The sequence below is a fragment of the Xiphias gladius genome, chromosome 24, assembly GCF_016859285.1.
Source record: "Xiphias gladius isolate SHS-SW01 ecotype Sanya breed wild chromosome 24, ASM1685928v1, whole genome shotgun sequence".
In the NCBI taxonomy this organism is placed as follows: Eukaryota; Metazoa; Chordata; class Actinopteri; order Istiophoriformes; family Xiphiidae; genus Xiphias; species Xiphias gladius.
The window spans coordinates 20,114,274-20,236,169 of NC_053423.1; the positions used below are offsets into that span (position 1 = coordinate 20,114,274).

At 41.7% G+C, this 121,896-nt stretch overlaps 3 protein-coding genes, 1 long non-coding RNA gene and 4 other non-coding genes across 23 annotated transcripts; 1 reads left to right on the forward strand and 7 right to left on the reverse strand.

The window, feature by feature from the left end:
• The first annotated feature begins 9,441 nt into the window (after positions 1-9,441).
• Positions 9,442-11,103, forward strand: si:dkeyp-92c9.2 (uncharacterized protein LOC571482 homolog). The gene is made up of 2 exons (XM_040122755.1): positions 9,442-9,526; positions 9,905-11,103. Exon 2 carries the CDS (start codon positions 10,111-10,113, stop codon positions 11,101-11,103), a length of 993 nt encoding a protein of 330 aa, XP_039978689.1. The 5' UTR covers positions 9,442-9,526; positions 9,905-10,110.
• A 22,779-nt stretch (positions 11,104-33,882) lies between these two features.
• Positions 33,883-84,740, reverse strand: myo1g (myosin IG). 5 transcript variants are annotated; one of them, XM_040122240.1, is made up of 22 exons: positions 84,558-84,740; positions 81,754-81,962; positions 79,263-79,356; positions 78,842-79,007; positions 77,799-77,852; positions 77,450-77,545; positions 77,094-77,210; positions 76,733-76,939; positions 76,341-76,486; positions 76,117-76,231; positions 75,391-75,561; positions 74,064-74,134; positions 69,187-69,261; positions 68,904-69,036; positions 66,129-66,295; positions 65,189-65,396; positions 64,347-64,570; positions 63,346-63,490; positions 59,356-59,460; positions 58,510-58,623; positions 53,147-53,304; positions 33,883-35,519 (listed from the first exon to the last, which is right to left on the reverse strand). In XM_040122240.1, exons 1-22 carry the CDS (start codon positions 84,650-84,652, stop codon positions 35,357-35,359), a joined length of 3,033 nt encoding a protein of 1,010 aa, XP_039978174.1. In that variant the 5' UTR covers positions 84,653-84,740; the 3' UTR covers positions 33,883-35,356. The 5 variants fall into 5 exon arrangements, with proteins under 5 accessions (XP_039978174.1, XP_039978177.1, XP_039978175.1 ...); XM_040122241.1 differs by lacking the exon at positions 33,883-35,519 and adding an exon at positions 48,775-48,875; XM_040122242.1 differs by lacking the exons at positions 33,883-35,519; positions 53,147-53,304 and adding an exon at positions 53,907-54,018.
• Positions 84,741-88,288: 3,548 nt separating this feature from the next.
• Positions 88,289-93,452, reverse strand: si:dkey-154b15.1. Of its 2 annotated transcripts, none has more exons than XM_040121080.1 (3): positions 93,354-93,452; positions 92,454-92,705; positions 88,289-91,149 (listed from the first exon to the last, which is right to left on the reverse strand). In XM_040121080.1, exon 3 carries the CDS (start codon positions 91,147-91,149, stop codon positions 89,905-89,907), a length of 1,245 nt encoding a protein of 414 aa, XP_039977014.1. In that variant the 5' UTR covers positions 92,454-92,705; positions 93,354-93,452; the 3' UTR covers positions 88,289-89,904. The 2 variants fall into 2 exon arrangements, with proteins under 2 accessions (XP_039977014.1, XP_039977013.1); XM_040121079.1 differs by lacking the exon at positions 93,354-93,452 and adding an exon at positions 92,949-93,338.
• Positions 93,453-94,081: 629 nt separating this feature from the next.
• Positions 94,082-100,098, reverse strand: LOC120786937. Of its 11 annotated transcripts, none has more exons than XR_005706782.1 (9): positions 100,004-100,067; positions 99,668-99,768; positions 99,452-99,575; positions 98,921-99,014; positions 97,724-97,817; positions 96,515-96,608; positions 95,478-95,637; positions 94,939-95,015; positions 94,082-94,677 (listed from the first exon to the last, which is right to left on the reverse strand). It is a non-coding gene; the product is annotated as an uncharacterized LOC120786937 (long non-coding RNA). The 11 variants fall into 11 exon arrangements; XR_005706787.1 differs by having other exon boundaries at positions 99,728-99,768; positions 100,004-100,052; XR_005706783.1 differs by lacking the exon at positions 99,452-99,575 and having other exon boundaries at positions 100,009-100,098.
• Positions 95,826-95,960, reverse strand: LOC120786978. Its single transcript, XR_005706811.1, has one exon. It is a non-coding gene; the product is annotated as a small nucleolar RNA SNORA9 (small nucleolar RNA).
• On the reverse strand, positions 97,028-97,162 carry LOC120786976. The gene has a single exon (XR_005706809.1). It is a non-coding gene; the product is annotated as a small nucleolar RNA SNORA9 (small nucleolar RNA).
• On the reverse strand, positions 98,235-98,369 carry LOC120786975. The gene has a single exon (XR_005706808.1). It is a non-coding gene; the product is annotated as a small nucleolar RNA SNORA9 (small nucleolar RNA).
• On the reverse strand, positions 99,435-99,569 carry LOC120786979. Its single transcript, XR_005706812.1, has one exon. It is a non-coding gene; the product is annotated as a small nucleolar RNA SNORA9 (small nucleolar RNA).
• Positions 100,099-121,896: the final 21,798 nt, after the last annotated feature.

A 121,896-nucleotide genomic window follows, 5' to 3' on the forward strand; every position in this document is an offset into this window, starting at 1 on the left:
GTAGTGTGTGTCTTTGCTGCTGAAAGTCTGCCTTCTTCATCACAAACCCTGAATCTGAACCAAATCATACAGAGCAGGACATGTTTTGAAATTGACCCTGATTGTCCACTAGAGAGCGGTATCACCCTATGCATATGAGGCATTTTTGGGCCCCAATAGTAGACTGCAAGCTCTTTCATTCATTCAGAAAAAGAAACATCAAGTATGCAGAATTATATCGTTCACATGTATGTGCTTGAAAATAGAGTTTTGTACTCGTAATCTCAGTTTTCTGAGTGAGAACGTATAACTTTAAAGCTTGCATATTCTAAACATTTTAATTGTGATGTCTGGGCAATCAGCAAATTTTCAAGCGAGTCCTCATCCCTGCATTTCAACTAACGGACAATACACCGATCAGACAGTGGTGCAGGGTGTTGCTGACACATGTTTGAATGGTGAAACTGGTATCATGGCTTATCAATTCTATGTGGCTGTTTTCATAAGAAAATTGCAAATGTAAGTATTCAAAGCGAAAAGGTCACTGAACCCTTCACCAGTGTGGAAGAAGTGCTCAGATCTTTAACATAAGTAAAAGCAGCAAAACTCACTGTGTAACAATTCTCCTTTAACAAGTAAAATTCCTTCATTTAAAATGGAACTTCAGTAGATGTATCTAAGTACGCACAAGCAAAAACATTTATTGCAGAAATATGGCTTTATATATGTGGATATATGACTTTCAAACAAGAGAAATACTAATTATTACATTATTATTGCTGATATATTCGTGTGTGCAGCATTCTAATTATGTCTTTGGTCGAAGTAGAGCTTGTTTTACCTATTTTATATATTGTTGGGTCATTTAATCTATAGCTATGCAGCAAATTATATAAACTCATGTGTTTTTTAATGTAAAATCTTAATTTGCAAAGTAACTCCAGCTATCAGATCAATGTAGTGGAGTTAAAGCATAAAGTGGCATAAAATGAAAATACTCAAGTGAAGCACAAGAACCTCAAATGCACAGTACTTGAGTAAATGTACATAGTTACATTCAGCCACTGCTCCTAACCAACAAAGATTTAATCACTTCAGTCTCAGGAACTCCTTAAGGCTTGGTGGCATGTTACAATTACATGTTTAATGAGAAAAACAATTTAGGAAAGCAAAGACTCAGGCTGTTTCACAGTTTAATTAGGGACCTCCATCACGTCAGCAGTGGATAATAATTAAGGCCATGATCTGATGTTTAATAAAAGCCTGGTAAACTGGCCTGAAACATCATGTAATCCCAGTGTGTCATGTGTTGTCTTTCCCCTCTGTGTCATCTACTGCTCCATGCAGGTTTGTAAGAGGGAGATTAGAGAGCCTGGGCGAGTCAGACCGACAGATGTGTCATCAGGTGAACCTGTCTGAGTGCCACGGTAACCACAGCTGAGCTTTCTGTCCCTCCCTGCCCGTCTGTGCCCTCGTTCTGCAGCCCCCATTATTGTCTGTTCCCGCTCTCGCTCTCCTTTTCCTCACCATTTTTTCTCCTCCCTCTCTTCCCTCCTGTCTGTGTCCTCTTTTTACGCCTTTCACCCACTCCTTTTCTGTGAAGTCACTGGCCCCGTTTCTCTCATTCCGGATGTCTTGCTCTCATTTTGATGCTTTTTTTTAATGCTGTTCATCATTTTTGTTTTGATGTGGCTGCCTTTGTTTTTTTCTTCCTTTAAGAGCTGTGAATGGGATCCTTTCCAACCTAATGTGCCCATGCTGTTGCTGCACAAACTGACTGAACCCAAATCGCCTGAAAGTCAATTTGAGAAGATGCCAGTTGAGGCTGCAGCGCACAGGCGAGCTATCAGGTAATGAAGTCTTCAATTTAGGGGAAACAAAACAATTTAAGCTCCATTACAACGGCTAATGTATATTCAGAAATATGTTTAATGAAAACTGAAGCAAGCCATAATCACTCCAAGAAAAACTAAAATGAAACGTCAGAGGAAACAGTGCTCCTACAGAAAACTCAATTTAGGTCTCATTTCAGTGGATTCGTGCTGCTCTGTTTTCAAAAAAATAAAATAAAATCAGTGGGTGCGTGACAGAAGGGCACGGCGGATCCACTGTGTGTTTGGATCTGGATGAAAGTGTCTGTGATGAGAGCAGAAAAAATTACAGCTGCCGGGCTTCATTTGCAACGGAAGCCCTGGTGCAAAAAACAAACAAACAAACAAAGAAAAAACCACACTCACACACAAAAACAAAACAAAAAATAAAACAAAACAGAAAACAATTTCTTTTATCGACTTCACCAGTCATGCAAAATGTGGGACATGACAGTACAAATTGTAATTACGTAATGAAACTAGGTCAAACGACAGCAAATGATAGCAAAAAATATTTCTGACCCAAAATTAGAATTGTAAAACAAGTGCAAACAAGGGGAAATTTTGTGGCAAAAAACATCAGAAGCAATTTTTTATTTTAAAGCTAAAATGAACATTTAAGATTCTCAGACATGTATGAATGGTTTTTATATCAGTTGACTCAGTATAACAAATGGTTAGACATAGTTTTACTCCATTCATCCACATTTAATCTCAGGATTTTAAAAATAAAAAGTCAAAATGGGGATTAGGATGACACCAGCAGTCATTACAGGTCTGTGCTCGTGCTTCCTGCCTCCTGTCTGTTGCTCTAAAGTGGCGATATGCATGTGCATGTGTGTGTGTGTGTGTGTGTTTGTGTGTGTGTGTGTGCTGCAGGAGGAGAGGGGCGGGGGGAATGGGGGGGTCACGAGTGGACAACAACAGATCTTTTCATAGCCATCAGTGTATCCGGGTCAGCTGTGCAGGAGATGCTGAGGGTCCTGCAGCTGGTGGAGGGAGCGAGAGGGAAGGACAGCAGAGAAAATGAGGACGGAGAAGGAATAGTAGTGTGTGTGTGCGTGTGTGTGTGTGTGTGTCAGTGTGTGTGTGTGCGGGTGTTTGCTGAATGAGGAGATCTCCCCTATACAGCTCGACCATTAAATCATTCAGTTCTCACTGAGATAAAACCTAAACAGAGGGGAAAACAAAGATGGGTTTATGCCAGGAGAGGAACGCCTCTGCTTGTTGCGTCTGCATCTCGTTGACTCAGGCTAAAACTGTGTCTGCATGTCACTTGAGTAATCCACACATACTTTAACACCAGATATGTAAAATCACATGCATCTTCTTCAGGTTTAGGACAACTGTCTGGCAATTTTTTCGGTCTGATACAGGGGAGCTCAGTCGCGGAATAATTGCAACACAATCTTCATCCCTCTTAAACTGTTAATGTAGGTTTAGAGAGTATAAGTTTGTAAGTTGTATTTTTTCTAACAGTTTTTTCTACTGCTAGACACTATAATTTAATTAGCAATAGACATATTTCCTGTATTTATGTTGTGTTTATTTTATTGTTGTCAACTATAATTTATTGGTTGTTCTGTTTTGTTTTGTCTTTTTTCTTCTTTTTTCTGTTGTTCTATGTTTTTTCTATGTTGTGCCAGTGAGTTTTTACTCTTTATTCATACATTTTCATTTTCAGATGTTATTGTTTTCGTTGCTGTTGGTTTACTCCTTTAATGCATTATGTTTTTGGTTATTTGTGCAAATAAATAAACTAAACCTAAGGAGATGTTAGCACTGTCTAAAGGTCTCAATATTCTCCTGAATCACAGTCTGCTAACTGTCATGTTGGGGAAAGTCCAGATCCACCCTCTACTGTCTATTGTCAAGAAGAATTCATGTCCTCTCTTCATTAAGAAATCCTTCATCTCCCTGAACTCCAAAAATGAACTCATCTAACTGATTTTTACTGTTTTTTATTTTGTATTGTTAGGAATAGGAATAGTGCGACAGTTTTGGGACATTCGCTTATTATCATTCTTGCCGAGAGTTAGATGAGAAGATTGATACCGCTCTAATGTCTATGAAGTAAATATGAAGCTTAGCTTAGCTTAGCTTATTTTAGCTTAGCTTATCTTAGTTTAGCACGAAGACAGGCTACAGCCGATCCAAACGAAACAAAACCTCTAAATCTTGCTAATTAACTAACACGTTACATCTTGTTTGTTTTACCAAAACAAGTGTAAGAACAAAAAGTTAGCTGCTTCCCCTTGTTTCCAGTCAGTATGATAAGCTAAGCTAAGCTAACCGACTGCTACGAAATTTCTCATACAGATTTGACGGTGGTATCGACCGAAGGGGGGGTTGAATGTGGTTGTTCAGCGGGTGACGGGGCTGGTGGACGGAAAGAGCGGAGCTCTGTCTGTCTGGGGAGATTAAATAAAGGTTTCTCTCCTCTGGAGGATGACTCAATGATAAAAGCAATGGACAGCTGTCGGTTTGACAGCTAGTTTGAGAAGCTGCCAGACAAGCTTTTAGATTACATTCTCCAAGGTTATAAAGTGATTCATGGTCAATCAGGTGAGTGGCTTAAACCAAAAAGCTTCTAATAAAGAATCTCTGGAGAGGTGCTTTGTTCTGCTGTTGTATTCGGTATGTTGTAGCCTTGTAAACGAATAGCTAATTATTCTTTTAAGGTTTAGAAATGTCTTTTCTCTTCTCTTCTCTTCTTGAAGGGTGCGTCACGATAAAAATTTCTTTGGAAAGGCGGGATGAAAATGGCAGGTGTCTGGGCCTTTAGTAGTGCTGGATGAAGAACCGTATCTTGTCTCTGTCCTCCCTTCTTCGGACTGTCTCAGGGGCTTTCTGTCCTTCACACATCCTGAGCTGGAAGAAAACTCTGTATTACACATATTTGCACTATATGTGAGGTTTGACAGGCGTCAACACGGTCGGATTTATTTATTTATTTTATTTTTTTTACCACTTTCTTCATGAAAAGGCTGCTATCAGACCCAGTAAAAACCAGTTAGTGCACATGGGGGTATAGTTACAAACAGGTATCTGGTGCACATACTGTAGACCCTGATGTAAGAGACGTCAGACTATTTGACATTTCTAATGTAGGTCCGTCACCCAGGTCATGGTTTTCCGTAGGTGCTCTCATCCGAAGGGTTTCTTCAGGACGAGAGGCGAAACGTCCTCGCGAACTCCCAATGTATCTGTGCAGTGTTACGGGCTAGTAGGCCTGTTTACAACTGTAGAGGGATGACACAATGGTCCAGAGCTAAATTTACCGCAGTTGTTTATTTTTGGACGGGCCAAAGAAAAGACTACCCTGATTAACTTGCCTCTTAGAAGACAAGAAGGAACCAGCTCAAGAGGTTAAGTATGAGTTAGACCAGTCTCAGCTGGAGCCCGAATTAGACAGGAATTTAATTATTTTAAGTTGAAAGCAATTAGGGTGCTGTTATGAATTTGTGGTGCACTGAACAAGTACTGTGTTGTTGTATCTTTTTTTTATGTAGTTTTTAGGGATGTTTTTCTTTTGCTGAGCTTGTGATTTGCTGTTGTTTAATGTATATAGGAATGTGGTGGATAGTAACTAAATACTTTAACTCAAGTATTGTACTTATGTATAATTTTCAGGTACTTTACAATTTCCATTTTATGCCAATTTATACTTCTACTCCACTACATTTCAGAGGAAAATATTTTACTTTTTACTCCATTACATTTATTTGACAGCTGCAGTTAGTATTTACTTTACAGATTCAGATTTTAAGATTCAGATTTTGTAAGATTTTACATTTAAAAAAGCATGATAAACTCATAAATTTTTAGCGGTTAATAACTGCTCAGAAATGTTCTAATTATCTAATATTTCAGAACAAAATCAAACATTAGAGAAAATTTTACAGAAAAAAATGGATTTTTGTAGAACTTTTTCTTCTTTCCTCTCCCATTAATCATCTCAGAACCCCTCAGATTTAACATGTGGTCTTTATCAGGGGCCTGACCCCTGGACTGGGACCCACTGGATTAAAGTGTCTATATATAAAGCAGTTAAAACCGGCTCCACCTCGAGCAGCTACAACAGTAAAATGCTCCTTACACATTAATCAGTCAGAAATAAAATAATGTCAGATATAATAAAAAAAGTGATCTGCAGAACTTGTACTTTTAAGTACATTTCACTGGTAATACTTGAGTACTTTTACATTTACATAAGTAGGATTTTGAAAGCAGTACTTTTACTTATAATGGAGTATTTAACATCAGAATCACAATAGAGGGGATTTTCTTTAAATGAAAAAAAAACGTTGCTTCACTCTTCTTCTGCTCCTCTAACTTCTGTGTATACCTACTTTTTTGCTGTCTTATACACACTACTACCCTTCTTATCTCATTATTTTGTTTATTCTCTGGTTTCCAACAATTTCCCAACTCTAGGCAATTCCTGAGAAGCAACGTTATCTTCTGTTTACCCGGGGAAGTCTTTAGCATTGATGTCAAAGTGCCATGGAAGGCTTTGGAGTCTTTGGCATGGGGAATTCAAAAATTAAAGCAGTTTAATGTAATTATCAAGCAATAACCACCACTTTCTAATAAAGTACTCTTTATAAAGGGCTTATAAGTTATAAATAATGGTTTGATTGTATAATATGGCCAATAAATCATTTGCTAATGCTTTATGGAAACATTATATGCTACTAATAAGAACAACTTTGGGGTTGCCAGGTTGTTACTATCCATTTGACAGGTGTTTAGCTTTCTATTTGCTAATAATGCCATCATAAATGCTAGTAATGTATTAGTAAATGCACATGGATACCTCACTTTCTAATATGCCACCAAGTCTGCAGTTATAAACGTTGATAAGCCATTAATGAAGGCTTTTTAATCCATCAAATGTGCAGTTTTTAATGTTAGTAAGGTGTAAGTAAGCACTCAAAGGGATTTTTCAGCCTGGTAACCCAAAAATGGCACTTATTTATGGGTTATAACTGATCTATACAGCTTTATTAATTGATTTATTGCCAATAAAGCCACCAATTATAGCTTGTAAACACTCTCTAAAGGACATCTTATTAGAAAGTGCTACCAATAAATATAAATCTTTGGGCGTCACTGGTACCGAGACAACTTTGGTTTCACAACACATAGGCTTAATGACAAGTATAGCACGAGGTCAGGACCCTCGAGAATCTGTGCAAGACATGTGTATCAGTAACACATTGTCTACATCAGTAAATTGAACAACTATCACAATAAGTAACGGAGACCGAACCAAAGCTGCAATAGAAGGAGTGATGGTTTCATTGATATTTTATTCCTTTCAAGCGATGTATCTGATCCTCTTATACTCGACAGCTCAGGCAGCTCCATGACCTACAGGATGGACCCACGGAGACAGTTGCATAATAAGAACTGACCTGCCACCGCGTGAAGGAGGCTTACTCACTCTAGCCCATAGTAAACCCTCCCAGGTGTGGGTCACTCACTGGCATTTCATCATGGGCTGACAGTATTTCATTTTAAATTGAAAAACCTTAATTTGTCCCTAGGACAGGGTTGGGGTGGGGATGGGGGGGTGGGGGTGCATTCAGTTGATGGACATAGAATCAGTCAACATGAGGACAGAGAGGAGATGACAGACAAGGATTATTATGCCGAAGAGGACTGACACAGAGGGGTTAAAGCAAAACGGCCAGGATTTCAGGGAGGTATATGAAGACTTGGTACAGCTCAGTACCATAGAGTTACGGGGACGATGTGTCGTCCAACATTTGTGCCTTAATTGTCCTTTACATCAATATGAACCTTTAATTTTGCCTCCCTGTGCTTGACACTTATATTTTCAGGCTTCAGAGGGACTAGTGTACAGCTTCTTTCAAGTCATTATGGCTTTATTGGCCCACATACATTCTGCACCATTTGCAGTTTATGTAGCTGAGAGCATTTATTATACAACTCCATTCTTTTGCAGGTAAAGTGCTACTGCATGCAGAACTGGCAGAAAGATTTTTGCAAATTTTACTTATTAAACAACTAGTACTACTGCTGCCACTGCAATTCTACTACTACTACTACAAGTACTACCACTATTACTGACTTTACTGTAACTATACATTAACTCTGTACCACGTTACTCCTCCTCTCCAGTTGTATTATTATTTATTTATTACAGTTTTTATTTTCTCTTATTTTGAAGATCAGATTTTATTCATGACCTTAGTAACAGAAGTTGAGAACAACCTGACCACAAGGTCCATTTAGTAGCTGTTCTGGGGCTTTATATCATATCACATGATCATCATCGTCTTAATTTTCATCATCTCAGGACAGGTCCCAAAAAGTGACCAGAAATAAATGGAAGTTTGGCCTTCTACAGTTACATGACAACGTCATTCATGCTGATGGATTTGATGTGATATGATCGAAAGCTCTGGACCTGCTACTAAAAAGTCCTTATGGTGAGATTATTTCTGAACATCCCTTATTTATTTAGTTTTAACTGTCTTTTAATTTCATTTTTATTTTAATTTAATATAATTTATTTCATTATGTATTATTATTAAGCTATTATTTACCAGTTAAATTTAATTTTGTCTGATAAATTTGTTTTTTTTATTGTCCTTAATTTTATTTTTTGCATTATTTTTGAATTTTCCTTAATCTTATTTTACTGACATTATTTTATTTTAATTTACTGATATAATTTAATTTAATTTAACATTATTTGATTTGATTTTCCTTGAATTATTTTATTTTATTTTACATATTTTCCTCCTTAATTAAATTAAATGTTATTTTGTATTTTTAATTCTATTTTCCTTCCATTATTTAATTTTATTTATCTTTATATTTTATAATTATTTTATATTTTTTATTATTTTTTATGTTTTTTTTTTTAAATGACTACTACTACAGCTACCCATTGCACCCACTGGTAATGAGGTTTAGTAAAAAGTGTTATCTTTTGCCTACAGTTTACTGCAGTGTGTGTGTGTGTGTGTGTGTGTGTGTGTGTGTGTGTGTCAGGCGGCAGCTGAGCCCCGTTAGGAGGAGTCTGTGCCGGTGGGAGGCGGTGTGATGAGCCGCTCTGCGCGCTCACTGGCTGCTCAGCAGTTAACGTGTGAGAGCCCGTTCAGAGGTCCGACTGCCGGGACCGACCGCCGGTCAGTAGGCGACTGGAGCTCTCGGCGTGCGGAGGTGCCAGCGCTGGGTCCGGGCGAAGTCAGAGGAGACTTTCCGCGCGGATCTGTGTCGGCGAAGAGATGGAGTGCATCGAAAGGACTCAGACATTGTGAAAGTTGCATTTCGTTTCCGATCTCAGACATGGAGACGCCAATGAAAAGACAATTAACCACAATTAAGTCGCTCATCAGTCTCGCCCGGGTCTGAGGTGCAGCCGAGGATGTCACCTGCACCGCGCCCCGCGAGGACCGACGCGCTGTTCCAGGTTCGGCACCTTTGAGGAGGAGGTCGAAGTTTCCGCAGGAGTGACTTTCCGTCTAATTCTGCAGACGGGTCACCACCCTGCTCTCTGCCGTCGCCACTCGTCGGCTGTGGCCGCAGAAACAGTGCGTTCGTTGCGCTACTGGTTATTTTTGCGCCAGCGGGGACTGCGGCAAAAAAAAACAACCAAAAGGATAATAGCTCCGTACCCGAACGTCCTGTAAACACAGGTGAGCTTCAGAGGAGTAGATTAAATGTTGTTCTTGTGATGCCACAGCGTTTGCGTTTAAAACAGAAAGTAATGTCCGTTTGTAACCACGTAATATTTGTGCGCACTGTGCCGTATATTCACCACCTTGCCCCATGCCTTAGGTCATTAAGATGAAAGCTCTGTGCTTTTTATAGTTTCAAATCCAGGAATCTTCACGGTGTTCACCGAACGGGAGCTCAAAGATTAAGTTACACTGTTAATTGATGTCAGCCCCAAGATGCGCTTCACAGCATCTGGGCCCAAATGCCTTTAAAATGGGATTAGACGCCATTGTTTACGTTTATTTTACTGCCCATTTGTTAAAACGATCTCCCCCCTCTGTGTCTTAATTTTGCAGGTAATGTCTCCGCCACAGTCATTTAAACTGTGTATGCCATTCAGCTCACCTTGAAATGTCTGCACCGCTCACCCCTTCATGCTGTTTCCCTGGTGAGAGTTCACATCTTCTGGATATCAAGAAATAAAAGAGAGCGGGGGAAAAAAAACCCTTCTCTTCTCTACAACACCAGTAAGGCAGTCTAATCTCTGGAACCCTGACTCACCATGGGCACTGTACTATCACTGTCACCCGGCTCTCGAAAATCGGGCTACTATGACAACCGGCCGGGCTCGCTCAGCCACTACCCGAGCTTCAGCAGCCGCTCTCTCAACAGCCAGAAAGACCGCGGGCTGAAGAGGGGCCAGTCCATCTTCCTCCCAGCGCTCACGTGGAAGCGACTGGTGGCCTCTACGAAGAAGAAGGGCAACTCCAAGAAAGGGTCCGGCGGTCCGGTGGCCCTCGGGGACCCTCTCAACAACAACAACAACATCAACATCTACCAAAAGGACCCCGTGCTGCACCTCAACCGCGAGAATGTGAAGAAGTCGCTGTCGTGTGCCAACCTGTCAAGCTACGAGGGCCCAGCAGGACTGGGCCTGGGGCTTGGATATGGGCTGGGGATGGGTCAGGGGCACGGATATGGTTACAGCAAATCCCAGCAGCTCTCCTCTGTGAAAAAAGTCCCCCAGGGCACGGGGACTTCGTCTCCGAAGCGTGTCATCGTGCAGGCCTCCACCAGCGAGCTCCTGCGCTGCCTGGGGGAGTTCCTGTGTTGTCGCTGCTACCGCTTGAAGCATCTGTCTCCGGCCGACCCGGTGCTCTGGCTGCGAGCCGTGGACCGCTCGCTGCTGCTGCAGGGCTGGCAGGACCAGGCCTTCGTCACGCCGGCCAACGTGGTCTTCGTCTACATGCTGTGCCGAGACGTGGTGGACGGCGACGTGGTGGCGTCGGAGCACGAGCTGCAGGCCATCCTGCTCACCTGCCTCTACCTGTCCTACTCCTACATGGGCAACGAGATCTCGTACCCGCTCAAGCCCTTCCTGGTGGAGGCGGGTAAGGAGGCCTTCTGGGACCGCTGCCTCGCCATCATTGACGCCACCAGCTCCAAGATGCTGCGCATCAACGCAGACCCACACTTTTTCACACAAGTATTTGCTGAACTGAAGAGTGAGGGCGGCTGCGGCCCTCAGGACTATAGTCGGGTGCTGGATCGGTGAGAGGAGTTCTGAGCCCCCATTCCTGCTGACCGCATGCCTTTTTGTACACATCTACTTGCACACTGAAACACAAATTTATCTCATACAGATCTCCCTCCCGTCTTTCTGCCTCTGCTGCTCTGCAGAAGCAATGAAGGCCTATCTTGACAGTAGACTTACTTATTCATTCCATCTGTGTTTGTTGCCATCGTCTCTTCCATCCACAGATAGAAACTAGGAATTGAAACTTGTCCCCCCAAAGATTATCTCTGATAATTGGCACATAAACAGGGGCTTAGATTTCCTGTTTTTTTTTCCTCCTGGAATATCCACCTGAGTTCACATGACCCGAGGAGCCATTTGGTCCACCTGTCCTATCTTCCCCCCTGTGTGGCTGGTCCCAGTCGTCCCAGCTGCCCCTCTGGATCTGCTCAGCCAGGCTTCCCGGCGTCCTGACCTACCTACCTGAATGTCATCACTCAGCATGAACCCGTACTGCAAGACGTCATCATCGCTCACGAAACACCATCAAGGATTTTTTTTTCTCTGCTTATATAATACACATGCAAGTGGATTCAAGTAACATTTTCATCAGTCACAAAATAATCCACCTAGGCCAAGTCATCTTCCTGGACAATGCAAGGAGACATTTTGACGTCCACTGCTGGCGAAGACCAGAGTGCCAGCGGTGAAAAATGACTCAGACTGATGGGAACAGCTGAGAGGACTATGTTATGTCCTGCTGGTCCTGCTGTGCGCTGCGTAATCAGTAAAGCAAAACGAACAGGCAGTGTTTTGTGGAGCCTTTTGAGGGTTGTCTGGACTGAGGGGACAGTTGCTGTTTTTTTTGTTTTGTTTTTTCTTCTTCTTCTTCTTCTTTTTTATCTTTATTGCTCAAACCTGCCAGTGGACTCCTCTGTGTTTATGTCTTATTTTATCCGAGGAGAGTTGCCCGGTGGAACCGGGACACGGATTTACGCTTGACATGGTTTGTGTGAGTGTATGCATAGCTGTGTGTGTGTGTGTGTGTGTGTGTGTTTATGTGTGCGTAGGCATTGTGCAGTGGACAGCAGCCAGGGTCATCAGCTGTTTACCCCTTCCTTTGTTCCCTGCGTCTTGTTGACAGGGCACCCACAGCCGTGGTATTAATGAGATTAGCAGATTACTGAAGCCCCTCCCCGCTCTCAACCTCTGCCCCCCTCTTGTCCACTCGGCAGCCCTGCAGAGCTTCAGTAGTTAATCCAGGCCAGGCCGGACTGGGCTGGACTGTAAACACACACACGCACACACACACACACACACACACACACACACACACAGGTGCACAAATGCACTCACATTTAAATACCTTGTCGTGTGCGTTTTTATTCTCCCCGGTGCATGAATAAAACGCTGTGTGGCACACGTGTGCAGCTCGGGGTTTGCGGTGGAGGCGGAAAAGCTCTCGGAGCGGGATCCAGGCGGGAATGACAGATGAGCGCTGTTGTGGTTGAAGGGGTTTGTTTTTGTCGCTTCTGAATTTGTCCCAGTTTCTCATCAGTCACCTGCGCATCCTCATCTGCCATCAAGAGGCTTTCAGGGACAGGGAGTTTTTTTTTCTCTCCTGTCCCTCTCTCAACTCTTGTCTCTTGCCAAATTATTCCCTTGAATTGACACTTGTGCTCCAGTAGCGATCTCTATAATCTCTATTTCCCATGTGTTTTTATGCGCGTTTGTGCATGTCAGAGGTGAGTCATTATTACACCGAAAAATCAGTGGATTCTTTTAGAGGCAGATCAAATTAAATGCATTTTCAGCTGGGTTTATTTTATGTCCCTAGCCATGCAAAAGTTTAGTTTCCTGCTGCATGACGTCCCTGAGCAACCAAGTTTACAGTTCGTCTTTCAGTGCTGACTGCTCAGAAAGTGTTTCCGGTCGCAGAGAGTAGATAGAAAAATAGCAGAAAAGCACAAATTAGCTGCTCATTATGCATCAGAGGGGCTTTCAGTACATAAAAGGAAAATAAACGCTTAAACTACGAAAGGTATCTGCTGCAAATTATATATTTGAATTTAGATTTTCATTTGAATTTTTGCATTTTACATTATTTTCTTCCCGTTTTCCTAATTCGAACAGATCCCTTCACAAATTTTTTTGGGAAGGAGTTTGGGATAAAAAAAATTATGTGCTCTACCTACCGTATAGGACAGTGGTTCTCAACCTTTTTGAAATGTAACCCCTTAAAACGAAACAATATCTACTTGTGACAGGTTGCATATGTCGACCAGCTGTGGCCAGTTTAAAAAAAAAAAAGACTGATTTTGTCCTTGTCCCCTCAGTTGAATAAAAAATAAACAAGTAAAGACTGAAAGTTAGACAAAGGTCTGGCAGAAATAGGTTTTTTTTTTTTTTTGGGACTCCTTTTGAGGTCCTAACCCCTCGGAACCACAGGTTCAGGAATTGGGTTCAAGCCTAAAACATGGATGCTTGACATCCACCACCACGTGACAAAGCCTTAATTTTACGGTGTTCAAGCATCTGGAGGTTTTGTTGCTCCACCTCTCTCCTCCATGTGGCAGTCGCCCTTGTGCACTTTGCTGTGACGCTACAGTATAAACTCTCCCACAAGGTCATATGATAAACAAGCATCCCATAAGATCTGACCTCTACACACGTGCAAATTAACACACTGTGGTACACATACCCTCCTTGGGTAATCCAGTCCTAATCCTCCCACCCAATCAAATAGAGAGAGGGAGCGCGGGATGAAAACATGAGGAAATAAGTAAGCGGTTCAGGATCCGATGAGATTTGGTGTCACACTTCCCGTGCAGTTTTGGCCCCCAGCTCAGCCTTCAAATCCTGCTCTGACAACCCAGAGAGCTCAGAGACTGAGAGCTCAGCCCTGCTGCCTGTTCCGGCTCACCCGGCCGTATTGGAGTCAAGCGTGCCCCCGTGCCCTGCCCGCCTGAAGCATCTCCACCAGTCAACCAGAGAGGAGCGACGGCAGTGATTCACGCTCAGAGATTCGAGAACTGAAGCACTGCTGCTGCCTGCCTGTCTGTCTGGAGCTTTGCCTGGCAGCCATTTTGGGCTCATTGTTGCGGTAACTGCAGCTCGCGCTCTGTCCTGGCCCCGGCTTTAACAAGGACACTTGTGTCTTGAATCAAACCCCCCTCCCTCCAGCCAAACCCCATTTCTACACACACTCAGCTGTTGTTCCCTGCCTGTTTCATTAGATTTGACACCCCACACCCGCCAGCCATTGTCAGGACGAGGAAGGGCAGAATGGGACTGTTTGTTGGCATCGGGTTGGTTGTGTTTGCGTGTGAATGTGGGTCAAAGTTAAGGGCAACATCTGCTTTTGCCATCCGTCTCCTGTAGACCTGGACGTTAATTAAATCAGAAGAAACAGCACAGCATGCTCAAGTGATGCTGGTATTTACTCGTGCCCCGAAATCAATGACAAATAATCTGCTGCGGGTTTCCTTTCCTCTAATGAAACTCCGGCTCACATCTGGCTCATTCTTCATGCTCACTAGTGGCACAGACACAGAGGAACCATGCTAATTTAAGTCCAACTGAGCATTAAGACAATTTGTCAAATGTGACATAATTTGGTCTTGACCAAAAAGGCAGCTGTCTCCTCTTTCGGTACCTTCTGTCGACTCAGTCGGCGAGCTGGATCGTGTAGCCGTTCCCCCAATCATTTGACAGAGCGGAGCGGCTTCAAGGCCAATTAACTCGCATCGTAACCGGAGCTCTAAGTCTGTACATCCAATCAAACCCCTCGGCACGATTCCCGAGCTCTTATACATGACCGACGGCAAACAGACACATAATGCCTGTGACATCTCTGTGGGTCATTTATGACTCTTGCTACGTAGAAACTGACTCCAGATGCTTAAACAAGAATAAATATGACATTTAGTGCAAACTGGACCTCGCTCTGTGGATGGGAACTTCATTTGGGACTTTGGCAACTCTGCTTTACAGAATATATCAGATGGGCCTTAGACTGGGTTCTGGGTTTGTGTGAACAATGTGATAAAGATTTTAAGGATAAGCGTGGTGTTATATATATATATATATATATGTTCTTACTGTCAACTGTTCCAACACATCAGACTGTATTTTAGTATTTCTGCCCTGTCTGTGTATTCATCTGTTTCTAAAAAAAAAAAAAAAAAAACTAAGTACCTTCCTATAAAAGCTGGGCACTATAGTTTTTCTAGCAAACATTACTCAGACCGGAGTAAATGGTGAATCTCTTGGGGACTGTTTTCAGCTGCAGACCAATACACATTTGGTGCCCTGAGTAACTGTAGGGGCAGGATAGTGTATATAGGACAGCTTGAGGAAAAAATAAAAAAACCCTACAGTGCCCATATTCCATGTACTGAAGGAAACATGGTATGTAGTACAGCGGAGTGGCTCAATGATGGGTCTTTAATCGTTTCTGGAGAAAAAAACGGAGCTCTGTGACCCCAAACAATAAGAGAAGTAAGACTTTCGCTACGCAGACGATACTTGGTAGTAGAAAAAATATTTGTTGTTTTCGGTGTTTTCACGGGACTTGTTGACAGTAAGAGACACACAAATATATCACCAAACTTATCCTTGAAGTCGCCACAGCTCTATGAGTTGTGTTAAGTTACTTCAGTATGCTGCTTCTGCTGCTGTAGGTTAGACTGATGATGTAAATATGTGGGCGCGTAACAAAAAAGAGCTGTTAAGAATGAAAAAATGAACAAAAAAGAAATAGTCTTGCTGTGTAGTAGCATGCATGCCGACCAAGTAGTTTAGAAACGTTTCTTTTTTTTTTGTTTTGTTTTGTTTGTTTTTTTACCTCTGCTTATGTTTGATTTTTATATGTGACGTTTTAAATGAAAGATTATTTCTTCGGTAACTTAAAACTGGAATCTCATTGGAGTGTTTCTTTCTCTGGAAACACAATGTCAACAGTATTAAATCCTCTTTTGACTGCAGGTGTAGGTACGGTCATTATGGTGTTCTGTTCATGCGTAGAAACAATAGAGACAAGAAAAAAAAAAATCGACTCATTTTCTCAAGCTTGGTCCTGAAATAGCAAAGCATGTGAAACAGAATTATAACTCAGCATCCTTAATTTTAAACTCAGCTGTCTCATGCCTGACTTTATTTATTACTTTGCTAAGTTAGATTTAGTCAGTTGGATGTTTTTTCAAACCTGAGCTGAGCCTGCTTGGTAGCAGAACTCGTAAAGAAAGCATCATTTACTGCAACAGGAATCTCACTACCCTCACAGAGTACAGTAAACATATAGAAGATGATCACGTTAGGGCCCATCAATAGCTTTTTTCATCAATGCACCAGCTGGCAACACAAAGGCGGCCATTGTACATGTAGCATTTGTTGCAGGCGGCTCCAGCTCAGCCTGCATCCTAACTGACTGTAGCTTCACCTCTGATTTAAAAAAAAACAAACAAACAAACAAAAAAAAACACTTCGCAGCTTCACATCCATCACAACACCTCACCTGTGTATTGTCAACACTGGACAGATGTTAATTCAGAGATAAATATATAGCCGTCTATTGTCCGTTCCCTCGTCCTCCACCGCCGCGGCTCGGGTCCCCCTGAGTTTCCATGGTTACCCTCCTCAGCCATCGTCGTTACTGTCACACCAAAAGGAAGCGGCGCGTCGCCTCGAGTGACTTCTGTAAAGCCACTGAGGTGTGAGCGTAACTCTCAAAGCAAAATACTGTTGATGGGGAAAACTTGAAGAAAAACAAATGTGACTGTTTCATTCTTTCATGTTTTTGTTTGTTTTGTTTCATTTTTCATGATGATGACGTTTACTATGTTGATTATTTAATAAAGAACTGAGCTGTCATCCAAACCTGGTGTTTTTTTTCTCTTTCCATACATATGCAGCGTGTCACACATCTGCGAGGCTCACACACTTAACCGAAACTGCCTTTGTTCTCTCCACGTTACGTGCGATATACTCTCCACCTGCAATCCAGCTAACTTAATGCTGCCAGTAAATTCTTGTGGGACATAAAAAAAAGCTTAGCGCACAGCTACACAAAAGCCCTGCGCTGCAGATGGCCTTTTGGCTTCCTGGCAGCGGGGGCTGCGCCCCATCTGAGTACGTCTCTGCATTCAATCACCACCCTCTCTGCCACAACCAGAAGGTGGAAATGCTGTGATGCAGCCTCTGCTCAGCAAGAGTCTCCACCCTGTGTGAAGTGAAAATGTGTGAAGCCTGGAACCATGAAAGGACAAAAGCGCTGCAGAGTTCAGGGTGCTTTGTTCTGTGAGCGCACATGAGTTTAAAATGTGAAACGAAGAGAGGAAATGGTTTAATGTGCAGATTTAGTAGCAGTGGTCAGCAGAGCGTCTTCCTCCGACTGCCTTTCTCTGCCACTGTGTGTTATCACTGAACTACACCATCACATTTATGCATGTTTCCTGCAGTCTCACAGTTTCAGAATCATGATTCTCAAAACATAGTGTGAAATTCTCAAACACATAGTTCCGTCCATGCATCTTTTCTTGCTTTTAAATGTAATTTTATTGCGTAGGTACGACAAACAGAAGAAGCACATCTTCAAACGATCCAGTGATGCATTTGCTTATTCTCCGTGATTAAAACGGACTTCACTGCTTTTCTAATTAACTGTACTACTCTCAGACTTATGACTAGTTCACTGTAAGTTTTTTTTTTGGGGGGGGGGTCACTAACAGAGGTAAAATGTACACATCTATAAATTTGAACAGGTGCTAAATAAGAGCAGTTGATAGAAAAAAAAATGCCAAAAGTTAAACACACACTGGGGAGATAAGAAAAATTAGCACATGCATTCACACTCACTCATCACCACTATAACCATCAGAGAGGGACAACATGCTGCAGGTACAGATGGGAAGATGTGAAGTATACTATGCAGCAGTTCAGTCAGAGGGAGAGGTGCAGTAAAGAAAGGGACAACTGCACCTTGGCAAAACATTTTTATGTATTGGGAGTGTAAATCTCAGAAGTGAGGTATATAATGTGGACAAGCGGGGACATTTTGACAATAATTATTCATTTACATGTATTTGTTGACAGACTTGTTTACAGTTCAGTGTTCATGTTTGTCCAATTTCATTTGTACTTTAAAATAATTTTACTCTAACTTATTTACTGCGATCAGAGACACAAAGTGAGCAGAAACAATGAGAAACCTTTCACCATCCACTTTTGATGGATACCATCCAGTTGCCTGCAGAGGATTTGTCTTCACTGTTGGATAAGAATTAAAATACAGATAAATGTTAGTGAATTACTGTGGCACAGTTTCTTTTGTCATTTATTCGCTTTGTTGAGAGTTGATACCACTCTAATGTCTCTAAGGTCAATGGGAAAGTATAGCCGGCAGCTGGTTAGCTTAGCTTAGCACAAAGACTGGAAACAGAGGGAAACAGCAAGCCTGGCTCTGTCCACAGGTAACATGTTATATCTTGTTTGTTTGATCCCAACACAAAACGAAAAGCGAAAATGAGAAGTTCTGGTTGTTTGGTGGGATATGTGCCGGACTATTTCTTGGCCACGACCACTGGAGACTCTGCAGGTTACCTGACATCTGCCTCAGGCACCCCCTTGTGAAACAATGAATTGTTGCTTTTACAATTTGGTTTTTGTACAGATTAAACAAATGAGATGTAATTTGTTAATTTAAGAGCTTGGGAGGTGGTAGTAGGCAGATTTTGTTACTTTTAAAAAGAGCCGGGCAAGCTGTTTCGCCGTTTCCACTCTTTATGCTAAGCTAAGCTAACCAGCTGCTTACCGTAGCTTCATAATTACTGTAGAGACTTGAGAGTGGCATCGACTCTCTGTAAAAAAAAAAAAGCAGAAAATGTGCTTTAGCAAATTAGATAAACTGTAATACGTGCATTCACACAGCTGCTAATATTCTGCACATGAATAATCTGACATAGCACAAGTCAGTAAACTACCGAAATAAAGCTACAATAGAAATGCAGAGTTTTTGTAACATATATTTATGAGAGCTTTTATCATGTAACAGATATCCGCCATAAAACTAAGACTCAAAAATGACTTTTCAGTCAAAGCAGCTTACTTGTCGAGGCACGATGCGTCTGTCTGGTCTCTCTGTCTGATGGTATTGGAAAATGATTATTTAAATGCCATTTATAATCTGTTCTAATGCTGGACTGAGAAGGCAGAGGGGGAAAAAACCATATGCCGCTGGTCAGAGCTGGGGTCAGGGGCTGAGGCTGGGGACACCTCAGAGGGCAGAGGGGTGAGGGAGGTGAGGCCGGGATGCAAAAAAAAAAAAGGAGAGCAAGAGAACAGATGAATTGAGATGGAGGAATCGCTGCAGATGGCTGCCACAGCCTGACTGGGTCCTTTCCAGCTTTCTCCTGTCCTCTGAGGACACAAATCACCCAGCTCTCTGCCTCCCAGTGTCACTCTTCTATAGCGGTTCTCTGTGTTCCCAGTGGCTTTCTGAAGGCCTCGGCTGCTGCTCGCTGGCTTTTATCAGCCCTCTGGGATCCGACGTGCTCCAAAAACCCCTCTGTCAATGCCGCCTATGGATGTTACCCAGAGACATTATCGATTCAAGCTGCTTTTATAAAAGTAGTACCACTTTTCAAGTTCAAGCTCACCACAAATTACTGCTCATGTCAGCTTTAAATTTTTGAAAAGTTATTTGAAAAAAAATACTTCAATAAAATGCAACAACATTTGGCAGCACAAGACTGAACAATCTTTGACGTTTAACAGAGATTGTCCAAACACAGTAACAATTCTAGGCACAGCAGATCTGTCAAGCTTTGGATTTCAGGTGACTGATAGTCAACTAAAAAAGATTTTAGGAGGGTGGAGTTTTTTTTCACCTTTCTGAACCCAAAACACAAGAGCAAAAGTGTAAGAAGTGGCTTAAATTGTGTTATGTCCAGCCAACTGGTGGTTAATCTAGTGTTATCTCGTTACCAAGCAGTACACTTTGAGCTGACAACCGTTTTTAAACCAAAATTAGCGCAGGTTTTACATGCAGGTTCTTTTAACACAGGTAAACCCGCTAAAAAAAGGTGCTTGACTCCTTTCCCATTGCCAGTAGACAGGTTTGCCTTTTTTGTTTGGTTTTTTGTTTTTGTGTTTTTTTGTGCTGTTACACGTTCGACGTCACAAACGTGCCGGAAAACAGGGTTAGTCGACAGCAGAAGGCAGCATGGAGGCCAGTGACTCTGTTACGGCAGTTACTTTTTTACATCTTGTACTTCAGTTTCTTCAAACTCAACGCGTGCAGTGTTGCATACGAAGAACAAAATCTCCCGGTGCATGTTGTTCCCATAGACTGTAAAAAAACAATAAATGTTCCTGGCTACTTCTGCGCCAATGTCCGTAACTTTGACGCGCGTCATGGCATCGCACCAGAAAGGGGGCGAAAATGAGCTTGTCTTGCCGAGTGTCATGCTTCCATCGCTGCCGATCGAAGCTGGAGCCGCTAAACACCAGTGACTACTGCAGCGTCATTTGACCCGGGAATGAACGCAGATTGTACACTTTCTCACTCAAGACAAAAGCCAGATGTTGTTGGGTTTTTTTGTCAAGTGTGAAAGGGACTTTAGTTACATTAGTTTGTACATGTTGTGTTTTTTAAAAATGGGGCCCGACACATGTTTTTACAATGTCATAGTAGTTTGTCTACAGACATTTTCATTATTTAGAAATAAAGCAGCTTGATAGACACCTGAAAAATGTACTGTTTAGTGTTGTTAATTTTTTTTTTTTTTTTAAACCATTCGCCATCTTTGATAGACATCTGTCCGCTCTGGCAGCAAATATGATACATATTCCAGTGACAAACTGGAATAGAAATGTTAACGTTAAACAAGGCTACACACAAAGTTAGCTCCACAGATGGAGAGAAATGACCCGTGTGTGTCCAAAAACAACCAACAGCACGGGTTAAAAGCGCAGAAGCCCCCCCCCCGAACACTCACTCATTTGTTATTATATTTGTAATATAACTGTGATAGGTTTAACTTGACGGCAGTAATAAATCTTTCTTCAAGATATACCAGATGCCCAAAAATGCCAGATGTGCTACATTAATGGAAAAAAATTAGGAGATGACTGCAGCGTGAACAGGCAGAGCTTCACTCCTGCCCAAGTGCATCAGTACGGGATTTAATCAGTATTATTGATCAGCCAAGCAGGAGCATGAAAAAAGACTGATCACCTATTTAATTTTTCCATTTGGAAAATTATATCCATGACAACGTGACACATTTTCCATCCATAGCCATCAGCCTGCTCCTCTATCAGCTGCCGCCGATTCAAGGTCAAAGGCAGAGCCTCCGCAGTTGAAGTAACAGTGTCAGCTGTCTTATGGTAAAACTGGTGTTTATTCCTGCAGTTTCAGCGCCATAACATCCAGAGCTGTGACCAGACCGCTGCAGCTAACGGGTCATTCTGCTCTGAGCTGACACACAGGTTTCATTCACGAGATAAATGAACATTTTTCCACTCATTACTTTTGTTATTCCTGCTGTTTTAGACACATGAAAAAAAAAACATTTCACATCGATCTCCTCGTAAGGTTTCAATTCGGTGAAGTTTACGCGACAGCAAGTTCAGAGCTCTGCATCGTTACCCCAGATAGCATAGATTTCCCTAACACATCGATTAATTGTCATCTAAAAGCCTTTTGTTTTGTAAAGTTAAAACATGTAGGAGTATGAGTATGTCAGCTAAGCAGCTAAACAGGGTTATGTTACATTTTTCCTTATCGTACTTATGATACTAGGACTAACTAGCTCTACACTGCAATACCAGAACAATGTTGTTTCTTTATTGCCACGCTTTAACCTCAGTATTTTGGCACAATATCATGAACGAAGCCATCAAGGGCGTTTTTAAAACCCCTTTTACAAGATTATTGTTTTAAAATAAACCAGCTGGAGACACCGTGTTCAACGAACCCACAGAGCTAAAGTTAGGTTAAAAAAAAAATCTGTTGCTGGCAGATAAAAATGTTTTTATCATTTCAGTCATCAGTGGCTGTATAGAAATAAGAAAACTGCTTTTGACGCTCTCTGTCTGAAATCAAGGACCCATTGTCTCAAAAACTACTACAAATTTCAATGGCAAATCTGCCAACATTATCTTTGTAAACTGCAAGAGGAGAGGAGCTTAGCAAACAGCCAATTCTCAAACTACCCCAATCACCACTGTGACCTACATTTGCATTTTTTGAAATACAAATATAATTACTTAATCTGAGAGTCTGGCACAGTTTCAACCATCAAAGTTGAGTATAAGAGATTCCCTTTCACCATCATGTGAGAAATAACGACCCTGTACTGCAGCAGAGCTTGAAAGGGAATAATATCATTTGATATCAGGGTCAGTTTTTGCTGTGAGATTCTTTATAGATCACGGTACATTTTGGGACCTTGGAGTGCAGTAAGCTTGCTGGCACATCCTGACTGAGTGAACAGATGGTTCAATCAGCCGTGCACCCATAAGTAGTGGGTGAAGGACAAGGCCAGAGGGGACTCCAGACGATCCTGCAGGGATGTCAAATTCTGTGAAGAGCAATCAGAGGTCCCATTAAAAGTTCATAATGTGGTAAAGCCAATAGGCAATCTTAAATCCAACTAACAGTACTGGAAAGTATAAATATGATTTACTCACATGCTCTGCTTAAGTAAAATTCAGAGTTACTTGTATTATACTTGAGTGTCTGTGATACCACGTCTACTTTTTACGCCGGTATAGTTGCAGTTATGTTTCAGATTGGGGTTTTACATACAAAACGTATGATAAGTATCTAAAATATGATGCTACGATATAGATTTAAGTATATAAAGCATTTAAGATTCGCTCTACCATGACCAGCTACAACATTAAACTACTTTGTACAAATTAATGTATCTATAATCATGAACCAGAAATATAACAGAACAGTGACAACGGCCATTCTGTATAAGAGGTGCTTTTACTTTTGTGACGTAATGTGCATTTTCTTGCCAAAATTTCTGGGAACAGTTTCAAATTTTGGTTAATATTCTTATTCACTTTCTTGCCAAGAAGAAGATGAGAAGATTGATACCACTTCTATGTCCATATGTTATATATAAAGCTGGAGTCAAGAGACATTAGCTCAGCTTAGCATATAGACTGGAAACAGGGGGGGAAACAGCCAGCCATAAAACCACAACTAGTTGTTTTTACAGTAAGGTTTTTGCACGTGTTAAAAACAGAAGATAAAACTTGTTAAGTAGTGAGGAATTCGCTTCACAAGGCGTTGTGGGATTCCAAGCAATGATCCTGGCTCGTGATCAGTGACACAAAATCTTTCATTTGCATAAAGTTGAAAATGTTTAACCTCATGAAAAATGGGGGAAAATTTGCCTCCGGGTCGAATTTGCAGATTTGCAGAAAAAGTGACATAGTTGTGGGAGTAGAAGTTTAGTCTTTACTACTTTGCTTCTCCAAGATAACACACGCTGTACAAACAAAAACGAAATGCTACTTGGCACGAAGTCACATAATGTTGCAGGTTGCTTTTTCATATGTTCTCTTCCAGTGGGTCTTCACTGTTACCTTTGGACAGAGGCTAGCTGTCTCCCCGTTTCCAGTCTCTTTGCTAAGCTAAGCTAACTGTGTCCTGGCGGTAGCTTCATAGTTAGCGTACAATCATGAGACTGGGATCAATCCTCTCATCTAACTCCATGCAAGAAAGTGAATAAGTGTATTTCCCAAAATGCCTAATTATTCCCTAAGTTACATTTTTAATGCAGGACTTTTGCTTGTAATGGAGTATTTATTTTTTAATTTTTAGTCTGGTATTACTACTTTTACTTAAGTAAACAGTCTGAATGCTGTACAGTAGTTTCAGATGCTGCCATCAATGGAAAAATTCAACTCTGAGGGCTCTGGTTTCTCAGCTGGTTCCTGATTAGTGAGCATTCAGACTGATGGCATGTTGATTCAGAGTGAGCCAAAGCAAAAACTCAATCTCCCCCCTCATGTTACTGTAATCTCCAGCATGTGACCTCCCTCCGGGCTTGATGACGGAGAGATGCTGGAAAACCTGCAGCGCTCACCAAACCGGTGGCCGGTCTGCCCTGAGAGGATTTAGAGGGAAAAACACGGCAGCTTTGGGACACATATTATATTCCCACTGGTAAATCCTCTCCAACTCATTACCAAATCCTTGCTGCAGCGCTGCTAATCTCCAAAGAGAGACGGACCAGGTGCCAGTCTTTTTGTAATGGAATTGCATGGTGCTTTAAGTGATTGCATCAACAATCGCCAGTCCTGATAAATTAGATTAGAAGTAGAAGAATCCTATTTGTACGGCGCTGTAAGAAGAAATGAAGAAATTTCATCATAATCCATATCACACGTCAGATAGAAAATCAGAACTGATTTACACGCATCCACATTCTAACTACCTGATTGACTGCAATATTGTTTTTATGTCTGCGTGACAGGCTGCAATACAAGTCTGCTTTTCATTCACGCTGAGGAGGGACGTGATTGGAGCTGTCAGAAAAGAAAATGATTGGAAAAATTATGTGGAAGACAAGCCTGGCGGGAGCAGCAGCATGTGACTGTGATGAGGACACAATTGGGGAAATAATTGATGCTTGTGTTTGGATGGAAAAGCTGCCGTCAAGTTAAACCTATCACAGTTCGGTGGGGAAAATAGCACGATGAATAAATCTTATGTCTGTGAAAAAGATTCTGCCTTGGTGGATCAAAGTGTCCTCGTTTTGATCTGATGATTAACTGTTCATCTGTTTAGGAAATGTGTGTGTGCATGTATCAAACACACACGCACACACAAAGCTCTTAATAATCAGCGATGGAGAGGATATGCTTCAATTTGCACTTTCAAAGGCTGCTCTCTTAAATCCCAGCTTTTACATCAATGATTAAAGGATTACGCACAAACAAATTCAGTGTATATGCTATAATCTTTGTTTCTGATTGAATATGATGGGCTGACATACAGCATCAGTGAGTCATCTGATTGGTGGGGCTGTAACTGGGAGAGGAGATGTGGTTTCCAGTTTATCATTGAGCAGCCGCTGTTCCCTGTAGAGGGGCGAGCGACAACGGATTAGCACAGAATCTGGACGCCTTCGTTTGTCAGTCCGAGGCTGAGGCTGAATAGTTGTTTGTGGCATTTCAATAAACAAATCTTGGCCATTTGCTTGAGCTCGAGTTCCCTCCTCAGCTCTGGTGAGCATTCGAATTTTCTTATTTTCTGAGAAGCTGACTCAGTCGTGCCAGTAAGATGGGACCACATCAGACTTGAAATTAGATACACAATCAAAGAGCGAAGGGCTGAGATGCATGAAAGATGGTTATTTCTGTCCACTATTGAGATCTCCAAATAGCTAAGCAAACCAAAAGTGCTGGAAAATGACTGTGGTGCTGCACAGCTGCTGACTTAGGTCGCCTACTTAATAGAACGTGAAGGCAAAAAGCATTGTGGGTAAGACTGTACACTGTACACAAACACGAAAAGGTTCAAAATGGAGTGAAGCAAAGTGTGGTGTTATTGGTACTGACTAACTTGGAAATTAATATAATTCTGGATTAATGAATGCCATTGAATAAATCTTCACTTGATGCTGTTATTTATCACTACTGTACCATTTTAAGAGCGGAGGACACACTAACATGATATGTCGGTACCTAGTGGAAATTAAACAATATGCTTCATTATCCTCCCAAATCATGAAGCTGTTGGATATGTAAAGCTGATAACTCTTCTGACTCGCACATACAGTATGTTGTTATATGTTATATGTCAGGAGTAATATCCACAGGATAACAAGCTAAAAAGCTAACAGGCTAACCAGCACCAGGTTTACTGTTTGACTTTGGTACATGGACAATGGTCTCTTCGGCAGTGTCTGTGAAGATTCTCAGTCATCCAGGTCACGATCATCCAAGAAGGGTTGAATCGAGGGAAACTGGACTCAGTTTTAGATACTTGAGGACGTTTCACCTCTCGTCCAAGAGGCTTCTAGGGTTCTAAGTGACTGTTGGGGAGTCCCAGGTGTTTAAGCTCTGTGGGGTTGTTATCAAGGCCATTGATGTCACTTGGTTCGTTAGTGCTCCTGGCTTTTGTAACGGCAGTCGTTAGAGTCGCTGGAGTCGCCCGTCTCATTTCTGTTCTTCTTCGGCGTTCGAGCTGCAGTTCAGCGTGTCTGGGAAGTGTCGAGGGCAGCGAGTCGGTATTCAACTCAGAATCGGCCGAGTTGGGTTGAGTATACGGGTTTGTGCGCGTTTGTAGCACTGAATGGTCTCAGCGGCGAGCGCGTGCAGCTACGGCAAGCCTAGAGGGGAAAACATGTGTCAGTCAGTCACCACCACCTGCACTGCTTAAATCTAAACTTTATCACACAGTACTCAAGTCGGTTTGTAACACTTTTTAAGGTTGTAATGATTCCGTTTAAATGGCTGGCAGTTAGTTTGGTAACAGATAAAAGCCAAGTAGGCAGGAGAAGGTGGAAACTTTTGTCAGTGTTTTATCTTCTAAAACAGAAATTTGAACGTCTTCCTTTTGAAGAGCAGCCTGAGATAAAACATCACGGTGCCCACCTGCTGCAGGATATTGTTACTGAAAAAATAACTGCGGATTTGATGTGGAGTGGTTCTCCAGGAAAAAATGGCTAACTACACAGAAGGGAGGGTCTTTTGCTTTCCATGGGTGTTATTTGGAGGGGATGGTACCTGGTCAAGAACAGGCATCTTTCCGCGCGGATTACTTAACATGAGAGCAGCAGGAGTGACCTCTAGACAACGCTGTGCAGTATAGCTACCCAAACTGACAGCGCATACAGATGGGGAATTGAGCAGCATAACAGCAAGGTCATTAGAACAGGTATGTCCTCACCTGAATCGCCTGAATTAAGCTGTGTTAAAAATGCTACCGGCGCATTACGTCAAACTCTGTAATTTTCTGGTTTTGCATCTGTCTAAGGTAGCTGCTGTTGCCGCACCACTAAAGGCGCCGCTGATCTCTGTTATCATCAGGTATTTATAAGTGAGTATTCACTTGTGTCCTTGCTTCTTGGGTAAGCTCTCATCTTGGTTTTGAGAAACCCGAAAGTTCAAACCGGAATATTCTGATATAAACCTGGATACTGTGGCATGTAACGGGCGTTGAGAGTGAAATCAGTGGGTGTGGGGGTTGAGTTGTTTTAGGTACTTGTGAGAAATGAAAAACAATCCTACAAATCCAGTTCCCTGAATTTGAAGGCCTCTCGGACACCAAAACACTGCACAGGAGACAGTATTTTACAAATGTGGAAGGTTAGAATCAATGCAATTATGTTATCTTGTGTCGTGGTGATTGTGAGGTAAACAGTAGAAATCTGGCATTCTGGTTGCAGGGTATGGTCTGTAATGGACATGGATATTCCACAGGAAAAAGCCAAAAGAGACAGGCAAAAGCTTCCACAGGGAGTCGAGGGAGCACTGAAGAGGAGATGCAAAGGGAGAGGCTTGAGGCAAAGTTACTGCGTGAGGTAAAATTGAATCAAAAAATTGTATTCCTCCCGGAGTCATATATTGCCAAGTCTTAACACACAGACATGAAACATATATTATTCAGTATGACCTGCACTTTTCCAGGATGTCATTGGCTACAAGGTCCAGCGTGAATAAGTGTTCACAAGTAGAAATCATAGAAAAAGCACGCTTCAGAACTTGCCTGAGAATCATCACATTTTCAAAATTTCCTTCAGTATCAAAATAATCCAGTGATTGTTGTCTGTAAATCACTGGGTACAATGCAAACAGGAACTGCCAGTAGCTAATCCATCATATGTTTAATGGCAGGAGTTTGCCGAAATGTTAATAAATGCAGGCTAAAAAAAATGGGCTCTAAAGAGGATACCAGTACCAACTCTAGCTGAAACTTCAACAGCGCATTAGAGCTTTTATAGAAGGCAATTGCAACTGTAATTATTTCTGGGCAGGGGTGAAAAATTACCTCCATATGTGCTTTGGACCTAATTAAAATCACTGACCAGCACAGGTAATGTAAAAGTCATCTTCCTTAGAGAAATAAATCCAGTCCAAATGGGGCTTTAATCAATTAAAAAAATATATTGCAGTGAACTATTTATATCTATGCATTTAAATGAAAGTCTGACACAAATGTAAAGGACACTGTATTAATGTTGCTCTTGTATTTCACCACTGGTGATCAGATGGCAAAACCAAAGCAGACATACTGAGGTTTAGTTGGAAACACAAACGGTAGAAATCGGCTGGATGTGGAGGAGTTGACAGACGTGCCTGCGCTGACACAGGCAGTCAGAGACCTGGTTGATGTTCGTGTATATAGGGAGCTGTACGATCAGGTTTGTCTATGTAAACACCGTATCCTAAATATAATCATGACACAAGCGTCCTGATTTTGAGTCCTTTACATGCACACGGGTATTTCATGGAGAAAACATAGTCAAGTAAGTATTTGATTAATGAAGAAATTGTTACACGTCCCTGTAGGACAATACACTGAATATTAATGGCACATATTCTATGTCACAGCAGCATCCAGCTTCATCCTGTGTGCGGTTGTCATTCTTTTTCAAACAACACCGCGTTCCGCAGCAACCTTTCCTCTGCAAATCAGTTCCAATCAACGGCTGATATACTGTACATCAACAGCTAAAGCAGGACAAACAAAGGTACAGCATAATGTGATTATTTTAGGCTGGTGCCTGTTTACCAACTTACAAGAGAGCAAGGAAGCTCAGCAAAGCTTTCTTCAAAAAGAAAGTGACTGATGGAATGAATAATCTCAGCACGAATAATCTCTGCACGTGGTGTCTGATCTTTTCATGATGATGAAAAACTGCAGCTGTGTAAAGTGACGTGGGGCTTTCAAGACTCTCAAGATTCAGGTTGACAGTATCTACTCAAACAGCAAAACATGTAAAACGTGCACATGATGATGCTGCATCATGGTGAAGTTTCTGGAGCGCACAACTAGAACTTGCAGTTGCCGTTCTTGGTCATGTTATTTCAATAAACTTAGTTCCTTTTGTTTCTAGTTTCCCCAGTATTGCTAAACCTGTTGATAAAAATGCAATTGGAGCTAGTGGGGTGAGGATTAAATTTATTCTTTTGGCTTCGAAATGAGGCATGACAGAGAAACTTTGGTAACTGCTGCCTCAGAGTGTCTAGAAGCACAAAGTCAGTTGGACTTGCTGCTTTATTGCTGAAGGCATTTATCCTCTCACCAGGCGTTTTAACTTTTCCTCTGGGTTGTTCACACATTGATGTCACCCGTGGAACATCAAGGTACCACTGCAGTCACATGAGAGTTGTTAGAGTTACAAGAATCAAGGTGTGAATTGGTGTCAAACTGCCTGATAAGGGACGTAAAGACAGCTTTATAATTAGCTGATTAGTGCTGTCTCAGGCCCCCGATCTCGGCGAGACTCACACGACATCTCCAGGGGATTATTTTGCTCCTACTGTGTCATGAACACTTCAAAGGAAAAGAAGATGTGTATACATCACCATGGCTGGGTTTTTGAAGTCAGTTAACCCATGGTTAAGTTGTATTCTCCTACTGGTGAATTTGAAGCAGTCTTCTTGCTGTAGTAACTGCAGTTAAACATCACATTATCCACATTATTCCTACAGTCGCCAAGTGACACCTTGGAGAGCACTATGGGCACGTCCTCCGGTTACTTCTATCACCGAATGGGTGTCTAAAAGACTTAGCAGCACGCTACAGATGTTTTCCCAGCTCTTAGAGGCTTTTGGGAAATAAATGGAAATAAGTGTAAAAACGGCTTGTTACAGCTCAAAAAGCATAATGTAATCATACCTCTGCCTTCCAGTACCAAGGGATGGGAAGACGAACCGAAGAAGTGGCCTCAGTAGCATATTTAGCTACTTATATTGATTCTGTTGCTACCGATGATGAAGAAATTAACAATCTGAAACGCTCCGAGGCTTGATTAGTAATGAGACTGGCACTTTAAGGTGGCGGGACACAACCTGGTCTATCTAAAAGCAGACAGAGCCAAGTCAGTTGCTCTGGCTTGGTCTTTTCTTGGTAGAAGTGTAAACAGTACCATTGCTGACAGGAACAACCATGCAAGCAGTCTTTTTAGGTATACGTTCAACATACTTTTGTTTAAGCCTCAAATTTAGTTTGGATCCATTGATGGTGTAGCCGCGTACAGCACAACTTGTCCCTGAACTCTGTGATATTTTAGCTAACACTAAGCTAACTTAGTTTTGTTACTTCAATCTGAGGCCACTTCTTCAGGTGGTCCTCTGATCCCTCGGTAGTAGAGGGCAGAGGTATGATTACGTTATCTTTTTAGGGTGCGACAAGGTGTGTTCGCACATCATATGTATTTCAAAAAGCTGTAATAAAAGGGAGGACACCTGTAGCATACTGAACTTACAATAAGTGCTTAGATTGGACGTGATCAAATGTTTTTTGCAAGTGCAAACCTTAATGCGGTTGTATTAAATGACGAGTGAAATACAATGTCACACTGTAAAAGGTGTCGCTCGTAGTCAGGAACCTACAAAGGAATTATCACCTGAATCTGCTGCTCTCCTCGGCTTTACAGAGCTTTATAATGAGTTTCAGCTCATTGTTTAGCTGTCCAGACCACAATTTTACCGTATTGGTTCAGTCTCATCGCTCTCAAGGTATGGTTTTTGGCCAAACCAGACGGCAGTTTTCAGAGAAAAATATCTTTAAAAAAAACGCTGTGCCCTACCTGCACAGCAGAAAGACACAGTTAAAGAACAGCTGGTGAACATAGTGGAGCATTTAGCAGCTAAAGAGCCAGGTATTTCCCTCGGGTGCTGGTGGAGACCAAAAACAGAGCTAAAGGTGAGTGAATATTGAACTTAAATTCATCAGGTGTTTATGTTTATGTGTTTATTCATCAGGTGATTATGTTGATCCATAAATGCCGGATGTGTAAATAAAAGGCTATGATATGGCGCTGTGGACTAGAAAAAGAAAACAAAAAACATCAGTTACTGCAGTCTTAATGTGGATGAATGTGAGCTTGTGTTCAATGCTCAAACATTGTGTTGAAAGGCACCTGCCAGCCAATCAGAAAGAAGAACTTTCTGTGGTGATAGAAGAAATACCCGAAAATACATGACAGTGACACAAAACCAGACCACAGCCAACAAGGACAGACCAACACATTTGCACAGACATATATTCACAGACCACGGTCGAAATACACATACAGTTTTTTGTTTTTTTTTGCACTCACATTTATTTTAAGTCGAGGAGTGTTGTTTGAAGAGGTGCAGGGCTGTTCACAAGTCAAAGGCTGTTAAATTGACTCTCATAGGTGTGAGGGTACTGTGTACATAAAAACAGCACAGTATTGATTTTTAAAGTCTTACAGATTTAAATTAGCATTCAAGTTGTGGCCGAGTGCGGTGTAAATTATACAGATACAATACAGTATGTTCTGTCTCCACATTATGCAAATCCCATTCATCAAAAATAAATACACAAGCAGGCACCCACACGCACACCCACTTACATAGCATTATGGAGCAGCTGTGATTTGGGGAATCACAGCGGGTAGTATGTCAGGATGGTGAAAGCCAAGTCACAGTGAGGGCAGGTTGTCATTAAGTCGCACTAATAGGTCACTGTGGAGAGAGACGGGATGAAAACTGGCAGCAAACGACGGATTTTAAGCTCTCAGACTAAACTGTTAAGTGAGATTAGAAGAGTTTCAGTCCAGACTGAAATATCAACCATTTAAAAATATATGTCGCTGGCTATTGGCAGTTCAGTAACCATGTTAAAAGCACCATTAATACATAATAGTGGGTGTTATCATCTCTATTTAAACTTAACCTTTTGCAACGAAATACTTCATTTAAGCCTTAAAGAGCACAACTGATTTTATGCAACAAAATCTGTTTATGAGTCTTGTGGAGTACTACCTGCTGCTGCAAATTGAAAAGAGTTGTACAGAACCTTTTGAGGCTCCACGGAGAGCTGTGTGAAGTCTGATAAACCGCGTCGGTTTGTACAAGTGTGAAAATGAAAAAAAAAAACCTGACATGAGCTTAGCAGACCTTTGTGGCCTGCTCCTCATCTCTGCATGAGGCTACATTAGTCCACTACAAGCATCCCCGACCAAACTGTCAAAGTGTGAGTTTTATTGTGAGTAATATGGGTGACAGGTTTTGACAAGAAAGAAGAATATAATGAATAAAAAAAGACGATATATCTGGTTGTGCTACGTCCACTTTGATCTTTTCTTTTAAACTGCCCTCCACAAGTCTGAAAATGTTGTAGAAGTGCAATGCTAAATCAGTGGAGTGCTCTTTTAAAGGGAGACCACAGAGGCTAGAGAAATTATTCACACTGCTTCACTTTTTGCATATTTTATTGTTTTGTAAATGAATAAAATTGCCAACTGGAACCTCTCATTTACAAAAGTATTCAGTCCTTTGTAAAGGCACACCTGGATTTGGAAAGTTTATCCCATTCTCCCTGGCAGATCCTCTCAAGCTCCATCAGATTTGATGGGAAGCGTCTCTGAACTGCCATCTTCAGGTCTCTTCGCAGATGTTCTGTTGGGTTTAAGTCTGGGCTTCGGCTGAGCCACTGAAGGACAGTCAGAGACTCGGCCGAAGACAACCCCGGCGGTTTCTTGTGCGTAGGCTTCAGGTCGTTGCACTCTGAAACAGGTTTTCTTCAAGGACCTCTCCCTGACCAGTCTCCCCACCCCTGCCAATGAGAGGCCCCCCGCACAGCACGATGCCGCCACCTCCATACTTCACCTTAGGGATGGTATTAGCTAGGTGATGAGCGGTGCCTGGTGTTCGCCATACAAAGTGTTTTGAGTTCTGCACATAGAGTTCAATTTTTTCTTTACGAGACAAAAGAATCTTTTTCCTTATGCTTTCAGAATCCTTTAAATGCCCTTTGGTGAACTCCAAGTGGGCTGTCATATGGCTTTTACTCAAAGTGGCTTTGGTATAGCCACTCTACCATTAAGCCTGATTGATAAAGTGCTGCTGAGATGATCCAGCAGGTTCTCCTATCTCTGCAGAGGACTGAAGTGTCGGGTTCTTGGTCATCTCCCTGACCAAGGCCCTTCTTGCCCAGTAACTCAGTTTGGAACTGCAGGGAGAGTCCCGGTGGTTCCAAACTTCTTCCATTTCACCACTAAGGAGGCCACTGGAGTCCTTGAAACACTCAAAGCTTTAGAAATGGTTTAATACCTTTGCCCTGATCTATGCCTCACCACGATTTATCAAAGAGGTCTACAGAGAGGACTTCCTGAGACTTCATGGCTTGTTGTTTATGCTGACATGCATTGTGAATTGTAGGACCTCGTATACACAGGTGTGTCCTTTCTAAACTATGTCTGGTCAATTCAGTTTGCCACAGGTGGACATCGGTCCAGTTCTAGACACATCTCAAGCAAAATTAATGGGATGCATCTGTTGCATATGCATATCTTTTGCTGAACAGTGGCCACTGTGGCAAGTGACAAATTAGGTTAATGCTAAATGCTAACCTGTTTAGAATTTAGCTAAAATGCTCAACTAATGTAAAAGTAGCAAGAGGGCTTTAAATGAAGAAACAAGTAATACAACAAGTAATAGAAACAAGTAATAACTGTTACACAACAGTATTTAGCTTAAGTTTGCTGGCATTTGCTAACATTAGGCACCATGAACTACTGAAATAGCTCTTGCCAACAGTCATCAAGCCAGCCAGCTAACTCATGACAATAAATTCACACAGTATATTCAGGGACATATTTGTAATATCAGCTCCTGTCTTAGAACTGTTTACATGTCCCCTTTTGGGGAAAAGCATATTCTCTTGCAGAGGTGGGTTGTATAAAACTGCGTGGCTGTGGACTTAAATATATCATTTTTCAATCTTGTCAACACCACATAACAGTCCTTTGACATTGTTTGACTGCAACTGCATTGAACATTTTTGCACCTTATCTGCTTCAAATGACAGCAACGGGTTTTGAACTTGAGAGGTTTTCTTGGAAATCTCGCAAAATTATGTCTGTAGCATCCGTGTTTATCTACCCAGCTGATCTGATCCAGAGGACACCAAGGGGACGAGAGAGGAAATAGCTCTCGCGTGACCGAGTCCAGTTTGCTCTGGAAAGCGCACTCGATTGCTGCTGTTCAGAGGACAGTTTGGATTGAACATCTTTGAGTTTGCCACTTCCTGAGGGGTGGAGAAATGTCCGTATAAACACCAGATTTAAAACAGTTACTGTAAACTGACTGTAAATGTGCAGGAAATCCTTTCAATCACCGGACTACACATCAACACAGAAAACTGAAAGGCAAACACATTTAACGTAATATATTTTAATCACTGCCTTATGTAGGCTCGATCGGAGTCTACAGCCATACTGCAGGCTGCTGTCTGTTAATGTGGCAAAGCATTAGGGAGAAATTAACACACAGAGAACTCGCCTAAGTAAATCTTGAATAATTTATTTTCTTCCGCTGTCTTGTTTTTCTTTCTCCTTTTTAATTCTTCTGACATGGAATAACTGAATAATAGTCTGCTTTTTAGAGACTGCAGCATGAGATAACGCGCAAGGAAGGGTTTGGTTTTGCAACAATTCTACTGAAAATACAAAAATATATTTGGAATGGTTTGTTCTTGATCGTATTTATATATTGTGATGTAAAATTTGTCATTGAAAAAGTGCATCTGTTACATTTTTGTTTATTCTTGTCCTTTAAAAAATAACTTCAAATATCTTATGTAACAGTAAAACATAAAAAAAGACATCAAAGACAGTATCATACATGTACATATTGCAGCTGTGTCCTGAGTTTCTACACCAACATAAAAAATCTCCTAATTTCCCAAATTTTGCCTCCAAAACTATTCAGCACTTCCGTCATTGTCCGGTGAACATTGTCCTCCTGCAGCTCAGGATTAAGAAAGCAGATTCTGCCAGCAACTCGGCTCTGGGTTAATACTTTACAATCTTTGCGAAAGTATGATTTTAAAAAATCCTAGTAAACTGTTGCTTTTCAAGAAAAAGTCCTGCCTGTCAACTGAGACAGACGCAGATTTACATCCCTGTCTTTGTTGTTTACATGAACCTGATTGATATTTTGACCAATTCTAATAAGGATACAGGACACTGTCGAGGAAACACGTCCCCAAACACAAAACTCCAGTGGTATCAAGGTTTCAGGTCTATGAGGTCAATCTGTTTGTGGTTTGGTTGGATGAACTCTCTCAGTTGCCGGGGACCAGCAGGATGAAACCGTCTCGACTCTTCTTGAAGTCTGCGTTAGTCTGGCCAGGTTTAGTTTCCACTGCGACGCTCTTTGGTTTTCCTCGCATGTGAAGCTGCACGGCTGAACGACAAACCTTCACAGGAAACTGGACGTTTCTTATACTGGAAGAAAAAAAGACACATTTCTTTTATAACTACACTTGTGTTTGTTTTAACTGACAACATTTATTCCCCAAACCTCTGAACTTTGCTTTCTCCAATAAATGCCTAAACATTCCTCTTAATCCTCACCATATTCCCTAATCCTAAATTAACCTGAATCTAACGTGATATGTCTGAAACATCCCATGCACGTCGATGAGATCAATGCACTGATGGATGACATGGATTGCAGTACAAGAAAATAGTGACCTTGTTTTATTTTTTTTTAGATATCCACGTAATTTCTCTCATTTTAGGACATGTTTGGGGAATTCACCTCCTTAGAAATAAAGAGAGATAAAATGTTTTGCCTGTTTTTAAATGGTTTCCCTTTGGTTACACTGAAGACATGCTATGAGATACGAATACTGGTTTTAAACTCAAATTTTACCATTTTATGCAAAACACTGCATTTTTAAGTTTATGCTTTCAAGCAAAATAAGACATAATATAAAATTTCAAGACAACATATACTTTGTGCATTATTACACCTATAAACGCCTGAATCTAGACTCTGCAGGTCAAACGAAAATAAAACACAGGCCTCACGTAAGTGGTTATTTCCCATGTACAGCAAACTACTGCTTACAGAGAAGCTTAAAACTAAAGCAAAGTACTGCTAGACAAGAGCCGCTGTGTTTCTCCAGGCAACCAAAGTACACAGCAATATCTAGTTGATACCAGGTGGTTCGATCCCCGGCTCCTCCGGTATGCATGGCGAAGGGCAAGAAAGCGCTGTTTGTGAACTGCCAGGTTGCTGCACAGTCAGCTGAAGGCTGTGAAGTTGCTGCTTCTTCTCGCCCCTCGGGGATCCGGCGGCCTCAGCCCGCCCGCAGCCACCCCACTGCTCCGTCAAACACAAGCTGGCGCGGCACAAGGCTCAGTCTCCACAAAGAGCCTGGTACTGTTTCCGCCTACGTCACAGTCGGAGGCCCAGGGGGACTCACGGTTGATATTCCTGCTTGTGAGGATAATCCTATTATGAATGTATTCAGATTGGAGTTGTTGTTTTTCCATCAGTGGACGCACTTTGTTTGAACCCAACTTGAAGGCTTTGACAAGCAGATGCAGAACAATATTTGCCAAACAGCTATTTGTGGACGCCTCTAACTGTTGGTAATGCGACTGATAAGCAGGGCTGGCTCGTGCGTATGGGCCAACTGGGCAACTGTCGGACAGCTTTGGCAAGAACTACCCAGTCTATCGTTTCAAACTGTCAGCGTTCTGTTATCTGCACACTGAGCGGTCCTCTTCAAAAACACGGCAGATGAAGTTTGGTCTTTTTGGATGATTCATTTAATTTATGCAGATTACATAATTTTAGTTATTATGCAATAGTGCTGGCGATCTGGTTTTTACATGCCAGGTGGGTGCATCAGACAGACAAAAATAAGAAGTAAAGACTGAGAACAGAGACAGTACCCAGACAGACCATACTCTAAATATGTATTGAATACAGAATGTACAATAATAGTGCCCAGTAATAGATGGTATATTGGTACTGCAAATCACATGAGCACGTGGTGTGTTTTTCTGCACACGAAAGACAGGCAATGCATCAGAGACATTTGAATTAATTTTGTTTGAGTGAGCGACATAGACCGTATTATTAACTGTGCTCTGTACGCAGTATATTTTACCATTGTAGCACTGGATGAACATTTTATGTCAAGGCTTTCAAAAGTTGTGCCCATTAACAAGCAGGTAAAACGGCTTTTGGAGTTTGGAAGTCACCTCTGCTGGAACTAAGCTAACATTTTTTTTCTCAGTTTCTAGTGTTTGTGCTAAGGCTAAACACTCAACGGAGCTAATTCTGCATTGAACATATAAAGATGAAACTGATATTAATCTTGTAACGTAACTCTCAGTATGAGGGCGGAGACAGAGGGAAATAGCTAGCTTAGCTCTGTCACAAGTCTCCTTCAAAAAATCCAAAGCACATTTATTTCCTCATTGTAGTGTATGTATAATAGAAAATAAGACACCAATTTAACGAGCTCTGCTCTTTTTAACAAGCAGCTCCTAAGCAGTATGTCAAAAGTTGTGTCCTCAGAGTAAAGTTGTCAGCTTCAAACATTTTGCTAACTCTCAACAAAACTCATCGGTACTTTTGATTGAAGATAGCTTTTTTCGGCCCCATTACGCTCTTTGACCTACGCTAGGCTAAACATGCAACAGAGCGATCCCTGAACTGAATGCACAAACTGACGTTGAGCCTCTCATCTTGCGAAGACAGCCCTGTCCACTATTCTGCACTTGCCTAAAACTGAGAACCAAAGTCAGCTGAACCTGAATGCTTCTGCCAAATTTGAGACCCAGACCCAACCTAGAGCACTTAAGGCTATTTTTTTTTTTTTTTTGCTTTATTACATCCATTACTGACCACTAGCATACCAAGCTAATGCAACAGACTGAGTAGTGTCTGTCTCTGTCCCTCTTCCCGCTGGGCATTGTGTTTCTACTTGCAAACCATTACAAGCATGAAAATACCCAAACGCAACAAACATCCCAAGACCAAGGTCAAACCCAGTCATTTCTCTGGATTCATCGGGGTTGGGTCGGGTAGCAGGACTCTAAAACGCCAGACAGGAAAAGGTGTGGCCTTGCTCTCTTTTTTTCCACAGTCCCATTTGGCTCCCCATCAACCACAAACCCCGCCTTGCTGAACCCCCTAAGCCAGCTGTCCTTCCCTACTGAAGGCAGTGACAAACCCAACACAGAAAACCACTGACCTCCACAGGGTTTTGATGTATTGTGAGATCACCATTATGCTGGCTGCTGCAAGTGAAACCCTACACTGGCGGAGCGTGTTGAGCAAAGCCTCTGGCTGTGCCTGAGGACAGTGGATGTTTGACTGTGAAGGTCTGTGGTGCAGAAATGTGCAGGTTTCTGCTGCTGCTAGAGGAGCGCTGAAGACTGTGTGTGGTGGCTGAGATTGTCAGTGGCTACGATTAAATACAGTCTAAATATGGCTTTCACTCCTCATGTGAGTGCTTCTGTTCAGACGCAGCTGGGCTATAAACAAGAGCCATTATTTAATATTATCATTATTATTATTATACCTAGTGATGAGTTCCGATAGTCAGTTCCATGTTGGTAAAATACCCGCATTCGTTGAGCTTCGTGGCCTGTGAATCTGCTATTGAATGAATCATTCTTTCACGTTCTATGTTTAGTCTCTTTTGCCTCTCTCTCTCTGACACTACAGGACCACAAGACCACAGCAGAATTCTACAGCCAACCCCCAAAAAACTCCTTAGGGTCAGGGGGCAGGTTTAAGAAGGGATCAAGAAACGGGTCAACTCCCTCCTGTCAGGGTTTGGGGGCGACCCAAAGCTTGATGTCAGTCACAAACAACCAAAGCAAACACAAATCACAATTAACATTATAACGGTATTGGAAATACAGCAATAACAGAGCAGAGAGGAAGCTCATACTGATGATTACAAAAGGCACAAATAACAATACTGCTGACCAAGCAGACCTGACCCCGCTGACCTCTGGAGGACTGGAGCTCCCTGGTGATGCCTCAATCTCACTCCACTGTCAGTGGCCTGGGGTGGACGCACTGTCTTTATCATGATTTTATTATTATTATTGGTGGCAGTGGTAGTCGTGGTGGTAGTAGAAGGGGTATTTGTACTGGCAAAAAAGTACTGTTAGCATTACTACATTATATATTTATTTCTCTCTTCCACATACTTATTTAATAATATTGTCACAGTACTTTTACTTTTAGCGCAACTGTATTCATTGTTTTGTTTCATTAATTACCATAGTTTCTATTAGTGTCAGTGTCATGCTTGTCTTGGTAACTGGTCCCTATATCAGACTTAAAAATTAGCAGCTGTGTTATTAAAGTGATTAGAAGAAGCTAGATTCTTAAATATCAAGTTATATGTTTTGTCACACAAAACGGTTGAAAATTGTTTTGTTACTGTGCTGAGTAAAATAAAAACAGTAAATTTTTACACATAACTAACAGATGTCTTCAGTCCCCACCAAACGAACTACTCAAAGGGGTTTCAATAAGGGATTCGAAAGGGTGAGGATTCGATTCGGAAATGGATTTGGATTTGAAAGCAAAATGTCAGTATTTACAGTTTGTTTTGGTTTCAGTTTACACGTTGGGGTTGCTCTGAGTTGTTATAAAACATTTTTCTCAGGCCACCGCAGTGACCGCGCGGGTAGCGTGGTTACAGGTGTTCGTCTCAGATACCATGACATGTCCATAGGGAAAGCTGTTCATATGCCGTAAAGCTTGCTAGAGAAGCATGTACAGTACATTAAAGACTCACACTCTCCTGCTGAGTCTACACAACCGGTGTTTCTTAGTACGACTTTTTTCAAATTCAGGAAAAGCGGCGTACTGTTGTTGTGCACTAAAATGGATTGAGTTCCCACTGAAGAACTGGCTAGTTAGCAGCTATCTGGCAAGTAAGCAATACTCAGACAGCCACCGTAGTTGTTCCTATGACAGCTTGTCTTGTTGCCTTAGTTTTTGTTGACATTGGTACATTAATGATCGATCAAGAGTACAGCAAAGAAGAAAAGACTGGATTTAACTAGAGTATGAAAATTATTCCTGTTAAAAAAGGGAAACTGGGAGCAGCAAAGTGATGACTGCCATGGAAATGTGCATTATACTGAATTTACCATGTGACCTGTTGTAGTAGGCTAATTTAATTCCCTCATTGTTTTTTTGTTTTTTTTTACCAGCCTTAATTAGCAGCCAGAAAATTTGTTCATGCTTGCCAAGTTACTGGCTGTTATTTGAAACATTATTATTTTTTGAATTAAGGCTTTTAAATGAGACTTTACAGTATTTTAACTTATCTCCCCGGGAGTAGTGTTGGTTCAGAATGGCCTCTATGGGGACAAAATAAAGTCAGCAACGCACAAACAAACTTCATTCTTTCTTTTCTGTTTTTGTAAACAGTGTCTGTTTCTGTGAGCGTATCAGGATTTGGTACATAAACATGGCCCACGGTCTGCCGTCTGCCAACCAGTCCCCAATGCTGCAGTCGAATAATTTATCGCTGTGGAGACGAAGCTGCAGACAGAACTGGGGCGCAGCAGCAGCCCCAGCTTCTGGAGGAGCCCCCCCCCCTACCCACCCACCTTCCACTGCTCCCCTCTTCATCTCATTTTTCTTTCTCTGCCTCCAAACGGTCCTCCTCCTCCATCTTTTCTCCCTGTCATCCCCTCTATGATTCAGGATGCCGCTAATCCGATGTGAATACATGCCTCTGGTGTCTCCATTATGGAGAATTACGGCCCATTTTATTTGCAGCTCAGCTGTACGTGTGGTGAGGCACGGCCAGTGAGCCTGATGCTACACTGTGTTACTGATGCTGTTCGCCCCATTGTGGGAAAATCAGATCAACACCAGGCCTGTGCAGAAGTCGCTCCCAGGGAATAATGTGCCATCTCAGATAAAAGATGCTTCTTCTGACAAACCAGCTTGCTCCTTGATATGGTTTTTTTTTATTCCCGCTGGAAACATAATTTTCCTGGAGTAAACTGAAAATGGCCACATATTCTCCTAGCTGTTTTTAACATTATCAGTAGAAAAAAAACCCCACAAGCTTCCCCTCTACATTCACACGACAACAAAGGATCAATATGGCCGTATAAAAAATATATTAATTAAAGGATTTACAATTTTTCAAGTCAGGTACCTAAATGAACACTGTGCTCACATTGTGCAAAAATTCCCGCCTTGTGTTTCCACAGACAGTGTTAGCGTACTGAGCTGAAGTCGAGGGATATTAACTAAAAGAGGGAATTTTTTTTACTGCAATTAGAATCGGGATCTTTTAATGGTCAGTATGCTATGCTTATGTTATGCTAAAATGTAAAAACTTCAGAAGGCTTCAAAATTCCTTTCCTAAATATTTTACTGATAACCGAAACTCCAGGAAGCTCCTGTTCCCAGCTGGAAGTCAGATGTCAGGTAAAAATCTCCTCCTAGATTATCTCGGTCTTACCACCGTGCGTTTTAAACAAAAATCACAAAATCAAAAAAGTTTTTTTTTTTTTTCACTCGAGAAATTCACTCAAACCATAGAGGAACATATTACATTTTCACAACAACAGCGCAATGATAACACGGAGGAGAGAATGAGTGATGGTAGGTAGATATTAACTCACGGGAGTGAACACTTGTCAGAGGGCTGTCAGATTAGTTAACAAGCAGAGAAGCGGTGACGTCTGCTCCTAACGATCCCACAGATCCCAGACGAGATCAAACCGTCAAAACACACAAACTCTAATGCGCTGACAGCTCTCGCTTTCTGGTTCCACCACACACACACACACACACACCCCCTCCAGGTAACACTTTGGGTGTCTGAAGAAACAGCGACAAGCAGTAAAGGAAACAACAGTTTTGAGCCGTCATGCTACAGAACCTTCCATCAGAGAGTGTTAATGAGAGCGAAAAACGCTTTAAATATCGGCCATCGGGCTCAGAGTTTTACACTGTGCAAAAGGTCAGAGAGGTGGTGCACGTCGCTGCTCAGTGACTTCTTCAGCACCTGTCACTTCAGTCTAACTCCTGCCTCATCCAGTCACGTTCTTTCCCAGCCGTCCATCAGTCGTACCAGGTTTACTGATTCTCAGGAGGGGATCAGACCACAGAGGTGTCCAAAGAACGGAGGCAGTGACGTACAGGAGGCGAAACGGAGGCGTGGCCGAGGTTGAGCACCATGGACAATTCCGACGGGTTCCTGTCGGACAGCTGGCAGTCGAAAGGTGTGCTCAGACAGGAGTCAAAGTGTTTTGCCTCATGGACGGCTGGAGGGTTTGTGTTTATTTGCCCCAAAAAGCCGATTAACCAGCTATACAGTCCTTAGTTGTGAGCTAGCTACCAACAGAGGGAGTGGGCCTGTGTGTTTATCTTCAGCTCAGCCTCAGACTTGAATCTTGTTTGTTTCTGTCCTTTCCCCCCAGTCTCTCTTTTTCTCTCGTCTCTGTGTGTTTTTGAAGCAGATTTGTAAAGCTCCAGAATGGGTACAAATTTTTTGCCCAAGTTGAGCCATTTTTAACTTGAACAGAAATATCTTTGCGTCAATTTTTGCAAATTTTGCTTCCTCTTCTAAGCCATTTTTTTAAGGGAATAGTTTGACAAATTATGGAAATATGCTTATTTGCTTTCTGGTGGAGAGTTAGATGAGAAAATTGATGCCTCTCTCATATCTGTCCTTTCAATATAAGGCTATATTTCTAAAAAATTTCAAACTATTCCTTAAAGAAAGGATCACGAGAAGATGCCATCACATAATCACCTGTAGCTTTCCATCCGTCAGAGCCCACAGTCACCCCTCTCTTCACCAGCCGACTTGACACCCCCTCGACAACACAACCCCGCAATTTCCCCCTGCAATCTTATTTAGCACTTCCCCCGGCTGCCTGGCAACCGTCACTGGGGCAACAGCAGCATCTGCGGTCCCGACAATGGGGGCAACGTGGGCCGGGATGGGGAGCGAAGACCATCCTGCAGGGTTCGCTTTGGTGTCATAGTGCTGATCATCGCTGATCTCATCCATTATAATTACCATCACCATCATCAGAAAACAGTGGGCCCATCTCAACCAGCTGCACCCTGCGTCTCGAGTCTCCTCAGGGGGCATTCTGGGAAAAAGTGAGTCATACTGTAACAACAGCAGGGCGAATGCATGTAGAGTGAATTCGATAAACGGTGGAAATATGGTTTAAGATGCAAAGCCAACGCTCCGTGGCCTTAGACACACACATGGCTTGAGTCATAAATATGTATCATCGTCTGTGCTGTGCTTTAATAGCACTGGCTTCGATCATTTATTTGCCACTGATTAATTCTCAAGACCCCCGACACATTTCTGAGATAGGAGCAAATCAGTTTAACAGCGAAGTCGGTGAGGGAGCGCGAGAAGCTGAGCGTCTCATCAAACCAATTATCAATAAGCAAAGACGATCGAATGCCATCAGGGGTTTTTTTTTTTTTTGTGCAGCCGGAACATTTGTCCCGCCTCAGTGCAAGTCAGCTGTTAGTGGGTGACAACACTAGAACAAAGCCAAACACGTGCCTGACTGAGATAAAAACTGTCGTTTGTTGGTTTCTTTTTTTTTTTTTTTTAACTGATGACCTGCTGTGTAGTATTCAGCTCGACAGTGAGACTGTTGTGAGTAAAAATGTAACCGAGGAATCCATTTGTTGCACTCTGAGGTCGACTTAGAGGCAGCACGTGTGTGTGTGTGTGTGTGTGAATCCACAAAGGGGGCCTTTTGATGCCGATGCACTTTCGAAGTCAGTAGCAGAAGCTGTGAGTGTGCCCAGGAGGATTTGTGATGCTCGGGCAGAAAGTCCCCAAGATTTCGAGATTTAACAACCAAAGCGGGACTTCTTTATAAAAACGTGGGAATGGGCTCATCGTGAAAATCCGTGTTTCCCACACAGCTCATCGTACAGTTAAATCCTTCTTCGCCAGTTGAAATTCTACCATCATATTACCATCTGCTCCTTTATCCTGCGCAGCGCACTGACAAGTTCAACTTATTTACACACAAACTTTTGTCAGAAGCCGAATTTTTTGCTCACCTGTCCAGGCGAAAAAAAAAAAAAAAAAAACTTGTTACAGGCTGTCAATCTGCTTGCTTATTATTTTATTATTTTCTCAACGGGCCAGTCTGGGCCGGTGAATATCGACCTCAAATATAAATTTAATTCGACACATGGCTTGCGATAATTTGGCTCATGTCAACTGCAGACATTAAAAGTACGCACACATCTTAAATTACAAATACACTTACTTTTGGTTATCCGCCATTTTTCATTCCTTCTGCGTTAGTAAGCCCCATTTAGACGGCATTTATTTCTCTATGTGAAGTGGGATGATTTCAATATTACCTGCACTGGTCAGTGATTTTAATACTTTCCAGAGCGTCTACGTCTGTGATTTTTCACCACACATCCCAGCAATGATTACAGCCATAATTACCTATCGTTTTTAACTCACTGGTCCTCTTGTAATTTAAGTCCAGTCCAGAGAGACTCTTTGCATTTTAATAACGTTTCTTTCAAACCTTTTTTTGCATTTCTGTTCCTGAGTTTCATCAGTTCTGTGCACTGCGTGACAACTGTCCTTTTTTAAACCTGTGTCTGAGTTAATGATGGAATTACAGCTAAACGAATGGCACCTGGATTGGCTTATGTTGCGCCATGATTGCCATGACCAAAGGACACATGTGCTCAAGGTGCTGGTAGTTTGTCATTAAAAATGCTGAAAGAGGTTTTCAAAAAGTTCATCATTAACGTACAATTTTATGCAGCAAGGCACACTGAACTCTAATCCGATCATCTACTCCATATGGGATATCTGTGGTGTAAATATGAAGTTTCAACTATGTATTGCTCTTGAATAATTGTGTTCACAAGCCAGTTTCCTCCTAATCAAGCCAAGTAGTTCACTAATTAGCCGAGATATTTCATACCAACATGTCTCTACATGCTGCAAATCTGGCATCAATTTGAACTTGTTAGTTTAAAGTAATAAGGCGTCACAGCAATTTCTGGGAAATCAGTGTTTCCTTACTACTAACTCATGCAGGAATGTTCCTGAGTTATCAGGTTCATAAGAATGTGTCCACAGAGTCACAGACGCCGGCGTGACGACATGATGTCCCAGCGCGACAAAATAATTACCAGAAGAAAATAATAATATTAAATAGTATACTAAGCCCATCTGTAACGAAGGTCACATGGTTTTTTCTGCACAATATCACTGTCTATTACAGAACCAGCCCATATAATTTGCCGGCAGCTAAAATGCCATCTGGAAAAGCAACTTTTATTATGAGGAAGGAAGAGACATATCTTATTACCAACTTCCTCCTGTAATATTAATCCTATCTGAATGGGGCTTTTGTCAGATGCACAAATGTAGCATCACAGTAGTGCGAGCAGGCACAAAAGTCGTTTTATAGTCATATGTTCCATACACTGTCCAGTCGAATACATCCACATCCCGTCTTTAAACACTAGACGATCCAAATGAACATTCGCCGCTCTTTTTTACCTGCGCACACCAACGCTGAGCTCTGCATCCTCTCTGCTACACACCACTGACGGCTTTCAGCAAATTTAACTTCCTCCACCTCAGAAGTCTCCACCTATTACTATTAGTATTTAGATTTATGTGCATTTTGCGATGTTAATTAATATGTGTTCTTGCTGCAGACATGTTGTGTATTTCAGATTCCGCAGGAGTTTTGTGAGCTCAGGGACAGTCTGTGTGAACATTTATTCTGGAGCATAACACGAGCAGAGCCACACTGCCAAACTTAGTGTTGTTTTTGTTGTTGCGGTATGGTTAATGGTTAAAGCCTCGATGTGAATGTCCTCAGTGAACTTCCAAAACACCCTTTATACTTACTTTGATGGTTCATGTGGTGCAAGTGGGACGTGTCTACAAAGTCTGACCCAGAGTTAATTTGGTCATGACCGACCCTGAAAGTTTTGGCCTGAAGGAAGGGGCTGAATTCACATTCAAGGGCAGTTTCCTACAAAAGAAAACTGTTTTGCATTGTATTTGGGGTTCGAACCCCGAATGGGTAGAACCGTACTGTATTACTATTATTTGTCATCTTGTGCTGCCGCTCAAATTGCCGTGAACTGAAATGAGATAGAAACATGAAGCTCGGCCCAATCACCGGAGATGATGTGCAAGTGCTTCCCAAGAAACATGAGCCCAATAAGCCAGATGGTGGCGCTGCAATTAAGGCTCAAAAACTCAGTTTTGGAAAGGCCACGTCCCTCACGTCGTATGTCCGTTTGACATGAAATTTGACACACAAGTCCGGCTCAATGTGCACAACAAAAAAGCCTCTGGACCATGAAAGTCCGCTACTGATGGATAAACAAGTAAAAAAACAGTCAAGAGACATCTACTTTTGAGATTTTGACTGCCAGCTCTACTTTAAGATACTTAGCTATAACGTGTCTATATATCATGGGCATTCATGTGCTAGGATTAAACTGTCGAATTGTGCACACACGTGCTGATGACACGTCAGTCACAGGCTACAGACGATAACAAGCCTGTCTGATACAGAGCGGCTGTAATCGACAGCTAGATTCAGGCTGGACTTTTCGGTCAAATGGGGAAAAAAAAAAAAAATCACTGAGCTACATGACGTTCCCTCGATGGGAACTGAGAGGGAAGGAGGAAATAGGTTGGTGTTCATATGCACTATTTCCGTCCGCTTAGGCTAAACCTGCCATGTATGAAACCAAAACTAGAGCCAAGTCAGAAGCTGTGTGGTGGAAAAACCCTAAAACGAAGCACAAAACAAGAGACAGAAAAGTGAGCATAGCACAGGCTGCCTCCCTGTCCTGTTGCTGTCCAGTCGGCAGGACTGACTGAGATATGAGCACATTGAGGACAGCCACTAAGGGAAAAAAAAAAAAAAGGGGGGGGGGGGCAGATGAGGCTATTTCAAGCTCAGGATGACGCCTCTCATGACCTAAAAAGTGAATTTAGAATAGACAGGGCCGATTTCGCCAATGCCTCCACTAACTGTTGCGATTTCGCCAATGCCTCCACTAACTGTTGACATCCAACAAGGTCAAACAAGAAAGTCAAAAGTCCTTCCATCATTAATAAATGGTCGCTGTGTGTGTTTGGTTGCTTCTCCTTGGTCATTAAAGACACATCACAAGACCACTCACACTTCTTTTTGTTTTAAAAAAATTTTTTTTTTTTTTTTTCCCCCCTCTTCGTTTTCTACACTGGGAAGGGAGGGGTGACCCAGAAGATTGCTATTAATGCAACATCGTCCCAAGTCTTTTTCATATTCATGAACAAAACTGCTGATTTACAGAAGAGTGGAGAAAACGCTGGAGAAGGAGAGGGGCTGCGAAGAAGAGATGGAGCAAGTGAAAAGAAATAAGAGGCAGAGGAGGGGAGGACGACTGGAAAAAAACGCTGAATGGGAGAGAGGAAAAGTGAGACATTTTAACCAAAAGATTCAAGACCATCAGAGGATGTGATCATGAGTCTGGACTCTCCTGAGGATTTAGAAAAGGTTTTCATTAAGACAAATTTTAAGACTGTGTCTACTGAGCGTTTAGACCGAAAGCAGCACAGCGGCCTGCATCGCTGTGTCATGACGTCACGTTGTGAACCTTGACCGCTGAACCTCCCTTCTGAAACCAATACCCCAAATCGTTGAGGGACTTGATTTGATCATTCAAAAGCTGACGCGACGGCGATCTGGGGCTGGACGACAACAACTGTTGGCCCCCACCCACACCGCTCTCTCCCGGATTGTTAGATTGATGGTTGTTAGAGGCGGGTAAAGATTTGAATAGAGTGTGAAACACGCTTCGGACATACAGTGGCACATAACATCGCTCTGCTAGCAACAACCCCCGACAAAGCTGTCAAAGTCAAGAGCTGTTTTATATGATGGTGAGGGTTAGTTGATCAACCCAAACCACATTTCATAGGATGAGCCATCAAAAATATTGAAATGTCTTACTTTTGAAATATATTTGAAGAAACAGCAGAGCAATAAACGGAGGGATACTTGATAAGAATTGGGAAATGTATTTTTTATTTCATTATGTCCCACAAACTAACTGCTCCAAATTGTGGTTAAGCATCAGAGTTGGTATAAAAACTTTTATTCTATTCTGAAGAGAGTCTCCTCACAGTGATCGATGCGATAAGAAAATCCCCAAACTGCCTTTTAAGTAAAGAGTCCTCCTCAATCTTTTAAGGCCGGGGTGGATCACACCCTAAATCCTGCCTTTAGCCCACAGATACTCCCCCAGCTGTCCCAGCAGATGGTCCACGAGTCCGACCCTCCTGAACACGGCGCACACAGACAGACTCACACACACACTCACACGCACAACTTTTCTCTCAGTAAACAGAGGCACTCACATACCAACAAACACACACACACACACACACACACACACACACATCTCATTCATGCTGACAGCTCAGACCCAGGTGACAGGAAGAGAAGGCAGGAGAGAGACGGGGGGGGTTGACGGGGTGGGGGTACGTACAGGAAAGAGCGACAGATGAAGAGGAGAGAGCGGAGGAAGGCGCTCTGCCGAGGGAACGAGAGACGGATGTGACATGACAGCAAACCAGACAGTTCTGTCTTCGACGACAGCGCGGAGCGGCTTTGAAGTCAGATTTTACCTTGCGCTGCTAGCGCTGCCTCCGCTGACCCAGTTTTGTACAACTCACTGTGGCACCACACACTCTCTATCAACTGCAAACGCTCGCGACCTCACTGATCTCCTCTCTCCTCTTTGAGCTGGGGAGAGGAGAAAAAAACACCAGGAGTCACAATCACTCCATTGACTGCTTTCCTCTCCTGACCAATCACCCAACGTCACAAACTGAAATGACGTGCACATGACTCTCATAATCTGGATCTCACTTTCTGACAGAAGGAAGCACAAGAGGAGTGCGTTTTTGTCGTCCTTCTCCTCCCCCGTGTCCCGCCTCGCACATGCTTACACGCTTACACAGCTCACCCCTGACTTTGTGTCATGAGTCTCCTTTTGATGAGTAGCCTGGTAGAGGTCACGACCCCCCTCCATTCACCGCAGATGGTGGCACAAAGACAGGCGGAGAGCTGAAACTGACTCCCGACGGGCGACTCTCCTCTGTGACGCTCGCCGCACCCCGGCCCGAGCCACGCAGCTGCTGATGGGGCTGCGGTGATGCAGATTACCCCCCCCCCCAAAAAAAAAACAAACCCAGACCAAAGGTCTAAGACTCGTAAAACCCACAAAAGCCTCACCGGGGATCTGGGATCAGCTAGCTGAACCCAGAAAAGACTCATAAAAGCGGGAACACACACCCTGGTGCGGCTGCCGTCTGCCCGGCCTCTGAGCTGCCCTCCAGGGAGCAAAAACAAAGTCAACGACTGACCTTAAGAAGTAACATGACACTGATATGAGTGAGATGTTTTATCTCTACGTGACATCAGAAATCACATTATATAGAAACTGGCTGTTGACAGTGACAAAGGCTCATTTTTTCTGTTTTTCTTTTTAGCGGGATTTTTCAAAACAAGCAGATCTTAGTTAGTCTACTAACTTAGTTAGTCTATCTTAGTCTAATCTCACGAAAAGAAGTTTTATTGCCTCTAAAATGACCATAAAGTTGTTTCAAAACACCTCTCTAAACCAGTTTCAACACAAAACTGAACGTTATAACGTTTATGAAAGTAGGATTTATCGGGATGTTGAATTAAACTGCATTAGCAGTGGCTAGGTGTACCTAATAAACTGGCAGGTGAGTGTATGTCAACACTATGGATGAAATAAACTGATTTTTATTTTCATGATTGCTAATTATTTTCTCATTAAATCATTTTGGCTCTGAAATGTCAAAAAATAGCAAGAAATGTTTGAGCGGGTGAATGTTTTGTGCTTTTTCTTGAAAAAGGACTCTCGCGATTAATTGGTTATCAGAATAGTTGCTGATTAATTTGCTACAGATCGACCAACCCATTATTTTGGTATGATTTATTTTCGCCGCATTTTAAATAATCAAATTGGACACTGATAAAACCAGTTTGGCCATAAAAATCTCAACACATGTTCCACTTACTTGGTGTTTCCAAAGCTTTCCAGCCACATTTCACGGCCTTCCTCGGCGGATGGAGTTAATGTTGTTGCAGTCACTGTATGCAAGTATGTCTGCGCATATACAGTTTGTGTAACTATGTATGAGTCAGTGTGTGCGCTCGTGCAGTTTTTTATTGTGATTTTAATATGGACTCTTGGGAGACTAGCCTTGAGATAAAAGAGATCCAAGTAAACAAATGGAGGTGGTTTAGTTTGTTATCACATGGCCCAAGTGTGTCGGTTTTATATCCAACTTTAATTGCTGAAAGATTTGGAAACAGCAAGTGAGTGGACCTTGTCTTCAAGAATGAACCTTGAAGCTCCAAACCCATAACAATTATCCCTAACTGTGAAAAAGCCACAGTCTTTTGTTGATTTTCACATAAGCACAATGATAATCCACGAGACGAGCTCTGCCGTGAGTTTATTTGTATTGTTTTCTGCGTCAATCAGTGTTTCTGAGTGTGTGTGTGTGTGTGTGTGTGTGTGTGTGTGTGTGTGTGTGTGTGTGTGTGTGTGTGCGTGCGTGTGCGTGCGCGTCCTGGCAGGATTTGGAGGATTAGTACTTTGGGAGACCGATCGCTGCAGACTGGGCGTTGTCTCGGCGGCCAGAACTTACGACAACCCACCCACGATTATACGCACCCACACCCGCCCACTGCCCCAACCGAACCAGTCTGCTGCGTGTGAAAACCTGCGGGTTGTGCCATTCAAATCCAGTCTGGCAGAGATGAACGCGGGTGGAAGTGAATCAGGTTTATAAACAGCGATGACAAATCAGGTTTCCGAAGTGATAAATGCGATAAATGTCAGCGTGACTGAATCATTTCACACCAGTTATTCAGAGCAGGGCGCAGACACCGACCACTTTGACAGTGATAAATGGCAAGAATATGATTGGTTAATTGTTACGCTGCATTAATAGACTTCGTTTTAGCCGAGGCCTTTGACCAGTAACAATGAGTCTAAAGCTGTGTTGTTTATTCATGTGACTCAGAGACCCCAAAAGGCTGCATGTTTTCTTTCCCACCAATCACTTCACCAGCTGATCTCACTAATGAACTTCTCCTCTCTTTTGAAAGTTTTCCAATGAGTGAAATCAGCTGCTGGAGGTGTCTTGTTCTACTGAAAACCTGGGTAATATTTTAACAATCAAACAAATTAATTATCAGCACGAGCAAAACGTTCAAAACTAATCTTTGTACGCTTCTGATTTTGTTGGTCTGACCCTCATTTAGTAACACAGTAGCCCAGAAACAGATTTTTTAATAGTGTTAGATGGAGCAAATACAAAAATCTTTGATTTGTCTTCACTTACCTGAAGTACATTTTGGGATATCCAAAGTTTGATTTTGGCTTGTGACCTTTTAAAATGAAACAATATCTACTTGAAACTCCTCATTACTGATTGCATATGTCTACCAGTTGTGACCGGTTCAAACAACAGTGATTTCTTTAGCTGCTGCAAATGACAATTTTTTTCATGAATCTCATCAAAACTTTTGCTGAGCTGAAGGTTACGGCTTCAGAAGTTTGGTTTTGTTTGCCTAAAAGTCCAAAAACCCCAAAACATTCAGTTTACAACGACACGTGACAAGGAAAAGCCGCAAATCTTCTCTTATGAGAGGATGAAATTTTCAAATATTTGGCAATTTTTCACAATTTTTGTTTGAATTAATGACTGAAACAGTTCATCAATCATCGACATGATTATTTTTCTGTCCGTCGACTGACCAATTGACTAATTGTTTTCAGCTCTAGATGTCCTCCTTGTTTTATTGAAATAAGTCCTGCATAAGTACAATTATTGAGTAAATTGCAAGAAAAAAACAAAGATTAGGTAGAAGTTTGAAAAAATTTACATAATTCTGAGTAGCAGACATGCTTTTTTTTTTTTCCAGTTTCCTCTACTGTCAAACCTCCTGAAACTACTCAAATTCATCCTGTGACCCCTTGTCGGGTTCCCGACTCTCAGGTTGGGAACCACCGCTCTAAGAGGCAATGCCCTAAACTGGTTAACCTGTTTACCAGACACCCCAATAATAACACCTAAAATAAGAAGGTTACTGTTCTTCAGCCCTCTTGAAAGGTTAAGTACCTGAGCCTTTAGATTTTGTTGTACCGGCTGCAGAAGAAGAACATGTAGTAGCGGCTGTAGTTTTAGCAGTCGTGATTGTAGAAGTGTTAGTGAAATTTTAGATGGTTTATTTTAGTATTGGCCTTAATTCTCACCAACGAGTATTACTCAATACAATGAGCTGTCAGTTTCAAACCTTTTTGCATAACTGTCTCTATATGTGTCTTTATAGTTGATTTAAAAACCTTTATTTTAAGGTTTAAATTAGTTTCGGTTCAGATTTGTGACGATTTTTGCCACCACATAATTTTTTCTTTTTAGGATCAGATTTGTAGAAATATCCAGTTGTGTTTATGGTTGGGCTTGAGTGAGAAATGGCAACTGGACTGTCCTTATATAGCATTTTTCTACCTTAACGGACAAAGCACTTTTACAGTTTGCCTCTCATTCACCCATTCCCAATCACCCCCCAACTGCAACGGAGCCGCCATGCAAGGCGCTTGCCAAACAAAGGACACCTGGACATGTAGACAGGAGGAGCTGAGGATGAAACCACCAACGCTGTGAGTAGTGGACAACCTGCTCTGTCAAGAATTTTGACAGGTGTTTCTCCGGATGCTTTTGTGTCAAAATGTTGAGAAAGATTCTTCATGGTCTGGCTCAGATCAAGCCTGGAATTTAGCAACAGCATCCAGCTTTAGCCTTGGAAGCATCTCCGAGCCACATTATGGGGACCACTCTGTCCCTGAAACTGCTGAGAGTTGCAGGGTGACAACTTAAAAGACTGCGGGGTAAACAGATTAGGGAGCCACAGGATAAAATTAGCAAAGTTTACCCGGTGGGAAAACAGTGTGTCGTTGCGGAACTGACCGTGTGAAGTGGTCGACCATCGCTCCCACCAGCTCGCCCACCCGGTCCTGGTTGGGGCACAGCTCCCCTCGCTGCAGGCAAACCAGGACGTCATCCTGGGAGGACGTGTGCAGCGCCACCATCTGGTCGAACCCGCTGGTCACGCTCAGTCCCGTAAACTGTGGAGTGAAACACAGCCAGTCATACAGTGTGGTAATACAGTTATGTACATAAGTATTTGGACAGAGACATAATTTTCGGAATTCTGCCTCTGTTCGCCACCACAGTGGAGTGGAAACGGAGCAGCATGTAGACATTTGGCTTGGTTTGGTTTAGAGTTGACTGTTTTATGTCCTGCCTCCTAATTTTTTTTTTTTGAAAACCTGCTATTGTTGCATTGCGTACAGGAGTATAACACTGTTTTGAGATTTTTCCTCTGGACGTTTGAGTTTCTGTAGATGACAGTTTTTTCTTTGTCTGTTCAGAAATGGTAGCTATCACTGCTCATGCTAACTATCCAGTTGTTCTTACTTTTTTTAAATCAAAAAACAATCAGTTTCTATAGATACCGCAAAACCTACAATGCACAAGACCTGGCTTGAGGCTGAGTGACTGTGATATTCAGTGGCACATACTGTATAGGAGCGCTGGAAAGTAATTTGTATAAAAAGGTCAGGGATTATCACATCAACGTATAATACCTGTGAATTTAATACAGTACAGCACAGTATATCCTGGATCAGAAACCATCCGTGGAATGAAGTCAGCGGATTATTTCTGCTCAGAGCATGTAGGGTGAGAGAAATTCTGCCCGCGGTTCACGTGCGGAAGTGCACTTGAGGGTAAGTCATGAGGTGTGACCCAGTTGGAATAATGTACAGATTTTACTGCAGCTGAGGAGACGTGAGCGAGAGAAGGGCGACAGAGTGTAAGTGAAAGAGAAGGAAAAAAAGAGAGAAAGGAGGACGAAAAACAGAAGAAAAACAGTACGATGCATGTGAAAGATATACAGACAGAGGGACAGAAAGTGAGGTGGGTGAAAGGGAATGGGAGTCAGAGTGGACTAAGCCTCTTACGGCCCCCAGCACACACAGGTTAATCCAGCGGGGAAGACTGTATGCGGGATGTCCCAGCGCCGTCGAGGCCAGATTTAGGCACAAACTGTCCCTTCAGTGGACGGAACAATGCAGAGGTTATCCAGCAGGGTTCAGTCATTTATTGCATCCCGAAAAAGGTCAGGAAAATACATATTTCTTGATGTAAAGGATGATTTCTTAGTAAAACTACAGAGAACAACACAATAAAGATGGTGTGTGGAAGTTTCTCATCAGTTTTTAACAACTTTGTTTGAGGCTGTATACATAAAGCCACATGATCTAATCAATACAAGATATGCAGTTTTTAGAGCTGCACCTACTGATTATTTTGATCATCAGTTCATCTTTTTCTCAGTTTAACTGTTGTGTTTGGGCTTCACAATGCCAGAAAATAGCAAAAAAAACAAAAACAAATAGCCAGAGTGTGAAGTGGCATCTTTAAGTTGCTCATTTTGTCAAACCAAAAGCCAAAAACCCCAAAGATATTTAATTTATAATGACATAAAAACCAAATCCCCACATGTGAGAAGCTGAGACCACCAAATGTTTGGGTTTTTTTTTTTTCTTGGTAAATAATTATATAGTTGGATTAATCACTGGAAGTGTTTTCCCCCGCTTTGAATTTCCATTCCAAAATTTTCTTTTAACAACATCCTCAATGTTACTTAACACAGAAACATTGTGCCGTCGGTTTTTGATCGGTGTGACACTTCAGCCTTCAGTGCTGACAGTCAAACCCAGTGACTCCGTACTGAAGAGTCTGGTGACACAACACGAGGACAGGGCTGCACTGCTTCTTTAGTGCTCTGTTCTCTGTTTCTGACCTGGATACAACTCATATCCCTCAGTCTGAGCAGCAGAGCTTAATGGCATCAGCTATCTTAGGCGCTCTGCTGCATAATGATGGTTTTTAACCCCCTGGCATGTTTCGAGCTCGTTTTCTTTTTCTGTCTCTCCCTCTTTTTCATTTTTCATTTCGTTTATTTATTTATTTCACACAGATCAGAATAAGGTACAAATAAAATCATACAAAACATAGTAGGGATGGGTGAAAATGGGACACCCCGATAAGCTACAGAAGCTTGTGCATAGGGGGCCTAGACACTGCACGTACAAATACACTTACAACGAGAAAATACCTAAAATTAACCTAAAAACCCTACAAAAGTACAATTAAACGGTCCAAAGACATCTATACCATCGGTCCAGATATTCATCCAATAGACAAGATACACAATCAGATATATACCAAGTGGAAATAACAGCATAGTAGAGTAACCAGTTCTAAGTTCCTCAGTCATTCGGGATATACATGTTGAAATGTATTTTAGTAGCAACTGCTGCTTTAAGCTCAATTTAAAAGCAGACACAGATGATGACATTTTTATATTCCTATCAAGATCATTCCACAGCCATGGACCATGAACTCGTACATGTAAGTTTATGTTTCTTACCCTTTATAAGATGCTTTTTTCTAGTCTTATATGTACGCGAGGGAAGGTACGTCGGAATAAGGTCACAAAACGCTTTCACTGAGAATATATACAACATAATACATTATTCAAGCATTTTGAAAGATATTACATTAAGTAACTTTCAGAAAACTGTAGCAGTGGAAAAGAGGATCGGTTGTAAAACCTGTAGTTTCTCAAGATGACCAGGAAAAGTATGGCACCATATAACAATACAGTAATTTATATGAGGCTCATATACGGACTTATATAAGATTAAGAAGAGCTTCAAGTGGTAGAAAATGCCGCAACTTAAAAAATAAACCAACGTATTTGGACAATTCTTCTGCCAACTCGTTAATATTGCCCTTGAAGTTCAAGAATTCATCAATACAAACCCCAGGGATTATAGGGACTTCATTCTGTCATTACCCGACCGTTTATTTTGATACAAACATTTTCATCATTATTTCCATATCTATTGGAACAAAAAACAATGAAGTTTGTCTTGCTTATGTTTAATGGTAATTTATTGCATTTAAACCACTTATCCACCTTATCCAGTTTCTCGTTTAGATTATTTTGCAGAATAAATTTGACCCCATATTTGATGACTTCACTTTGAGGTTTATGACCATTTACACATACACATTGCTTCGTCCCCTACATACAACTTCTGAACCAGCTGAGCGCTTTGCCTCCGACACCGTGTTTTAGAAAATTCCAGTGGCGCAGTTGCCTTTATCAATAGCGTCATTCATTTTTTTGATGAGATCAAGAATCGCTATACAAATGGGGCTCTTTTTTCTAAAGCCATAATGTGAAGGAATAAGAATATTTGATTTATCTCAGTAATCACTAAGTCTACTACTTACAATTTTCTCCAATTTTTTGGAGAGAGTAGGCAATACAGATATAGGTAGGTCAGTGTGTATATTTTTATCAGCAGACGTATAGATTGGTACAATTTTAGCAATTTTTGTCATTTTAGGCACAACTGCACAAAGTAGAGAGAGACTGATAGAGTAAACAAGTGGCTCCACAATTTCATTCACAATGGCTTTAAAAATTTTGCTACAGATTTCATCTGCGCCAGCTGTATGGGAGCTTTTCATATCCCTAATGATTTTAGAAAATTCATTTCTATCAGCTGGCAAATGCAGAAAGGATGAATTCAAATAATTGCTTTGAAGATATTGTCTAAAAGTAGCACCCACTGGTTGTCTAATTTCGTTAGAGCGATTTTCACCTATTGAGATAAAATGATTGTTGAGTCTGTTAACAAGGGCAGCATTTTCAAGACCATCGCTGGCGATTCTGGCAGTTTTGTGACCCCGACTGAGGACTTCATTGAGCACCTTCCAGGAGTGCTTTTGATCACCCCGCCAAGTTTTAAGAAAGAGGGGAAAGTCCGGCCTTGTGCTCGCGGGGCAATACTGATGACCCTCTTCTACAGAAAGTAGCTAAGGTTTGTCCAAAAAGTAAATAGATTTGTTGCTAGGTGCTTTTGTGAAGAAAAGTCACTTAAAGGGTGTGAAAAGTCGGTAAATCTAGCGACAAAGGCGCTAAGTTGGCAACACTGCCAGCAAACGCCCCTCTGATGATGCAATGGGAACTGTCTCTGCCAATTCATTTTGGAAGAGCAACGGCCAATGGGAAACTTCGACTACTCAGCCAGCCGACCAATGGTGTAACATCAACTCAGTCACGCAGCATTCGGCTGACCAATGGTGTAACTTTATCAGTCAGTCCGTCACAGATATTTGCATTTCTAGGACTGGCACCACTGTTGCAGTCCAGCCAAAAATCTATTTCAAAGGACCTTGACAGATCAGATTAAACAAAGCTGTCATCTACTGTATCTTGCTCTCTCTCTCATCCCTTTTAGCCTCCCATCCTTAAGAGGAAGCAGCCCCGTGAGATCCCTGATCCAGTTTCTCAGGTCAGGCCATGAAATGAGCCGGGTTCGCCCCAAACGGCAGAAAACCTTAAGGTAAGCGAGGACACTGTTGTGGAAGATTTTCTACACAAGACTCTGAACAGAATTAAAAACACAAAAAAATCTCGCAGCACAGCCGGGGCCTCACATACCAAACATAACACCTAACACACACGAATAAACACACACATACAGACACAGCTCTTGACTTTCTCAAACAGGTCATACACACAGGGTTCTCTCACTTTGAGTCCTCTTATGGTTCTTGTACTTTCCTCACTTATAAATGGAAGGCAGTGACCCTGGACAAACATAATGGAAGATGTGTGTGTGTGTGTGTTTGTGGAGTAATTGGATTAAGTGCACAATTGAGACGACAGAGTAAGATATGAAGGGCAGCTGGGATAAAGTACATCAGGTCTGACCCACATTCCTAGTAGCTGTTAGGAAGAGGAGCTGCTACCTGGTGCTGTACGGTACATCTGTGCTTCTTGTTCATGTGGGGACACAAACCTTTACAAACGAGGCTAGTCCCCACTACTTTGTTAATTTTTTCCCCTTTTAGTTGTTGGTTTATGGTTCATTATTTAAAAGTTTAAAGTCAAAGTTAGGTGTTGGTTAAAGGGGAAGTCACACATCAAGATCAGGCTGTAGCTACACAACCAATATTTGTTAGTAGTAAGAAAATTCATTGTTGGTTTTGATCTTTCAATGAGATTTGTTGATGAATCATAAAATAATACTTAAAGATAAAACAGGCTTAAGTTTAGAGAAAGAATATATTCACTGGAGAGTTCCTACAAGCACTACAAATGAGCTTGTGTGTTGTATTTCTTTGTGCGTCTGTGCAGGAATGTTCTGCCTTCACATTGTGTGCTCTCCCATGGGAGTACTTACAGCGTCTAAAGGAAGCCTCTTCAAAACCTTGTAATGTTTCTTCGGATCCAATTTGTAGACGTACTTGTCTGTGACGAGCAGGCCGCGGTCTGTGCTTTTGTTGAATCTATTCACCTGAGGGAGCAGAAGAGGGAAGCGGAGATAGAAAAGGATAAGACTCCACGTTTGTTCATATTTTTTTTATTTTCTGTTAATAGCCGTATTTTGCTATTTCTTGGTTATCACTACTGTCAATTCCAAAGCAGGTTTCCCTTGTGGAGTTGGAAACGAGTAACATACATAAAACAAACCCCCCCAAAAAAGGCAAGACAATTGCCCTGGTGTGTCTGTCAGCGTTGGAGGTTGTTTTATTCACTTTATCAAAGCCCACATATCTTCACAGGCTAAAACTTTACCCAGAATTTAGTGGAAGCCCTCTCTGCACAAATCCTGATAAGGAAAATATGGCCAGTGTTATGCACTGGGAGATGATAAGAGCAAGTTCATCGTGAGGGAAAATAATAAGCAAGGGCTTCAGCTGGCTCATTCAGTCCTTTCAAAACAGGCAGAATCTTTAATGTTATGAAAACTTCAGAAATGAATTCATAGTTAGGTTCCTTTCATGATTAATCCTCTGATTATTTTTTATCTCTTTTTTTTTTTTTGGTTTCCTTTCTGAGAGGGTTGTATTCACTGTTGGAACATGAAATCTTGAAAGATGAGCTAATGCAAAAGAGTGAAAAGTGCAAGTGCACAGCGTGTGAGAAAAACATCTTGCAGCTAAAAGGAAGCAACAAAGAAAGAAACTCCTTGTGGCTACAGAACAGACGTTTCCAGTTCACTCTGTTCTTTTCCCACGTACTGTACCTTCCTGCAGAAGCCTGAGAAGAGGACCTGACTGTATTTGTCTTTGTTCCTCAGCTCCTTGGAAAGACGGATGAAGCTAGAGTTGGTCAGAGGGCAGTCTCGCACCTACAGAAATCAAAGACCCATATTATTAAAAGAAACCATTTCAGATGGAACAGGAATGTATCTCGTCGTTAGTTGTAAAACTCTCGGTGACCTCTCTCAGCCCCTTTCAAGCCTTTTTATCGCTTTAATTCCATAAGCGGCAGATCAGAGCTCGGGGCCTCGGGCTGCCGTTACCAGACATGGTGTTTTAACGTGCCGTGAGAGAGGGAGCAGGGTGGCTGATACTGGAGCTAAACTGCCTGATGAGAAATACAGTCGTGGGCGGCCAAGAAGGAAATCTAAAACCCTGTCATAGTCTCCCTACTGTAGAGTGGAGCCATCATATTAATGTCCTCTGTGCTATGTGACTGTTTCTCCCCAGAGCTGTTTTGCACGTATGTATTCATACCGAATATACACTATATGGCCATGGTATATGGACATGCTTCTCCACACTTAGGCCCGGGGCTGTTTTTCATGGTTTAGGCTAGGTCCCTTTGTCCCAGTGAGGGGAGAACTCAATGCTAAAGCACGCAATGATATTTTAATGTGCTTCCAAACGCGTGGCATGAGTTTGAGGAGGATCCTTTCCTGTTTCAACATGACAGTTTTCTCAGTACACAAAGCCAACTCCATAAAGAAATGGTTCTCAAAGTTTGGTGTGGAAGAACGTGATTGGCCTGCACAGAGCCCTGACCTCAACCCCTTCCAGCACCTTTGGGAAGAACTCAAAAGACAGACTGTGAACCGGGCCTCATTGCGCAACATCAACGCCCGAACTCACTTACGCTGCGTATCGGAGTTACCGTAACAGCAAGCCACCGATTGTAAGCAGTGCTCACGTAAACATTCCAGGCATAATTACGACTGGGAAACTTTGATATGTACGACTTGGAGCTTAAAAAGTTAAAAGTACCTAAAACCAAACCATGGATTCGTCACGCCAGCAACAAAGCCTGCCGTTCCATGCGCTTTAACCCAAACTTACGTTATATTGTTATAAAATCATTTTAGCTCTCAAAAGGCCCAACTCTGTGATCATCCAACCATCTTGAGATGTCAAGTGATGTGATTATGGGAATCTTTCCATCTCTACCATCCATCCCATATGACGGGACCATGGCATAATTGGACATAGTTTTGTAATGAATTGTTCAATACCACTTGGTGGTAATGTTTTCGTGTCCACCTATTATAGCGTGTATCTATTTTACATAAAAACTGTTCAGACTCAAAGTATCTGTGAAGTGTTCTTAATAGGTTTTCACTTTTTGCAGCCCAAGCCATGGTCATAGTCTTTGTTAAACTTTGAAGGAGTAAATGCTGAGTTGAGTTTTGAGACTGGACATGAACCCCGGTCTACAGTGTCAAGGTAAGCACATTGTACACCTCTGTATTCATCTCAGCATCCACTCTGCTGCACCCAAACCTCATATTACATCCTACAGGAACTAAATGTTGCCAGTCAGTGTAAATGGCTATCCTACAGTTTGTAGGAGTCATAGTTGTTTTGATAAATGATGACGTTAGATATTGAAATTAGACAGATGTTCAACCTAAGTGAATACTGTAATGTAATTTTGTGTTTTCTCATCTTTTCTCACTTCCAGGTCTCAGACCCCAGCAACATCCCTGCTTTGATTTCAAACATCAGCTTGAATTCGACAAAACAATGTAAACTTTTTGAATCACGCGATCTCGTTGAACGTTTCTGAGAATACATGACGCACACTAATTGGCCTAACTGTCCCGTTTCCACTTTTTCTCCTTCTTCCCCTCCTTTCTGCACTCAGACACTTGATCCTAAACAATGTCAGGCTGACTGCATGCCGCATTACATGCACTTATCTATAGGTCTTTTGTGGAATGAACCACAATCACGTGAAGCTGAAACCCCGGGGGGAGCCCGCGAGCCACGGGCCGTATGACAAGCTAACGGGGGGAGTGAGTCAGGACTCTGCGGCAGTCATGCTCACACTTCCTGGAGGCCTTTCAAGCCTCAGGCCACCAAACAACCCCAGATTAGCTGGAAAATGAGCTGAATGTAGGATTCATTAAAAAAGGGCTGTGTTCACAAGCACCACCCTCTTTTAGTCATCCTGTTTAGTGTGAGGCTCGTCACATGCACCATATACAATACATTCACAGCTACACATGTTTTTCTGCGATCCAATACACTGCTGGTCATTCAAGTCTCGTTTACCGTGATAAATTCAAGCGAAAAATTCCGCTGGAAGCCAGAATTTTCCCATTTATTTCATAAAAGAAAAAGAGGAATAAGCGTCTCATTGTGTGGAGTGTCACACCGAACATATTACAGTAAATGAGGTCCTCCTGTGGTTAGCACCGCTTAGAAAATGTATCCGGCATAAAAAAATAAAGAGAATGTTAAGGAGAAAACACAAAACTACTCTTTATTTTGCACCATTAAGGTAAAAATTATGAAAATAAAATGTTAAACTACAAATGTTTGTCCTGCACAGGGTATTCATACTATTGTTTTTTTTTTTGTTTTTTTAGAGGATTTTCACCAGTTTTTGAAAAGTCTAAATGTTTACCAGTATTTTTTAACAAAAAAAACTGCCCTATCACCTTAGCAAAACAAATTTCCCACAACAATTAGAAATTAATTCTTCGATTCATTAAAAAGTAAAAAGCTGCTTTATCTCATTATTAACCTTAAAAATACCCTGCTATCTCACAGTGTTATTCTTCATTAAAAGTAACTAGTGAAGGCTATTTTAAAGTGGCCCGATCAAACAACAGGAAATAAAAATGTCTCATTTTGAGAAAATGCTCAGATTAAGTGAAAAACTGACAACTAAAAGTACTGCAAAAACATGACTAAGAGCCTTGTGTGCTGATTAGCTGGAATTTGAGGTCTCAGCTACAAGCTTTGTTTTTCCAGCGCTTTTGACCGTATCCCGTGGCCTTCATCAGCAAATGGAACTTGCCCAGGTGTAGTCACGTACTGGAACTTCAGACCTTTGATAACATGTGGTTGTATAGCGAGGAGCTCGTGCAGTAACCCCGTCCCTGTCACAAGGTCACGCGATGACTCCTGATTAGGTTCCATTCACTGAAGAAGACCATCGGACACAACAGAAATCTCTTTTTTACTTTTGTATACATTAGTTTGCTAGTTTGTTTACATTTCTTGTAGTTATTTTAACCTGAATTTAAAGGCTTAACCAGGGACTGGGCTATAAATTGGCTTCAGCTAGGTGCCCTATAAACATTATTGTTACTATCTGTTGCATTACTTCCCAGTTAGATAAACAAACAACTAAATAAATTAGAGCTGAAGCGATTATTCAGTTGATGCTAAATTAATCTGCAGCAATTTTTTCGTAAATTGACATTTTTTCAGCAAAAATGCCAAACGTTCACTGGCTCAGGCTTCTCAAACTTGATTATTTGCTGCTTTTATTAGTCTTTCATGATTATACACAGAATACTTTATGACTGCTGGTCAGACAAAATAAGCTGTTATTTTGTATTGTACAGTATTTTAAATTGGGCTTTAAATTGTCATGGGTGTTTTTCACTATATTCTGACATTTTATGGATCAAACTGTCAATCGACTAATCAAGAAAATAATCTTGAGATTCATCGCTAATGAAAATAATAATAGCTGCAGCAAATTAATGAATAAATATAGTAAAAAGGCTTGTAACTGAAACCTTGAGTTTAGAATATTTTAATACAGATACAGTATGTCCTCTAAAGGTCAAGAATGAATCTCTGTGTTCAACTGGAATTTGTTTTATGTGAAGCATAAGTAATCAAGGACTTAGTGGACCATTTTAACATGATGTGTGGTGGAACATGAAAATACATGTTGCTGAAACTCAAGAGTAACCAGGCTTCATTTTGTCTGTGTTCTGTTCCAGCGTGATTCTTACGTTGGCCAGGTAGTCCCTCTCCCAGGCTCTGCTGACGCCCCAGTCTTTCCTCTCTCCACTCAGAGCGGTCAGAGCCGCAACTTTGGCCCGCACCTCCAGCATGTCAGACGGAGGGATGTTCTTCACGATCTGCCTCGCCCACCACCTGATAAACAAGGGATGAGAACAAGACAGCGTGCTACGTGGATGGAGCAATACATCAAAGGTGCAGTACGGTAGGAGCTACAGCTTCACTTTAAAGGGTGTGAGGGATAAAAATAGATTTTATCTGCAGTGCCAAAAGATATTCTGGTTGATTCAGAAGTCAGACACTCACACACACTGAGACTCATTCACGTTATTCTGCAGTTGCTGAGAATGTACTGAAGTGTTTTAAAAGGAACTGCTCAACATTCTTCACATATGCGATAATTCACTTTCTTGCTCGTGAGTCAGATGAGAAGATCAATCCCTCTCTCGTGTCTGTGCTGCAGCCCGGAGACGGTTAGCTTAGCTTAGCACGAAGACTGGAGACAGTGAGAAACAGCTGGTCTGGCTCGGTCCAACGGTAACTAAATCTACCTAAAATGTACCAATTAACGTGTTATATCGTGTTTATTTACTCTGTATGTGTAAAAATGACTTGTGCTTTTGCGAGATGTTAATATGTCAAACGATTTCTTGGCCGAGCACAGGGACTTCCTAGGGTCTCAAGATGTAACTTTGGGCAAAGATGAGCAAGCTGCTGCGAAGCTATGCTAACTTGCATAGTTAGCATAGCTAGTAGTTTCATATTAGCATGCAAAATGTCAAACTATTCCTTAGAAGCATTTAAGTGTCGTTTCATTTCCTTATTCAAAACTGATTTTCATTGATATCTTCGAACTGATATCGTTTCGATAAGAGGATTTATATTTAACAGTTTGTTCGAAGTACAATATGCTTAAAGACTAAATATTTTACAATATTCTTGGAGTTTGTTATTTTTATGGTGTATGAGTTCCATTTTGTGGGATCCTGACCTGCGATGCAGCATGACTGTAATGTTGTGAAACTGGGACAAGGCTGCAGGTGGGGTCGGCCATTCTACGCTCTTTCCATAGTCGGCCATAGTTCGCGCGTTAGCGAACCTCTGCTCCACCTCCCAGAAGTGCGACTTGACCTTATAGCGCTTATAACAGCCCATGATGTTATAGATGGCCCTCATACAGCGGCACCTCTTACGAGCTAAAGCCCCACGCCATACCTGTGAGGTTTAGAAAGAGAGGGACATGTTAGAGACACCAGAGAGAAGAAATGCGCCTCCTCTGTGTCCTGCTGTACTGAAGACAAACTTGTGCTCCAATTAAAGAACCAGGGTCTCTGCAGAGCCATCGAAGTAGGTCAGGGAAAAGAGAAAGGAGAAGTGTATTTCATTGAGCAAGTGAAGTAATTGACTTTAATGTAACTGTACTCTGGATCTCATTAATTCTCCCAATTATTGTTACAGGAAAATAGGATTCAAGCTGGCAGATGAATTTCAGTCAAACATAACCAGGAGCCACATAATCATGGGGCTGAGGCAAACGACAGTCTCCACTTTGAAAGCCAAAAGCCAATGTTTGAAACTGGAGAAGACAACGTTGTGGGTGATTAACTATAATCACATGATTCAAGCTGCCCGGTGAAATCAAATTAGGTCTCTGTTTCAATTAATTGCACTGTCAGATCAATACATCCTCATTAAAATACAAGCACGGCTTTGAAAACAGCCGTGGAGATCCGACATCCAAAATTTAAAATCAAGCTGAGGCTTTGGGTGAACACCAAAGAGGTGATCGTGACAACACTGACGGCAAATAATATAATTCTAAAAATGGCCAACCTTCTGCAGGAAGAGCACCAGGATGGGGATGAGCGCGGTTCTCTCCTGTTCCAGGGTGAAGAGGGACCGTGGCGTTCGGACAAACAGCTTGGTGTGGCCGTACGCCACGTCATCCTGGAAACCATGCTGGGTGACGATGGCCTCCACAGCCTCCCTGTCTGTGGCCATCAGGTGGTTGGGCCAGGTGTACTCGCATGTCATTTTATACCTGCAGAACGTTCAGGAGGAGAAAGAAGAAATCCGTATCTCTACCTTAATCTACAAAGGTGGAAGTAACAGGTATTAAAATTACTCTCGTTCCTGTTACTGTAAAAGTTAGTAAAGTGAGTGGTTTTATTTAAAGGGGCATTCCACCAGTAGAGTTGTATAATGTACTGTACTGTCATGGGTCTGGAGGACGATATTAGCGACTAAAATCCAAGCTATCTCGTGCTCTTCTGCATTAATTTTTCAACCAGAAATGATTTTTATACCTGGAGTACTCCTTTAAAATGACACATTTCTCTTCAGCTGTGCTTAAAGACAGCTTTAGGCTCAAAAGGACATTTGAGAAAAGCAGTCTGGTTTTACTGTATTATGTAAATTTTCTTTAACCATCAGTGAAAAGTATCTAGTTCTTACTTTCTGTTCTCCCAGCTTTTCCTGTGTTAAATTTAACTTGTTAGTTTCACTTTCAGCTGCATTTTGGGTAAGATGATGTTATTTTCTGCTTCAGTAATTTCAAGTAAAGATTCATCAGAGCAGCAATACTTCTACTTGAATGAAATGCTTTGGTGCCTTTTCCACTTCTGGTGTTACACTGAGCTGCTGAAAAAGCAGAAGAGAGACAGGGGCTTTTTCTCAACTTCCTCACAGGGGGACTTTACCAATGAAAGAGCTGAAACACTGAAGAAGTCCTGCTTCACAAAGTATCACTACACAGCAAACACAACTCTCTTACCGCTGCAGGAAGCGGGCATAGGGCTGCCTGTAGGCAAAGCCTGCCCTGCGGACCATCACATTCTCCAGCAGGCCAAGGTAGGCCACCTGGTGCTGGCAGCGAGCGTCGTCAAACAGCACCGGCGACTTCATCTCGTTGGGCTTTATGCATCGCACGTAGTACGGCTCCTGGAAGAAAGAACAAAAGAGTTGTTCCAGTGTTGCTGGCCTTCGGGACAGTAAAACAGATCGTCTTTCAACCGGAGGACAACAAACACCTGCCATCTCGTACACCTCTGTTTGTATCCACTGTGAAATATTTTACTGGACTTCCCAGCAGGGAAGCATCACATCATCACAATACTGTAAACGGCTTTTGCCTCAGAAAAATATACGGTAATATTGCACTTGCATCTTGAGGCAATTAAAGATTTTGAATACGGTGTAGCACTGTCACAGTATTATGTACTTCCAACAGTTGGGCTGATTCAGTGTTTTTATGTTTGAGGCAATATTTTTTCATAACGCTTTTGTTTTATTGCCTGTGCAAACTCGCATTTGCCTTTAATTTTCTCACGTTTTCATCAGTGTTTTCACGGCTGCTGTGATCATCGCTGTGCAAGTAAATAAACTAAACCCAGCCACGGCCACGCTGCAGAACTGGCACACTGAGTTCAGTGACCTCAATCAGACTCGCAGAATATTTCAACAGACGCCAGAGTGAGCAGCTGCGCCTCACAACACATCCAGCACATCTGCTTATTAACAGCACATTGAACTGCATGTTAGAACGCTGAAGACAATAAAGTGTGGCTGCACCTCAGCAGGGATCTCTGGGGAACACGCCATCCTATCAAAGAACAGAGACTGCTGTGTTTTCGCTATGTCTTACTCTCTGTCCGTGAAAGATGAACAAGGCGGAACAGAGTGAGCACTTTCTGAGGGCTCCCCGACACTGTCGTCCATCATATCAATGATGCATGTGCATGTGTGCCCCACGTTTCAACTCAGCTCGGCACAGATTTGAGAAACGAGACAGTTAATGGGGGTTGGGAGCAATGAGGTGGGCAGACTGGGCACAGGTGCTCCTGAGTGGCAGTTGAGGAAAGCATCCACTCTTTCAATGTCATCTGAAGGAAAAAAAACAAAACAAAAAAAAACAGTTGCCAGGGGATTTTTATTTTATTTTACCTCGGCCACTCCGAGACGAGATGCTCCAACAGCCCGACAACAGGCCATCCCAAAATAACAGCAGGAAAATGTCAGACTTCAGTCAGTGAGATGAGGCCAGGGAGGTGAGCAGCACATCTTATGGTCTATCACCCCCACCTCCTCCTCACCAGCCTCCCACCTCCACACACAGTCAGACAGGATGAGGACAAGCGACCTACAGAAACTGTTGCTCTCTGACACCAAAAAGAGCACATTGCTACGTATGCATGCTCCTGCTGGGCGGCTGCACACTTCCTCTCACTCCATAGTTTGTCATGCGTGGTGACGGAACCCTCCTCCCAAAGGAACGTCGCACGGACACACACATGCAGCCTCAGAATAGCCTGTGACTCATGCAGGCCTCACCCAGACCAGATCAGCCTATACTGGTGCGGAGCCTCCTCCTGACCATCACAGCAGAGTAAACTGGGGGGGGAGATCTACTGATACCGACACAACGAAATATAAGAAAAAGAGCGAGCCTCCACTGCAGTTGATTTGACACCCGTTCTACCCTACAAAGCCAGGAGTATTCATATTTTGGCAAAATTGAGCAAATACTGGACTCTGCATATTTGGCATCTGTTTTACGAAATAAAATGATTATGCGATAAAAATGTCAAACTCACTTTCGCGAAAACAGCATGTAAAATCTGCAGTAGCTACAAAACAAAGCCGAACCACAGAAGATGCGCTCTGGCTGTGTAGCCAACAAGACGGCTAAAAAAAGAGTGCTAGATCAAATGTTGTTGAGATAGCCATGGCCAGCCTAAAGCTAAAACAAAGTACACTTACTGACCCGTCTTTAGCTGTTTTCTGTCATTCAAAAATATCTATCTAGATGAAATGTCATCTCAGCAATTCAGCTGGTTATTTCAAAGTAACTAAATGGGAACTAGTTAAATCCGATCATGAAAACTCATGCTAACGCTAGCTAGCTTAGCAGATTAGCTGTAACTGCCATCTCCGCCATTGACTCCGGTGAAATTCCTGTAATTTAAAGTGCTCAAGCTGCCTTTAAATCACACAATTAAATGTATTAAGTTGTAAATAAATTTATTATATTGATTTCAACGCAAGTGTTAATAGAAGACGACACCTAGTAAAACCAGGATTTATTTAATCACTTGAGCTATGGACCTAAAATAATCTGAATCAAGTTTATTGTTTTAGACCAACTTGTTAAAATGGAAACGAAAGCTGACAGAACACATCCTGTTCTCTATCCGAATGCAGAGTGGAGTATGTACATCTTTTAGGAATTTTGTAGGTTACGTAGCAGTCATACCCATACCACCTTTTAGTGGGAAAATAATCGGCCTAAAAAGGCACAAAACGAAGGCATCACAACCTTTGTCTGTTACGCAGTTTTCCAGCCAGCCTTGAGAGTTTAAGACCTTTTCTATCGACTTCACAGCTTTACTGCTCGCTGCCATTGTAGGACAGCATTACTTGGCTTTACTTTATACTGTCAGACTTAGGTAATAAGAAGCTTTATTCCAAATATTGCAAATTACATCTACAGCTTCCCCCCATGGTTAATGGGAAGGGAAAAGGAAGTCAACCACAAGCCGGAACTACTGACCTTGCAGGCCAGTTTGTCCACCAAGGCCACGATGGAGTTCTTGAAGAGGGTAGCGGCGGTCAGAGGTCGCTTGGTGACCTCTGTGATGCTCAGCTGACCATCTGGCCACATCTCCTTCAGGACTGGGTTGGCACTGTGAGAGAGACAGAGAGAGGCAAGAAAAGGGGGCAAAGAGCAAAGAGAGGACTCCAATAACTAAGGCTAGCAAGAAGAAAACTCATTTATACCCTTAACCCAGTTACTGAACTGTCAAGAGCATCATGATGAAGACTGTATTTGGCACCTGTTGTACATGAGACGCTTGAAATCTTGGAAAAGCAGGTCCTTGTTCTTGTCCAAAAGGCCCTCAACTGAATATCTGTAATTGACATTGAGGGAGAAGGTGAGAGTTAATCGGGAGCAATTGGCCAAAAGCAGTTCAAAAAAAAAGGAGGGAGGCCCCGATGAGGATCACTTGGAGTGAAGTGGTGTGTCAGGATGTTAAAACTACTAGTCAGACAGAAAGCAACACGATTTAAACAGTAAGCCTCTGTCACTAAAAGGGTCACGATCATTACCCGTTAACGGGCTCCGCTCTCTGCTCCAAATGATTCACAGTCCTCAGGCTAGAGGATTAGAGCAACAGTCATGCCACTTAGACGATTTAGAAATCAGGAACGTGGTCAAACCCCCCCCTCGGCTCATGTTTTGGAAAACAAACCACTGAACAGTCTACAAACAAATATGTCTGCCTGTTTTCAACTTGCTCATTTGGTTTCGGTGAGGCATCAGTGGGAGGTCACGGGCATACTGTACGGCACGGTTACATAAGTCATCCGCCTCAGGGTAAGCGGTGCCTCAGATAAACCCCACCCCCCTTAGCTCATTCACAATTCAATAATAACTCACACAGCGTGGATGGTCTGTGACTTAAAAAATGCGTCCTTTTTATAAAGGGAACAAGTTGTGCATGTTTAAACAGTCTTTTTCTGAAATAAGTACCGATACAACAATGTTAAAATACTCAAATTCTACCTCAAATCCTACTTGGTACTAACTAACCATCAGCTAAATGTACTTAAAAAATCAAAAGTAAAAGCACTCGTTCAACAGAAAAATGGCCCCTATCTGTGATATGTTATTTTATATTACAGTATTTCACTGTTAATTCTGAGCGAAGTACAATTTTACCGTTGTAGCTACAGCAGGCGAAGCTAGTTTTAACTACTTTATATACAGTTAGGTTTAGTCCGACGGTTCCCAACCTAGGGATCCAGCCCCCACCAAAGTGTCAGAAGATAAAATTTGGGGGCCGTGAAATGATTAGTGGACTAGGAAAGAAGAAAAAACTATTTGTAGCAGATTATTTTTTTTATTTTTTATTTTTTTATTTTTTTGGACTTTTCTCCGTGAAATATTGGAAAATTTTACCTGTTTGGTTATTTACATGAAAGAAGTTTAGAGGGGAAGTCTCTGTTTGGCCGATGTGAAAACAATTCTTTTGCAGCTTATATGTTTTTTATGTAAAATTGTAATCTGTAAAGTAACCAATGTAGTGCAATAGAGAGTAACTAGTAACTATAGCTGTCAGATAAATGTTATGGACTAAAAAGTACAATATTTTCCCTGGAAATGTAGTGGAGTAGAAGTATAAAATTGCATAAACCACAGTAATTTACTAAGGTACAATACTTAATTAAATGTACTTAGTTACTTTCCACCACTGCAGTAGCTCCCACTCTCTTCCACACACACATTTCTTCTACATATTCTCTCATATCCTCTCTTGCAAACACACACAAACAACACAGCATGTCACATGTCATCTGCATGGCCTTGTCTGTGACTGTGTCCTCGGCTGTCACATCTGGAGGCAGAGAAGCAGAGGCTGGCTATGACAGATGTGTCCCTTTGGCTCACGGGCGCCAAAACCACCTGACCAGACTCTGGGAAGCTTGCCGAAGGGAGACAGAGTGTGAAAGGATGAGAGAGAGCATTCAGAACACACAACAACAGGCCACACCGCTCGTTTACAAGGACAGGACAGGACAGTGGCTGGAAAAGGACAGAGGGGACATGCAGAGATAAAGGCAGTGGCTCTCCAGAGACGGGAGGATGATGTAGAGAAAGGTATATTTAAGTGAAGGTCAAGGTTGGTGCAAGGAGAGGGCTGTGTTGTTCGAGGTGAAAGGGAGCACAGACTCAGAGAGCCAGGCTTCAATGATGTGAGATTTCTTGCAATATAAGGTTGTGCAGTAAGAGAAAATGATATATCTTATGGCTGCTCAAAGTGCTGCATGTGCAGGCAGAAATACTGCAGGGAATTTAAAATGTGGGTAACAAAGAGAGCCAGGTGAGGTTCGCAGTACAGAAGGAGGAGAGAAAGAGGAAACAGGATGAGGAAAGAAAAAGAGGAGGAGGAGGAGGAGGAGGGAGCGAAGTAGGTCAAAGCGTGTGATAGTGGTGGCGAGGAAAAGGATATATTTAGCCAGAGTAAGGATGGACTGAGATGGGATGGGATGGGACAGGGGATGATGGGGGGCCAGTGCCACCAGGAAGCAATATACGAGGGATGACAGCTCAGCTGGAGCGACCCCGACGTGGCCCAGAGACGAGCTTCAGCCGGGTGATGGGGACACGCAGTGACAGGGACAACCATCTCTCATTACCACTGCAGGTCCGTCACACGCGCTCTTATCCAGCCCGTCATGTTAACGCTGGCAGTGGTGGAATGTAACCAAGTGCATTTAACACACAAACAACAAGAAAAAAAAAACATCCCTAGAGCTGCAATGACGGATTGTTGTGGCCACCTGGGGCGTAAACAACGTTAACATATTATCACCTTTTAGTTTGTCGGCAAACAGTTTATTTACACGTGCAGCATTTACGGAGCGACATTATCATTCATTTAGAGTCGTGTCTGTGCCCACCTGGGTGAATGTAAGTCCAGTATTAACCCTCTTTTAGCTCTGCTTTTAGTCTCCACCAACTCCTGGGGGAAATATCTGGCTCCTTAGCTGCTAAATGTTCCGGTATGTTCACCAGCTATAGTCGCTAACCGTGTCTGTCTGCCGTTTGGTGCCGAGCAGGTGGTGTACTGTGGGTTTTTAGAGCTTTTTGTGATGTAAACAGCTGCCGGCTGCAGCCAAAAACCACTGTACGAGAGCGGGGAGAGTGAACCAAAGCATTAAAGTTGCAGGCTGGACAACTAAACATCGACTCGAAACTGACTACAAAACTCCATAAAGCAGAGCGGATCTGCAGAATCAGGTGATACAGTAATCCTGTGTAGGTTCTTCATTACAAGCGACCCATTTTTACATTGTTTTCACTCTGTTATTTGATCTATTGTTATTATTAAAGAATTGATTATAGCCGTTTTAAGGAACATTTTAAATGAAGGACTTTTACTCGTGATGGAGTCTTTTACCAGTGTGGTATTGGCACTTTTACTTAAGTAAGGGGTCTGAATGCTGGCACGAAGGAGAGAGAAAAAAAAACGCAGCGCAGTGATTGTCTTTGAGAGCTCCGTCGAGCATCAAAGATGGATGAAATTGCTCGGTGTTTCAGGGTGTGTTCGACATCGTGTTCGCCTGGATTTCCCTGAGTCAAAGAACCTCAGTAAACCCTACTCCAGTTCTCCTGGATTACTGCTGCTGCTACATCCTGCAGAGCCAAAATTGTCTCATCAGCTGGCTCCAACCCTCCCCGTCCTCCTCCTCCTCCACCTCCTATCATGTTCCCTTGACATATTAATGTCCTTCCCCTCTCTAGATTGAGGGCAGTACACGTGAGCGGCGGGGATCTTCTGAAACCAGAGGGGTCTCATCTGGCCAATGTGACGTTTAAATCCAGTGAACACATTAGGGAAGTGGAGCAGTGATGGAGAAACCGAACAGTGTTTCATCTCTAGTCTGTAAATCATAAACAAACAATCACTAACATAAGCAAAAATGTATTTGTGCTTCCAGAATAGGATAAAAGCCTCAATACGTATATATCCATTTTATGTCCTTGCATGTCACTTACAATAAAATTCATCATATTAATTCTTTATTCGTGGCTCAGAACATCTCGTGTTTGACTCTGGTCCATCACGTTTTTGCAAGTCACCTCCCCAGATCTTTCCTGTCTGCCTCTTCTGAGACAATCTCCCAAAGGCAAAAATTGCCCCAATTTTAAAGCCCTAATCAGTGACAAAAACACATGTTCCTGCTATTTTTTTTTTTTTTTTTGGAAAAGACAGACATCTTATCTTTAACTTTAACTAACAAACTGCTTCTCAGAAGAGGTCTTTCCTTCAACAACATGCGCCTTTTTCCACGAACCATATTGTCCTACCGGGGCTTTTATTCCAACAGGTGCAATAAATTAATTAATTTCATGCATGTGAAATACCCTTTGTTGGAAAACACAGCAACCCGCGGGATTCAAGGTGTCACCGGCCGTCCAATAGAGGGAAAAAGAGAAACAGAGCATGAGTCATAAAATGTTACGAAGCAAAGCCGCACTGTCGCACGCTTTGAACATTTGTGACCACTGATTCTGTGAAATGTCATATCCTAACAGGCAGCTACTGTGAAGTCAACACAGTTGAGTCCATATCCTCTCCCTGCCCCCACAACGCCACGCGTGTTGTAGTACATGGTTGTGTCTGTCTGCCCTGATGTGCCGGCTAGTGAAGCCACTTCATGTATGTGGGTGAGGAGTTCCTACGTGTATTTTCACGTGAATGAAACGTACAGAACGTGTACATTTGCACTAAATTCTGTACTGGATTCTGGGGAATATATTTTCTGATGTGAGAATCCTCGCAGGTCACAGTTCCGGTTAGAAACACAGACACAAATGAGTTGTTTTCAAGACGGACTTGTCATTCATTAAAGATCAATTAGGATGGGATGAATACTAACCAAAATCTTTTCAGGGAATTAGAGACAATGGTTAACATGGAAGTTTACAACATTTTCTGGCCAGTAAAGCTGTCAGTCCGGGCCTCTGGAATGCCTCTGTGAGTACACCTGCTGCTGCCAATGTCATAAACTGACCTCCCTTAATAGGATTATAAGGTTTAAACTTCCGAACTCTGCACAACATCCTGTCACTTTTTCAGCCACACACTGGCCCGAGCCGAAGCAGATGAACATAACAAAGCGTGCAAATGTGCGTGCGACTCACGTGACATCTCCGGCATAGTGACGAATGCGGAAGTGTTTCTGAAAGTCCATGGTTTTGTCAGTGGGGCTGAGCTGGAAATGGGGAGAAGACACTGAGTGCAGGGCCAACAGTAAAAAAAAATGTACGTTCTTCTCATTAAATGTATATTACAAACATTTACAGAGTGTACACGTGTCAGCTTTAGGGGAGGGAATAATGGCTGTATTTTGGAGCCCCTGTTATTTGAAAAGCATCTCATGATGTATAAAACAACTCTGAATGCAAGATATTGGAGAAACTCTGCCCTCTACTGAAAGCAATGCAAAACTGCACCTGTCTTGGAGTAGAGTACTCCAGTCACACTAGAGTAAAAAGGGGTTTTTGTTTGTACTTACTTATCTACTTTTAATGGTATACTTTTATATCGCCATCAAAATCCCATTATTTCCTGTATTATAATACAGGAAATAATAGCAGTCACATCAGTCAAATCATTCCCAGCAGATTTATTTATTTTGATTCATCTGACAGCTCATCAAACATTAAGCACAAAGTATTTCTCAGTGGACTGCTTCACCAGCTTCACTGGCTTTTTTTTCCGTGTTTACAATCCAGCCTGCGTCCAATTAAAGGTGCGAAACATAATTTCTGTGAGATTTCAACAGATCCAATCTGTCACCTTGGCATTTTTGACAAATGTTTGACAGCTGCAGTATTGGCTGAAAATAAAATTTCATCATTCTGTAAGTCCGAGGAGGATATGTCAACAACAAATCACCACTTCCTACCAAGTCAAGTCGGAAATCCCTTTTTTTTAAAACTTGAACACCAAATTTTCTCAGTTCTGTGCTGAGCAGTTAAAGGTGTTCTGCTTTTGAGAAGCAGCAGTAGGGAGTCTTTTTTTTATAAAAAAAAAGGCCCTCTGGGTGTTAGCGATAACCTGTAAATTTATCCCATCTAACCTCCCTGACCAGCCAGTGGGCCAGTCATTACAAACTCATGCCAGCAGCCAAATTCTGTTTTGACCCATATAGTCTTAAAAATTAAAAAAAATGGTATAAATATCAGTGTAAACGTAACGTAGCTGAGGAGCTGGAACAAGCTGAACAACAGAATATATGTGCTACTGTCAGACAGAGCGAGGTGAGATGGGTTTTCCAACCTTCAAGCTACTTAAAGGGGAAAAAGAGTAAACCCGCTTGTTACGGCCTTAATTCTTATTCTCCGTATGATTTTCAGATTTCGGAACCGCTTGGAAATTTGATTCACCAGGAAACAACAGGGTCACATGAGGAGGACAGATGAAGCCTGACAGATGATGATGGTGATGATGGTGGTCTGTTCTCACCTTGCGGGATGTGTAGTGGGGGTGCTGGGCCAGTTTGGTGTCCATGCTGTCCAGGCAGACTGTGTCAGTGACGTTGCCAACGGTGAGGCACGCTTCGTCCAAAATGGAGAGGATGCCCTTGTGTGGCTGCTCCACGAGATCAACAATGATCTTGTTGTTGAAGTAGTCGATCTAAATGTGAAGGGCACCATTGTTAATTAAAAGACAAACAGACCGATGTTTATGAACCAAGTGGTTACACATGCTCCTGTGTGTTTGTGTTTTTGTGCACCTTTCTGGCATGTGTGTGCACGCACGGCGTGTCTGGTTTTGTGCATGCTTGTGCAGACACAAGTTGTGTCGAGGAATGACAACAAACTGCTGTTGTTCTACTCGGCTTCGGCGCGTCATATCTCTGTCAACCATATCTCCCACAGACGACGCTCGCCAGTCGCCAGTTTGGTCTTTTTTAGGTCTTTTTAGGCATCTAGAAACACTTGGGATCACAGTTAGATAATAGAAATATTCATCCCTAACCTATCCTCCACACACCTGCATGTCACTACACCGAGTGAACATGTCGGAAACCTTCATGGCCACTGAACGTCAGGGGCAAAAGCAGAGCGACTGCGTTTTGGTTGGTCTGCAGATGCCTGTCTTTTTTTTTGTTTGAGCTAGAGCTAGTTAGAGACCTGCGGACATGGCACCTCTTGTGTATGTGTGTTATTTTTTGTGTGCGTTTCTCACATGTTGCCAGGTGATGCCCTCTCTTTGGTATTCGCCTTGTTCCTGCCGGAGGATCAGCTCAATGAAAAGCTGCTGCAGCTTCTCGTTGCAGTAGTTGATGCAGAACTGTTCAAAACTGTCCGACAGCAGAGGAACAAACGCTTGAGCAACATCATCAACAATGACTAACCTCTTTCCATTCGAATAAAGAGATAGAGAACGTTTCACAAGACATTGACACAAACCTGTTGTTATCAAAGATTTCAAAGCCGTAGATATCCAGCACTCCGATGACTGTATTTTTCCCATGAAGCACTGGGTTATAGTCTTTCACTTCAATGACCCCGTTGATGCGGCCAACAATCCAGCCGAAAAGTCTTTCATAGAGAGCCTGCAGAGAGGAAAGAAGGGACTTTGTGTTTAACAGAGCCGGAGATTAAAATAACGTGACAACTGTGGAAATTAGATGTAAGAAAAGCACGTTACAGTGATGATGTTAACATCATTTCCTCATCCTAGGGAAGCTGTAAAAACGATTAAGCTGTAAAAACCCATAAATCTCATCCTGATTAGCTGCTTTGTCAAAGGAAATGGGGCTGCATAAAAAAATAAAACCAGCAGCATGAGTAATCAGCACCTTGGCAAAAGCGTCCCGTCCAAAGCAGGCCTGCTGCTCCGTGTGGCCCTTCTCGATGACCTCGCCGCCCCCGGTGGCCACAGTGCGGTACAGCAGGCTCTTGCTGACGCTCTCCGGGTCCGTGGCCGTCAGCTCAGAGATGTGGTTCAAAGCGTCGAGTCCCAGGATCTGAACACTCTCCCCGTCACTCTCAAACTGCACATTACCCTGAAAAGTAGACAAGAATCACAGCTTAGTCATCGCTGATTCAAAATCTAAAATATACACAGGTGGTAAAAATATTCTTCATCTATATTTATTGGACATTTGCACATATGCACTAATGTTTCCTATTTTTAACAAATGATCCTGATGAACTTACCAACAGAAGAATGGAGGCGAGGATCTGATAAATTGAGTTGATCTCCACTTTTGAGAAGCCGATCACTTCGAGGGCACTCATCACCGCTTTGTGGCTCATGCGATCATTGTTGGAGGTCTAAAGAAGGATGGATTTTATATGAAAAAAGGTTTTACCAATGTATCAGTGAAAAAACGTGACCTGAAGTTCATTATTACCTAAAATATAGAGGGGGACGATCACATTTTTTTTTTTTTCACTCTAGTCTCAATAACTGTTTTAAAATTAGTGTGGTTTGTGTATTTTTTTCAGATATCTAATTTTTAAATTGACTTTCATCGTCTAAACAAGTAAAAATGTACAGGTAACAAACTCACGGTTGTTGCTGCTCCCTCTTGGGTATACGCATAAACAGCAGGATCATTCTGTAGGTGAAATGACTCCAGGATTTCATTAGAGCCTCCACGCAGTAACTATGGACACACAGCAAATATGCCAGTTAAGGACCAATATTATTTCATTGTTGTGCAGGAATTACCAGACAAGTAATCAACAATATTTAATTTTTTTTATTTAATTTTTTTTTATTTTTATACAGAGACGGTTAGTTTGGGCAAAAGAGCCTCGACGCCAATGATGAGTTCAGTGGTCGGTCAATGAGTTCAAGGAGTAAAACAGAGCATCATCACTGTATGTTACGGAGCAGCAGCAGGGATCAGTATTTACCTGGTAAAATGAGTGGAAGTTCCTCTCCCCCTCATGCTGCTGGACCACCCTGGACTTCAACAGGAAAACAGATTATGGCAGTAAACCAAACATCCGCCCTCATACACATTTACAACTTTTATAGACTAGGTCAAAAGCTAGCATATGGTCAGGCCACCCTCTATCTGTCTGCCTCTCTCCTATACAGCCGAATTCCCAGAAAAGCTGTTGTCATTTACTTGTGTTTCTGTTCCTGTTGTCCGACAACGGAACAAGTATGAAGTAGTGACTGAAACAAGGCCCGTTAAAGACAACATGTTAACCAGCAGTCACCTCCAAGCCATTTCCAAGCTGCCGCTCTGCGCTGCTAAAATCCGGATTTTACCACCGTGACGTCGTCTGACACAATCATCACACACATGAGTTAAAGACGACGGCTGCGCTGCGATTTTCGGCTACATCGGGGTCATAGGGCTGGCCAATAAATAGCGAAAGCAACACTCTGAACTCAAAATGCCACTTGTCAGGTGTTGTTTTTCCAACAGCGTTTCAGTTTTTCTTTTTTTCTCTTCAGGACAAACACTTGAACCAAACCGAGTTCCAGGAGCCTGTCCACACCAGCACTACTCTGGCTGCTGGGAGAGAAACGGGACAGCTCAGAAACAGCGTGGTTATTTCCGCCCTCCGAGACTGAATCATGGCACCATCATTCACACTGGCTCTGAGTGCCAGACGGTTCTTTAACAGAGCGAATGAATACAGCGGTATCAAGTACCCCCAGGTGAGCCATTCATTAACACCCAGCCGCCACACACTGACTTCACAGACACATCTATTCATGGATGTTCCTTCACACCTCTTTGTCATCACCTCATGAAACATTCATGTTCAGGAGAAAAGATGGAATTTAAAAACTAAATTAGCAGAACTTTTCTGTAGAGGTCGACTCATCATTACCCAAAAGAGCACATACAGTAACTTCTTTGTTTTTGCATTGATTGGACCCGCGAGGGTCTCCTGTCTGCGGTCGAAGCCCCTCTGTCATCCCGACCGCCTCCTCTCACCTTCTCCAGCAGGTAGTTGTTAATGTGTCCTCCAGTGGGATCGCCGTTGAAGTTGAAGTTGATGTCCATGTACTTGCCGAAGCGGCTGGAGTTGTCGTTGCGATTTGTCTTGGCGTTCCCAAAGGCCTCCAGCACACAGTTGGACTTGAGCAGCACATTCTTCACGCTGATTGATCACATCGTGGCAGCCGTGGATGGAAGCAGGTGAGAAACAGCCACGAGGGAGGCGAAAATGGAGTTAGGGGAAAAGCAGAAAGTGAGATGATTTATGGTAAAACCAAATTCTCGGGATCCAATTATTTATCTGTGCTGGACTTGAGAATAAAACCCATCCGGATTTAATTTCAGTCTATATCAGGTCACATTACTCATGAATAAATTAACAATGGTCTCTTAACCTTAAGAGCATAGCACCTCTCACCTCTCGACCTCTGCCCTCTGGCTTGGGTTTGTGATGGCTGCAATATACTGCATGATGTATTTACTGGCCTCTGTTTTACCTGCCCCACTTTCACCTGAAACACAAAAACACACACACACACACACACACACACACATACAACAATTTCACAACACTGATAAACAGATCAGTACAGCTGCATTCCACAAGATTTCACAGTGTCGCTTCTGAAGAAAGTATCTGGACCAATCCCGATCTTTTTGTTGACCATTCAAAAGGACTCAGCATTGAATGGTTTTACTCCTCGCAGAGCTGCAACGATTACTCCAATAATGAATCAAGAAATCTCCGGCTTCAGCTTTTGAAATGTGAATCATTTCTAGTCCTCTATGATAGTAAACTGAGTATGTTGGGGTTTTGAGCTTTTCATCGAACAAAACAAGACATCATTTAAATGTGGAAAAAAAAAAAAAAAAACCACACAGCTTCACAATCAGATAACAGTTCGGGTTAGTAGGTAAAAATTTGTAGAGAAAAATAAAACAGATTTTCCTGTCGTCTGTAAATAGTGAACGTGAGTGACTGGCATTATCCAGTCTTTAACTTATCAAAGGTCAATACTGGCACAGCAACTCAAGTGCAAATTAGCATATTATCATTCTAAGCGTATGTTAAGCGTTGTGTGACTTCTCACTTTTTTTAACATACCTTAGCTACAGTGTAGAGATGTGGGGCAACAGATATACAAGTAATAACAATCTACAATACGGTATATTCTGCAGAAGAGAGCAATGTGGATCATAAATAAAGTGGATTTAAGGCAAAATACCAACATACTGTTAATCAACTCAAAGATAATAAAACTGAAAGATTTAAGTTGAACTCAAAACCTAATTAGTTATGATTAAAGCCATAAACAGATTATTGTCTGAAAATGTGCAGAGACTGTGTTAAGATCAGTTGATCCTGTTCACAGGATCTTTCTGGGGAATCATTTTAAATGATGTTCAGCTGTTACACATTGTAAGAACATTAAAGAGTAATATTCATATCATAATATATATAATTCATATGAAACACATAATAATTAATATGTGTTTAGCTTTAAACTTTTGTCATTGGTTGTGTGTGTGTCTTCCGAAGTGTGCATTGACAAAAACACGTACACAAAAGGTTGTTGAAAGCACTGGCCACAAACCATATGTTGTAGACCATTTATGTTACTTGTTTTGAGAGGGGTGCAGGTGATATAAGATTTTTTTCTTCTCCCTGCTCCTTTTCGATCGGAGAATGTTGTTTCAGATTCTGTGTTAGAAGTGTACACCGAAGTGATGGAAAGACATAAATAAAGAAAGGAAACAAACATGATACCGAATGTTAAATGCCAAACATGACTGAACTAAAGAAGCTCAAATGTGAGCCTGATGAAAGCTGACGTTCATGAAGTACAGCTGAGGCTGACAAAATGTCTTCAAATAGTTGTTGTCATATTTTCTTTATGAGAGGCTGAGAACAGTGGCTAGGAGACTGACTACTAACCACCTTTTTCACTTATCAAAAATGGCGAATACTTCTGTTTTTACGTTAGAATGTTATGTAGGAACGTGTGTAACAAAAAAACTGTCTTGGGACGGATATTTTTTAAAAGTCCCATGAACTCGGATCATGTCACAAACTTAAGTGGGTCTTTCAGCTGACCCTCCTCTCGATCAAGCCAAGCACAGCCCCCACACACTTGAAGGCCCAAAATACAACAGTTAAGACTGTAGAGCGGCACAGCTTACTCTGATAGTGAATTAAAAGAAAATGTATCTGCAGCAACAGTTTGATAGTACATTGACAATAATCAAATAATAATCATCGTAACCAAAAAGTAAAAAGAATCCATGGTTCCAGCATCTCAAATGGAAATATTCGGTGTTTTTTGGTGATAGTAAACTGAATATCTTTGTTTTTTCGACCGTGACGTGACCAGTGCATGACATTTAAAGATGTCCCCTTGGGCTGTGAGTAAACGTGATGCATTATATAGACATTGTATGTCCCAAATGATTAATCGACTGATTGAGAAAACTATTAGCAGATTCATTCAAAATAAAAATAATCGGTGCAGTGTTGGCGGGGCCCGGGACTGACTGTTGTTGCCATGTCTGACGGTATAGAGCTGACCCTCACAAGCTGTGGCTAAGATGTACTTAAACAGCCACAGTCCAGAGGATGAAGTGTTTTGATTTAGGCAACAACATGTGGCACACGCAGGCCCAACCTTACATCTTTGGCCCCGTCAACAGAGGTAAGGAGCAAAGGTGTGTGTCTCCAATTTTAATTTATTCTTGTTTAGCTGTCTTATTTGTTGTGCTGGTTTTGCTTTGAACAAAGCAAAAGTAATCCATTGTGTATTCATTCCACTAGGAAGGGAACTGAGAATTTGTTTTTTTGTTTTTTGGTAACTCACACCTGCCAGGACACTGTGGCTCGTGAGGTGAAGTCTACGAGTGTGAGAGAGACGGACCTGATATGACGATGCAGGTGTCCTTGGCCCTTCTCTTCATGGCCTTGTAGGCTGCATCAGACACTGCGTACAGGTGGGGAGGGTTTTCGTACAGCTCCCGGCCCCGGTATGCATCAACGGTATCTTTGCCATAAATGTCCATTTGTCTGTATGGGTTAACAGAGACGACCACTTCTCCGATGTAGGTGTAGATGCGACCCTTCTCAAACCTATGCACACAAAAGACAAGCCCACACAGTGACGGATTACAACTGCTGTTCAAGTGTGCGTATGGATATTCTACACGCATTTACAGTAAATATGCTGTGTACACACAGTGTTAAATCTATGTACATACGTGGGAGAGCGTGCACAAGTATGTAATTTATTCACTCACTCGTGTACGGGAAACAGTAGTTTTACCTGAGACTCCCCTGACAGTTTCACACCGCCCAAGAAAAAACCCTCAAGATAAAAGTTCCATAGATGATCAAGAATCTATGTCATACGTAGCTGACAGGAAGTGACACAAGCATGTGTACACTGAAAGCAGGAAATGAAACTTGTGGTTCAAAGGGCGTCTCAGCCTTGTGTAACCTCTTGTGGGTTTAGTTGTGCTGAGAAGGGTAGAACTGTCATGTAACCAGAGATAATTGAGCTCCTAAATGAAATGCTACTTAACTTTTTTTTTCTGCATAGAGAGCTTAATGAGGTAGTGGGTGTGGTGGGAGTGTTAGTGACTGAGCATCAGTTGGGTCAACATGAACAACAGGCGTCTACTGGGCACACTGGTGGTGTCCCAATTCAGAGGCTGGATCCTCTCAGGTGCGCACATGTAATGCATCTTAATGGGACAAGGTCGGGTCGAGGCTGCCCGATTTTCAAGGCTCCACCGAGCTAAGCCAGGAAATGTAACCCTCTTATTCCTGTTTTTGACTTTTAAGGACGCAGCTGAGTATTGCTGCTTTTACTTAAGTAACCAATGTATTAGTACTTTTTTCACCACTGGTAATATGTCAGTTAACCTAGACCAATGAAAAAGTCACGATGGAAGCCAGGCGGAAAACTCCACTGTAACACACTGGATGCTTTGCTAATCACAAATTTGATGTTGCAGTTTCTAGTGGGAAATTATGTGTTTTTGAGCTACTTGTACTTTTTCTGCGCTGCGTATCAGAGGGAAACATTGTTACAGTTACTTTGCAGATAAGCATTTTACACGAACTAACACTTAGTTGGCAATTTACAGTCAGCCCACCTTCCTCATTGATAAACTTTGAATTTTTCTAGCCATCTGGTTTGACTAGGAGAGCCTGAAAGCAACATCAGTTTGGGTATGAGGGGAACTAGACAACGTCCTCTGGAAGTTCAAGAGGGCCCGCCTGTGCAGACAGTGTCCAGAAAGATCCCGTCCGAAAACTGAGACACGGCTATCATGATTATGGCAGCATCTCAGTCATTGAAAAGGTCGTTGATCCCCTGAAAGCAGAAATATTGCTTTTGCACTGCAACAGTTTTGAGATTTGCCCTGAGTAAGAGTTTTGTTTGGTGTAAAAAAAAAAAAATAGAGAAGTGACCCCAGTCTCCTTCCTGCTAATAAACTGAAGAGACTGACCAATTGCTTCAATTAACAGGTGACTGAGTCCTAGTAACACTAAATATGATTTTGCTCTCTTTGATCACCAGCGACATAAAATCTATTCTTTCTTAGCCCAAGGTCTCCATGTGAACCGAACTACTTGGAAATCTGTCCATAGGTCTTAAAGCTATCCAGCTGACAGTGAACCTAACACGGGAGAAATAATACTCATCCCGGTGATGGCTGTGATTACCAGCCTAATACTGATGAGTGAAGGAAAACATCAAAGTTCGCAAGATGAAAACGTACTGAACTCACAAGCTAACATGAAAAGAGTAGAGCAATTCATTAAGGTTGGCATACATCAGCACAAACCTTAGCACCAGACAAGTCTGATCAAGCTGCGTGATGAAACTCCAGCTACATACATAATCTGCCAACCAGTGATGGCAAACAGACGCCAAGCCAGAGTAACTACGTGAAAAATGTCAGTGGAGGGCCATCGGCTGTGTACACGCCAACTGAGAAAGCGTGAATTATTTTCTCTAAAACTACAGCTCATCTGATATTGTTTGACATTTTGGTGTTTGTCTGCCTCCGCTGATCCCTCAGATGACTGCTGGGCAGTTGGACCTGAGGACACGATGCCCGCCGCGAAAAGACACTGAGGAAGTGAGACCGGTCAAGGGTAAAGAAATAAAAAAAACACTGTCTGGACTAAGAGACGAGTGATGGGTTCGGCGAGTCTAGCTGTCGCATTGGTATTGTGCCATGTGCTTCATTTGACGTGACGGCCGAAGCGATGTGCCGATCATCAAATCAGCCACGAGTTTATACCTGAACTTGGAGGGTGAGTGGAAAAGGCAAGGTAGAAGTGACTCATGTTTGTTTTGTCTTTTCCGCCCTTTATCTTCCATCTTTATGTCCTCTCTTAGCCTCAAGCTTTTTAAGATCGAGTCATCAAGATACTGTGCACTTGGTCATTCAGTACTATTGTAAGAAATTTAAGTTTTGTCAGTCTGAGTACCAGAGATTTACGCATGATAGTATACACCTGGATCTAACTTATTTTACACTCATTTTACCCTATTCCACAGCCAACTAAACAAAGATTTGAAGAAATATAAAGATTTCATTTATATATCAGGTTATGTATAAAGTCTTACCCTTCTCATTTGTGACACCCGGCTGCTTCCCCCCCTCCTCCCATCCCTTCCTCTTCTCTTAACAGTGCTTCAGGCCTTACCTCAGCTTCAAATTCTCCATAAACTGCTCCATCGTCACCTCGTCCAGGAGCACAAAGTCTGACTTCCCAAACTCCAGGCCCTCCAGCTCCGCCATGTCTCTACTCGCTAAGGACACAAAAACGGACAAGACGCGGAGGGAACGGAGAGCAGCGCAAGGAGGAAGAAAGAGAAGTAAGGTCGACTTCTGGGGAAGGGTAGTGTAGACAGCGAGTGTGCGTGCTGTGGGCGTGGCGTGCTCTTTGGAGGATTCAAGGGTGTGTGCAGTCAAGTAACACAGAACTGTGGTCTACAAGCTACAGCACGTCATCCTGTCAGTCAGCCTATGCCCTCATGCAAACCTATATAAATAGCAGGAGACTATCTTTACAGCACATAGCACTTCTGCATCCTCTTCTGTTTCTCTCTTCCTGCCACAAGGCCTCCAAGTTTCTGCACTGTCTCGAAACAGAGCCTGACTCTTGCTACAAGGCTTTACTCTCTTGCTTTTCAGCCTTGACTTTTGTGTGCATTTTCTGCATCTTTTCTTCCCAGAAAAAAGGAACCCACATCTGACATAGTGCCAGACAAGAGCAGCTAACCTTGCAAATTTGAGGTTAGAAAATGGCCTTTATCTCCTGGGAAGGATCGTGGCATTTCCTTTCTTAACTTGGCCTTGGCAGTACAACAGTTCCCTTAGGGTTTTCTCTAAACCAGAGGTTCCCAACTCACAGCAGTGCCGAGCTGGAACTTGAAAACCTCAGTTCTTGGATGCTAGAGCCAAAAGGTTTAGCGGCACTGTTTGTCATGTAAGACAGATGAAAGTTTGTAGGTGTGCGTGATTAAGTTCAGACAGTCTAATGACGAAGGCAGAGCCAATTGTTTTTTGAATTCCTTTTCACACCTTTTTTCTTGAATTCGGGAACCTTTTCAATGTAGTTTATCTCTTTTTCCACTCAGGGAACATGCCTCAGATTTTGGGTCCCTGACGTCCCTGGGTCATGAGAAAATTACTGGGGTTGGAAATAAGAAAAAGAACAGTTTGGCTTTTCCTGCGATTAAGTGTCGCAGACATCATTTCATATTAAGGGGTCACAAAACGTATCGGAAACCCAGTGGTGCTCAAGCTGCAGCTTTTATACTCTTAACACCAGCAGCTGTTGTCACTTCAACATTCTGTTGCTATAGCAACAACTACTGATAACTCCACTGCGGTTACAATTTAACTGACATGGTTACGTCCACCATTTTGTCAGATCAATGTGTACAAGCAATTATTGACGGGGATCTTTTACCTACTCCTCAAATGTCCTTCCCGGTGCACTGTCAGTAGGTTCTCTTTTATTATAAGTGCTTTGTGATTTGTTAATGGCGTTTTTCCACAGTCAGTTTACTGCTGTCCAAACAAGCCATTGTGCTAGCTGTCTGAGACTAATGTGTTGCTAATGCATTCTAAATCACTGTTCAGCTACTGTTGTACTAACTTTTAGGTCTTTCGCTCCTTTTATCTTTACACTTGTGTATGTTCACTTGATTTGTTATTGCATCGTACTTCATATGGAAACCTCAGGCTGATCTTTCACAGATGAGACTTTCTTCTCGCCATGATGGACAGCATAACTAACCTGAAACTATAAACTGACAGCTAGTTTATACTTTGTGAATGGTGGCTTTGCAGCCATTTTGGATTTTGCAACCCTATCGATTCCCAATGTCCCCGAGTTAGAATTACAATTCAGGGGCTGACGAGAACAGGTTCTGTGACTCGGCAGCTCATAATTAAGTTCTACACAATATGACATAAACATAGCATGAATCTTGTTTATGGTATGATTTTTCTGATTTGCAATCACTATCACTGAATTTATTTTTCCAATTCTGTTTCCTAATTGCTTCCCGAAAAAAAAACAAAAAAAACAACTAAAAGGTTAATTTCTTGAATGGAAAAAAGAGAAACCAAAACAGTGAATAACAAAGAACAAAGTCAACTTTCCCCAAGTTTCCTGTGTAGCTCATGATACCGCAGGCTGACCCTTATCCATTTTCTGTCACTTCCTCCTAGTTTGCTTAACCTTTAGCAATTGCTGAGATATAATGGGACAGAGAGCACGAAGATGTTAAAAGCCTTTAATATAACTTAACTGTCAAGCTCATTCAGTCCCAACGGATTAACCCAGACAGTAAGAGTTTCAGCTCCAGATGCAAACAATCTTCTCTGCCTCTACATCTGTATACTTCTCAGCATTGAAAGTCACTATAAAGAGGGCAAGATCCACCAAAGTGACCAATAGTGTCTGAGTTAAGGATGAGCAACTACTACTAAAGTTATATTTAAATACAAGAAGTCACCTTCAAAATTCAGTCCTCCCTATGTCAGTCCTTTCACTTAAAATTTAAAGGATTGGTCCACCGAAATTACAACATATTATCTCAATAACCCCTAGGGGTGTCAAGTCAGGCAGATAATTTTGGCTTTGTCTGCCAAGGTGTTATGATATCTGTCTCTTGAGATTTCCGGTGCCACCCCAATACAATGGAGGTGAATGGAATTTAGTTTTGTGGTGCCCAGAGTATTGCTAAAAGACATTAAAGGAAATTACAGCAACACCTCCTCTGTATTATATTTTAAGCAAAAATGCTATTAGATATATCGCGAGTGAATGAATGTCTTTAATGTGCTGATGCTGTACAAGGATCTACAATGGAGTTTGGCGCTTGACTTTTTGAAGCCAACATGAACGAGAAGCGCTAAAAGTGCGATGGATTAAATAAAAATATTTACTAGCAACTGAGCAAAACTCCGTCTGCTGATGTAGTCTGTGTGATACAGGAGAAAACTCCACTGGCACTTAGACACTGAGTTCGCATTGTTTCGTCAAACTACAGTTTATAGTCAAGATTGAACTTCAATGCTTGTTTTTTGTAACTCGGGCGAACTAAACCTTTAGGCTATATTGGCCGGTTAACCCTCCAAATAGACCTTTATCTTTAAGCTTCCTTGTTTTGGCTAAAACATATTGTAACAATGGAGATCTCAGTTAGTTGTCTCTTGTACTTCATCTTCCTGTACATTAGATTTCATGTTAAGGTTTGAAATACCGTGGCAAAGAAGACCAGACTTAAAAAGGGGAAAACCACAGCAGTAAGGTCTGTGGTGGTGGAGGTATTTCTCATCATACTGATCTGTTTTTTTAGTTATTACTGCAAAACCTCTGAGTCATAATTAGTCATCAGTGCAGCCCTGTTTGAGTGGTCTCTTTACTCCATACCTGAGCATTGATGAGAAAATTATTTATAAAGGGACTTTTCCAACAGACTGAAGCATTATTTGTCAGAAGCCCACAGCACCTACCTACTGTAGAGAGTTCAGGTTTTTCCTGACAGCCTGTTCTTGTCCTTACATCTCATCTATAGTTCTTTACTGTATAATGGCCAGAGCATCCAGTCAAACGTCCACTTAGTTCTTTCTGTAATAACAGTTGCCTGTTAGATCCTCATCAGCCATCATCACTTCCTCTCTCAACTTGAGCTCAGGTGACTATCAGGGACTCTTTCACTTCCTGCTCACGCTTCCTCTCTCATCTGTTCGTCTCCATCTTGAGCTTGGATTCAGGTGCGATAGTAGCAACGTTAACAGAAGCACGCACTCCTGACGCATAATGTAATTGTGGTAGAGCAAAAACACACGGAGATTAAACAGGCATTCATCTCATTGAATTAACACTCAAAAGAGCCCCAATATCAACCATGGTACTTTATTATAATTGTTAGTGTTTTTAAATGGTTATTTGTGTAATTAATTGCCACACTGGCTCCTCTGTTTGCCCGTTTACATAATTTACATGTTAGCCATTCAGCTCATGCCCTTATCCGGTGCACAGATGCAGATTCATTTGTCAGATCCCCAACAGAGCAACCAACTAGCAATGATAAAACACAACTGTGTGAGAGATGTGTCAAGAACTGACTGTCCTCATACTAACCCTATAAAAATAGTGCTTTGTGTCATAGTCACATTATGTACACATCATTATTGTACGAGTATAATAGCATTTTTAACATCAGTAGAGTCAGATCAGTAGAACCTTCATCAATCTGACTGACCAATTCTAATTTAACATAACAATAATTATTTAAAAGAGGTGATTAAAACATGGCTATTTTGCATTATAGCTCATCACAGGTACTATATATCGGTGTCTATACCGACCGATAAGTATCGAAAAACTTTAGTACAGAAATGTCAACTATATGTTTGAGATTGAGGTCTTCACGCATCCAACATTTTGGATTTCAGAACGAACCCGACTTGCATAAATTAATTTTCAACAAAGAGATAGTTGATCCAGATCTGGACCAGAGGATAACTAGGTCCGATCCAAAACGCGATCAACCCGAAATAAGTACAGCAGCAGCATAATGCCAATTAACAAGCAATTGTGACCAGAAAGAACAACAATTTAATAATAGTGTCTAGAGCTGCAGCGATTAGTCAACTGACAGAAAATTATTTCAACTATTTTGAAAATTGATTAATCATTCAAGTCATATTTTAAGTAAAAAATCAAAACATTCTTCTGTTAAAGCTTCGCAAATGCGAAAATTTGTCGGGAGGATCCTATAGTCTGACGGCATTTAGGCAGTGTCACCATAACCTCGTTTGTCCACCAGAGAGCGCTGACAAGTTTGTTGTTCAACTGTAAAATGTTCTGCTTAGTACATAAACTCAGTTGCCAGTTTATTAGGTACACCCAGATAACTAATGCAGGCTGATTCGACAGCCCTGCGACAAATCCTCCCCCATGAAGGTTATAATGAAGCTGTTTTTTTTTAAACTGATTTAAAGGGGCGTTGATACAACTTGATGGTCACTGTGGAGGACGCAGCTTATGGCGCTGTTGAACTGTATTGCGTTGTAGTGACGGGAGTTTGTGTTACTTCATCCAACCCATTTTTATCAGTGGGGGTAGAGTGAATGACAGAAACAGCTCTCCGTATAATGTAATACAGTCGGGACTGTTGTACTAGACTGCATGAGTTTTAGCTGTTCCTAATAAACTGACAACTGAGTATATATGTACTGAGCGTACTGAGTGTATCGTGGTCACAATTCTTGAATTAAAAATTTAAGGGATTCTTATCAAAAACAATTCAATTATATAATGCGTTTGAGTGTGGGGAAAAAAAGTGCTGCTATATTGTTATATAATCTTTTTAAAGAAAGAGTTTGAAATTATGTAAATTCCCTTATTTGCTTTTCTTGATACCACTCTCATGTGTGAACGATAATATGAAGCTAGAACCAGCAGGCGCTAGGGATTAGCTCAGCACCAAGACCGGAAACTGGGGCTAGTGAGACCAGCTCATTCTTCATCTTCTCAAACCTTTTGTCTTCTGTTTTATATCTTTTGGACTAACAAATAGTAATTGCTTGAGGCCTTGTTTCGTTTCAGGAAGCTTGCGATTGTTTCCCGTCTCCTGCACACTACCCCTGTCTGCTCGCTGTTTTTCACGGGACTCAGAGTTGCTTCTTGGTAAAGCTCCGCTTTGACCAAGCCGAGCTCCAGCTCCCCGCTCGGGCTTGGCCCATTCCTGTTTATTATCCTGGTACTTTGATGGAACATAACCTGAATCTCCAACAGGGGATGGATTAGCGATGGCACCACTGTCTCTTTCAGTGTTCTTTCGGTCGACCGGTGGCCGGGAGCTGCTCCTCGTCCTGGGGTCTTTCTTGAATGTCCTCCCTGTGCGTTGTGGCTGGTCATGCGGCCTCCCCAACAGCTGCTGCTTTAACTCGTAGCTCTTTTCAGACGGTCCTACGAGGTGGAGTCTGTCCTTCATCTCACACACGAGCACTGAATTGTAAACGTTGTCTTTTCGAATTCTCTCTAAAAGAGCCTCGCCTTCATGATCCATGTCCTTCCAAGGAACCTCCTGTGTGCATAGCGATTGGCTGAGATCGTTCATGAGGCTCTGTAGTTTACTGATGGCTATCCTTGCACTCTTCCCCAGCAAAGTGATGCTGGCGCTATCGCCAAATTCATACACTTCTATTTTAACATTATGGTTCTCCAGGATGATGTCGATGTCTTTTTTCCTGAGCCGCTCTGCGTACCTGAACACATCTGCATCGACGACGAAGGACTCGCTTCCATGCCTGAACGGAGCATGCTGGTCTGCTCTTGGAGAAAAAAAGGCTCTGGACTCTGGAGAGTTTGGATGATTGTGGGAAGTGTTTGCCACCAATGATGCAGAGGTGTAGGGCGAGGATGGAGAAGCATGCAGAGGCTTGTCTCCGGATCTCTGTCTTGTCTCCTTGTCTCTCTTACCATCTGACACAGAGCTGTTGTTGGTGTAGTATTTGGGAACGGCTCCAGAGGAAACTGTTTGGACTGGTGGGGATGAGTACGGCCTTGTCTTGGTCTGGCTCTGTGAGTTGAGAAGTTGCTCCAAACGGGCCTTCACAGCTTTGAGCTTCAAAAACGAACCCTTGACACGCACCCGATTTCCGCTCAGATCTGTCACCCCGAACCCATGTGACCGGAGGATTTCTCGCACCTCTGTCTCATCTCGAAAAATATTCAGATGTACCGTTGCCTCTACTGGGAAATCCATCTGAGAAAAGTAATGAGAGGGACATAATGACACTGAAGGAGTGTTATAAGTAAATAATGAGTCTGACTTAACATAAGGTGGATAACTATAAATATGTTGGAACTCTCAGTTACCTCAGGGCAGTCAGCTGCTTTCACTAATACTGAGCATGTTTTATTAACAGTAACAGTACTTCTAATAAAACCTCTCTTCAATAGCTGTGTCTTACAACTCTGTGCCGCATGGCTTGTGTTGGATGTATGATATTGCCCTTTTACTAGCTTGTGACTGCGTCTTTTTAACATTTTACCAAGATCAACACTATGACTCTCACATTTTATTCACGTCTCATTGCTGCTGCGCATGTCTGCGTGTGTCAAAATTGGTTGTAATCAGAAATGCTTGGCTGTGTGTTGCTGCTTTTGTGTGCCTACTGTACAGGTACCGGCGTCTTGTTGCTGTTCCGTCGGTAATTCCTAACTATCACTTGACTGGTTTCTGAAGATCTCGCCAAAGGACTGCAGCTGGCTAACATTGGCACGTTTACGGAAATGTTAATTAATGTGCATTCTCCCTATAAATAAATGAAAGGAAACGAAATGAAAGTAATAGGCTTAATCTTACGTTTATTCGTGTTTATTTGTTTTTTGTAAAGTACAAGGAATGTACCCTTTTCTTGCCTACTCTTTTATTACATGTTGTTGATGATTTATTGGTTGTCTTTTGCATTGTGTTTTGGTTTTCAACAATTGTTTTCCTGCAGATTCACGAAAATATTAGAGTTTAGAGTTGAAGGGCAAAAGAAGCAAGTCTCTTCCCCTCTCCTCAGCAGAGATATGATCTCATAGTAACTGTTTCATTTGTTACGGTGGTTAGTTTATCATGTCTCATCTGCTTATCATTGGTGTCTGCCTGTTGTTATCATTCAGTCATTGTTTGACTGTCAAAAGTCATTATTGCCTTCTTATTGCCTATCTATCTATCTATCTATCTATCTATCTATCCATCTAGTCATGGACTACTCAAGTGGTACTGCATTGCTGCGGGGCAGCTACTAAAAAAACCCAGACCTACAGCATATATCATCTTTATGTCTGACAGTGCTACAAGCTGCCATCACTCAAGAGCAGTAATGTAGGACATAGTTACTGTATATTAATGATTGTCAGTAGAGGGCGAGGAAAGGACACAGGCAAGTTAATGTTCCTTAAAATGAGTAATTAATGTAGTTTGCAGATTGAAACTCTACACAACCAACTTTTGATGCCTTCACCGCCACCTAACGCCTAACAGTGTTGATGAGGATGCTGTGCGCCATGACTTACCCTGATGAAGGCCTGATCCAGCTGACAACAGGGGTAACACCACCTCCAGCACCTCCTCGGAAGTAAATCTGAAGTTTTTCAGCTACCCTGTCAGCTGCTAAAACATCTGGCAGAGGTAAACACCCGTCATGTGCTTCACAGTGTCCGGGAGCTCTCACCTCTCTGGGCGTCATGAAACGTAAAGTCCGAGACGTTTCATCCAAAATGAAAGTGAGAATTCAGGTCACTTGTGGCTCTTGTAGGCAGATGAGGCTAAAAATGTCAGACATGTAAATTAATATTATGGCAGGTGAAAAAAGTGGATGCACCGGTAACAGAAGCAGAGATTAACAAGCAACCCTCCCCCCCTCCTCAACTTTCTAGAAGCAGCACCGAGTGAACCTGTGAGTCGACTTATTAGTTAACTCAGTCAATGCTTTCGCCACAGGCGAACATATTGCAACAGATGCAGACCGGATCTACGGGCTGCGGGTCTGAGTGAGGCTGGGAACTTACTTTGCAGCTCCACTCTTGCGCTTCGTGAGCGGACTTCCATGCCGTGTCGGTGAAACCGAAAGTATTAACGTCATGTCCGCTGCGGATTTACGATTTCACTCCACGAACTAAAATAAAATAAAATTCCTTCGCGACGTCTTTTCAGCAGGGAACTAGCCACAGGTGCCCTCCTGGGAATGTGTTATTAATTATAACAAAAACAGTAATAATAGTTTCCATCAGCCAAACCCCCTTAAACATTTCACATAAAGGTTAAGGTGCATAAAAAAAACTCAGCACGAGGGGTAAAATTAAGTAAGTTAAATGCAAAGTGCTGCCTTCAATTGCTCATCTATTCATAATCAAAAGGTTTTATCGCTTAATTTAACTACCCTTTTCTACCTTTACAAATGTAATAAAGTTCACCTTGGATTGACACTCGGAGGGTATCGATCTAACTATATGTTTAATATTGAGGTCGTAGCCCGGTTAAAGGCTGGTCAGGCCAACGCCCGCTGGTATCACGGTAAACTAATCGCGACGAAAGCCTGTTTTAATTTCATCGGCGGGACCAAAACTGGAGCTCTTCAATCCGCACAATGACAGTAAAACGACTTGAAATCAGCTTAGGTTTGAAAAAGGACTCCGCAGACATGTTGTGTTTCGTCTCAGCTCAGTGAGGAGATCGCGGCCTATATGCACGTGGTGCAATATCGCCCTCATGTGGCTCTTGATCAGCGTCAAACCATTTTTTTTTGCTGCCTAGCAACTCACTAATAAATGAGTATTTCGAAGCGCGTGTCCTCACGTGTCTCTTGCTGAAGCGAACATCGTACAGGTTCTTTGCTCCAGGCTTAATTCTACTGTCGGATTTGATGTGCTTTCATTTGGGGTTTGCACAAACTCACTTAGGGTAAATTATTCCTGTCAGTTTTTCTGTCTGGTGAAGTAGTTTTAGTTGTGAGACCAGGAGCAGCTCTTATTTTGGAGAGATTACTGCACATCTAAAACAAGCAACACCTACTGTCAATTTACCAAAAGACTGCATGTGTTGTCTAACAGGACCGAAGGGTGACTGTAGGTTAACTTATTTCTTTTTCTATGAAATAACATTAGTTTTTCTACCACCTTAATAACAAGTTACAACTGCAGAAAACGTGTTCAGATAAATTTTATTTCAAGTGTTTCATATCCCACTTTCCTACTAGTTCAGTTATTGTGAAATATGGGTTCAATGTTACATTTTCGTTGGTGATGTTCCTTCTGTCACAAAACAAATTAAAGTGTAACTCATTCTCAAACCAGAAAATCAAGACACAGCACCAGTATGTTGCATGTTATCTCTTTACTCAATTTTTCTATTGTAATTCCGCTTTCATCAGCTGGTGTATTCCCTCATTTTGTGCAAATGTGACTTTACAGTTTATATCAACTTCCATCGGTACTTCAAAGGACAGTGAAGCGATGTGTGTTGTGAGAAATCTGTGCAGAAGATGTTGATGCAGTTCCCACTATTTGCAGGTAGAGGTCAGTCAAAGTTTCATTCTTCTCAGAAAAACAGTTTGAACCACTTCTATCGGCAAGCTGTCGGTTGTATCCTCTGATACACAGTGGAGCAATCCTCATATAATCTGTGAAATCATGTAAATGTGTCTTAGTGAGAGACCTCCGCAGGATGAACTACGGCCCCCCAGTGCTTTGGTTTGGGTCGGAATGATTCAAAGTATTTCTTCCTCTGTGCTTTTACTTCCTGTACAAAAAACAAAAAGGCAGGAAAAACAGTTGTTTTTGATAAGAACCTATGTTTGTTAATACAGTAGTTTTGGCTTTTAATCTACAATCATGAACATCTTGGTCCCATATTTAGCTCTGGTGAACAGTTTGACATTGACACTATGTCTCTGACTCCTGTTACATAAACAGCTTTTCAGTGCTTCAAATGAAAATGACAGATGTAGTAATTGTACGTTAAGTACTGACAGTCTGTTTCCTGCAGCTAACACATTTCTACCTTGAAGTCCAGATATCTCCTGACGATGCTCAAAGTCACATGATCTTTTGCCGACAATCCAGGAAGGTCCTGAAAACCTGAGGGCGCAAAAGTAACAATTATATTTCACATCATGGCTTTGCAAGTCCAGGATGTCACATGAGGGACAAGTCTGGCTGAAACAGTTTGTTTTAATTAACCCTGCCTAACATAAGTGGGTTACTGATGCAAAGTTTTTCATCATGAAGTGTCTGAATGTCCCCAACTATTAGACACTTTCTTATATAGACCACTACCATACTTTGCATGACGGCTATTGACAACCTGTGATGAACTGTCATGAACTGTGTAAATCTACCACCACCATATCCAGATGCACCTCCGGCGTTTACGTTGAGTTAATCACTGTGGTGATTTGACTGTCTATGTTTATTTGACCTGTGACGATGTAAGCTACTCTGGATAACTGTGACTACCAAAAACTGTAAATTTAAAAACATACTTCCAAGTAGAAAAAAGTTCATCACATTCTTATTGTTGTTTAAAGTGTAGTTACAGACCTGTAATCCCTCCACGTCAGTTTTGGCTGACTCCCAGGTCCTCCTCTTCCATCCACAGCTGCAACAGGAGTCTGGAAACTGTCTTCCATCTGTTAGGCTACAGCTGCTTTGATTTGGCCGGGTACATCCTGTACAGGTCGCCAGTCAATCAATCACAGGGCTGATACACAGAGAAGGACAACCATTCACACCTACGGGCAATTTAGATAAAGGCCCCACATGGCCAGCAGGTTCGAGAACCTTCTTGCCGTGACGGGACAGTGCCACTGCACCACCGTGCCGTCCTTTTAGTATTAATAATTCACCTTCAGTGATCAATGGATACTTTACAAAACAAAACACTTAACAGTGTGTCTGAGGTTTACCTATAACCCTGCCATGAAGAGTCACAGCAGGGCCTCAAACAGCCCCACATCTCTCTAGCAGACACTACAGGAAAGGACAGGGCCATTGAAGGCCAGGCCTCGCTGGAAAAGTCTGCACAAGACCTAGAGGTTTACTTTTCAACACGAGTACAGATATACAGCAAGACCTGATATTGTTGTTTCTGCTCCAGGGCTACGACTAATCACACATGCTGATCACAAGGCACCACAGTCTCATGTGAAATGTTTAAAGAGCACAAAAAATGAAGCAAATCTAAGCACTGGTGAAGCTTTATATGAAAAATCAATTATTTGCTTCAGATTTATTTTTCATTTCAGAACTACTCTGAAAAAACGAAACTTGTAGATTTTGTTGGTAGGTTCAAAGGAGGTATGGACAGAGTAGTTCACTAAATCCAAAAGCTCAATATTTTCCTCCATTCCCTGTTTGAATTGGCTCACGCTGTATTACATCCTCAAAGACATATCTAAGTTGCCGGGCTTGTATTGTGATCCATTGTTTCTGGACTAATAATGAAACCACAAACATGCTAACAAGCAATATTAAGAGATTAAAATAAGGGAGGGACAAGGCAAAGTAGACCAACTAAGATTAACAAACGACGGCGAGAAATCATCTCATAAAATCCTGCCTTTAAAAAAAATACAAACCTGAATTTTCAATTAAGCGTCAAACTCCTACATGAGTACCAGATGTCAGTGAGGAGGTCTGAGCGGGGCAGGTCTTGGCTTCATCTCAGCAGTCCTGTAAAACAGCAGTTTACGTTGCTAAGTACTGAGGTTTTTGGTGTGTGTGATATTTAACTAAAAAGGTCACTGTGTATTATGTGCCATGAAGGGATGAGAGTTTAATAGTTTATATACGCCTGGGCACTACATTAACCATGTTGCACAGTTATGTAGTCTATGTTAGCAGCAGAAAGATGTTACCCTGCCAGGTTTCTTCCAAAAAGACCTCCGTAAACGCCCAAGTTGCCTCTTTAAAAAGAGATCAGCTGTGAAGTCAGTGGTTATAATCTCTTATGGTGGCAAAAACCTGCACTTATCCTTTCATGGCACATAGTCACCTGTTATGTTTCCAGGAATTTTCCTTTAATGTGTACTTAGTTAGAAAGCTGAAAGTTTTAGCAATAACAATTTACTTTACACAATAAACACTTAACAGTGTGTCTGAGGTTTACCTATAACCCTGCCATGAAGAGTCACAGCAGGGCCTCAAACAGCCCCACATCTCTCTAGCAGACACTACAGGAAAGGACAGGGCCACTGAAGGCCAGGCCTCGCTGGAAAAGTCTGCACAAGACCTACAGGTTTACTTTTCTACACGAGTACAGATATACAGCAAGACCTGATATTGTTGTTTCTGCTCCAGGGCTACAACTAATAATGATGAGTCCCAAATGCTGATCACAAGGCACCACAGTCTCATGTGAAATGTTTAAAGAGCACAGAAAATAAAGCAAATCTAAGCACTGGTGAAGCTTTATATGAAAAATCAATTATTTGCTTCAGATTTATTATTCATTTCGGAACTACTCTGAAAAAATGAAACTTGTAGATTTTGTTGGTAGGTTCAAAGGAGGTATGGACAGTAGTTCACTAAATCCAAAAGCTCAATATTTTCCTCCATTCCCTGTTTGAATTGGCTCACGCTGTATTACATCCTCAAAGACATATCTAAGTTGCCGGGCTTGTATTGTGATCCATTGTTTCTGGACTAATAATGAAACCACAAACATGCTAACAGGCAATATTAAGAGATTAAAATAAGGGAGGGACAAGGCAAAGTAGACCAACTAAGATTAACAAACGACGGCGAGAAATCATCTCATAAAATCCTGCCTTTAAAAAAATACAAACCTGAATTTTCAATTAAGCGTCAAACTCCTACATGAGTACCAGATGTCAGTGAGGAGGTCTGAGCAGGGCAGGTCTTGGCTTCATCTCAGCAGTCCTGTAAAACAGCAGTTTACTTTGCTAAGTACTGAGGTTTTTGGTGTGTGTGATATTTAACTAAAAAGGTCACTGTGTATTATGTGCCATGAAGGGATGAGAGTTTAATAGTTTATATAGGCCTGGGCACTACATTAACCATGTTGCACAGTTATGTAGTCTATGTTAGCAGCAGAAAGATGTTACCCTGCCAGGTTTCTTCCAAAAAGACCTCCGTAAACGCCCAAGTTGCCTCTTTAAAAAGATCAGCTGTGAAGTCAGTGGTTATAATCTTCTATGGTGGCAAAAACCTGCACTTATCCTTTCATGGCACATAGTCACCTGTTATGTTTACAGGAATTTTCCTTTAATGTGTACTTAGTTAGAACGCTGAAAGTTTTAGCAATAACAATTTACTTTACAAAACAAACACTTAACAGTGTGTCTGAGGTTTACCTATAACCCTGCCATGAAGAGTCACAGCAGGGCCTCAAACAGCCCCACATCTGTCTAGCAGACACTACAGGAAAGGACAGGGCCACTGAAGGCCAGGCCTCGCTGGAAAAGTCTGCACAAGACCTACAGGTTTACTTTTCTACACGAGTACAGATATACAGCAAGACCTGATATTGTTGTTTCTGCTCCAGGGCTACGACTAATCACACATGCTGATCACAAGGCACCACAGTCTCATGTGAAATGTTTAAAGAGCACAAAAAATGAAGCAAATCTAAGCACTGGTGAAGCTTTATATGAAAAATCAATTATTTGCTTCAGATTTATTATTCATTTCAGAACTACTCTGAAAAAATGAAACTTGTAGATTTTGTTGGTAGGTTCAAAGGAGGTATGGACAGTAGTTCACTAAATCCAAAAGCTCAATATTTTCCTCCATTCCCTGTTTGAATTGGCTCACGCTGTATTACATCCTCAAAGACATATCTAAGTTGCCGGGCTTGTATTGTGATCCATTGTTTCTGGACTAATAATGAAACCACAAACATGCTAACAGGCAATATTAAGAGATTAAAATAAGGGAGGGACAAGGCAAAGTAGACCAACTAAGATTAACAAACGACGGCGAGAAATCATCTCATAAAATCCTGCCTTTAAAAAAATACAAACCTGAATTTTCACTTAAGCGTCAAACTCCTACATGAGTACCAGATGTCAGTGAGGAGGTCTGAGCGGGGCAGGACTTGGCTTCATCTCAGCAGTCCTGTAAAACAGCAGTTTACGTTGCTAAGTACTGAGGTTTTTTGTGTGTGTGATATTTAACTAAAAAGGTTACTTTGTGTATTATGTGCCATGAAGGGATGAGAGTTTAATAGTTTATATAGGCCTGGGCACTACATTAACCATGTTGCACAGTTATGTAGTCTATGTTCGCAGCAGAAAGATGTTACCCTGCCAGGTTTCTTCCAAAAAGACCTCCGTAAACGCCCAAGTTGCCTCTTTAAAAAGATCAGCTGTGAAGTCAATGGTTATAATCTTCCATGGTGGTGGAAAACCTGCACTCATCCTTTCATGGCACATAGTCACCTGTTATGTTTCCAGGAATTTTCCTTTAATGTGTACTTCGTTAGAAAGCTGAAAGTTTTAGCAATAACAATTTACTTTACAAAACAAACACTTAACAGTGTGTCTGAGGTTTACCTATAACCCTGCCATGAAGAGTCACAGCAGGGCCTCAAACAGCCCCACATCTCTCTAGCAGACAGTACAGGAAAGGACAGGGCCACTGAAGGCCAGGCCTCGCTGGAAAAGTCTGCAGAATGAACTATAAAAATACAGAAAATTCTCATAACGTTAGTGTTAACATGTCGTGTTCTGTGTGAACATGCAAAAACTTTTCACAGCCCCGTTACACACCGTTCACGTGTGCTGCGAGTAGCAATCTGCTGCGGCCGAAGTGGTAAAAACCAGTTGTACCTTCCCATTTTTATCCCCGACGTGGCACACACGTCTCCAGTCTGTGAACAACATTGAAAATAAGAAATAACGGTTGTTAAAAACCCACCATGTTCCCGATACAGCCACAAGTACAGCGCCCACATTTCACCTATTTTTAACCATTTAAAACGACATTTCCGTCAACAAAAACCGCCATCTTATTGGTACGTTTTGCTTCTAAACATATTTCACTAAGTCGGAAACTTTGTACAATTCATAATATAAGTCAGATGGAGGCAGATTGATTAAACGTACCTCACCGTCCATCTGCCGTGTTGAACTGAAGTATCTTCCCGGATGTGACGTAGGCTAGACGAGGTGCACGGGGTCGCCAGCAGGGGGCGGTAACATATCAACGGCTGCTGCCGGATGTTTGAACCGAACTTAACGTCTTCTCTTAAACAATCAGATTTTTGGTTCAAAGTCCGACTATAAATGAATGGACAGTGGCATAAAAATGGAATTTCAGTTATAAAATCTTAAGAGAAGTGGGTTTAAAGCGAATAAAAATGAATACAGTAGCAAAAAAGCAGCCATGATAGCACCTTTCAAGACAGAAGCTACGCATTGCTCTACGAGAGGAGAGAAGAAAAGAGGGGAGACGGCTAAATACTGGGAGATAAAGTGTACAAACCACAATATATAATATTATAAAATGAAGAAAAAGCCAAAGAGAATACATGTGTTATAAAGGAATAAAGAACAACCAATATAAATTGAATGAAATTACCAGAAATTGGTACCACTTTCTGATAAAGCAGATATATATAGGGTTTTAAGCTATAATGACTTTATAATGGTATTAATGGCCAATAAATCATTTACTTTACTAATGACAACAGCGTTTGGGTTGTCAGGTTGTGGAAAACCATCCTCCATTATGACATTTTTGTCTTTTCTAGCTACTTTTTAAATTCATCAGAAACCCCTCCAACGAACTGTTTGATCAATCATCTACTGGAAAAGGGTTGCAGGGCATCTGGACCAAAATCCATTTATAAGCTGCTTCTAACTGCAGACTCTTTGTGGTACAACCATTTACTATCTCAAGAGTTTGACTAGCTTTTGATATGAAGGCAAAACTTGAACAGTACAAATTTAAACAGAACAATACAGTTAATGTAAAATGTTGATAGTAAGAGCTGTTTTTATGACAATTTCAGGAAGTTCCCATTCTGTAGACTGAATAAAGACTCTCCTGCATCAGAGTGCCCCCAAAATAAATAAAATGTTTTAGTAGTATCTTGGCTGTTTTTTTGTTTTTGTTTTTAAATTAAGTAATAAGGCATTTAAATGTTAGAAAACAATTAACAAGTACAAGTTTGCACTTATAAATGTTAGTATGCCATTAATAAAGGGTCTTGGGAATTTCTAATGACCCTTTAGTGAAGGCTAGTCAGTCACTTGCAGTTATAAACGTTAATGCATCGTAGGCTCTACAAACCATTAACTGTAGTTACGACTGTTAATAAGCAGTCTAAAAATGGTTTTTGGTCCAGATGTCCTGCAGCCCCTTTCCAGAAGATAAGTGGTCAAAGATTCCATTGGAGAGGTCTCCTAAAATGAATTAAAGAGCTAAAAAGACAACCCAAATTTAATGCGGGAGGAGGATTTTCCACAACCTGGCAACCCAAAAAATGTTATTAATATCTCATAACTGATCTATAAAGCATTCGTAAATGATTTACATTTCTAAAGCCATTAATTACAGCTTATAAAAACTTTATAAATGGTACCTTATCAGAAAATGGTACAAAAATTGTTATCAGAAAGGGCTGAAAGATGATAAAGAAACTAATGCCTGACATACTTCCTCCTTCTTCCTGGAAATTTCACAATTACAGCTAATGGAAAAACAAATCCTCACCTTAAGCATGTATCCAGATTAGGATACAGGGTGAAAATTCCTTTTTGTGTGGTCAAAACATTGTAAAACTACAATTTAATTTCCCCATGTTGACTCCTGGCATTACAGGTTACCACGTTATAGCTTAGTACTAAGTAAAGACCTGTTATTTATAAGACATTTGCTTTTAAAATATTACATTTTGTTAGGACAGAGTCATCGTGTTTTTCAAATATTTTGTGACAGGTTTTAATTAGCAGTGGTTTTTCTGAATGGATACTGGATAAAGCACTTTTCAATGAAACCATTCTCACGAACAATTATTAATTTGAATTCTGCTTCTTAGCCACCGCCTTAGAACATTTTTATGTAGGAGGGCTTTTATAACCCAGTGGACAGCTGCTGCTGGTGGGTGTGGGTTGCTCTGGAGCATCAACGAGGAGGACACTCGTGGTTGATGACTCAGACTGCATTGCCATACAACAATACACACCATAGACAAACAGACTTCTCTCTGGCCATCTGTGGTGGCATGCATCATCAGCAGACGTCCAGGATGAATTTCAGCTTTGTTTTCCTGCAGTGATGCTGACCCCTCGTCCAGCTCACATGGTTGGCATACAGATGAACACCCAAAACTTGAAAATCTGAGTCTGTGTTTAGACAAAAACACAAGCTGTTCTACCTTTTCCTTTGTTTCTGCATGACTGGGGAACTGAGTCTTACAGGAAGTTGTGTAAAAACAAAACTAGAGTCCAGAGGGAGATGTCAGCATCACTGCTCTGTTGAAGCTAAAAATATGAGAAACAGCTCTATTGTCTTTTATCCATTACCTCCAAAGTCTCCACCAAACAATATACTGTAGACTTATCAGAATTTGATCTTTGATCTTTGAATAATCACGTTTCAACCGTGTCCCAGGGCTAATTCTGACAGAGTCTGTTTTGCTGCATGAACATGTCTTTGCAATACCACAATAATATAAACAGTTCAGATCAGCAAAAGCTTTAAGTGATTTACCAGACTTGAACAATCAGATGATCACATTGAGAGATCTTTAAATAGCTCAGTGACCAAAATGGTTTTACTCTCATATCAGACATGACTCCACAATAAGACTGGTACTTAGTCACCACTGAAGGTGTTGAGGTCATGTCCAAATATATTATTATTATATTATTATGTCATTTATTACAAATGTTGGGATATTTTTTACAATCAATATCTTTATGCACAAAATTACCACTGCACTAATCATTATTTCTATATTAACAATTGATCAAATGACTACATGTAATGTGAAGATGTCAGATGTCAGGTGTCAGTTTGCCATAACAACTTCATATGGTGATAATATGACGATGTAGTGTTCACGGCTTGTTCCATTGCCCCCAAGTAGCTAAAAAAACAAAACAAAAAAACAAATAACTAATGCAGCTTAAAGTAAAAATTGAAAATGTGTTTCAGCATAGAATTTTACCCCTGATCTTGGAAGTAGTAGTTTGACCAAATTATCTTTACCCACTTACTAGCTTTTTCCAAAATTTCAACCACATCTCACAGTCTTCATCAGTGGCTGGAGTTGGCTCAGTTGTCATGGAACTGGGAGCTCAGTAGTTACGATTTTATCCATAATTTCATTTATCCACTTTTTAGGACCTCTCGTCGTCCGTGTTGGCTTAAAGGTTGAGCATCAAAGTTCATTCTTGCCCTTGTAAACAGTAGCTTGTCAGAGCAATTCCAACTCTAAGTCTACTTTCCAGCTTTTCCAGAGCTTTCAAATGTATCTATGCCATGTGAATACCCTGGAGAAAGTTGGTAAGTGGACCTTGAATTGGGATTGTTTTTCCCAACTATAAAAAAATATATACCTTTAATTGTATCTAACCATGCAGATGGTTTTGGTTTATATTTCCCCAGGTTTTGAGATATTCTATGATATTTATAATGTCATTGTGTGACACCAGATGAAATGGTAACTAATGACAACTGAGCAAACTCCAACTGCTGATGAAGACCATTAGATGCAGTTGAAAGCTCTGGAAAATGGTAGCAATGGGACCTGATTTTAAGATAAGTCTGCCGAACTAAAAATGTAGCATATCCTTTCAAAAATGTTATTTCTCGTAGTGTCATAAATGCTTTGAAAGATAATTTAAACCTTTATTAGAACAATTTTTTTTTTATATCTGTTAAAAATTTTGTGGGGCTCTAAAGTGTCCCTGCAACAAGGGTATGCATCAAATATGGAATAAAAGTCTAAAAACAACATGTGATGCTTAAGGGCGACAGAGATCTTTTGAATCTTAATGGAGCTGAATGACCGGAGAGGTTAGACTACTGAATCAAACTTGTGTCAGGCATCAGAGGATTTGTCCGATCACAGGAAACCACTCCATCACCAAGCCAGGGCTGTAATCTACCTAAAGGCCTTTTGGCGAGCAGACAGTTCATTGTGCGCTGCTCCAAATGTCATCACCGCTCGCTGGTTTGTTCAGAGGTGACGCCCTGAGGATCACCACCCGCTGAGAGCGTCACTCGTAACAACTCCACACTAAGAGTCTTTTCTCAGAATCACTTAGTGGTCACGTAATATACTTTCATTCCAGCTATCGAGTGTGTTTATATACTCCATTTGTTTAACTCCTGCTCAATATACATGCAATGTATAACAAGGGTGTTGTAGGGTTTGTTTCTGTTTAAAAGTAAAGACTTGATTGAGAGTTATGTAAGTGGCATTAGAACATACTGGGTCGGCATGTGAATAATGCCTTTGTGAGAATGTGTGAGTGTGTTATTTCCTCCTGTCATCTGACCTCCATCGCTGCGCTGGAGGAGATGCCACCTCGTCTGAGAGACTGCTGTAGTTAATGATTCATAGGGCAACTATTTTCATTAGGAATTAATCATTGGGTCTATAGATTGTGAAACATGCCAATTATGAGATCCCAGACCCCAAGGTGACATCTTCGGCCTGCTTTATTTGGTTCAACCAACAGTCAAAAACCCTACAAATATTCAATTTACAATGATATAAAACTGAAAAAAGCAGCATATGTGCAAAGCTAGAACCTACAAATGCTTGATAAATGACTGAAATTGTTGATCAATTATTATACATACATAAAATTTGTGCGTATATGTCGCTAAATCATGCATTTGTTTGGGTTTTGATCAATTCAGGAGGCAGATCTGTTTCAGAATTAAGATCTTGAAAAACATCTTGTATGAAAAGTTGGACTGTTCTCTTAAACCGCATGAATATATTGATGCCATGCCTACTAATCTAATGATCTGCAAGCTCTGTCTTCGTTTTAACTTTACTGAATCTAATTTTAACTGGCAGGGCCCCTTCTGTTTAAGTCTGTGTGATGGGGCACTTTCACGTGGACCTCACAGTTCAGTCTGATCTGGATGCAGCATCAATGACTGAAACACAAGGAGAGCTGAGGTGCAGCTGAGGCTCCAGCTGGCTCCACCATACAGTAGCTCTGAGCCACTCTTACGAAACCATGCAGTGATTTGAGAGGCTTTCTAAAGGCTGCAGTTTGAGGATAATTGAGGTTAGATTCAGACTTTGCGGTTTAATGAGCAAATAATCCTTTTCACCTGACCCCTGCTTGCAAAAATGAGGGGAAATTCTTCATTACTCGTGGTCGAGAGAAGGGCGGTGTGGAGCCAAAACGGCATTATGATCCTCTCTTGCATCAGTTGCAGCTTTCTCTGGCATTGTCACTTGTTATTATCACACAGGAGATTCAGTTAAATCCTCAGGTTTCACTGCATCAATAAAGTTTGACTGTTTAACCACTGTCTTCTTATAGAAGAGGTATCATGGAAAACAAGTGTTGTCTAGACTTGGGTTTAGTATCAAGTTTGCAACTTAAACTGCATCTGCTGATGAATCGTGATATGATCAAAAGCTCCAGAACTGCTATTCAATGGACCTTGTGGTGAGATCGTTTTGCCAATTTTAAGATGTTCTGCTTATCGTTTTACGAACTTTCTGAAGTGATAAAATTACAACACTTGAACAAGCCACTGAGCTGCCCCTCAGTGGGATGTCGCAATGGGAAAAATAAAGGGGGGCAACACTGCCAGCCAATTACAGTAGTAGTTTTCAAATAATACAAACAGGCTACAGTATTTCAATAGAGCCTGGTGTAGAGCCCGTGAAACCAAATAAACTTTGGTGACACTGAGCAAAGAAATGTCGCCAATGCGCTTCTTTGAAATACAAAAGTCAGACTAATCTGTCACAAAATAAGAAAATATCCACCCATATAAAGTGATATAATAATTACCATTATCAGGCAGCTGTTTTGAGAGAGAAAAAAAAAATAAAACAGACTAAACAGCAGACAGATAAAGATAAAGATAGCTACTAACTTTATCTGGAGAATGAATATTGGCCAAAAGCACAACTCCAAATGAATGATGATGTTGCTTGGTATCTGCTCAACACGTAAAAAAGCCACTGTTTGCTAACACGTTTACCTTATTAACTTTATACGATGCCCCAAGTGGCCTAAAAATCAATTAATGCAGCTTTCAGTTTGTGAAAATTCAAACCCAAGATACAAGATGTCTTTAGGAAACTTTTGGAACTCCATTTGAATTAAAATTAGGAACATTTGCTTTGCTTTGCAACATGAGATTCTAAAAATTTTTGGACCCACCAAAAGTTTCCAATAGAGTTTAAGAGGTTAAATTTCTCAGGTTTCTCATTTTTCTGCCTGAGTCTTTGCAAAACAAACATTTTTCAACACCAAGTAACACAGCACAGATCGACCCCTGGAAACTTGAACAGAGTGCACCTGCTGAGTTTGCGTATGCGGTTGTAATTCAGGAGATGGATCACACTAAGAAATTTTCCAGTACATGATCTTCCCATCGCTCTGCAGACTGAGTCAGCCTCTTAACAAGACTCGAAACAGAATGCTCCATGTCTGTGGCTCTGAATCAGCTTCTCAGCTTTTTTTCTGCTCTATCTCCCACCCCTCCTCTTCCTCCTGTGTGCCACTATATCTCCACCTCTCACCCCATCCATGCCCTCTTCCACAACCTAACCAGCTTTTCCTGTCTCTTTTTCTCTCAATGGCACCATGGAAGACTTAAGTCCGGGTTATTTAAGGAAGCCAGATCCTTCTCTAATAGCATTATCACATGACACAGTGTCCCAGCGTCATGACTCTGCAGATCTTACTCTCACCCAAGCTCACCTCCCAGCTTCATGTCTGCCCTTTAGCTCCGGGAGACGTACATCATGAGTAACTACCATCATGAGAGACTTTTGTTGAAGTCAGGTTGCTCAAATAACTCTTATCTTGGAGTAAAATGTCCTGAACACGAGTCTTTGCGCAGCAAGTCTCGGCAGGATGCATCACACTTCTTCTGGCTTCTGCACGCTGTGTTTGGATTTCACAACCTACAGTGCTGGAAAAAGTCTTACTCACGAGTGTTTACAGTATATGTAGATCAAAATGTTTTTGTACTTGAGCCAACAAAACAGGAACATGTTGCATACAAAAGGTACTTCTCACAGTAAAGCAATAGCATGAGTGATAAGAGTATTTTTATGACTGTTAGCAGAAGTTATATTGAAGCCTACTCAAACCTATTTCACAATGGTTCAACAGATTTCGTCCTGTAAAGGGGAGGAATTTATTGTCTTGTTATCAAATTCCATTGTAATTCCAGTTTCCCTGTGAAATACAGTCTCTAAAATTACCAGGGACACATCAAGTATTTACAGTGAGACTTGACAATGAAGGATGTCACGTTTGTTTGTTTGTTTTTTTCCACTTTTCAGTCTGTGGGACAATGGAGAATTATGAGTTTTCGTCACATGCAGGGAACACGGGGCAATACTGCCCAGAAGAGTGACTGATACGTCTGAGCGTGTGGAAATATACTCAGGTCACAGAGCAAGGGGGCTTTTATCCACATGCTCTTGACACACTTAATCTGATCCATCTCGTGTTCTCACACACAGGCTCAGCTGGTGGAAAAACACTCAGATACACGAAGGAAAAAAGCTTTCTGTGCTCTCACTCTGGACCCATTCCAGTGAAATTTTACTGATGGCTTTTAGCCGTAATAGCAGCAGACCTCTAGGGATAGCATTGCCGTGCTATTAGATGGACTGCCATTAAGTAATGAACAGACGTTCTAGGTCCCCAGAGGATGAAACCTAATCACTTTATAAATGATGCCTTAACTTTTCATCTTTGATCTTCATCATCAGATCAAAGTTTCAGTTTGTTCAGTACTTTGGTTTATGACCAAATACCTGCAGAACTAATGACGTTCCCATCAGCCTCAGCTGTAATTTGTGTTTAGCGCTGACTGTTTAGCGCAAATTTTAGCACGCTAATATGATAAAGTAAAATTGCGAACATGATAAACACCTAACGGCCAAACATCAGCATATTAGCACTGTCATGCCTGCTGACGTTACCATTCAGCCCAAAGCACCAACGCATAAGGGGGTCGGCATGCTCCGTCATAACTTCTTGTCGGATGGTCGAATAGATTCAGAAACCCCTTCTCCCCACAGCTGTCTGAAGTCGGATTGGGGGAGTCTGTTTAGGACCGTTTCTGTAACTTTCACTGACATTCACGGAGTATGCTGGGTTTTGAACTTCTCTCTCTAGCTCTCTTTTTTCATTTGTTATATAATCATTTGTGGCACTTTTCATGTGAACAACTGAGTCCGACGCTATGAATTTTTTTCCTCAACAAACCGGCTGACAACGTGCTTTTCACTCCACCTTTGAGTGTTGCAAGACAACCATCAGAAACTCCAGGAAGTCGCTGCACTTGGCCAAGAAATAGTCAAGCACATAACTGCCCTATGAAACGACAAAGTTGTTTTTGCACTGATTAAACAAACATGATATACTAAGTTTATCAGTGAGCTTTAGAGTTGCTGTTAGGCAGATTTCGTCACCTTCAGACTGAGCAAGGTTAGTTGTTTCCCCCCAGTGCGTCAAACTTCTCCTGCAAGAAAGCTGTTTAGTGAAGCACTGGTATTGTAAACTGTCTCAAAATGGACCTGACTAAAATGGTATAACATGGCTACAAAACCAGCTTGATTTTGTTGAAGCTTGGAGGGACAATGCATCCTGTCTTTCATTAGCCTAAGAAGCAACTGCAGAATGTGTACTTTTATTTTTTTTTCCAAATTCAACACAGAAAAATGTATCAAATCATATTGGATGCTTCCTTTCTGTCTTTTTAGGCCACCCTGTCTGCTGGTTTGAACTTGCTATATGGGGGCGAAAAAGACCACTGGCGATAATGGAAGCCCTTGAATCGGTTGTGGTTTACTCTTGAACGTCCCCTGTTTGCCTTTTAGTCCCATTTTGCTCACATGCCCCTCATCAGAGCAGCAGCAGCCTGGCAGACACTGTTGAGAAACACAGGAACGGATCTGAGGCCTGATTTGATTGCTGCAGTGATTATCACTCCATCAGACAGGCAGTAATTGTGAAGTAGATGCGAGGAGGCAGACAGAGGTGGGGGGCTGAGCACAAGCAGCTTGACAACAGGCCAGGTTGGAGGGAGGAGGTCCAGGACAGAACATGCTGATCTGCTGGTGCCGCTCATAATTGGTCGTCTGTTTCTCGGCCTGCCTGTGGGTGTTGTTCAAACCGAAGCCACGGTGTCACTGCGTCTCCTGCCAGGAGTCAAGCTGTCCGCGGTTTAATGGTTCCCATGCAGGAACTTTCTTTTTTTTTTTTCTTTTTTTTTTTTTAAATCTACGCGGGGGCTCCCCCGGGAAAATCAATTACCAGTGGCTAATTGCAACAGGGATATTTTTTTTCCCTCTGCTGGATTTAATCCTTTTGCCCATGTTTTGGGGACAGTTGTGGGGAGGGAGGATGGTGGTTTCCAGCAACTCTCCAAATTACTCCACATTTGAATGCATCAATGACTTTCACAGATTATCTTACTTTTCCCTTGCTCCCTAAAAACATGTCCTGGTTACCGGTACATTATGAGTCAAGTTATTATTGTAAATGAGCTGCTGAAGAAACCGCTGGCTTTGCCTGTCACACCAGAAAAGGACACACCAAAAAAATCATTTGTTCTAGGAATCATGTGGAGCTTGGTAACTTTAGTGACTACTTATGAGCTTTGAATTGGCTACCATTGGTTGTAGCTAGTTTCATTTTTGGAAAAATGGGTATGTTGCCTCTTGTTCACCAGAAGACAATTACGAAAACTGGATGTTATGATAAAGCTAATACGACAGCTTCCTCAATGTTTACAGCTGTCCGATAGAATCATATAGGGCGTGATATGTAAAGATCCTTAAGTCTTCAGATCCAACATGTTTTAAAAAAAACATTTGACATTGATATTGATGTCACTTGTGTGTCTCCTGAGGGAGATATACAGCTAATTAAACGGAAGAAAAAGAAATGGTAGGCAAAATGGTTTGTTGTGTGAGGGCACACTGATCAACTTGAATCAAGGTTCTCACCCAAAATCTGCACTTTATATTTCCGCCTTTTTTCTGGCCTTTAAATAGTGCAAGCTGGCTGGCTGCTGTCCACGTTTGTTTTGGTACAAGAACACGCAACAATTGCAGGATTTGCGTTGTTGTCTACTGCCAGAACTCCAGCGTGTAGTCTAGTGTATTTACTAGACTAGACTCATAAGGTTTTTGGTCCTTCCTGACTCTCAGAGATTAAAAAATGTGTGCAGGTTGGTGGAAAAGAGTTTTTATGTGTGGTTTGTCAAATCACTGTAGGTTTCAGCTAGTCTCCAAGCTTAACAGGACCATGACTACTGTCCTGGTTTTCTAGTTCCAGACTTGTCATGAAACCAAGAGATAAAAACTTCAGGTTTTCTTTCTGACAAAATTTGGCAAAATCTGCTATAAGTCTCAGAAAAACCTAACTGTGTGTGTTGAAATATGTTTTGCATGTTCATATTAGTATTGTTTTGTGTTTGAACAAAGAATCTAACGTATTACAGTAGTAACTAGACTGTCACCTGGTAGAGCGCACACCTCCACCGAGGCCAAATATTGATGAAAATGTCGAAAAATGCCCTATCTCGCAATGTACACTGGATCCACACCAAAATTTAATGGGTTCTTCGCTGGGCCACGCCCCATCCCGGCCACCATGTTTGCGGCAAATCGGTTCAGTACTTCTTCGCTTAATCCTGCTGACATACAAACAAGCAAACAGACACAGGTGAAAACATTACCTCCTAGGCTGACGTAAAAGTTAGCGTCAATATAACTTCTGTTTCAGCTGTGCTAGACATGCCATGTTTAGTGTCATTTAATCAGAAAAATCTAAAAGGCTTTGCTCTTAGTTTAGAAAATTCACAAAACAAACATTTGTTCTTCCATTAGAAGCTATTTTTTTAACATGCATGTGATTATATGAGTACACATAGGAGAGAAGAGTTACAAGAAATGGGAATAAAAATATATTCAGCAGTAGCCTATTCATCATGTATTCACCTCATAAATCAAGACACACGGTTCTCCGTCACATGATAGTACATTAGCCACTTTTAATAATAAAAAGTTGTTATCAGTATTGGTGACTCTGGCTCTGGTATTACTTGATGTCAAATTGAAACAAAACTTTGTACAACCCATCCCTAATATACAAAATATGCCCCAAGACAGGTTCCACAACAGTCAGATGGTTTGCTATTTGTCAGTGGCAGCAATTCGTATGTCAAAGTTCAGCAGAGTGACACTAAAAAGCATGTCATTAATTTACTTTGCCTCCGTGGGCATATACACCAATTTTATTTAAATTCATTGGTTTTAGCCTGAAATTGCATGATGGTGTGATTGAGTCCCAAGCAAAAGGGTGTAAAAAGAGGGTGGATGGGTCATTTTCTCTGACGTCAGAGGGCTAAGGTGCATCACCACATTTTAGCCTTGAGGCATTGATTTTACAATGTCTTTAACTGCAATCTGTGAAGTTTTGTTATTGGCTCACGCTAGTCGATTGACGAGTAACTTCAGTCCTCTTGTAAAATCAAACAACACCGCTAACCGACGGTTGAAAGTAGCTGACCGTAAACTCACCCCCATCCCTCCGTTTTTTGTCAGCGAGTCAGTCCCGTTAACCTGTCAGCTGAAGTGCAGTTCAGTCTTGACTTGTAACCGAAGGCCAAAAGGAGCATGAGACACGGCCAGGTGAGCGGCTCGTAACCACGGTAACACATTGTCAGGAACTGACATTTCGTGGCCTCCCTCCCGCTGATACCCGAGCTCACATGCAGCCCGACACCTACACAGGAGCCACGCATTTGAAGCTAAACACAGAGGGATTTTAGCCACATCACTGGAAGCTGTACGTTAGTTTATGAGAAGAACGCTGGAAACAAACCTCTAAACTTCCCTAGAAACAACCTGAATTATTTCAGTCATTCCTAAACTATTTTACAGTTATGAATTACAGTAACTGAGCTCTAATTGGGAACGTTGCATCTTGGCTCACTGAGCGCAAACAGCCATCAGTGTTGAATTTTCCACTAAGGTAAATTTAATAGAAGTTTTCAACGGTTCATATTATGTTGATTGGGTGACCCCCCGTGCCTGTGATTGTACGGGTTATATTACAGACTGCCCTGTAGAAACATGGGTGGAATTTTCCACCACAGACTAATCAGCTCACTGCAGTCAATCAATGTGACCATCACGGTCCAGCGGCGCTCGGAGAGACTGCGATCCTCTGGCAGGTTTCCACATCAGTGGACTCAGTGATTAGAGCTCTCATTGAGAAAAGGGGGACATGGCTGCAGGGATCTGTCTCTAAGTCTATTATCCATAGCCCATATCCCACAGGATCCTCTGCTAGTCCAAGCTCAACTGTATCCCCCTTCGTCACCCAACAAACCCGGTGTACGGTTGTTTGCATGCACTACTGCTTTTGATCTGGAAATTTAAGGTTATTCTGCTGTTGGACTTTTGGTAGTTTGCTCCACATTGTCTGCAAGCATCAAGCTGCTGTAAATGTCGATGCCAAAGACATAGTCAGAACTTTCTTTGCAAACTTTCATGATCAAGGAAACTAGTTTTCTCACTGAATAGCAGTTTTCTACCTTTACAAATCACACTGAAACAAATTATATTAATTGCTGATTATTCTGTGAATTACTTTTTCAATTAAAGGTATGGTCAGCGATTCTACAATACAACACGTTTTTTGTCAAATTCCGCAAATATCTCATCACGGTCCACTAGCTGTCCGTTCTGTGTGCGCTAAAAAAAAATATCCGGTGTTCCTAGACAGCCCTGGCTCTGCAGATGGCGAACAAACGAAGTGGCTCGGACCGAGCCAAACGACGCTCTTCCGGTCAATCAGCAACGGGACTGGGGAATAGGGGCAGTGCGAGTGAGAGATGGTAGATCTAGCACATGTTAATGTGTTGAACCCCACAACATAATCGCATTGTCACGAAGGACAGATGGCTGAGGAAGAGCCAAAGAGGAGAAGGTCAGAAGAACAAAAACTGAAAAAGAAGTGCCAAGATCATGCGAGGGCGAAGAGCTGCGTAAACATCAGTGAGGCTTTGCAACAGTGAAGTGGGCATCATAATGTACCTGAACCTAAGGGGAAATCCTTCAAATTGCTTGTTTTGTCTGACTAATAGTCAAAATATCACACTGAATACTGAATCACAATATACACCACAGTAAGAAGTGGCGAAATTTGCACATTTTAAGAGCTGGACCCACCAAATATTTGGTACTTCTGATGTCATCATGTATTTAATAGCATTGCAGTGCAAGATATTAAATTTACGTTAATATAAAACAGCAAAAAAAGCAAATGCTCACATTTGCGAAGCTGGAACCAACAAATATTTGGAATTATTTATTTTTTTCTTGATCAGTGACTTCAGCGACTAATTGGTCGATTTGATTCTTTTACACATACAGTACATGTAACACACTTGTCCAAATATTCACAAGACAAAAAACATGCAGAAAACCAGAAGAAAAGACAAATATTTAATCCAACCTGGAACCTTGACACGAAAAGACAAAAAAAATTATAAAATGAAATAAAATGAAAGAAACTATAAATTCCATGTAATGCAAACAAGGTGTTATTCATAAAACTAAAGCAAGGATAAAAACACAAATAATATCATTTATTTTCAAAGCGGTCCTGTGAAATTTACCACATTTTCCCTGGACTCTATGTTGACATGTAATAGTACAATGTCCTTCATCTGACAGCAACACGTTGAGAGTAAACTGTACGACCTTACGCTTTGTCACGAGCAGGAAACAGCAGAGAGCACAGATTAAATAACAAAAACAAGGTGTTGTCTTTTCGAACTTTGTTCAGCAGGAGCCCGTCAGAAACGGAGGAGTAACAAATGGGCATAACACCAGATGTCTGAAGCCGTCCCGGGCGGTGAGCTGCTATAATTAGCCCGACACACTTGGGTCCGAGCCAAGGAAAAAGCATATCTGCGGGAGGTGAATTCCGAGTCATCCACAGTGCTGCTGGGAACCGCTCAGCCCACTTTTGATTCCTCTGCAGGAAACACTCATTGACTTTAAAATACTCACTGGGGCCCGAGGGGGCCATCATCCATTGTTAAAAAACACACACAGGCCCTAAAGGCCCCCTACCTAAGAAAGCTGCGTCTTAAAAGACAACCCACATACAGGGCAGCTCCTTTTCTCTGCATTTAGCCCGTCTGTGCTGCAAAGAGATCGGCTTAAAATTCTGCACCATCAGTAAAGACTGCGTCAGTTCGCTCGGTACAGTTAGTACAAATCAGAGCTTTAATCTCTCAAAGTTTAGTGTGTCTGGGTCTTAATCAGATAAGAAAAATGTGCGTGCATACGACTGAGTGAGTAAGCCTGTGAGAAATCTTTTTTACAAAAGGTAAAGCACGAGTCCCGAACACAGTGTTACTGTTATACGGTTGTCATTCTCCTGTTGATTGGTCGTCGAACTTCACGAGGACGTGCCTTATCTAATATGATCCGGAAAGAGGCGGGTGCTGAGAGAGAAGGTGGAGGGGAGAACGCCAGCAGGAGAGACTTGCCGCGTGTGAGACCGTGCAGACACAGAATAATCACCGAAGTATTCTGCTTTACTTTCTGTCTGCGTTCATAGAGAACCGAAGTCCTGATGTCCTGACGCTCCACTATCTTCTGTAACTTCAGTGCAGCCTCTCGTTCAACATTTCTTCCATCTGTCTCTCACTATTTTCTAATATAGTTGCCATAAGAAATTGAAAACTTTGTGATTGTAAAAAAACTAACTGCGGCATCCATTTTTTCTGATTTTTGGTTGTGACCTCTTCTGTCTAAAAACCTCTACAGAGTTCAGTCCTCTCTCCACCCTTCAATCCAGCTGTGACGTTTGGCCCGCGAACATCAAGGCTTTATGGGAAATGGTGTTCGTTAAAGGCCACCAAAAGAATAAATATTGAATTGTTTTTCAGAAAACGACTGTCCTTATCTCGTCATACGAAGCGAGTCACACAACATACTGTTGAGAAGGGCTCTGCTCCAAGGCTAAATAAAGTGAAACCAACACCAACAGAATACCCCCCCCTTCATCCATTCATCTGCTCATTCATTCATGAAGTCAGATTAAGTGCATTACGCATACTAAATCCCTCCGTGCGCCGTTCTCAGCGTGCATCCACACTACATTTGCTATGTAAGCCTCAGGGTCAGGGGGAATTGCAGTTTTTTTTTCCTGAATGATGGGTTTTTGTGTCCAGATTATGGCGCAGAATCATGCACTGAGGCCCACATAATCCCAATTACGCACACAGAAGATGTATAATCCCACCGGTACCCACTGCCAGCTGTTGAGAGAAGCAGAATATCGGCCAGTGGCTATCATCAACCTCAGATATCTCTCTAAAGACAGCTACATAAAAGCAACCTGGAAAATGTGCTGTGAGATTTTATTTGTCTTTTCTAGCTACACATTCAACTGTTTTTTGTAAACGCTGCCTCACAGAGCTGCTATCCCAACATAAGTGTTATTACTTTCAGTGTTATAGTTTTAAAGTTTTAGATGGTCTAAATTCTCTTTTAGAGGCTTTTTTTCACACAGAAAAGATTAAAAAATTTACCGAGAAATACTGAAAATTCTCTATTTTTCATTAAAATGGTGAAACTGAAAGATATTAATAAATAATATTGTCTGTTGGTGACATTGGTATGAAAATATCAGCCTTAAGAAAAAAAAATTCTGTTGGTGTTTAACTACTTAGTACAAATTCAACTAGTCAATTGCGTGTTATTTGTTAAACATGCAAGAACTGATTTTTTTGCCTCTTGGGTGCCGCAAAAACTTTGTGAACACAACGTTGACAGGCCATCACTTTTTTAAGTTGATATGGTGAACTTGTTAGCAAACAGTTGCCTTTTACAAATCCAGCAGTTACAGAGCAACATTAGCTTTCATTTGGAGTTTTGCTTGTGGCCACCTGATGAATGTAAATCCAACATCCACTCCGTTTTAGCTCGGTTCCTGGTCTCCAACCAACAACGCTTTAAAAGCTCTCGACTGTAAAGTCGAGGGGGGAGATGCAGATTCGGGTGATAATTCTCTGTAGGTTCGTCACTAAGCGGTGATCCCAGCAGAGTCACATTTTTTTCACATTGTAACACAATTATTATAAAAATATGTATTACGGCCGATTTAAACCCCCTTTTGTCAAAAATTTTCACAGTCACTTTTCACGACGTCAGTCTTAATGTCTGATGCTTTCAACACGACACGACTCTGAACTGAATGCCATCAGATTACTGTAAAAGCCGCTGAAGTGCAAGATAAAAAAAAACAGACAAATTAAACGCATGTCTTGTTTTGCTTCCCAGTAGGACTGTAATAACCATATCCCTTAGTTATAGTCTCTTATTCACAAAGATAATTGGGCTGAGAGTCTACAGACATGCTAACAACTCTGTGAGGCTGCTAAATGCTAACGTCAGCATGCTAACACGTTCACAATGGCAACGCTGATGTTTAGCAGGTATGCTAACATTTGCTAATTAGCAGAAAAAACAGAGGACAGCTGACAGCTTCTGGTGTCACTAGTTTTGCAGGTTTTTGGTCATAAACCAGCATACTGTTCAAATTATATTTTGACTTGATGGTGGCGCTAGATGAAAGGTTATGATCGTGAAAGTTACAGTTCATAAGATCTGTCCCCCTCAGTACATTAATGTACGTACCAAATTTCAAGGCAAACCAAATAGCAAATAGTTGTTGAGGTATTTCTTTGGTGGACTGGACAACATTGCAATTATCCTTCCCTGTGTTTTTGAACGGCATGGACTAAATAAGTCCACCGCTGATGCAGGAAACTCTTCTTCCTTCACATGATTTCTCATCACTGTTGTCCAGCTTTGTCACTGCTTTCTCTGTCATATCATAACAAACATTTACGTAACGTACACCTCTGACTGAATGACCAAAAGCCATCGCTTTAACAGATCCATGAGGCCAGTAATGCTATACATCCCATGTCTGAAAAGGACTTTAGAGAATTACGGCATATAGATTGTCTTCACTCATTTAATCCTGAATATGCCTTTAAAAGCTCTCATGTAACCATAATATATGTAAAGATTGTCATACAGATTTAATAATATAATAATGTGATGGTGCAGGAGTCATTTTTCAAAAGGTCAAAGGTCTCCTCATCGGTTCAGAAGCATGAAGCCCGGTCCCCGATTGAAAATGGGCAATACTGACCAACCCTGTGTCAACTAACACTGTGTAATGTAGTGTACTGTAATCTCTTTAAAACATGTCTGTGAAATTGTGAGTGCCCCCTTGAAAACAACCCGCTCAAGAGAGAATTTAACTTTTTTCTCGTCCGACATTAAGCTAAAGCAAACTGATTCTCCTGCCAATTACACGGCGTTCATTTCCGTCGTCTTAGTGGTCCCACGGGTCTGCATCAGAGTAAATAAAGCAAATAAAAGTTACAGGCCATGTGCCTGTAGAATAAACCCAGCATTATATAACTCTCTCATCGGATATTAGCCTAATTCCACTCATGTGGCTCTGTACAGGAATGCGCTCACTTATGGGTTCTTTTGAGCAGAAACATCGGCAGAGAATGTGTGTATGTGATATAGAAAGAGAGAAAAGAGGGGGATAAACCGAGGTCAGGAGTGCCGGTGGCTGTACCTCTAATGTGTCTCGGCCTTTGTGATATGATTACGTAGCATAAGGAGCTGAGACGGTTCACGTCTGCAGTCAGCACCAGCGATCAGACTCGGGTTCCCATGATTGAGCTCAGTAACCGTCCGCTCCCATGATCAGACCGTTCAAAAGGCCTCCTTTAGGCACTCAGTGATCATTCACTTGTGTTTTAGACTGGATATTTCAGGAAAGACTGGTGCACCGCTGCATTCATGTCATATTTTACAGACTGTAAATACAAGCAACATAAAGAATACCTTGGCCTTGAAGTTGTGATTAAGGGTTGTCGAAAACGGAATTTTTTTTTTGATTCGCTGTCTCCCACTGGGTGATAAGTACAGAATTGCTACAGAGCTTGCTAACAATTGGTACAACTAACACGATTAAAGTACCTAATTTAGGTTTAGGTGTAGGGAGGAGGTGGGGGCAGATCACCTTAACCACGTGTTTATTGCTGTTACCATGGCGACGAAGGTCATCTAACTTCAACGAAATACTTACTCTAACCCAAACTATGATCTTTCCCTGAAGTGCTAACCAAGTCGTCTTTGGAACAGCGTTGTCGCATCAGAAAAGAGGTTTTATGTCGATGCTGTCCTGTCGGGGGCCCCTACCAGGGGCAGCAGATCAGAAAACCCTTCTGTGAGTTGTTGTAGAGGGCAGTTTAAAAAAAATGACGTATTTTGTTGTTAAATTTGGAGGATTTGCTGGATTAAGCCACTTATCTGGTGTGGCTCAAAAAACCAGCAACAGGGGGTAATCATCTTGAAATAATGCTTGAATGCTCCCAAGTCAGAGTAGCTGGAGGTTATCCAGTTTCTGCAACAACAGCTCAACAGGACAATGATCAATTGCAGATTATCTCCAAAACAGGGGTGAATTAGCTCTTTGTCCCCAAGAGCCTGGTATCACCAACTTTTACCTCTCATGACTTTGTTATAATTTGGCCTAATGCACCAGAGATCTGTAAACGTAAACGTGCCTAGAGACAATCAATCAGTCAGGCGGCAGAAAATTAGCGATTTAAGTATATTTATCAAGCAAAAATGCTTGTTAGGGCTTTGAGGACGTCACACTGAGATGAGGCTCTGAGAATAGCGACAGGCCTTTTCCACTATTTTCAAACATTATGCAGATTAAATTATTAATCAGTTAATCATCTATGAAAATAATGAAAATAACTGTTGTTCAAATTTAATGACATCCTGTTGCGTTTTGAATCTTCACAGTTTTTATCTTACAGCCATAAACAAGCACTATTTTTTTGTGTTTGTTTCTTTTGTTTTGTTTTTTGATTTTGTGATACTAGCTCGTCCTTCCGCTTAATTATTCCTGCTGGTGTCGACAGGCAGTCAGCGGAGTGGGAAATATGCGGGCATGATTTCAAAACCTGCTTTCTTTATAAATGCCTTTTAGATGGCAAAATAATGCATATTCACTGTAATGTGAATCCTTGATTACATTTTTACAGTGTCTGGGTTGCCTGTTTTCATATCAATGTCCCTGCACTGCACTTTCACTCTAACACCTGACACCCACATTAACAAACGTTAAATCTTCAGCAGGAACTAATCCCTCATAAATCATGTCGCCCTTCTAAAGTTTACAGTCACGTCCGGCGCTTTTTTACAGGAACATTATGTGCTACCGGGGGACGACTGGTATATACACTGCCTGACAGTTATGAATTGAAAATGACACCTTTACTATTTAAAACTCTTTTTTGCTTGTAAATAGCAACTCTAATTCAGACTTAGATATCGATGACATATGTCTGATCTACAGCAGACAAACATCTGCTCCAATTATCCCGGCTATTACAGTGTCCCAGTAAACATTTCACACGTACTCACAGACTCATCAATAATTCAACATGTTTACACTTTGAGGTTGTGCACCATAAGTGCCTGCAGCGCACTGTGCCCTGACATTTCTCTCTGTTCACATCGTTGGATATTTTGTAGCCTGTAGAAGTTCTATGTTTGAAGTCTCCTTGGATGTAGGACAGCTACACGAGCCTATCAGCGCATCTTCGGCCTTTACCCCAACGCACGCCAGTCTGCTCCGTCCTGTTGTATCAGGCCGATACCGTGACAAGCAGCAGTGAGGGGCAGTTTCGGAGGGTTAAATCAAGTGGATATTAGTGGCCGGTTTGCAGGGAGAGATTTTCAAAGTACCTGTAAAGGATGTGAGATGCTCTTTTATCCCAAACTGACCCTGCACAGAGCTAACTTCAAAGGCTTGTGGAGCACCAGGTACTGAGAGCAGCGGCCTCCGCTGCTGCCTTTGATCTGTGATCTGGTTAAATGAACCAGCTGCTTTTTATGGAGCCAGAGGACGAAGTCACTTGCATCTCCCCTTCCTTCCCCGGTTGAATTAGAAAAGCTTCTATTATCAGTGTCAGGGAGGCAGGAGAGGAAGGAAGGAAGAAGCTCACTTAAGTACATCAAAGTCGCAGGAGAAGAGAGTGTGTGTGTGTGTGTGTGTGTGTGTGTGTGTGTGTGTCCGTCAGAGGCTACCAGCTGAGATCATTGAGTCTGGAGGTTCTCTCTTTGCACAGACTTTAATGAGTCACATTTACCAAACCGCCAATAGTGAAATTCGGACATCAGTGAAAGGTAAAAGTAAAAAGCCTACACTTGTATCCTTTGTTTAAAACTTAAGAACAAAAGCTATTTTTCAAATGTTATTACTTAAAAGGGGCACTCCACCAATTTAGTATTGCAATTCTACAGTATAAGGCTGTCGGACCTGCAATAGGGAGTTTTTAAAAAAATGATCAAAATTGACGCATCAGGACCGGAGATGTAATCTGTTTTGCTCCACGCATTCATCTTCCTTGTAAAAACCTAGGTCCTACATGACCCATAATTCAGCTTGACTGCCAACAGTTCAGTCTGAGATGATGGCGTGTTGTGCTGGTAGCGGCTAATGTAGCCTTGAGCCACCGGCGTCACGGTGAATACAACATAACCACAACATCCATTTCCTGTTATTTCCTCCTCTACCTATCGTCTAACGGCAAAAAAAAAAAAAAAAGGCCACAAACCTTTTTTCTGTCAAAACATCAGTGATGATTGTGATGAATAACAATAAGATAATCAGTATGAAACAACTGCTGAAACGATACGCATGAATCTGAATAGGGCAGTTTTAGCCAACTATTTTATAATTACTCCTGATGAGATGTTACCACTAGAGTGATTTTGCTTGCATCTTCCGTGCACCTTTATTTTTTGCACTTGTCAATGTGGTGCTAAATTCTACTTAACACAGGATTTCTCTGACCTACCTCGTCCACCAGCAGCAAAATCACCATTTTTAAATATTCATCACCCTATTTATAAATTCTACATGTATTATATTGGTGCTGATTTTGCATTTAGTTGATACTGAAGATATTACTTAGTGAGCTTATATTAAAATAAAAAATACATATACTGTTTCAGAGCATACTTTATACTGTAAAATCTATTTTTTAAAACTTCTTTTTTTTTTGTCTTTAGAGCATTTAAATGTAAATATTATAAGTTTGATAAATGTAGGCCGTACAGGCAGAGCAACATCTTCAGAGCAACATGTTCTGCTTGTGTTTGAACGCTTTGTTCTGCATGTCTACAAACACAATATCGGTCTTTGTCAGCACAGGAAGGGCCGACGTGGGCTGTGTTCCCGCTGAAGAAAGATTATCGTGGAGTCATTCATTCAGCTCGGGTCAGGCCCGCAGATAAACTTAGACTGGCCGAGCATTTGTCCAAGAGGATTAGGCCTGTGCTGTGATTCTGGTCTGATTTAGTTTCGCTTGTAAAACACTCCTCTTAGTTTAAAAACAGTGCATCATGCAATTGAGGTATTTCTAATTTATGGATGAGGCCTGGCGGCGTGCCTTTCAGCAGTGACAACATGCTCACTACTTTCACCAACACGCTTTGCTTTGTCTGCGCAGCAGCATCAAAGCCAGCTAGACGAGGCAGATAATCGACTTTGTTTTTGCCTGTTGCGTCAAAGTGATGACACAGCGCTATTTTTAAGCGGCATTGACAGGCCATTAGTACTGTAAATGAGAGGGCGGGGGATTCACAGTTATATTAAGCATGACTTTTTTCAATCCC

Excerpts from the sequence above, each read along its gene's own strand:
- si:dkey-154b15.1 (XM_040121080.1), bottom strand. The coding sequence starts at position 91,149 with ATGGATTTCCCAGTAGAGGCAACGGTACATCTGAATATTTTTCGAGAT.
- myo1g (XM_040122240.1), bottom strand. The coding sequence starts at position 84,652 with ATGGCGGAGCTGGAGGGCCTGGAGTTTGGGAAGTCAGACTTTGTGCTC. Across the intron at positions 66,296-68,903 it reads TGGACAAACTGGCCTGCAAG|GAGCCGTACTACGTGCGATG; the intron begins GTCAGTAGTTCC and ends TCTTTCTTCCAG. Across the intron at positions 65,397-66,128 it reads TATGCCCGCTTCCTGCAGCG|GTATAAAATGACATGCGAGT; the intron begins GTAAGAGAGTTG and ends AACGTTCTGCAG.
- si:dkeyp-92c9.2 (XM_040122755.1), top strand. The coding sequence starts at position 10,111 with ATGGGCACTGTACTATCACTGTCACCCGGCTCTCGAAAATCGGGCTAC.